This window comes from Strix uralensis, chromosome 10, assembly GCF_047716275.1.
Source record: "Strix uralensis isolate ZFMK-TIS-50842 chromosome 10, bStrUra1, whole genome shotgun sequence".
In the NCBI taxonomy this organism is placed as follows: domain Eukaryota; kingdom Metazoa; phylum Chordata; class Aves; order Strigiformes; family Strigidae; genus Strix; species Strix uralensis.
Genome location: NC_133981.1, coordinates 17268051 through 17377461, shown reverse-complemented (window position 1 = coordinate 17377461; position 109411 = coordinate 17268051). Strand labels below are relative to the sequence as shown.

Below are 109411 nucleotides of genomic sequence, written 5' to 3'. Positions count from 1 at the left end.
CAAGGCTGGAGCTTGATGCCCCCACCTCCCCGCGCAGAGCAGCGAGCCCTGCACAGCTGCTGCACGTTGGCAGGATGGCTCCGCACGTTGCTGTGAGGCTTTATTTGTGTTACACATATCTTTCATAAATCCTTGCGAAGCCTGGGGCGGCCTGGGATGGAAACGACTCTGCCCGCCGGCAGCGAGTGTCACCATCGGGCTGGGAGGAGGAAAACCTGCCCTCGCCCTGAGCAGCGGCACCCTCTCGCCCGGCCATGGCGGGACGTTAAATATTCAGTGGCAGCTCTGCCCTCGCGCTCCGGCAATCCCACGGCTCCTGTTACTGCTGCTCTCCTTTCACCAGAGACACCCATTAACTAATTTCTAATAACAGCAGCATGCGTAAGTGCTGAACCAGCGCTGGCTGGCACGCCGGGGGACCGGAGGCAGCCAGGTTTGGCAGGGTGGCGAGGGGGGAGTCGGAGGCACCCAGAGCCATGGGCATGGCTGGGCTCAAGCCATCCGCTTAACCCTTCCCCTGCCCCGGCGAAGGCGGGCACCAGCCACGTGGCATTGGTGTGGGGATGTCTCCAGGGACAGACGCAGCGCACCTCACCGGGGTTGTAAAAGGAAGCCTGAGAGGTACCGCCCTGTAAGCAAACACGGCGCCGGTGGCTGGGGACAGGGACAGGCAGTGTGGCCCAGCAGCGTGGAGTGCAGCACCCGCCGGTGGGGTGGGCATGTTAGGGGGCTGGAGTGCAGGCAGCGACTCAGAGCCTGCCTGCTCCCTCCCAGCCTCCAAATGCTGCCCTTCCCCTTCTCCTGTTGGCACAAGTGAAGCCATGCCCCCTTTTTATCACCCCCTCTCTTGTCCGGCATGTGACACCCATCTCCATTGTTTCCCCCTTTTCAGCTGGGCAGAGGAGATGCCCATGCCATCCCCACCATGCTCAGCTGAAGCTTTGCAGAAAATCAAAGCAGTGAGAAGGAGAGGAGGAAAAGGGAGCACAGATGTCCCCAAACCTCTCAGAGCCCATCCCAGAAGGTCCCTGCACCTCGCAGCTGGCTCCCTCCATCCTGGGGCAGCCATGCATGGGGGGAGCTGGCACAGGGAGCAGTCCCCTTGCCACGGCTAGGGGCTGCCCGGGAGAGGGGTGGGCCAAGACCCTCCTCTCAGCCCCCCGATCCCCCCAGCCGACGGTGCTTTCCCAGCACAGCCGGGGACAGTTTTGCCGCCAGCTCTGGTGGTGTCAGGCCTGTGCCTGGGCTCCAGCCGATTGCAAAACTGCAGCCGTGCGGTTTTCTCCGGCCAGCTGGAAAGTTTGACGCTGGATTCCCGGATGTGAGGAGCCTTCGGGGGAGCGCAGTACAGCACGTCCCGCCAGCAGCATCCTGCCTCGCCGGTGGCGGGGAGCTGAGTGCCGTGCTGGCTCTGCCATGCCACAGTCCTCACCCGCAGCCCACCTCTGTGAGGTTTGCCTTCCCACCAAGCCCCCAGTCAAAAGCTGCCCTATTTTTTATCCTTCAGCAACGCTTGGAGATTCAGCAGATTAATGCTAGCCCATAAAACCCCTCAGCCTTGAGAGTGTCCTGGCGTGGACGAGGCTGGCCAGGACTCAGCCATGGAGCAAAGGGTGTCGTGTGTGGCTGGGGCATTCTCCACTTGCCACGCTTTGTTTCCTCACCCAGCCTCTGCGCCTGATGCCTGCCACTGCTCACCACTGCCTGCCATTCCCAGGGCCAAGATGGGAGATGGCAGGAAGATACAGTGGAGATAATGGTTAGATTTGCAGCCCAAGCAGTGTTCCCTCCGCCCCCACCACCGCAGCCTCTCAAGCAAAAAGCCTCCCGGCACTTGTCCTTGCCAGGAACACACCAGCGGGTGCCTCCAGTCACTGGCATCGGCCGTCCCACAGGCACGGCCCCAGCACCTCCCCAGCAGCTCTGAGAGCCCCGCTGCTCCCTGCTACCCCATTGCCATCACCAGCACCGTGCTGGCAGAGTGGGGCACACCAGGAGCAAGTGAAAGAGGCTGGGAAAGACCGTGGCAGGAGAGGGATGCCTGCGGCCGGCACAGAAGGCTGGAAGGACCCTGGGGTGACACCTGCCCGAGGCTGTGCCCAGGGCAAGACCCTTCCTCCCCCCAGCCACCCCCTCTGGAGAAGCCCCCCATGCCGGCAGCGTGGTGCCTGGCCCCGGAGCCGCCGCGGGCGGGGGGCAGCTTGTGGCCCCCTCCCTCGCCCTTGACCGCCAGCTCCCTTGCGGCACACGCTGTCATGTGGCAGGGCACAACAACAACAAGGACTAATTGGTTAATGCGATTTCAAAACATGATTTGCAATTATAACTCGCCAGAGAGCGTTCAATGATCCCGCACGTTGGGAGAGTGGGTTTTTCTCCTTCGTTTGTTCCTGGAACCTCGAAACCAATTAACTTTACAGAAGCCAGAAGCAAAGCGCTGCTCAGCAGACCTGAAGGGTGGGTTATCTCTGTGCAAAATCGCTTCCCTGTCAAGTGCCACACCGGGAACCAAGGACCCGAGGACAAGCCCCGGGGTAACCCTGATGCTTCTCTCCACAGCACCACAGGGTTTGGAGGGGGCTCCAGGGACCCGCAACTCCTGCAGACCCCACTGGGATCCCAGTCCCATGCAGGACCAGATTCATGCCCAAGTGGCTTCCAGCCATCAAGCACAGCTGCTTGGAGGTTCCTGAGGGCAGGCAGTTGCCCTGAGACCTAGGAGATGAGGACAAACTGTTCCTCTTAGCACAGGGGGACTGTCCCCTCTGTCATCTCTGGAAGTGCCAGCAGCAGCCCACTCATCTCTGCCACCCAGGCAGGGCAGTCCTGTCCCCGCTGTGCCCACTGGCAGCACCCACAGCCCCACCAGGGCCAGGGGCTTTGCTCCTGTGGCCTTGTCGTCCTGCACCAAGGGCTTAAATGCCTTTAAGGCAATTAAGCAAGGACTTACTTATAAATACAAGCACAGATACAGGCTGGGCAATGAGTGGATTGAGAGCAGCCCTGCAGAGAAGGACTTGGGGGTACTGGTGGATGAAAAACTGACAATGAGCCAGCAGTCTGCACTCGCAGCCCAGAAAGCCAACCGTGTCCTGGGCTGCATCCAGAGAAGACGTGTGGCCAGCAGGTTGAGGGAGGGGTTTCTCGCCCTCTGCTCTGCTCTCGTGAGACCCCCCCCTGCAGTGCTATGTCCAGATCTGGGGCACCTAGTATAAGAGGAGACCACAAAGATGCTCAGGGGGCTGGAGCACCTCCCCTGTGAGAACAGGCTGAGAGAGTTGGAGTTGTTCAGCCTGGAGAAGAGAAGGCTCTGGGGAGACCTTAGCGTGGCCTTCAAGTACTTAAAGGGGCTACAGGAAAGGTGGGGAGGGACTCTTTATCAGGGGGTGTAGGGATAGGATGAGGGGTAACAGTTTTAAACCAAAAGAGGGTAGATTTAGATTAGATAGAAGGAAGAAATTCTTTACTGTGAGAGGCCCTGGCACAGGTTGCCCAGAGCAGCTGTGGCTGCCCCAACCCTGGAAGGGTTCAAGGCCAGGTTGGATGGGGCTTTGGGCAACCTGGGCTAGTGGAAGGTGTCCCTGCCTATGACAGGGGGGTTGGGACTGGATGAGCTTGAAGGTCTCTTCCAACCCAAACCATTCTATGATTCTATGATTCTATGACTTAGCAAGGACTTTAATGCCTTTAAATGCTACTTAAATGCCCTTAAAGCCAAATGAGCCCAAGTGGCTGTGATGCTCCCAAAACGTCCGGTGCCCAGTGTCCCACTCTAGACCAGCTCCTCTGAGTGTCGGCCTGTTTCCCCAGTGTCCCCAGTTGCTCCCCACATCTCACTGGAAATCTGGGTATGGGGCTGGCAGCACTTTCCCTTGAGCAGGCAAAGAGGGGCTGGGTACCAGCTGCTGGGGGGATGCTCTGGCAGCTATCCCTCGGGACGGTGCCAGGGCCCTGCTCTGCTGGGGGACCCCTGCTTGCAGGGGCACCCAGGGGACCTGCCAGCCCAAGGGCAATAATCCCACGTGCACAGGGCCTGAGGGTCTCCAGGCTGTGAGCTGCCATCCATCAGCTCCCCAAGCCCCAGGGTCCTCCATCCCACGGGGATCCTGCACTGCAGCCTCCCAGCATCCCCAGGGACAGGGAGGGAGCATAGGCAGCTCCCAGAGACTCCAAGGAGGCACAGGGTGATGCCAGCAGTGTCGGACAGCAGGTCTGGGCTGCCCTACACCCCAAAACCCACCTGGGCCGGATGCAGGGCCAGACCCCCAGCCAAACCCCCCTGGGACGCCAGGTCCAGGGCCGAGCCACAGCCGGGGCAGATGGTTAATGTTTAGCGCAGCAGGAGCAGGGCCCTGGCATGGGGCTGCGGAAGGAAATGTGGGGCAGCTTTGGGGGGTCTGCAGTGCCCAGTGGGGTCTCCTCTTCAAACCCGAGCGCCCCAGCAAGCTGTCAGGAGCATGGAGCCGGCTGGGGGACCCCTGGGGGGACCGGGCGCACTGCCCAGGGCCTGGGCAGCGGGGTGGCAGATGGCTGGGGAGCTGGGGACCGGGGAGCAGGGAAGGACCGGGAACGCCTTTCAGCCCACACGACTGTAGCATCCTTGTTTAAAGATATAAATAACTGGGCTGAAAACAGAGACACAGCCACAGCCGTGTCCCTCCTCTCCCTGGGGGGCATTGGTCCGTCCGGAGCTGACTGAGGAGCAGATACAGCTCGTGCAGCCCCAGCGAAGCAACGGTCTGCTTCAGCTCCCCATGGGAGGCACAGACAGGGCCGTGCTGGGCCCCCACCCTTGCCAGGGTGACTGGCAGTCCCGGGGCCAGACGGCAGCACAGAGTCCTGCCGGGTGTGATCCAGCCACGAGGAGGAGAGGGGATAAAGGCCCTTTCATGGCCCTCTGGGGAAAAGGATTCAGCAGGAGAAGCACAAAAGGACGTGCCCATGCTCAGGACTGAGGCTGCCATGTCCCCCAGCACCAGGGTCCCCACGTTCCTGCAGCGGTGTGACGCAGGAGCCAGCTGCCTGAACCAGGGGGAAGCTGGGGAGTGCTGGGGTCCTAGCAGACACCCCCAGGTCCCTGTCGGCATCACCCAGCCTTGCGTTTGGGTGGGCTGAGCCTGGCACCATTTCAGGCTGGGCAGCACTGGCATGGTGGCCCCCTCCATGGTTGGGAAAGCCCTGGGGCGGCTGCCCCTCTCCCTCCCCTCCGAGCTGGCTGACAATTGGCTGCCTGGGGGACGCCGGCCTTGATCCGCATCGCTGGCCGTCCCCACGGCCGAACAAACAGAGAGGAAAACAGCCCCAGCCGGCCCCTGCCACCCCCGGCACGTGGCCAGGCACTCGGCACCCCCCGGCACTCCCGTCCCCGGGACCCCCACCACTGAGTAGAGCTGGCAGCACTGTCCTGCCCGGTGCTGCCATGGGGGGTTAACGGTACCGACCCACCTGCCCCACAGCCAAGAAAGAGCCTGGGGGGTGCGGTGGCTGAGTGGGGAGCTGGGAGGAGAGAGCAGGAGCCGGCGTAAGCACCCACCCCGCTGGCAGAGGGGCTGTGCCGAGGCAGCCAGCGTGGCGGGGAAAGTGCTGAGGCGCAACCGGGGAGGCCCCGTGACCGCTGGCCCTGGGTGCAGGGCCGTCCCTCCTTGCCCAGTCCAGGGGTCGTCTCGCCCAGTTCAGCACTGTTTGCTGTGAGGCTGGGCCAGTCCCCGGGGGCTGCGGGCCAGCCAGGGCCAGCCGGTTGGCGATGGCAGCCAGCATGTGCCAGGGCACGTGCCCCCGCCCTGCCCAGCCGCCTCACGTGCTCCCCCCGCAGCCCAATTCCCTGAAACCCGTCACCATTGGCACAGAACGGTGCTTCATGGAAATCCCCCCCAGCCCCCTCCTCGGAGCTCCCCCATCAGAGGGGCACCCCGCTTTGCAGGAGGCCAGGGAGACACCAGAGGCTGGATCCGGTTCCACTTTCCCCAGCGCACCCCACGCCACCCAAAGCCCCTCGCTGTCTGCTCCTCTGCAACCCCCACCCTGCCTGCAGGGTGACAGGTCCCACCTCTCGGACCCCCACCCAGGTGATGGGTGCCACTCGTCACCAACACCAGGCTCGGCTGGCCACTAGGACAGCCTAGATGGCCAGGATGGCCACGGGGGATGCCGCCACCAGCAGCGGTGCTCATGGTTGCACCGTGGCCAGGGTGGGGATGGGGACACGGGCTTCCAGCCACCCTCCTGGCACCACAGCTCTGGCTCGTCCTCGGGGAGGACGGGGCATGGGTGCCAGGGCACAGGTAGCTGCTCCAGCTCTGCCGGCTCTGCCGAGAGCGCTGCCCGCTCCCCGTCCTGCCGTCGGCAAGGTGAGCGCGGTGCCATGGCTGCAGCTGGCCATCGCCGACCTCCCCGCCGCCGGCCAGCTGCTCCCGGTTCCCGCCAGCTGGATCGCCGGGCACGGCGCTGGTGACCCCGGCACGCTGCCCACGCGGGGACACCACCGTCCCGTGACAGCGTGGGCAGGGGGAGCCTGCCCGCGCCCCGCACCGCCCCGGCCCCACTGCCAGAGGGGAGCACGGCCGGGCCACCCGCGCCATGGCCGGTGCTGGGCCTGTCCCGCCGGGTGGTTCAAGGCTGAGCGAGGGGCGGCAGCCCCGGCACGGGAGCGCCAGCGCCAGCCCCACAGCTGCACCCGCCTGCCCCACGCCACAGCCAGGCTGCCCCACACCACCTGCCCCACACCCGCCTGCCCCAGACCAGGCTCAGGCCCAGGTTCAGGCCCAGGTTCAGGCTCAGCCCGGCCCGGCCGCCGCCACGTCCCGGCTCAGCCCCGCCCCGCCCCGGCCGCGCGGGCCCCGACCGCCCTCTGACGGCAGCCGCCGGCACGGCCGGGCCTCGGCCTGCACCTGCCTGCACCCTGCCTGCACTCTGCCTGCACCCGGCCTGCACCTGCCTGCACCCTGCCTGCACCCGCTGGGGCCGCCCACCGCCCCGTCACACCGGTGCCTCCCCAAAGCCCTCTCCCCCGCCCCGCCGTGGGGCAGCCCCGGCCCCTCTCGTCCCTTCCCTCGGGAGGGGTGGCCGTGCCTCCCGACACCTCCCCGGTGGGGTCACGCGCCCCAGGGCCCCCGGCCACCCGAAAGCTGCCCATGGAGCTCCACGTGGCACAGCATCCGCGGCCTGGCACGGCGAGCCGTGCATCCACACCCCCACTGGCTCCAGGACGCCGTGTCCTGCAGCCGCAGGGACAAGAGCCCGGCTCAGTGGTGGCAGTGACACCCCGGACCCTGTGTCCCCCCAGCCCCCCTCTTCCCGTGGCTCAGCTGGCTCGGGCTGCCCGGGCCCGGCTGGGTTTGCCTGTCTCCACGCTGGAGGATCCACAGCCTCTGGCACAGCCGTGCCAGCACCTGGCCACTCTCTCAGCAGAAAGAAACATTTCCTTGCCTTCAGATGGAATTTCTTGTTTGTTTTTTAATTAAATTGGTGCCCGTTGCCTGCCATGCCAGCGGGCACCGCAGAGCAGAGCCCGGCTCCCTCGCCCTCACCCTGCCGGTGGGCAGCTGAGCTGAGCCCGAGCCTTTCGGCACTGGGGCCAGCCTGGGTGGCGGGTCAGCCTCTCCCCTCGGGGACGGGCTTGTGCCTGTCCCAGCCCAGCGCACTGCCCACTCCGCTCCTTCCAGCTGAAGTCACCCCAGCGTGTCTGGCCATAAACCAGACTTTTCTTCTCCCTCCTGCCCTGGCTTCATGGCTCCCGCAGGATAAAGCCACCCCATCCCCGGGTCCCGGCGTGCCGGGTGGGTGAGAGGAGCCGTGCGGCTTGAACCGCCCTGGCCCGGCCGACAGCTCGTTACACATTTACCCCGTGTTAATGAGGCGGCACGGGCCGCTCCCGGCCTTCGGACCACAGAGATGCTTCGCAGGCAGCCGCTCGGCCCCACGGCACCGGCGGGGCAGGGCTCCGGGGGTCCCGCGGGGTGAGTCCCCCAGGGCACGGGCAGCTCATCCCCCAGGGCGGCAGCCACGTCCCCTTCCTCCTCCTCCACCCCGCTGGGCCGGGCTTTGCAGGAGCAGATGAGGCGGGGAGACGGCGACGAGCACCTTCGCCCTGGTACCCCTGCAGGCAGGGACAGGACCAAGCGGGCAAGGATGGGTCCTTGGGGACGTCAGGATGCTCCACGGCTGTGAGCAGGGACCCAGGGCTCGCTCGTGCTTCTCCCACCTTCCCAGCGCAGACAGAGGGGGTGGCAGCACCCTGGGGAGCCCCAGAGTCCCGAGGGGCTGTCCCCGAGCAGCCGGCCAGGTCACTGGGTGCACAGGGAGGACACGGGACACAGTTGCCTTTTGTTGGTGCCGGCCCCGGGAGCAGGGACCGGGGCTTTGCGTCCCCTCCCTCCGCCCCCGCCACTGGCGGGACTGGCGGCCGGCATCGGGGATTTGGGGTTTAAAGAGCAGGCAGCAGCCGCAGCCCCAGCTCACCCGCCAGGCGAGGAGGCAGGCAAGCTCCAGCAGAGCCCACGCGCCGTAACAGGTGAGAAGGCGGCCATGGGGCACCGGCTGCTCCGCCGCAGGGGGGCTGCGGTGTCAGGAGGCCGGGGTGGTAGAGCTCCCCAGGGGGGATGCCAGGTCCCTGTCTCCCTTTGGTGGGTGCTGGGTGCCGGCAGGCTTGGACACAGTCCTAAGAGGGAAGCAGAGGCATCACTGGGCACCTTCTTGTCCCCGTCACCCCACGTCTGAGCGGGGACCCCCAAGCCCTTCCCAGCTGTGGTGGTCAGTGTGAGCCGGTACCACCACATTGGGGGGTTTCCCAAGCGATGCCTCTTCCCTGGGCACTGGTTTACGGGAAAGGGGGGTTCACCTGGTGCCCTCCCACCCCGGCTCCTGCAGTGTGCTTGCCGACTCGGCCCTGGGCAGGACTTGCCCTGGCTGGCACCTGAGTGAGCTCCGAGCTGTTCGGGGAAGAACGCTGGGCACGGGGCTGGGCAGGAGCGGGAGCTGGGCCAGCAGACAAGGCCCTATTGTGCCGCGCTGGGGCCGCCGGCTCGCCTGTCAATAGCCGCATTATGTTCGGTGGTGGCCCCCCCAGCCTTCCCAGCCGCCGCGTCTCTGCGGGAGCACCGTGGGAGGCAATCTGAAGTGGCTGTTGTGTTGGGGGGCCAGGGTGAGAGGAGGAGGGTGGGCAGGGCAGGGTGCCGGGACCCCTCTGCCACTGCCTGACTGGGTGCTGCTGGGTGCTGTGGCAGTGGGATGCTGTGCTCACTGGTGCCACCAGCTTTACGGGCAAGATACCTTGGATGGGGAGTGGGCAGGCTCAGGGGGCACCTGGGCACCCCTGTCCCCGCTCCCTTGCCCTCACTGTCCCACCAGGCATCACCCATGCCCAAGGTGGCCATGGCTGGGCCGCAGTGCTGGGAGCTGCCCTGGGGCAGGGGTGAGCAAGTGGGCAGTGAGGGGCTGACATCAGCCCTGGGTGTGGGTGCAGCTGGGTCAGATGAACGGTCCCACGTGCTTCCCAGCGAGACACGCCCCAGCTAAAATTACCCAGCCCGTGGCAGGGACACCAGCCTATTTTTAAAGCCCGGAGGAGCTGGATGCCACTGGTCGGTGTGGCGCCGGGCAGGGCCAGAGGGGCTGGGGCAGGGCAGCAGGCAGAGGGGCTCAGCCAGCATCTCTCCTGCCCTCCCGCCAGGACAGGGAGAGGGCCGGGCTGGTGGTAGAGAGCCTGCATGCCATGTCCCCATGCTGTGGCTCTGCCAAGGCTCCTGCCCCACTGGGTTGGTTTTGAGGAGCTTCAAGCGCAGCGGTTTTCAGTGCAGAGGACGCAGCTCCTCTGCCTGCCCCAGAGCCTGGCTGCTGGCAGCCACGAAGCTGAGGGCGGACAGTCACCTCGGGGCAGCAGGATGGGACCCTAGGAGCCCAGGATCCCTCCCTTTCCCAAAAAGCCATTGTGCTGCACCAGGAGGATGGATGCCTCCTTCTTGATCACCATCCCAAAGGTTCACCATGCACCCCACGGCTCGGTCCCACACCAGGGACACCTGGTGATGGCACCCCCAGGCATGCTCAGGCACTGGGGTTCACCCAGCACCCCACATCCCCTGGGCAGCTCGGCTCAGCCCAGCACAGGGTGGGGACAATTAAAAAGGGATTAACTGGGCTACACCAGCATAGTGCTGCCGGGAGCCGGTACCTAATCCCAGCAGGAATGTGCTGGGGCCACGCGGATCCCTGCTGCGGGGGTCTCACAGCAGCATGCTATGATGGGGGGGTGGATGCAGGGTCAGGGTGGGGGTGTATCCATAGATGGGGTGTGAGCCCTGAGCTAGTGTCCCCCCGGGACATCACCACCACGCTACGCTATGAGGATGGAGGTGTCTTGGGCGTGTTTGCTCGCCACCAGCCTCAGTCCTCACGCCAGCACGCTTGGCATCCCATGGGATCTGTCCCCTGCCTGGAGGCCACCTGAGGCCTGATGCCAGCCTGTGGCCTGGCACTGGCACGCCCATCTGAGCGGCGATGGAAGAGATCCCCACCGTGTTTGTGGCAGGGCAGGGGTCACCTTGCCCCCCTGGAAAGGCCACAGGCTATGATGGGGAGCAGGGCTTGGGATGGGGAGCCAGCCTGGCCAGGGAGGGAGGAGCCGTGCAGGCAGCTGGCCCAGGTGGCACGGGGACAACCACAGCACTGGTTGGCACAACACAGCTCACCTTGTCCTCCCAGGTTTTGGCCAGCCCTGACCATGATGGCTCCACCAGGGCGGAGGGGTGCTCCCTAGCCCACAGGGAGATGGGGGGCCACCCTGCAGACCCCTCGCTCTGGGTCATCCCACAGGTCCCCACGGCATTGTCAGGGCTCTCTTGGCAAGGTACCGCTCCCATTTAGGGTGCAGGATTTGTCCCCATCGCGGTGGCTAGCAGATGCCCATCCCAGCCCGTCTCCCTCCATGTGGGCTCCAACAGCCTCTGGTCCTGGTCACCCAGCCGATGGCAGGGATACATCCCATGCCGTGCCGTGCCATGCCAGCTCGCCCGCCGGCACAGGAGGTGTGGGAGCCGTTGGCCGCTGCCTGCTGCCGCGTCGCCCCCGGGAGCCCTGCGGAGGCGGAGAGGAGCCGTTTCCTACCGCAAACACCGCTGGGGGCTCGGGTGCTGCCGGCGGAGCTACCAGTGCTCACCGGAGCCGGAACCGCCAGGGGAGATTTGGCGGAGGCAGCGATCCCCGGGTGCGGATCCGCCGGCAGCAGGGCAGGGATCAAAGAGCGAAGGCGCCGGCACCTGCTCGCACCGCCGGCGGTGACACCCCCGCGCTGGCGGGGAGCCAGGCCACCGGCACCCCGCCAGGCCACCGGCACCCCGCCACGCCGCCCTCCGCGGGGCTGGCAGCGAGCGGCGCGATCAGGGCGGGATGCGGGTGGCGATGCCCATTCCAGCTGGGGACAGTCACCGCGCCAGCGCCCGGCGGCTTCGGCGCTTGCCAGGAACACCCGGCAGGGCGGGAAGGGGTGGCCGGCGGGCGACGTGGCGCATCCCTCCCGCGCCGTTTTTTCCGGGATGGAAGCCCGGCCCTTCTGACGCCTGATGGTTTCTCCAGGCGGAGTCACTGCCAGCGAGGTCCCCGCAGGACTCCGGGGCTGGGGTGACAGTGACGCCACCCGGCCACCTTTGCCACGCATGTCGGGAGCGGCGCTGGGTGGAAAGATCCCAGCTGGGTGGAGGGAAACTGAGGCACGGTGCTGGCACAGCACAGGAAGGTGCCCACTGTGCAGGGCTGGGCACCGTGTCCCTGTCCCCACCGTCCCAGGATGGCAGGCTGGGACGGTGGGGACAGGGACACCGTGCCCAACCCTGTGTGGGCCACCCAGCCCAAAGTCCTGCTGCGGCGCCTGGGTAAAGTCTTACGGCAGAGTAACCCCTGCCATACCGGTGCCAGCGGCTCCCCTGCCACCTGACCCCGTCCCCTCGCTGTCCCCATCCCCCCTTGCCGCCTGTGACTCTGGGTTGGTGCTTGGCACCGTGTCACAACTGAGAGGGGAACAAGTGGCAGTGCTGGGGCAGAGCCTGCTGCCAGCCTGCTGGTACACCGGTGCAGCCGGGCCGGCAGCAGGAGGGTTACTGGCAGCGAGACGGAAGGGCATTGCCCAGGCACCCTGCCTGGCACGGCTCCTCCTGCCTGCTGCTGGCCTGCCTGTGCCTGCCTGCACGGCTGCCACTGCCTGCCTGTGCCAGCTGTCTGCCTGCACCTGCACCTGACCTGCCTGCACCCACTGCTGGGCTGCCAGCACCTGCTGCCAGCCTGAGCCTGCTGCCCACCTGCCTGCACCCACATTTGGCCTGCCTGCACCTGCTGTCGGCCTGCCTGCACTCACTGCCGGCCCACCTGCACCCGCTGCCTGCTGGCACCCGCTGCCTGCCTTCACCCGCTGCCTGCTGGCACCCACTGCCTGCCTTCACCCGCTGCCTGCCTTCACCCGCTGCCTGCCTGCCTGCACCCCCTGCCTTCCCAATTCATGCTGGATCTGCTTTCCTGGACTCCTGCACCCGTGGGAAGGGACAGGCAGGGGCGCAGGGTGGAGGGACAAGGCAGGGGGTGGCCCCCAGGGCAGCCCGTGTGTCCCCCCCCTGCCCCCAGCCCTGCCCGCCAAGGCGCGCGTGGCCCCGCTGCCGGCACCACTCGGCACTTGCTATTCTTGGCAGCGGCGGCTGGAAAATGGGAGGCAGCGGAGGAATTTTGTTTGCTCCGGGCTGGGCCCGGGCCAGACATCTGGGCTGCAGCTGAGCAGGGTGCGGGACCAGCCCCCCGCCGCCCCCGGCATGGCCCCCAGTGCCCCCCGGCACGGCCCCAGCACACCCCGGCACAGCCCCCGGCACCCCATGCCCGGGCAGGCAGCACCCGGCCGGCAGCTGCCTGCCCCAGGGAGGAGGTGGCCGTGCCACTCGCCACTCGTGTGCTGAGCGTGACGTGCTCAGCACTGCCCTGGGGCAGCGGGTGTCACCGTGGGCCATGTGAGTGTGAGTGTGTGTGTGAGTGTGTGTGTGAGTGTGCCCGGGTGATTCTGCACGCTTGTGCTTGCGTGCCAGTGCGAGGGGGTGTGTTTGCACCTGTGTGCGTGTGAGTGTGCCCCGGGTGGTTTTTGCACGTGTGTGTTTTCACACACGTCTGTTTGCACGTGTGTGCGCGTCTGCAAGCGCATGCGGGTGCGTGTTTGCACACGTGTGTGCAAGCGCGGGTGTGTGCACACATGCAGGAGTGTCTGCCTGTGTGTGCGTGTGTGTGTGCGTGTGCATGTGTGCGTGCGTGTGCGTGTGTCCGTCCCTGCACACGAGTGTGCGTGTGCACGCGCCTTCGCACGTGCGTGTGCGTGTGCGCGTGCCCCCCGGGCCAGGCCGCGCCCCGCCCCGCCCCGCCCCGCCGGGGCCGCCCCGCTCCCTCCCGACGGACGCGGAGGGCGGGGCCGAGCCGGGCCGAGCCGAGCCGGGACCCAGGTGGGTGCCGGGGGCCGGGCGGGGTGCGGGGGCCGCCGGGGTCGGGGGGTTCCCGGGGCCGGTACAGGGCGGGGAGGTGTCGTGTCCCGGGTCGGGGTTGTTGCGCTGCCGTCGGGGCCGTGCCCGGACTGGCACCGGCGGGGTCCGTGTCCCGGCTGGCACCGGGGGGCTGGGGCTGCCCGGGCTGGCCCCGGGGGTCTCGGGGGAGGCTGGGTCCGTGCCGGGGCTGGCACCGGCGGGCTGGGAGGGTGGGTTGGCACCGGGGGTCTCGGGGGCTGGGTCTGGCAGTGCTGGCACCGGGGGTCTCCGGTGCTGCCGCTGCTGCCCTCCGCCCCCCCTCCACCCCCACCCTACTCCCCGCCGTGCCAGCATCGGGCCGGGTCAGCCGGCCTGGGGGGGCTCCGTGCCCGGGGGTCTGCCCTGGCCCCTCGGCGGGCGCTGGCAGGTGCCGGGCAGGCGGGAGAACCCCCGGTGCCCCCGCCACGGCCCTGGCTGGCCGGCAGCCCGGAGGGGCTGGCAGAGCCCGGCGTGTCCCCCGCCTCATCCCGGCGCCTCTGGAAATGCCATTAGCGCTGCCGCCCTCAGGCCAGGCCGCCGGGCAGCCGAGCCCCGCGGCACCGCGCCCGGCCGGGGCCCCTGCCCGCTGCCTGCCCGGGACTCGCTCCCCACCCTGCCAGCCGGGGAGGGGGCTGCCCTGCCCGCAGGAGCCCAGGGCGAGCCCCGGCCGGCCGGCCCGGGCAGCAGGCAGACGTGCCCAGCTCTGTGCCGGGCACTGCCACGCACACGTGCCCCTCCGGCCCGGCACCCGCCGCGGCCCAGCTCACGCCGTGCCCGAGCGGGGTGTCAGAACCTGGGGTGGTTGCGCCGAGCCCCGGTGCCACGGTGGGGCTTCACTCACCACCCATGCCCCGGCGAGGCCCCGGTGGCTCTGGTACGGGCGAAAGCCGTCAGCTGCGCCAGGGGCTGATGACCGGCGTGGCTGGGCTTGTGCTTCGCACGTGGCGTGGGGAGGTGCCGGCTGGCATGTCCCGGCTGCCTGCAGCTGCCCGGGGCTGCCGCGGCCTGGCCGGCGGGCGAGGCGGGGATCGGCGTGTTGGCACGGTGCTCGCGATAACCATCGCCTCCTGCCCCCCAGGGGAGAGCGTGCCGGAGCCAGAGGAGCTCTTCCCTACCCGGTGGTGGGTGCCCATGAGGGTGGTGGGCCCCCTGGGGTCTGTGGGCACCTGCTTGGCCAGAGCCCCCCCAGACCTAGCTCCTGTTCGCAGGGTGGCACAAGGAGGGCTGGGGGCCAAACAGTGGGGGCTGTAGCAGTGGGGGAAACTGAGGCACGGGACCCCATGACTCCCACAGTGGCTGGTATGCCCAGTGCTCAGGAGCCTGCTGCTTGCCCAGGGTGCCCTGTCCGTCTGGCACCACCCCGGTGCTTGCCCTGTCCTTGTCGCTGTCCCTGCTGGACAGCTCTGTGCTTGCAAGCAGGAGTGGGCAGAACCCAGTGCCCTCCTGCCCGCAGGACTCAGGGGGAGGGCTGGGTGCTGCTTGGCTGGGCTGCCTCAGTTTCCCCATGGGCAGGAGCAGGAGGGCTGCCCCCAGAACCCGTTAAGTTCGGGATTGGATTACTGGGAGCTTAAAAACTGGGGAGGGACACAGCCAGCCCATGTCCCCCCCACAATCACTAGGTGTCCCCTTGTGCCGTGCCAGGGTTGCCCTGTGCCAATGTTCTGGGCTCTCTGGATCCCATCGGAAGCGCCGGGGAGGGATCGTGGTCTGGGGGCTGCGGGGAGCGGGCTGTAACCCGAGCTGAGGTCTCGCTTCTCTGCCCCAGCCGCGGGGCCGCCAGCCAGACCCCGGCCATGAGCCACACACTGCTCCTGCTCCTGCTCCTGCTGCGCGGCCCCGCCGCCGGCCGCCCCCCACCCGCTGCCACCCCCCGCCTCAAGCTGGCCTTCCCTGGTGAGCGTGGGACACGGGCAGGGTGGGGGGACGTGGGGTCGGGTGTGGGTGCGCTGGTTCTGTGTCAGCACCCAGCGTCATCCCGGGGGGGCAGGAGTGTCCTTGGGGGGTGGGGGGCAGCTTGGTAGAAGGGGTGCGAAACCCCGGCACTGCTGCCTCACCAGCACTGTTGCCACCCTCCCCGCAGGCTGCCCGGCATCGGCACAGGCTGCCAGGTGCCTCTCCTGATGCCAGCCCCTCTCCAGGGCCACCTGCCTGCCCTCGGGGCCGTGCCTGCGCTTAGGCCTTCACTCTTGGCCACCAGCATGTGCCGGCTCAGGTGCCCGTCCCGCCGTGGTGCACCACAGCCGCACTCCCCAGCCACGGCTGTGCCGTGCCTGGTGGGGCCGCCATGCTGGCTAGGGAGCCGGTGCCGTATCCCGGCTGGCCACCCCGTGGGCTCCAGCGCAGCGCGGGGGGCTTTGTCCGGCGGCAGGTCCCGGCGAGCACTCTCCTCCCAGCCTGACAAAGGGCTGTTTGTTCCCGCCACGGTGGGATTAGCTCCGCGGGGCAGGGAAAGGCCCCTTCTCCCCTGCCGCCTGCCGCCAGGGTTGGCGGTGCGGGGATGGGTGCCGTCGAGCACAGGGATGGGTGCTGGGTGGTGTGGGGATGGGTGCCGGTCTGACGCACGGATGGGTGCTGGGTGGTGTGGGGATGGGTGCTGGGCCAGCGCAGGGTCAGTGAACCCGGTCAAGCCAGTGGGACGGGTTTGGGGGAGGGGGTGGCACGGCAGGGGGGCCATGGCCAGACCCAGGTTCCCCCGGGGCATGTGTCCAGGGCAGGGGAGCGTGCCGGGCAGCGGCGGGTGCTGCGGCGGGGCCGGGCTGAGCAGTGCCGGCGGGTCCCGGCAGAGCTGCGGGCTCGCCACGGGCTGCGCCTCTTCGCTCTGGAGCGCTCGTGCTGCTACGAGGCCCTGCTGCTGGACGAGGAGCGCGGCCGCCTCTTCGCCGGCGCCCAGAACCACCTCCTCTCCCTGGCCCTGGATGACATCAGCCAGCGGGACAGGAAGGTAATGGGGGGGTGTGGGGGGACACACACGCCAGCTGGGCAGCCCCGGGTGCCCCCCAGGGCTGTGAGCGTCCCCCCCTCTCCCCTCGCAGATCTACTGGCCAGCACCGGTGGAGTGGAGGGAGGAGTGCAACTGGGCTGGCAAGGACATCACCGTGAGTGCAGGGGGGTGCCGAGGGGTGCCAGGGGGTTGCCGGGGGGGGTGCCCCAGCGCCACATTGCCATGCCCTCCACCCCCAGGCTGAGTGCATGAACTTCGTGAAGATCCTGCACCCCTACAACCGGACCCACCTGTATGCCTGTGGCACCGGCGCCTTTCACCCTGTCTGCGCCTTCGTGGAGGCCGGCCAGCACGCAGAGGTGAGCCCCCCCCAGCACCGTGGTGGCCCCCGGGTGCCACCGCCCGCCCGCCTCCCATCCTTACCCCCCTCCAGGAGCCCATCTTCAAGCTGGACCCACGGCGTGCCGAGGACGGCAAGGGGAAGAGCCCATACGACCCCCGGCACGCAGCTGCCTCCATTCTCGTCGGTAAGGGAGAGCCAAGCCTGGTGCCGGGGGGGCAGTGCAGCAGGGGGGTGCTGGGGGGTCCCCCATAACGCTTCCCTCGGTGCCTGCCAGGCGAGGAGCTCTACTCCGGGGTGGCCACCGATCTGATGGGCCGTGACTTTACCATCTTCCGCAGCCTGGGCCGGCGTCCCTCCATCCGCACCGAGCAGCACGACTCCCGCTGGCTCAACGGTCAGTGCCGGGGAGTGGGGGGGTGGCGGGGGCGCCAGCATCCCAGTGGCATCGCTGCTCCCTGGAAGCATCAGGGCAACGAGTCCTCCGGGCTCAGCCACACCCCATCCTCCGCTGCCTGCGGAGGGTGATTTGGGTGGTCCCTGTGCCCCCTGCAGACCCCCGGTGCCTGGTGGGGTCCCACCCTCTGCCTCTGCCCTGCAGCTGGGCAAGGGGGGGGTCTGCACCCTCCTGGGACCCCAGCAGGTGCCCCAGGGAGCAGAGCTAGCAGGGGCACTGGAGGCAGCACCCCTCTGTCCCCAGAGCCCAAGTTCGTGGCCGTTTTTTGGGTGCCGGAGAGCGAGGATCCCGATGACGACAAGATCTACTTCTTCTTCCGCGAGACGGCGGTGGAGCGGCAGCAGGGGCTGGGCAAGACCAGCTTTGCCCGCATCGGCCAGATCTGCCGGGTGAGAGCATCTGTGGGTGGGTGGGCTGGGGGCCGGGGGTGCCGGGGGGTGCCAGCTGCCGCTGCTGACATCGGTGCCCTCCCTCTCCCGGCAGAACGATGTGGGCGGGCAGCGCAGCCTGGTGAACAAGTGGACGACCTTCCTGAAGGCTCGGCTGGTCTGCGCCGTGCCGGGACCTGACGGGGCAGACACCCACTTCGATGAGCTCCGTGAGTAGGGGGGTGAGGGTGGCCCCCCAGGGTGCCCACAGGCCGCCCTGGTACATCGGGGCAGTGCTGATGCCCTCCCTGCTTGCAGGGGATGTCTTCCTGCTGCAGACAAGGGACAAGCGCAACCCCCTGGTCTACGCCGTCTTCTCCACCTCCAGGTCGAGCCCCCTCCCCACCGCCCCACCCCATGCCTGGTGGTGCCCTCCTCGCCCCTTACATCACCCCCTCTCTTTCCCACCAGCTCCGTTTTCCAGGGCTCGGCCGTCTGCGTCTACACCATGGCTGACATCCGCCGGGCTTTCCTGGGCCCCTTCGCACACAAGGAGGGTCCCAACTACCAGTGGGTGTCATACCAGGGGCGCGTGCCGTACCCCCGCCCGGGCATGGTACGTGGCACAGGGATGTCCCGGCTGGTGCTGCCGGTGGGCTGCTGGTACCCGGGGTGGGGACTGTGGGGAGCGAGACCCCGCTCAGCCAGCGCCACCTCCCCGCAGTGTCCCAGCAAAACCTTCGGCACCTTCGGCTCCACCAAGGACTTTCCGGATGAGGTGATCCAGTTTGCCCGGCACCACCCGCTGATGTACAACCCAGTGCTGCCCCACGGCCAGCGCCCTCTCTTCCTGCAAGTTGCCGTACCCTACACCTTCACCCGCATCGCTGTGGACCACGTCACTGCCGCTGATGGCCACTACGATGTCCTCTTCATCGGCACAGGCATGTGGCGACCCCGGGGCTGGGACGGGGGGGGGCAGGGGGGGAGCTGGGGGATGCCAGGGGACCCAGCCTCACCCCTCCCTGCCTGCAGACGTGGGCACGGTGCTGAAGGTGGTCTCGGTGCCCAAGGAGAGCTGGCACCGCATGGAGCCGCTGCTGCTGGAGGAGCTGCAGGTCTTCCAGGTGAGGGAGAGCTCTGCACCCCCCAGTCGGCCCCCCACCCCCACCCCCTTGTGCTGCCCATGCTCCAGGTCATGCCAGGGTACTCCAGCTGCCAGGATGTGGGTGCCAGCAGCCAGGACACCTGGGTCCCCCTGCACACCCTAACTCCTGCCTGCACTCTGCCCACAGGACGCCTCCCCCATCACCAGCCTGCAGCTCTCCTCCAAGCGGGTAAGGGGGGACCTTGGGTGGGTCCCAGTGTCCTGCCATGCCTCTGCCCAGCCCTGTGCCACAGTGCCAGGGTGCTCAGCTCCGCTCTCCATGCCCCTCCCTCCCCCAGCAACAGCTCTACGCCGGCTCGGCCGCGGCGCTGGCCCAGCTGCCCCTGCACCGCTGTGGCGCCTATGGCAAGGCCTGTGCCGAGTGCTGCCTGGCCCGGGACCCGTACTGCGCCTGGGATGGCACCACCTGCACCCGCTACGTGCCCAACACCAAGAGGTAAGTGAGGTGCCAAGGCTCGGTGCTGGGGCGACCAGCCTGCCCCGAGGCCAGGGTGAGGGGCGCAGGCCCTGCTGCCGCAGCCCCACCACCTTCCCGCAGGCGTTTCCGCCGGCAGGACGTCCGCAACGGTGACCCCAATGTGCTCTGCTCCGAAGGTGAGCTGGGACCCGGCCAGGGGTTGGGGGGTCAGTCCTGCTGGGGCGGGAAGCTGATGGCCGGGCTGTGTTGCCCCCCAGACCCCCGGCGGGGCAGCGTGCCCCAGAAGCAGCTCTACGGGGTGGAGGGCAGCACTGCCTTCCTGGAGTGTGTCCCCAAGTCCCTGCAAGCCCGCATCGTCTGGACGTACCAGCGCACCCCGGATGACCCCCAGCGAGAGGTAGGCTCTCCCTAGCCGGATGCCGCCGGCGGGACCCCGCCGTGCCGAGCTGACCGCCCGTCCCCGTGGGTGCCACAGGTGCAGACGGACGAGCGAGTGGTGCGGACAGAGCGGGGCGTCCTGCTGCGCAGCGTGCAGCGTGCCGACGCCGGCCTCTACCTCTGCCACGCCACCGAGCACGGCTTCACCCAGCCCCTGCTGCGGCTCTCCCTGGAGGTGATCGGTGCCCGGCAGGCAGCGGGCATGGCGCCCGCCGCAGACCCCCAGCTTGCTGCCGGGCCCCCCGGCCGCAAGGTCTGGTACCGGGACTTCCTCCAGCTGGTGGAGCGGCCGCCCCTGGGGTCTGCGGACAAGGTCTGCCAGCGGCTCTGGAGCCAGGGAAGACCCCCGCCGCCCCCCCGTGCCCACGCCGGACCCCCCAGCCGTGGGCAGGGCGAGGAGCCGCGCAAAGCCCGCCGCCGGCGCACCCACGAGGGGCCGCGGGCCGAGCGGGGCCCCCGCAGCGCATCCCCCTGGTGACCCCGGGGCTGGCCCCGGGCACCGGGCTCTGCCTAGGAGCGGGGCCGCGGGCAGGGGCAAAGCCCCCACCGGCAGCACCGGAGCCGGGCGCAAGGAGTGGCGGGGGGCTGTGGCTCCGGGGCCGAGAGGGCAGCCGGACTGACCACCCTCCCCGAGGGGCTGCCAGCCACCCTTGCCGCCGGCTCCAGCACTGGTGGGGGGACCCGGCCGGCTGCCGGCACCGCAGAGTCATCGAAATATTTATTAACGACTGTTACGGATGAATGTAAACCTGCCCCAGCAGGAGGGGCGGCGGGGCCAGGCTGTGCCCCCCCAGGTGTGGCACCGCGGAGAATGGGACAGCAGGGACACCCTCGAGTCCCAGGGGGCTGCAGGCGGGAGCGGGACCCCGGAGGGGCAGGACAGGCACTGGCGGGATGCGGGGAACCCGGCAGGAGGAGGGGTGCCCGGGGGGGGGGGGATGGGGGGGGCACGGAGGTGGTGCCCAGCGTCCCGGGTGCAGAGCAGCGATGCGGGGGGGCTTGTACTAATTGAGCACAATAAAGCAGAGGATTCAGCCCAGGGTCCTGCGTCTGCCCCAGAGAGCACTTGGGAAGGGGGCACCCTGGTGCCCTACAGCAGGGACCCCACTGGCACCCTGAGCCAAGAGGATTGGGGTGCTCTGCAGCACCCGGGAGGCTGGGGGGGCCAAGCCCCGTGGGGACATCACCAAGATCAAGGGCTTCCCCCCCCCCCCCCTCCCCCGCTTCTGGCCCCACCCCACTTTCGTTTCTGGAAGACGAAAACCGAAACTCTGCAGTGCCGATAGCCCAGCGCTTAAGGCAGTGACAGAGGGTGACCTCGCGGTGTGCTGCCTCTCACTGTCTGTGGTGGTACCAGGGTCCCTGGTGACACCAGCACCAGCTGGCTGTGCCCCATCCCGGACATTTGAGCCCCTGCCGTGCACACAGGCTGGTGCAGGCGGGGCACCCCCAGCCCCTGGGCAGGGCCTGGCGCAGGGTCCCTGTGGTGGGACACCGCCTCCTGCCAGGTGGGCACCCAGGGGACACCCTGGGTAGGAGCCCTGGCTCCTCGGGGGGCTGGGGAGAGACGAAGTCCCGGGGCTGGGGACCACCTCAACTGCCTGGGATTGGGGTGGTGGCCTGGGAAGGGTTAAAAGCTCCTGCAGGCAGGAGCAGGCAGAGGGGAAGCAGAGGATGGAAATTTTTTTTTCCTGAGGTCCAGCTTGGTCTGGATTGGCACGCCTGATCCAACTGGGCACCCCAGGCTTGGGCAGCACCGTTGCTCTGCACTCATGGTGTCCCAGCAGCCAGTGGCATTGAGGTCCCCCCTCATCCCAATGGGGTCCCCCCTTGACCACCCCTCCATGCTGCCTGGCATTGTCCCCAACCCAGCAAGCAGCACAAGGCTCTACCAAGGCATTTATTTCCAGCACGACAAGGGGGGTACAGGGGTGAGGGCTGGTGCCAGGGGCAATGCTCAGGAGGGTGATCAGGCAGGGAACTGGGGGTGCTGGGGGCCTGCGCCCCCCCGGAGCCGCAGGAGCATGAAGATTGTGCTCTTGGGCTGGACGTCATAGTGCGCCAGCGTGTGTCTGTCCTCCAGCTCCACGGAGCCGTACGTCAGGCGCTGCTGGTTGGCGGAGGGTCCCCCCCGGGAGTGGATCTGCTCCTTCAGCTGTCGGACGGTGTCGGTGGGCCGCACTGTGTAGGTGGTGGTGTGGTTCCTGTCATCCTTCACAAAGACCTCCATCACCTGGGGCTCGGTCTGCAGCAGCAGCAGCGTGGTGCTGTAGAAGATGCCGCGGGTGGCCAGGGTCTCACTGTCCTGCAGGACAGGGGTGCTCCTGCCTGGCTCCTGCTGCGCCAGGCGCTGCCTGTTCCAGGGGATGCCCCACGCCTGCTCAATCTGCTCCTTCAGCTGCCGGATGGTGGCGCCTGGGCTGATGGTCCTGTTCAGGCTGGTGCCCACCATCTGCTTCACCTCAATCGTCACGGGCCGGGCCGGCTGCGGGGGCAGAAGAGGGGGTGGGCAAAGCTGGCAGGGGCAGGGGGGGCCGTTATGCCCGCAGGTGCAGGCAGTCTTACCTGCACATCCCAGGGCCGGGCAGTATTGACACAGGGCAGCAGTAAAAGGTCTTGGGCAGCTTTCTGTGCCATCAGGTCCCAACGCGTGTCTTTGCCCAGGATCCCCGTGGGGTCGGCGGGATCCAGGATAATGGGGCTGCAAACACAGAGGGGGCAGGTGCTGCTATCAGTCCCAGGCAATGCCATGGGGCAGGTGGCACCGGTCCCACCAGGCACAGTCCTCACCAGCGACTGAGCATCAGGTTTTTGATGTGGGCGCCGATCTGGACATGCTGGAGCGAGTAGTACATCTCCCAGTAGATGCAGATCTCCTGGTGCCGGCACAGCAGCTCCAGCACTGTACGGAAACCCTCGGCCATGACGAAGGAGTCACAGGAGCCTGTGCCCTCCTCCCAGGCGTAGATGGTCAGCAGCTCCAGGGCATACTTGGGGGGCAGGTCTGCACCACAGTACCGTGGCTTCAGCAGCTAGGGAGAAGACAGGGATGGGGGTGAGAGCCAAGTGGGGCGGGTCCCCAGTGGGTGCCGGGGAACCCGGGCAGCTCCTCACCTCCTTGTACCAGTGCTTAACCAGGCGCAGGAGGTTCTTCAGCTTGGCAGGGTAACGCTTCACAAACTTCTTCTGCAGCTCAGTGAAGCAGGGAGAGAACTCCCCAGGGTCACCCCTGGCATTCAGGAGCCCCACGTACACCTCCATGTCCGGCCGGGCATCCCGGCTCACCTGCCCTGCAGGGCGAGAAGGAGGGTGAGAGCTGCCCCCGCCTCAACCCAGCCCCACGCCAGCCCGCAGCCCTTACCCAAGGCGTCGTAGGCGGGCAGGATGTCCACATCGATGGACTCTGAGGTTGTCCTGGAGCCGAGAGTGAGGCTGACAGAACGCGGCGTTTTGCCGGGACCTCTGTACCGGGGCTTGCTGATGGTCACAGTGAACGTCAGGGTGTCTCTGCAGACATGCAGCCTCCTCTTGATCAAATCCAGGATATAACTTCTCTCCTGTTTCTGCTGCTTGTAGCTGGAGAAGTGGCTGAGGAAGAGCACCACATCGGCATCGGAGTTGTTCTGCAGGGCTGTGCCCTTGCCTGCCGAGCCACCCTGCAAAGAGATACCCGGCCAGCTCAGCACTGCTGCCCCTGGGCACGGGGATCGCCCGCCAGCGCTCCTGGAGCTGCCAGGGGAAACTGAGGCAGGGCAGGAGCTGGAGCAATGGGACAGAGGGAAGGATGGCAGCAGGGGTGCTGGCTGGTCCCCAAGTCGGGCAGTGCTCACCTTGACGGTCTTGTGGACACGGATGTCGGTCTCGAAGCAGTCCTCCTTGAGGAAGTCACAGATCTGCTTCACCGTCTGCTTCACCTGCCTGCAGAAAGCTGGGCTGGGCTGCAGGGTCTCTGCGATCCAGCGGTCCAGCTCGTTGGCAGACACCGTCCTCAGCCCATTCATGGCTGTCACCTGCCCCACGTTCATCCTGCCAGGTGTGGTCGCTCCCTCTGCCCTTTCCTGACTTGCTGCCTCCCCTCCGCTTGCTCCTGTCTACAATTGTCTCTCTGCCTGCTCCTGCCTGCAGCAGCTTTTAAACTTTCCAGGGCCACCGCCCCAATGGCGTCACCACCGGGAAGTTAAGGTGGCACCATCCTCCGGGGCTTTGTCTCTCCCCAGCCCTCCCCCCGGCTCCCCGGGAGACTCCTGCCAACGGGGTACCCTGGCTGTCACCGGTGTCACCGCCGCGGGGGCTGGGAGGGGGCGGGAGGGGCTGCATGGCACCACCATCACCCCAGCATCCAGCTGAGGGGCAGCAGTGACAGCGGTGGTGGCAGCGCAGGCAGCTGCCTGCAGGCTGGGTGCAGGGTGCTGCAGGACCTCGTAGCCCGGGGTATCCGGGGTGGCACAGGGTCTCCCCTGGGTGGCCAGCTGGCAGGAGGCGGTGTCCCACCACGGGGGGACCCTGCGCCGGGCCCTGCCCGGGGGCTGGGGGTGCCCTGCCTGCACCAGCGCCTGCCTGTGCCCACGGCAGGGGCTCAAATGTCTGGGCTGGGGCACAGCCAGCGCTGGGACATGGCTGGTGCTGGTGGCACAGTGTCACCCCCAGCGATGGGACGTGGCTGGTGCCAGTGCCACCAGGGGCCCAGTGTCACCCCCAGCGATGGGACGTGGCCGGTGCCAGTGTCACCAGGTGCCCGGTGTCACCGCAGGCAATGGGAAAGGGCTGATGCCAGCATCACCGGGGGTCCTGCTGCCCCCTCCCCCGGCAGCCGCAGGCGGTACGGGCAGGACGCTAGAGCCCGCGCTGCCTTAAGCCCCGGGTGCAGCAGAGCTGGGAAACGAGAGTTTCTGTTTCTGCTCCAGTTTCGTTTTCGGTCTCCGCCGGCCGGAAACGAAAGTGCACAGCGGCCGCCGCGGCGGCTCCGCTCCCGTCCCCCCGCGGGGCCGTGGGTGCCATGGGCTGCCCGGGTGACGCGGGGTGGGTGCCCACTGGCAGCCCCGCTCGCCTGCGCTGGGTCTTCCCGGGAAACTGGGGAGCGCCAAGTCACTGAAACTCAGGCCTGGAAACCCAGGCAGGGACAGGAGGGTGGGCTGGGGGCAGGGGCTGCAGGCAGGCAGGGACAGTGGGCAGGAGCAGGGGCAGGCAAGAACAAGAAGAGGAAGGGACAGGGAGTAGGGGCAGGAGCAGGACGGGGCACGGGGTCAGGGCATGGGCAAGAGGTGGGCAGCGGGTAGGGAGAGGAGGCAGGAAGGGGCCGGGATGGGGAGAGGAACAGGGCAGCGGCAGGGGCAGGGACATGCGTGAGGATGGGGTTGGCCGTGGGGTGCAGCTGGGGACGGGGATAAAGGTACGGGCAGGGACAGGGGGAAAGGTGGGGGCAGGGACAGGGGCTGGGCCAGGGAAAGCAGCACGACAGGGACAGGGGCAGGGACAAGGACAGAAGCAGGGATACAGGCAGGAGGAGCAACATGGCCAGGGCAGGAGCAGGGGTGGATGTCCCCTTAGTGTCAGGTGACAACCCGGCAGGGACCAGGGCAGGAATACAGGCAGGAGCAGGGACATCAGCCGGGATGTGGGCAGGGACGGAAAATGTGCTGGGCTGCTGTGGTGGGGTTTTGGTAGCAGGGGAGGGGGCTACAGCGGTAGCCCCTGTGAGAAGCTTCTTGAAGCTCCCCCAGCTCCAAGTTGGACCCACCTCTGGCCAAGGCCGAGCCAATTAGTGATTGGTGGCTGCGCCTCTGTGATAACGTATTTAAGAAGGAAAACCTGAGAGTGGGGGGGACTTTGAGGACAAGTTATGAGGTGAACACCAAGGTCAGTGGAAGGAAAGAGGAGGAAGGCAGGGGGTGCACCGGAGCAGAGAGCCCCCCTGTATCCTGTGGTGAGAGGGCAGGGCCGCCCCTCTGCCACCCATGGGGGTCACCGGAGGAGCAGGATTCGCCTGTGGCCTGTGGAGGACCCCCAGGGCTCTGTGGGAAGAAGCCCTCGCTGTTGTAGTTCGGTGCTGGGAGGACTGCACACAGGGAGGTGACCCACACCAGACCATCTCGAGAAGAATGCATCCCGTGGGGAGGACTCAGGACTGTCTCCCGTGAGAGGGACGCCCCGTGGGGCAGGGGGAAGGATGCAGAAGAGTGCTTCCCCCCACCTTGGAGGAGGAGGTGGCGGACTGACCACACCCCCCATCCCCTGCCCCTGTGCCACAGGGGGAGGAGGTAGAGATATTGGGAACAAACTGAGCCTGGGAAGAAGTGAGGGGTGAGGGGAGGTGTTTTTTAAGATATGATAATGCTTCTCACTGTCCCACTCTGTTAAGTGTTGGGTTTGTTAGTGTTTGAATTAAAGTGACATGCTTTTTCTTCCCCTAATGAGCCTGTCTTTCGCCTGTGACCGTTAATGGGAGAGCCACCCCTCTCTGTCCTTATCTCCATTCCTGAGCCTTTTGATGCATTTTCTCCTTCCCAGCGCTGGGGGGGAAGGGGTGAGTGAATGGCTGCGTAGTGCTCATTTGCCCTCTGGGCTCAAACCACAACTCGTGGCCAGCCAAGAGCAGGGACGGATGTCCCTCAGTGTCGGGTGACAATGTGGCAGGGACTGGGGCAGGAATACAGGCAAGAGCAGGGATATCAGCTGGGATGGGGGCAGGGGCAGAAATTGGGACAGGAGCAGGTATTTGGGCAGGGATGGGGCAGGGATACAGGCATGGGCAGGGACAAGGACAGAAGCAGGAGCAGGACTAGGGCAGGAGCAGGGAAAAGGACAGAAGCAGGGATATGGGCAGGTATGCAGACAGGGCAGAGACAGGTGGAGGGACAGGGACAGGGATGTGGGCAGGGAGAGGGGAAAGGACAGGACAGGACCAGCAGCAGGGACACGGGTACAGGCAGGGGCAGGGCTGTGGGCAGAGCCAGGTGTCATAGCCTGAAGATCAAGGCCAGGACGCCAAGGTGAGAACAACGAGAATTATTCTTTATTCGCACCCATGGGGTGTCTCAGCCAAATCAGGACGCCCCAAATGTGGTTTCACACGTGGCTCTCACACCCTTCGAGCGTCGGGGAACAGCACCATTTGACCTGTCCCTACGTACCCCCTCCACCTGCTTTCCAAAGCCACTGAAATTCTATGGCATCACCATCTCCAGGCGTCCCTGGAGCCGGTCTTGCTACAGCTACTTATCTGTGAGGCCAGATAATGTGAGGGTCTTGGAGAGGCCTTGGAGTAACTGGGGTGCTGGCCTTATCTTAGGAGTCCCATCCTCTGTGGTGGGGCTGGCCTCCTCCCTGCAGCAAGCCATGCCTACTGAACCATGCCTACGCAGTATAGAATGGCAACTATAGATACAGGCATCTTCAGAAAGTTTGTACAATGTCATGCTACCAGACTGACTGGTACAATAGCTAGGGAGTGAGATTTTCCTTATGAGGTGCAGGCAGGGGCAGAAGGGGTATGGGCAGGGACAGGGATGGGCCAGGAGGGGAAACAGTGACAGCGCAGAGGCGGGGATTCGGGCAGGGACAGGGGTACTGATGCCTGCCAGCAGTTGGTGCTCATTGCTGGAAGGGGCCTCGCACCAGAGCACACCCAAGGACACAGTTTTTGCAACTGTGATGGGGACATCCCGGAAAGGGCAAAAAAACAACAGACACCTGTGCAAGCCAAAGATAGGAAAGCTGAGAAACTTCACAGAGCAATGAGCCAAGACAAGTCCTTGTGTGGAAAAAGACTGAGCGTTCATGGGAAGGACACTACGAGACGCCTCAACAGCCTCTAGGGTCCACCCCAGAGCACCGAAACCCCCGCGGAAGCCCCTCAGAGACCCCTCCCCAAATTTTAGTACGCTTGCACAATGTATTAACATACGGATTAGATTCTCTGGACATAGGGGTGTACTTCTCGGAAACTACAGGAATATTCATTTCGTTTATTGTATATAATAAGCGTGCCTGTGTCTTTCGGCACCCACATTGGGTGGAACGATCCCCCGTGCACCCGGCGCTGCAATAAAGAATGCCTGCCTCGGAAACTCCAAACCAAGCCTCAGGGGGGTCTTTTGGGCCCGAACTGCCGGTACCTGTGCGGGCGGGTCCATGCTCGGGGCACAGCGAGGAGGCGCGGGCCACGCGCGCGCAGATGGCGCCGGGCGCTCCCAGGGGGCCGCGCGGCGGGGCGGGGCGGGGGCGGGTCCGGGGGCGGGGCCTCCCGCCCGGGGAGGGGCGCGGGGTCCGCGCGCGCTGGCCATGCCGCGCTCCCGCCGAGCCGCGCGCCGTGAGTGGGGGGGCTCGGGCGCGGTGCAGGGCGGGAAGGCGGCGGGAGCCGGGGGGGGGGGCACGCACCGCGGCGGGGCCGTGAGGGGGTCGTGGGGGCCGCCAGGCTGAGCCGAGCCGAGCCGAGCTGAGCGAGCTGGGCTGGACCGGAGCGGGCCGGGCCGTCCTGCCCTGCCCGGCCCTGCCCTCCCGGCAGCGGGGCGCGGGGCCCCGCACAGCCCCCACGGCCCGCACAGGCCTCAGGCCTCCGCCTCGGCGGGCCCCGCGCCGCCTCTCCGCCGTGCGGCCGGGGCCGCGCTGACAGGGGCCCGTCCCCAATCCCCCCCGCAGGTGGCCCCGGCGGCGCCCGGGCGGGCTCGCCCGCCAGCGAGGAGGAGGCCGGCAGCGAGGTGCTGAGCCACTGCAGCAGCGCCAGCGAGGGGGCCAGCGCGGCCGAGGAGGGCGCAGGTGAGCCCCGGGGGCTGCCCCGCTGCCCCCGTTGTGTCCCCCCGTCGGTGGCGGTGCTGCTGCTGTGGGGCCCCACCCGTGGGCCCCCGCCTTTGCGGCCGGGCACCTCCGTGACGAGGGTGCCACCCCGGCAGGGAGCGAGGCGGCGGGTGAGCTGGGCCAGGAGGAGGAGGCCGAGGACAGGCTGAAGGAGCACATGGACAACCTCCTGGACAAGAGGTGAGGAGCGGCTGTCACCCCCCGTGGGCACGCGTGGCACTCTGCCTGTCCCTGCCGGCGCTGCCAGCGGGGGGCAGGGACGTGCCCCGTCCCAGGCCACCCCACCCCCTGACCTCCTGCCATCTCTCGCAGTGCCAAGACACGTCAGGCGGCACTGCAGAGCCTGCGCCTGGCCTTATCCTCCAAAACCCTCTCCGAGTTCCTGCTGGAGCGCCGCCTCATGCTCACCGACTCCCTGGAGAAGTGTCTCAAAAAAGGTCTGGGTGCAGGCTAGTGCCAGGGCTGGGGGTGGCGGGGCCGGTGTCCAGTGTCTGAGGGAGATCTCTCGTGCTGCCCGCAGGTAAAGGGGAGGAACAGGCGCTGGCGGGCACCGTCCTCACCCTCCTCTGCCTCCAGATGGGCTCTGGCCCGGAGGGGGAAGAGGTATTTCGCAGCCTGAAGCCCCTGCTCGTCAGCGTCCTGACAGACAGCATGGCCAGCCCTGGCGCCCGGCAGAGTGTAAGGCCCGGCCCCTTTCCTCCTGGGCATAGGGGGCACCTCGGCAGTGGGGAGAGACCGGGCGATGCCTTTGGGGGCCCCTGCAGCTGCAGGAGGGTGGCAGTTTTGGGTGCTGTAGGGAGCAGTGGGGTACAGTAGGAGTACCCCGACCCTGCTTCCCCTTGGCTGGGCGCTGGATCTGGCCTGGCACTGCCTCTTCTGACTGCCTTTTCCCCACATCTCTCACCAGTGTGCCACGGCCCTGGGCATGTGTTGCTACATTGCCGCTGCTGACCTCGAGGTAACTGTGCTGGGGTGTCACCTGTACCCCTGCCGGGGGGCACCCTGGGAGCTGCCGTGCCACCCACCCTCAGCCCATGGTGCCATGGCAGCTTGGAGCTGAGCCGGGGAAGGGGCGCGGGGGACATCAGTGACAGCCCAGGCCCCTTCCCCGGGCAGCGTGGAGCTAAGCTGGGGGGGAGGAAGCTCTCCTCGCAGAGATGGGGTGTCTCAGGTGAAGGAGTCTCTTCTACCCCAGGGAGCTCTGGGTGCCCCTGGGCAGGGTGGGTCCCCTTCAGTCCCTAGTGCATGGCTTCACTGTGGTGTCTTCCTGGCAGTTGTGGTCTGACAGGCAGGTTTCCCCCCTCCAGGACCTGGTCTCATGTCTGTCCTGCTTGGAGGGCATCTTCAGCCCCCCCAGTGCAGGTGAGGGGGGCTCCGCACCCACCCAGCACGGCCCTCTGCACTGCAGCGCGCTCCAGTCATGGTCCCTGCTCCTCACCATCTGCCCTCCCTCCCACATCAAGAGTGTCTTGGACAAGTGAGTGGGGCGTGGGGGATGTGGGGGCTGGTGTGGGGCAGCCGGCTGCAGAGTGGGGAGCCGCTGGGGTGGCACCCAGCCCCCCTGACTGGCATCCTGCCTTCCTGTCCCAGTCGCTGGCTGAAGCTGCCCCCGCTGCTGTCCAGCACCAGCGTCGCGCTGCGCATCCTGGCTGGGGAAACCATCGCGCTGGTCTTTGAGCTGGCCCAGGATGTGGAGGTATGGCGGGTGCTGTGGCAGCAGCGGGTGGGCGGGCAGCAGAGCGGAAGGAAACTGCTGGCACCCTGCTTGTGCCCTGGCTGAGGTGGCACTGATGGCATCGGGACGCTCCGGCTGGTGTCACCAGCAGGTGCCTAGGCAGAGGGGCTGGACCCAGTGATCCCCCAGCCCTGTCATGGCGATGGCAGCCGTGGGCAGTGCCTGGAGCCACGTCCCCTCCAAACCCCCCTGTTTTTTTGGCAGGAGGATTTGTGCCACCAAGATACAGAGTTCCTGCGTGCCCAGCTCAAGGTCCTGGCTACCGAGAGCAACAAGTACCGAGCCAAGACAGACCGACGGAAGCAGCGCTCCATCTTCCGGGACATCCTGCGCTTCATCGAGGTACCAGGGGCTGGCGGTGCCCTTCCCTGCTGAGCCCCCGGCTGTGCAGCTGCTGCCCGGCTGCCTGGTGATTCCCCTCCACTGGGGACGCACAGGGCTGGTGCCCAGGTTATTGCTGAAGCCCCTCTCTCCGTTCAGAGCGGGGAGTACCAGGAGGAGACCATCCGATTTGGCCTGGAGTGCATGTACCTGGACAGCTGGGCACGCCAGCGAACCTACCAAGCCTTTAAAGAGGTGCTGGGCTCTGGCATCCGCCACCACCTCCAGGTAGGAGCCGGGTGGCCATGCCAGGGGGTACCCGGCCAGTACCAGTAGGTGCTGACAGGCCCCTGCTTCTGCAGAACAATGAGCTGCTACGGGAGATCTTCGGCCTCGGGCCCCCCTTGGTGCTGGATGCGGCTGCTCTGAAAGCCAGCAAGGTCTCCCGCTTCGAGAAGGTGGGTGCCACCACCCAGATTTGTGCCCACAGTCCCCTCCCACGCTGCTGTGGGCTCCAACCAAGCACTTGAGCGTGGTGGGTGCTGGTGGGGAGGTGGGCAGAGAGGCACCCCCTAACCCATCTCTCCTTCCCTCCCCTGCCAGCACCTCTACAACTCGGCTGCCTTCAAAGCCCGCACGAAAGCCCGGAGCCGGGTGCGGGACAAGCGGGCAGACGTGCTGTGACGGGCGGAGGGGGGCAGAGCCCCCAGCCCACCTGGACTGCAGACCCAGCACTGTGAGGGGCCGGTGCCCCCAGCCCTCGGGCTTTTATTCATGTACAGCAGAGTATTTAATGCCTGGAGCTGCCCCGCTGGGGGCTGCCCCCTGTTTTATTTTTTTAACCAAAAAAAGAAGAAGGATAAAAGAAGAGCAGGGGGGGAGGCGGTGGTGTGCTGCTGTGTGCCTGCTCTGTGGCTGGGGCTCTGCCTGGCACGGCGGGAGGGGGTCTTAGGGCCCCTTACAGAGGCAGGGTTCATGTCCCCGGTCCCACGGGGGCTCTGGGGTGGCCTGGCACAGCCCGAAGGGCTGGGTGGGAGGGCAGAGCTGTGCAGGGCTGCGGGGCAGCTGGCCCTGGTGTCTGTGCCTGCGGCAGGAGCACTCCCCCGGCTCCCCCCCACCTCGCTGGGCACAGCCCCTGCCTCCGCAGCCAGCCTGGCACCCAGGGGTGGAGGCAGAGCGGCGTGGGGATCAGGCTCAGCCCAGCCCTGCCAGCTGCCCGCTCCGAGCCCTTTTCCAGCCAAATGCTTTATATGAAATAGTCCTCTTGTGGGAAATTAATTACAGGGGGGTGGCACAGCGGGCGAGTCCCAGTGCTGCCTGTGCAGCCTTGGGGGCCGCTGCCTGGGCGGGTATGGGGCTGTGCCAGCTGGGCGTGCCTGCCACCCCGGGAATGTATCTATGGTGGTGATTTTCTAAGACTTTCTTTACAGGAGGTAATTAAAAGGCTAATTGGAGGGTGCCTTCTGCCTTGTTAAGAGGAAGGGCTGTCACTGGGGTGGGTGCCGGTCCTTGCAGCCCTGTCCCTTCCTCTTGCAGCCTGGGGCGGGGGCCAGGATTGCCCCAGCCACCCCCTGCGCCCCGTGGGGCGATGCTGCCAGGTCTGAGCAGGATGGGGGGGTGGTAGGGCTGCCCGCTCCCCCCTCCCACCCTTCGGTGCCCCTTCCCATGGTGGCCCAGTGCCTGTGGTGGGGCCAGGAGCAGCTCAGCGGTGCCCGCCGGGCTCGGCGCTGGCGTTGAGACGAGCCCAGAGCTGCCCGCTGGCTGCCCGCAGCTGGTGCACGGCATCCTCCTGGCTCTCCAGCCACTGGGCCAGCGCCCGCACCGATTGGCTCTGCAGGACTGCGGGGAGAGGATGGGGACACGCTGGGGATGGGCGGCCTGGCCCTCCCGCAGCCCCCCCTGGCCCCCCACCCTCCCCAGTGCCACGTACCACTCAGGTAGATGGCCAGTGTGGCCAGGACCAGGCTCGCCAGTGCCAGGAGCCCCAGCAGGGCCAGGAGCAGGGGGTGGCTGGGGCCGAGGCAGGGGCAGGGGCTGGCGGCAGGCACAGGGCGCAGGGTGGGCAGGAGTGGCGGGGGGCCGGGGGGCACGGGGCGAGGTGGGGGCCGATGCAGGCTGCTGGAGGGAGCCGGGCCGTTGCCTGTGGGCAGGGGAGAGAAGAGGTCAGAGCCCAGCTGCCATCATGGCCGGGGCTGGCGCGGGGCCCCCTCCCAGTGCTCTCACCCTCGGTGCCCTTCTGCCCGCCCGAGGCCCAGTGCAGGTCGCTGATGGACTCCACGGGGCGCAGGCTGATGGCTCCAGGCTCACTGCCATCGGGGTCCCCAGGCTCTGGCGGCGCAGCACCCTCGGCCCTTCCCATGCCGTCTGCCAGGAGCGGAGGCAGAGGGTGAGTGTGGGCCCTGCCCACAGCCCCTGCCTGCCCCTGGCACCCCTGCAGGGACAGACCCCTCCCAGAGGTGACCCCAGTTTTGATGCCAACCCGATGCTGTGCCGGGGCGGGCAGCCAATGCCAGTGTTCCTTTGGCACAGCCCTGTGGCCGCAGGCGGGCGAGCACTGGCTGTGCCCCCCCGGCGCCATGCGCTGTCATCGGAGCAGTTAGCAGGTGCCTGGTGGCCACGATCCCAGAGCCTTGTTAGTGGGGCTGGAATGTGGCCCTGGCTTGGGGGCAGGAATGTGCCACCGCCCCCGGCCCAGGTAGTCCAGGCACTGCAGGGCTGGCTGGGGCTCCCCTGGGCCAGCTGGGAGCTGGCAGGCAGGGGCAGGGCAGTGCCAGCTCTGTCCTGTGGTATGGCTTGGCTTGCCCCATGGGCACCATGCTCATGTGCTGCTTAGGGGTGCACAGATGGAGATGTGGGGTGCATGCTGTGCCAGAGGCTCCTGGTGCCCATCACCCATGGGAACGAGGGAGCTTTTTGGAAGCAGGCATGGTTCCAGGGCCATCAGGAAGCAACCGTGCCCGCACTAGGGTAGAGGGAAAGGATCTTTTTCTGGGTATTTGCACGTTTTTGAGCAGCAGGCAGGGCCCAGGCGCTGTGCCCGTGGCAGAGCAGGGCAGGGTGGCACTGTGCCCACTCCCAATCCCTCCCAGGGTCAGTGGTGTGTCGCAGGGCAGCGTGGCGCCGTGCCGCTGCTGTCAGGGCAGGGCGTGCCACCGGCAGGGTTGGCAGGCGTCAGGGCTGGGGGGGGCCTCAGCTAGTGCCTAGGGTCCCCTCCAGACCCCCCCCAGGGCCCTGCCTTTGGCTGGGGGCTGGCCCATGGGTACCCCCATCACCCCTGCATCTGCTCCCCCGGCCCCGGCTGCAGGAGCATGGCTGGTCATGCAGGTTTGGTGTGGGGGGCTCTGCCAGCCAGCTGCCTGCCCCCTCCCCAAACCCTGCTGCCCTGTGCCTAAAGCCCTCCAGGACCCCCTTCTTCCCTGGGCAGGCATCTCTGCCCGCAGCCCCCATGGCAAAGGGCAGCGTTTGGCCACTGCTTCCATCCCAACCCCATGGCCCATGCCACCCGGTCCCCCCAGGGTGCCAGGGCCCCCAGCAGCCCCCCAGCCTACCTTCTCCAGCCTCCCTGGGCATGGCTCCCCGTGCCCTGTGCCCGGGCAGCGTGAGTGGGCAGCGAGGCGGTGCGGGGCCCCTGGGAGCCGGGCACTAGGTTCCTGGTGCGCCAACTGCACCGCTTAAAATAGGACAGTGAACGGCGGGGCGGGGGGGGGGTGGAAGGGAATAAAAATAGCCATGGGGAGGGGGGCCCTGCAGTGCAGTCAGGGCTGCTGGCAGCACAGTGCCAGTGTGGCAAAGGGCGAGCAGCCTGTGACAGTGCCCCGTGCTCCCCTCCCAGGGTAAAGGGGCTGCTGGGGGCCCTGGGATCAAGGCAGAGCTTGTGCAGGGAAACTGAGGCACTGCTGGGCCCATCCAGAGCCAAACTGGGGTCTCTGCTGCCTCTCAGCAGCAATGGCAATTGTGCCCAGCCTGAGGGCACCACAGAGCCCCCCTGGTTTTGCCCACAAGGACCATGTCAGCTGTGCCAGGAGGATTTATTTAAGTTAATGAGACCATAGGAAGTAGTGGGCAGCAGCAGTGCCGGGGTAGGGGACCGTGGTGGTCCCCGGCCCTGGTCACCAGCCCCACATACCCCGCGGCTGGCAGACATCGGAGGGCGGGAGGTCCTTATGCCCGTAGAGGCCGTGAGTGTGGGTGGGTGCCAGGCAGGAGGTGGCAGGGCCAGGCTGAACCCACCGGGTACAGTCCTCACCGGCCCAGCCGTGGTAGCAGTGGCAGCGGAAAGAGGCCGGTGGGCTGGCACTGGGGCCAAGGTGCAGGAGGCTGCCCAGGTCGTGGGGCTGCCGGCGCACGCAGCGCCCATGCCCATGGCACTGCCTGTAGCTGCACTCCCGTGCTGCCGCCGTCACGTTGGCCACGTAGGGACCCAGGGTGGATACGAGGTAGTGGCGCAGGCTGGCACAGCTCTCCTGGGGGGGGGGGGGGGAAGCACCAGTGAGAACCTGTCCCAGCACTGGGGTCCCCTCTGGCCACCCCTCCCCAGCAGGTACAGTGGACAGGGATGTCCTGTACGGCCCACGCCACCTCCCGCTGCCCGCCGTGTGCCGGCTCCAGTGCAACGAGGGGCTGTACTCACAGCCGAGCGGGAGTACGACATGTCTCCCCAGAGAACGAGTCCAGCCGCACCCAGCGCTGCACTCTCCCCGATGGTGTGCACCAGGTCAGCCTGCCGGGGAGAGAAAGATGTGACCGGGCTGGGGGACACGGGCCACGTCCCAGTGCCGAGCAGGACCGCCAGCACACCCACTGCCAGCCCCGGCCCCACGGTGCTTACCAGCTCCAGGAATCGGGGTGAGCGGCGGAAGGAGAGGCGGGAGTAGGTGACCACGGGCAGGAGGCCATTGGCCCCAAAGGCAGCCACACGCAGGGCCTCGCGCAGCCGGTGGTGCACATAGCGGTGGCGCAGGGTGGGCGGCAGCGCCAGCGGCAGGTAGATGCTGGGGTAGAGGGCGGCCGAGGCAGCCCAGAGCCAGCCCAGCCGGTTGTTGCGCTGCACCTCCGCCGGCCGGCACTGCCCGGTGTAGTTGGCCTTCTTGGCCCAGTTGCCGTTGAGGCAGTCGGGGAAGCGGTAGAAACCCCAGAGTCCCTCCGGGCGCAGGGTCCGGCCCAGCAGAAGTGTCTCCTCCATCAGAGCCTGGGCCGCCTGCTCAAACTCCCGCCGGGCCAGCCGGAGCCGCCGCCGCGTCGGCAGGAGGCCGTGCCGCTCCCGCACCCACTGTTCTGAGGCCGCCCGGTAGATACGCTTGGCCCCCCAGTTTTGGGCCCAGAGGGGCCTCCACTCCTCCCAGTCCACCACAGCCAGGCCATGGAAAGTGGGGTGCAGGAGGAGGCGGATGTCCCTGGCTGCCCTGGAGAGGTGGGTGCCAAGGGGGACCCGCTGGGGAATGCCACCATTGCGGGGGACACCCTGTTGTGACAGGTAGGGGTACAGCCCAAACTTGTTCTTGTAGAAGATGGTGATGTTCTGGCCAGCGAAGCGGCCATCCCTGTTCTCCACGATGCCATAGTCGCCGAGGGGCAGCCCCACGCTGAAGCGGCGCTGGCAGCGGCCGGCAGGGACGTTCCACACCACAGCGAAGGGCTGGCCGCCCACCAGCGGCTCCGGCGCTGGGCTCTCCCCGCCGGCCGTGCCCAGCGCCAGGCAGGCCCACAGCGCCAGCGCCGGCACCATCCTGCGCCGCCGGCTGCCCATGGGGCCGGCACCCTGTGGGGAAAGGAGAGCGGTGGGGGTGAGGAGGTGGGGTGCAGCAGGTACCCTGGCCATGCTGGCGCTGCTGCCCTGGCACCTGGTGGGCTAGGATTGGCTGCAGGGCCCAGGCTGCCCCACTGGCACCTGCTGCCCACACCAAAATCCCACGGGACTCAGCAAACATGGGGGTTTCAGACACCTCCTGCCTCAGCGGGCACCTCTGCCTGCTGCGCCCTGGTGCCCAGAGCCCCCCCCGCACCACCACAGCCATGGCACAGCTCTGGTGTGGCATTGCAAGCCACCGACCCTGGTGCCTCAGTTTCCATGCTGGCTCCTAGCCCTGCCAGTAGCGGGGGCACCACGACCCCCTCTTCCCCATTTTGTAGCAGGTCCATCCAGGCTGGGTGCCCTCCGAGGGACTGAGCCCCCCAGGAGGCATGGTGGAGCCAAAGGGGCAGCCCTGTCCTGGGCAGGGCCGGGTGCCCTGCCTGCTGCTGGCCAGCTGCCGGGGCGAGGGGATTAGGCAGAGGATGGGCCCAGGGGCCGCGTGACGCAGCAGGATCAGCGCTAATCCCCCGGCACAGGGCCCAGCCGCTCTCCCTGACCTTCCTGCTCCCACCTCCGGCCCTCCCTGGCTGCCTCGGCGGGGGGCCTGGCCACCAGCCCCCCTCACAGTACAGGGCAGGGGACCCTGCAGCCCGCACCACCCTGCCCTACTCCCCTGGAGCCCCTCCAGCCATCGTGTGCCTCAGTTTCCCCAAGCTGTTCCGCAGGGAGAGAGGCAGCCACCCTGGTGGACACGGCATGCTGTCAGCCCCAGCTGCCCCGCAGCGAGTCCCCTGGGTGGTGGAGACACTGGTGGGACTGGGCAGTGCTCCTGGGACCAGTCCCAACCCCAGGCTGGGGTGGGCCCGGCTCCCAGCCATGCTGGTGTCCCAGGGCCCCTGTCAGGCGAGCTGGGGGCCGGGCAGGGCAGGGTGTGGGGACCACCTCTCCACTGGCCCCCACCCCAGCAGTGGGGCCAGGACAAAGCGGGGAGGCTGGGGGAGCTGGTGCCAGCCTGAGGAATGGCAGGCAGTCAGGCAGCGCCAGGGCAGGCAGCCCCTGCCTGCACTCGCTTTTAATCACCGGTTCACCCCTCAGATGTCCTTCTTCATCCAGAAGATGGGCAGCCCTTTGGCATCGCGGTGGGGGGTCTCCAGGAGGCTCTGCCCGTTGCTCTCGGCCAGGACTCCCCTCGCCCAGACCACGGTTGGCGGGGGGGGCGGCGGGGGGGCAGCTGGGGGCGAGCGGGGAGGCGGGGTGGTGGAGGGCACCCTTGGCCTGGTGGCGGTGGCTGGGCCAGGAGGGCCAGAGGCAGAGAAGAGCCGCAGCACCTCGGCGGGTATGGCGGGGCTGAGGAAGGCCACGCTCTGCACCGGCTCGCCCAGGACAAAGCCCAGGTGGGCATAGAAATGCTGCTTGTCGTGGGTGGTGAGGTGCAGGCGGCTGAAGCCCCGGGCCCGGGCCCACCGCTCGGCGGCCTCCATCAGCCGCCGCCCATAGCCCTGGCCCCGCAGCGCCCGGGCCACCACCACGCTCTCCACAAAGAGGTCGCGGGGCCAGCCGGCCACGCGGGACAGCCGGACGTGGCCGACGAGCTGGCAGGGACCCTCCCGGGCGGTGGGGGCCTCGGCAGGGCCCCGGCTCCGCAGCAACAGCAGGCAGGTGGGGAAGGCATCCGAGGAGCGCTGGAGCGTGTGGAGCCGCGACGCCCGGCTCTTCCCCCACTCCTCGCCCAGCAGCTCGGCGCAGGCCTCCAGCAGCTCCGGCCTCTGGTGCAGGGGGACCAGGCTGAGCTCCTCCGACACAGAGCCCATTCTTCTCACTGATGGGAGACCAAGCAGGCCACAGCTTAGAGGCGGTGGGGGACAGACCGTGCGTGTCCCCCCTGGCCCAGACCGGCCCCGGCACAGGCGCAGCTCCCCAGCAGCAGGGGCGGGTGGGTTTGCAGGGGTTAGCAGCGGGTCCGAGGTCAAATGACGGCACCACAGCAGGGAAGCGGCGTGTGGTGCTGGCTCCAGGCACCTGTGCTGTGAGACCTGCGGGCAGGTCTGGCATTGCCAAGCTGGCAGGTCTGGCATTGCCAAGCTGGCGGAGGGGCAGGGGGCACAGGGCTGGCCTCGCCCCCTCTCCAGCCTTGCCACCAGCTCCTGCCACTTGGGCACCTGCCTGAGACCAGCCAGCTCATCACACATGTGCCCCTGGCCTGCAAGAGAGGGCTGCAGCACCATGGAGCTGAGCAGACACAGGCCATGCTGCACCAGCACGGCGGCTCGGGGGGCCCTGCCGGCCTCCATGGAGCCAGGAGCCCCCTGCCACAACCGGTGAGCAGCCGGGACCCCTCTCCCGGCCCAGCAGCCATTCCACTTGCGAAGGAGAAGCCGCAGGCAGCAGGCGGGAGGAACCGCTGCACTGGCTTATCAGCTGGGGTTGAGCAAACTGCCCCGCTTCCCGCTCTGGGGGGTGGAGGGCCTGGCCCTGCCCCCCACACCCGCAGAGTGCTCCCCAAAGGCACCCCCACCAGCTCCAAGACCCCTGATTCCCAGCCCAGCCTGTACTCCCCCCTTTGGAGGCCAGGCAGCGCCCCAAGGCCCGGCCAGCATACCCAGGCTGGTGACACTTTTCCTTCTGTCTCCCCAGCAAACCCACGCCGGGACCCTGCCAGCATCCCTGCACTCAGAGAGGGGTCCCGAGTGGAGGGGAAGCCCCCCCAGTGCCTGCCTTCCTGCCTGCTTCTGCCTGCGGCGCCCCACCAAGCTTCGCCCACCCTGGCGCCCAGTTTCTCCCCCATGCCTGCCCCTCTTCAGCCCCTGCCCAGGGCCATGGGGCCACCCACCCTGCCTGTGCTCACCCTGCCAGCCGCTCCTCCTGCCCGCTGCTCCCACCGCTCACACTCACCCTGCCTGCTGCTGCCGGCTCCCGTGCCCTGGGTGCCTGCACAGCAGGAAGCAGCGCAGGCTCGTGGCCAACCGCAGTGCCTGGTTCTGCTTCCCCAGCGTGAATGACACGTCTGTCCTGGGCCCCAAACGTCCCCTGCCTGCACAGCACCCAAACCAGTCTGCACCCTCACGCAGGGCAGCCACCCTGCGCTGCACCCACAAACAGCACCCAAAACCAGACTGCAGCCCCGCACAGGGCACCCAACCCTGCCTGCCCCCCCATCACCCCAAAACACACTGCACCCACATGTGGCACACAGACCTCAATGGCACCACTGACCTGATCACTGCCCCCACCCAACAGCTGCACCTCCTGAACACATGGCCCCCACCCCACCACTGACCCCACCACTGACCATCACTGACCCACCATTGATCCATCACTGACCCTATCATTGACTCATCATTGACCCACCACTGATCCATCACTGACCCCATCACTGATCCATCATTGACCCATAACTGACCCATCACTGACCCATCATTGACCCATCACTGACCCCATCACCAACCCATTATTGACACATCACTGACCCCATAATTGACCCATCAGTGACCCATCACTGACCCCATCATTGACCCATCACTGACCCATCATTGACCCATCATTGACTCATCATTGACCCATCACTGACCCATCACTGATCCACCATTTACCCATCATTGTCCCATCACTGACCCATCATTGACCCATCACTGAACCATCACTGACCCCATAATTGACCCATCAGTGACCCACCATTTACCCACCATTTACCCATCATTGACCCATCACTGACCCACCATTGACCCCATCATTGACCCATCATTGACCCACCATTGACCCACCATTGACCCCATCATTGACCCATCATTGACCCACCATTGACCCACCATTGACCCATCATTGACCCATCACTGACCCACCATTGACCCACCATTGACCCATCATTGACCCACCACTGACCCACCACTGACCCACCATTGACCCATCACTGACCCATCATTGACACATCACTGACCCATCACTGATCCACCATTTACCCATCATTGTCCCATCACTGACCCATCATTGACCCATCACTGAACCATCACTGACCCCATAATTGATCCATCAGTGACCCACCATTTACCCACCATTTACCCATCATTGACCCACCATTGACCCACCATTGACCCCATCATTGACCCACCATTGACCCACCATTGACCCACCATTGACCCCATCATTGACCCATCATTGACCCACCATTGACCCACCATTGACCCATCATTGACCCACCATTGACCCACCATTGACCCATCATTGACCCATCACTGATCCATCACTGACCCACCATTGACCTACCATTGACCCATCACTGACCCATCATTGACCCATCACTGACCCATCACTGACCCACCATTGACCTACCATTTACCCACCACTGACTCATCATTGACCCGTCCCCGGCCCTCTCTCCCCCACCCCTTTCCCGCTTCCTTCTCCCCGCTCTCCCGGCCCGTCCCGCCCGTACCGACCTGCCGGCCCCGCCGCCGCCGCCGCCACTTCCGCTCTCCGCCGTCAGTTCCGCCGCCGCCGCCCGCCCCGCGCCCCCTGGCGGCCGGAGGCCCCGCTCCCGCTCCCGCTGCCGCTCCCGCCGGCTGGCACATGGCGTGGGGCGGGCTGGGGTTCCCCGCGCGGTGCCCGGGGCCGGGCCCGGCCTGGCCGCGCCGCCCGCCCCGCCGCCTCCCGCCGCCCGCGGGCCTCTCGCCCCGCCCGCACACCGACCCCCGTTCCCACGCCGCCTCCTTCCCGGCCCCCGCCGCCCCGCAGCGCCCCTGGTGACTCGCCGCTCCCGGCTGCCAGCCCAGGGCCGGCGGAGCCGCGGCGAAGCGTCACCGTGGGGGCCCAACCGACCCCAACGGCCGCGGGTCCCTGCGAGCCCACCAGCCGTCGGGCGAGGGGACCCCCGACGGCCTCGTCCCCGCCTGAGGGGCGGGCGGCTGCTCCCCGGCTCGGCCCGGCCGCAGGTGGGGGGTGGCGCTAGGCCCCGGGAGTGAGGGGATGGGACAGGGGGGGTCCCTGCGACAAGGGGGATGCCCCCATAGAGCTGAACCCCAGCCCCTTAGCGGAGGAGGAGGAGGAAGAGGGAGTCAGTCCCGTTGCCCCGGGGCAAGGAGCGATGCGTGGGTCTCTGGAGCAGCAGGAGGGGTCCTGGGGAGGAGGGTGTCAGGGGCATAGGGGGGTGACATTGGGGCAGTTTGTGACACCCTGTGTCACCCAGCCCTGCCCATACCATCTGGGGGGATGGTGTTGGGACAGGGTGGGAACAAGGAGCCCCCCAGCACAGCCATCTCTGCCCCACCGCCCCTGGCAGGGCAGCCCCAGGTGGTGTGGGGTCCCCTTCACCCCTTTCCTCCCTCCCTCCCTCCCGCAGGATGGCGCAGAGACCCCCGGGCCACCCCAGGTGGGCCTGGGAGGAGAAGGACAGAGCTGCTCTGGCTCCCAGCTCCGGGCCAAAGCCTGACGGGCTGCGGGCAGGGGAGTGAGCGGGTGCTGTGGGCAGGGGCTGCCCACCCTGCCCTGCCTCCAGCTGAGCCACCTGCCCCCTGCTCCCTCCTGGCCCTGGGAATCATGGGGTGCAAATGTGCCCTGCCTGGAGGGGACACAGGGCTGTCACCCCACCTCTGCTGCTTTGTCCCCACAGTCCTTCAAGGCTCAAGGGAAGAGCCAGCCCCCTGGTCTCCTCCCTGGTGACTCAGACAGTCCTCATCCTCCGATGAGGAAGGCTGCAGTTGAGGTTTAACTGAGGTGGCACTCAGCACCCTGCGAGGACTCTGCTCAGGCAGAGACAGAGCAGCCGCCCCAGCCCTAGGATGTTCTGCAGGCTGAGGTATCTCCTCTTCCCGAAGTCTAACAGGAAAAAAGAGACCTCAGCCCCAGAGGAGCTGGCATCCTCTGGACAGCAGCAGGACAGCCGCTCTTTCCGGTGGCCCAGGGCAATGTCTGCCTACACGCTTCGTTTTTGCCACAAAGCACCAGCTGCTCCGCTGGGCTGCGAGGGAAGGGGAAGCCCAAGCCAGAGCTGAAGCCAAAGCTGGAGCCGAAGTTGAAACTGAAGCCTTTCCTCCCGTCTCCAGGGTCACACCAGGGTAAATCACTTTTCCTACCTCCCACCATCCGCGGAGCCTGTGCTGCCTCGGGCTGATGTGTCCGAGCCTGGGAGCTACAGAGACACGGGTGCTCTGGCTCCAGCAGCGTCGGTCCCTCCACGTCCCCAGCAGGAAGGGCAGCTCTGCCTCCTGCCCATGCCACCCGTACCCACCAGCCCTGCAACCGCGCCCCCCTGGGGACGTTGGAAGTCACGAGAGCAATGGTAAGAGGTCACACGGTGAAACCAAGGCCTCTGTGCAGCTGTTGCCTTTGCGCGGGCTCCAAAAGGGAGACCAGGCCGCCAGCAGTGAGCAGCCCCTCCAGGGAGCGCAGGGCACGCATGGCTACGCTCTGGCTGCTTGTCCCTGGGAAGTGAGCCTGTCACAGAGACCAGCCGGAGGGCGCTCCCGCTGCCCTTCCATGCCTCCCCAGGCGCCCAACAGAAAAGAGACCGATTGTGCAAAATAAAGTTTCAGCACAAAAGCAGGTTTTAGCTCCAGAGCATCACCAGGACGGGCCCTCCCAGCCAGCTGCTGCCCCCGGCACAGCGCAGGACGGGTCCCTGGGACCCCCAGAGGACATGGGACGGGTCCAGAGGTCACGCTCCGCGGCTGGGGGTTCAGCGGGGACCCCCCTGCTCCCCCCCAGCCCCCGGAGGGCCCCAGCCCCGCACCCCCGGGCACTCGGGGCAGGGACGGGCCCCGGCGGGGAGCCACGCCCACCGGAGGGGCGGGGACAACACCAGGGGGCGGGGCATAGCGCCGAGGGGGCGGGGCGAGGCGGGGCGGGCCCGGCGCGGAGCGAATGGCGTCACTACCCGAGTGACAGCGCGGCTCGCCACTAGGGACGGGGGCGGGGCAGGAGCGCGCTTCCGGGGCAACGCAGGCGGGGCCGCAGGGGCGGTGGGAGGCGGGCTCCGGCCGCCTGCAGCCAATAGGCGCGGGGGGGCGTGGCCTGGGCTCGCGCTGCCGGCGGGGCGGGGCGGGGCGGGCAGCACGTGTGTCGGCAGCATGGCGGCGGCGGGCGGCAGGAGGGGGAAGGCCCCGCGCGGGGCGGCGGGACGGCGGCGGCTGCGGGCGGCGGTGAGGGTCGGGCCGGGCCGGGGGCGGAGGAGGGGGAGGCGAGGAGGGGCTGCCCCGGTGGAGTCTCCCCGGTGGGGTCGTCCCGGCGAGAGGCGCCGCGTCCGTCCCGTCCATCACCCCGGTTCGTCCCGCAGGTCCCCGGCGCCGAGGGGAGGCCGCGGGCGGCGGCCGGGCGGCCCGTTGACGAGGAGGTGTCCAGCGACTCCGAGCCAGAGAGGTAAGGGCTGCGCCGGGCGGGGCGTCGGTACGGGTGGGGGTGCCCGTACCGGTGCTCACGCGCGTCCCCGCAGCCCGTCGTTGGGGCGGCGGCGGCGGGAGGCGGCGGAGGAGGAGGTGGATGAGACGCCGCAGGAGAAGAAGCTGCGCCTGGCTAAGCTGTACCTGGAGCAGCTCCGCCAGTACGGTGAGTCGCGCCCGGCCCTCGGTGCCGGTGCCCCGGCGGGGCGGCCCCGGGCGCTGACCCCGGCCCTCATGCGCTGTGTCCGCCGCAGAGGAGGAGCGGGCGGAGGACGAGGAAGAGGAGGAGACCCAGCCGGTGGATCTCATCGGCAACCGGCTGAAGGAGGACGTGGTGAGCAGGGGGGCTCCGGGCGCGTCCCCTTGGTCCCGGTAGCAACGGGCTCTGCCGCACTCCCGCGGGGCCGGGGCCACCTCCGCTGAGCCCCCCGCTTCTTCCCCAGCTCGAGCAGAAGGGCCGGCTGCAGCGCCTGGTCGCCAAAGATGTAAGTGCCCAGCCCGGGGGGTGCCGGACAGTAAGTGCTGGCTTTGGGGGACCCTTGGGCACAGCCACGGCTGGCACCCTGAGTTGCTGTGCTGACTGCAGGACCAGGGCTCTTCTCCCACCCAGGGGTGCCATCTCCTGGTGCCCTGGAGAGGGAGGGTGCTGTGCTGGGGTACTCCCGTGCCCAGGGAAGGGGCCGGGGCAGCCCAGCTCCATCCCGCTCTCCCTGCAGGTGCAGCCTCCGGATCCGACCAGCATCCGCGTGCTGCGGGGGCACCAGCTGCCCGTCACCTGCCTGGTCATCTCTCCAGATGACCGGTTCATCTTTTCCGCTTCCAAGGACGGCTCCCTCATCAAATGCAAGTGTTTCCTTGGGGCCGCGACTGGCCGTTCCCCCAGCCTGAACCCTGCGGGGACCCCACAGCAGCAGGACCATGGGTGTCCATGGAGGTGGCTTAGCCCCTGACCCCTCCGGGGATGTGCACATGCATCATTTTGGGCTCTGTGGGAGGCTCACAGCACTTTCTGGAGTGGTGGGAGGCTCCCAGTGGGTGACAGCGATGCCTTTCCTGTAGGGGAGGTGGAGAGCGGGAAGAGGCTGTGCGTGGTGCCCGGGGGGAAGAAGGGCACCGAGGAGCGTCACATGGGGCATGCGTCCCACGTCCTCTGCATGGCCATCTCGTCGGATGGCAAGTACCTGGTACGGGCAGAGGGGGTTGGTGCCACCGCGTGGGGCGGAGAGGTGGCCATGGGGAGCGCATCTCCTCCCCGGGTCCTGGGGTCAGTGTCTCATGCCCAGATGTACCTTGCTGGGTTAAAGCAGCCTCTACCCCCACTGGAGTCAAGAATGGGTCCCTAGGACACCCCAAAGCACATGGGGTGAGAGTGCAGGCTGGGGTGGGGCATGTGTCCCCGAGGGGCAGGTCTCAGGCATCCCCTGCTGTCTGCCAGGCCACGGGAGACAGGAACAAGCTGATCATGATCTGGGACACAGTCACCTGCAAGCGCTTGCACATCTTCACCGGGCACCGCGACGCCGTCTCGGTGAGTCAGGGGAGTCGGCCGCGATGCCTGTGGGGCTGGCAGCCGGGTCCTCCCTGGTGCCCCTCACTGCTGTGCCCGTGTCCGTCCGTCTGTCCACAGGGTCTGTCCTTCCGAAAGGGCACACACCAGCTGTACAGTGCCTCCCACGACCGCTGCGTCAAGGTCTGGAACGTGGCAGAAAACGCATACGTGGAGACCCTGTAAGACCCGGGGCGGGGGGGAACCCACTGACCCGATGGCCCTGGGATGCGCCGGTGGCCCCAAGGAAGGTGAGGTGACAGAGGGCCGTGCTTGCTGCGGCCCTTTGCCATCTCCTCCAGCTTTGGGCACCAGGATGTTGTCACGGGGCTGGACAGCCTGAGCCGGGAGTGCTGTGTGACGGCGGGGGGACGGGACGGCACCGTGCGCCTCTGGAAGATCCCTGAGGAGTCGCAGCTCGTGTTTTACGGGCACCAGTAGGTCTGGGGAGGGAGAGGGGGCTGGGGGCAGGCAGGTCTGGCTGGGGCAGCACTGTGCGGGTGCCAAGCACTACCAAGAGCCTGCCAGCACCCTGGGGATGCTGATGCCCCAGTGAGCCCGTGACTCCTAAAGAGGATCACAAAGCACACTCATAACTGATGGCAGTTGCCCTTTCTCTTCACAGGGGCTCCATCGACTGTATCCAGCTCATCAATGAGGAGCACATGGTATCAGGCGCTGATGACGGGTGAGCACGAGGCTGCGATAGTGCCCGGGGTAGGCAGGAGATGCCCCGCTCAGCCCCCTCACCCCTCCCCTCCCCTCCCCTCCCTGACAGGTCTGTAGCCCTGTGGGGGCTGACGAAGAAGAAGCCGCTGGCGCTGGCCCGGCAGGCACATGGCATGCAGGATGCCCAGGGCCTGCAGCAGCCATACTGGATCTCAGCGGTGGCTGCCCTGCGCAACAGTGATCTCCTGGCTACAGGTGTGTGGCAGCTGCTTTGGAGCAGGGGTTTGGGGGTACAGGGGGGTGTCCTGCTCCCTTCCCCGGATCGGGGTGCATGGCAGTCTCCTCTCTCTGCCCCAGGCTCCCACAGCGCTAGTGTGAAGCTCTGGAAGTGCGGCGAGGGATTTCGGAAGCTGGAGCCCCTCTGGGACATCCCCTTGGTATGAATGGGGAGGTCCTGGGGATGCTGGGCTGGGGGAGGTCTCTTGGCAGGGGCTCTGGGTGGCAGGAGGAGGCTGCAGGAGCCCCTCACCCCTGCCCTGTCCCTTCCAGGTGGGTTTTGTCAACAGCCTCAAGTTCTCAGCAGCTGGTGACTTCCTCGTGGCTGGCATTGGACAGGAGCACCGGTACCATCCCCCCCTCCCCGGCGCTGACTGGGGGTGCAGCCCCCTGTTCTCCTCTGGTCCTTGGCAGAGGGTGACCCCCATCTCTCTCATCTACAGGCTTGGCCGGTGGTGGAGAGTCAAAGAAGCCAAAAACAGCATCTGCATCATCCCCCTGAAGCAGAGGGCCGCAGCCTCCAGCTCCGAAGCCCCTGACAGCTCCTAGGCCCCTGGCCCTGGAGATGCTGGAGCTGGATCATTAAACCCCTGTCCCTGGAGCTGGGTCCTGCATCCTTTGTGCAACCACCCTCCTGGGGCCGGCGGGACTCTGCCCTCTGCGAGGGTCTGTCCCCTTCCCTTAGGTTCAGCCGGACCTGAGCTCTAGAAGAGTCCATTTTTTAAAAAAAACAACCAAAACCACTTTATTTACATAAATTACAAAAAAAAAAATCACACTCTTGCTCACAGAAAAAAATCTACTCTTAAAAACTTGGTTGGGCTTAAATACCTGGGTCCTGTTACTTGCCCTCAGCCCCTGCCGGACCCACCCTGGGCTCTGCAGGGCCAGGGGGGCAGTGGGCGTTTGCCCCCGCTCCTGCCCCATCTCTCACAAAGGGGTGAGCAGCACTACGCACGGCGAGGGGAGGGATGGAGGGGGCTTGGGCCCAGCCCAGCAGCATTCGGCAGCTTTCCTGGGGCCAAAAACGAGGAGGAGAAGGTGAAACTGTGCAAAGCACGGGGGGCAGGGTGACATGGTGCAGAGCTTGGCACAGGGGGTGACAGGAAAGGCCCCGCACTGGGAAAGCGGGGCGGGTGATGGGGTGAGGGCAGCATGTGCCGGCACAGGGCTCGGCGTGGAGGGAGCGGGAGGTGCGGTGTGGCTTGGTGCAAGCAAAGCGGGAGTTGCAACGTGGCTTGGCGAGAGGGAGTCGGGTTCTGCGCCACGGCTCGGTGCAAGGGACAGGGTGTGTGCCAGGGCTCAGGGGACAAGGGCGAGGGACAAGGTGGGGGGCTTGCACCCCAGTTCAGTGCGGGGAATGGGGGCTGTGCACTGCAGCTCAGGGCAAGGGCTGGGGGGGACAAGCACCATGGCTCAGTGCAGGGGATGTGGGGGTGCACAACGGCTCAGTGCAGGTGTCTTAGAGGGACGTTCACCATGGCTCAGTGCAAGGGACGGGGGGATGCGCACCATGGTTCAGTGCAGGTGCTGGGGGAGACGTATACCACGGCTCGGTTCAAGGGAGCAGGGATGTTCACCATGGCTCAGTGCAGGGGAGGGGGGGATGTTCACCATGGCTCAGTGCAGGGGAGGGGGGGATGTTCACCATGGCTCAGTGCAGGGGAGGGGGGAGATGTTCACCATGGCTCAGTGCAGGTGACAGGGGATGTGTAACGTGGCTCAGTGCAAGGGAAGGGTGACACGTACCGTGACCCAACACGTGGGATGTGTAGCTCGTGCAGGGGCAGGGGCTGAGCTTCCCAGCTGCCTCTGGCACCCGAGCGGCCGTGCCGCGGGCACTGCTGTCCCTGGGGAGGGAGCCGGGGTGCAGAGTGGCCGCGGGCAGGAGTGGCAGCACCATGGCCTGGCCCCCCCCCGTCCTTCACAAGGATGACGTCGTCGAGTCCACCACCTCACGGCCGTTGCACACCGTGGGCACGTACTGCGAGGCCGAGCCTGGCCAGGAAGGCAACAGTCAGGGGCATGTTGGGGTCTGGCAGCAGCATCTCCCCAGGGCATCCTACTGCAGTGGACGATGGGTGCCTGGGGAGCTGCAGCCCCTGGGGCTGGCTTGGAGGGTGCCCAGGGTGGCCATGTCCCCTCGGGGCCAGGCTGTAGAGTGCTTGGGGTGGCTGTGTCCCCTCAGGGCAATGACAGGCCCCCCAGGAGCAGTTACCCCCCTGGAAGGCCCTGCTGCAGCCTCAGGGCTTGCAGCCACAGGAGGTGGGGGATTGGGTCAGGGAACAGGGATGAGCCATAGGGGACACAACGTCTTCCATTCCCCCACTTCCAGCCATGCCCTACCCTGCACCCCACTTTCATTCAGGGGCCCATGCTGGGTGCTCCCACCGCCCCTGCCAGAAAGGGGCTGCTGCCCCCCCAGCCCTTCTCCAGCCCCACTGTGCTCACCATGGGATTGGCTGGAGCTGGCAGCCGCCACGCTGAACCGAGCGGTGCCCACACGGTGGCTGGCCACGTTCTTCTGCGGCTGGAAGAGTATGATGTGGAGCTTGGGGGTGAAGAGGCAGCCGAGGACCACGGTGCCACTGAGGCTCACCGAGATGCACATGGTGGTGGTCTGGACCTGGAGATGGGAGTAGACATCAGGTGCTCCTGCCACCAGCCCTCTGCCCTGAGCGGGGCAGGATGAAGCCCTCAATGTGGCACCAGACAGAAGCTGCTGCCTGCACTCCCCAGGGACAGCCCACTCCACCCCAGGTCCCTCTGTGAGGGTGGACCCGATGGAGACCCATGGGCAGAGGATGGGCACTGCCCTGATGGGGACATGCTGCCCCTGCAAAGTGGGTACACCCTGAGCAGCACCTCCAGCCTTGCCAACATGCTGCTTTGGGTGCTCCCACTGGGGAACGCAGGTCCTCTCTGGAAGCCCCCGGCTGCAGCTGCCCCCACCAAGTCCTCCAGGCCCAACAAGAATGTGTCTGGGTGCCCACCCTTGCCAGGGGAGTTGAGGTGCTGCAGGGTGCACCCCATGCTTCCCAGTCCCTGGCACTGCTCGGCTCCCCAGGACCATGCTGGCCCTGGGGTTGGCATTCATGCCCTGGGTGAGGGGTGTCTCGTGCCTGCGTTTTGCAAGGCCAAAGGATGTCTATTACTCCTACATGGTCAGGCTGGGGAGTCTCTGGAGGTCTCAGGGCCATTTCCCAGCCTCACCCTAGCAAACAGTCCATCAAGGCAGGGGAGTGTTCTCCCTAGGACCCATTGCCCCCTCAGCCACAGCTCTTCAGCCACCCTTCACTTGGTCCCAAACGCCCCAATGAAGAGGTGACCATCACCAAGTCCATGGCCAAAGACCCTTCCCCAGGTCAATGCCCCATCCTAACCACAAACACCATGGGGGCCACATCACCAGGACCTCTCAGATCAAGCCCTGTTAGAGCCTCCCCAAAACTTAGGCTCTTACTCGGTAGTCGCTGGAGGTCACGTAGAAGATGGGCAGGAAGGCCAGCCAGATGATGCAGGTCGTGTACATGGTGAACCCTATGAACTTGGCCTCATTGAAGTTTTCAGGGCATTTCCGTGTCTTGAAGGCATAGACCGTGCAGAGGACAATCAAGAGGACATTGTAGGTGAGCGAAATAAGCATGTTGGAGTCGCGGTTGTTGCACTTGAGGGTGACAATGTACCTCTTGTCAGGCTCGGTCTCCTTGCCCGTGCCAGGGGTCTCCACCAGCAGCCAGATGATGACAATGATCAGCTGGCAAGAGATGAGGGCCATGCAGATGACCACCTGTGATGTGGGACTTATGAACCGGGGGCGCTGGACCCCTTCCTTCACCCCACTGAAGATCCTGGCGATGCGATTCGTCTTGGTCAAAAGGGCTGAATAGCAGACAGCGAAGGATGTGCCCAGCCCCAGGCGTCGCAGCGTGCACACTTCGGTGGAGGGCTTCGCAATGAAGATGAAGGTCATGCTGTAGCACATGAGGACCCCGGTCAGGAGAATGTAGCAGAGCTCCCGGCCAGAGGCCTTCACGATGGGGGTGTCATTATTCTTCATGAAGACTCCAAAAACAAAGAGGGTGGAGATAAAACCCAGGCACGAGATAGTGACGGGACCAATGGCCCAGACGTCTTTCCAGCGGATGTACTCTTGGGGCAACTCATAGCAGCCATTCAGGGTCTCGTTGGGCCAGTAACCGAGACCACAGTCCATGCAGGTGAACTCATCCAGCAAGTACTCGTAGGGCTGGCAGGGGATGCAGATCCAGCAGCATATGTCTCCGGGCTGCATGCTCTTTATCTCATTCTTCTTGCAGGGGTCGCTGCACTGGGACACAGGAATGGAGGTCTCAGCCCATGAGATGAGGCTGGTGTTGAGGATGAGCCCCTCAGCCCAGTAGCCCACCTTCTGATACCGGTACCGCCCGTCCATGTGGTGATAGTTGAAGATGTTGTAGCGCCCGATCCCATCGCCGTAGCGGTCAAATCGAACGATGCTCTTGGTGTCTGCTGGCCTGAATGGAGCTGGGGAGAGAAGGGGAGACAGTGACTGCCATGGGACAGGAGAGCTCCTGGCCTGGAGGCAGGGCTCCTTCAAAGGGTCACATCCCACCGTGGCCACAGGCAAATGTCCAACCTGTTCCCTGCCTTCACTCTCATGCTTGCTGCCTGTGCACACATTAGGAGCAGGAAAGCAAAGGTGAAGAACTACCTCCCCACATACCTAAGAGCTCAGCAGCCCCAGCCAGCTCTGCAGGGGCAAAGCAGGCAATTTTGCAGCCTCCATGGCTCTCAGTGACACCTGGGTAGCCAGGCTCAGCCCAAGTCACAGAGGACACGCTTCTAATTCACCCCTAACTACATGGGTCCTTGATCAAGGGTAATCCTCCAGTTTAATCCTCCAGTTTAATCCCCGAAAAGTGAATAAATCATGATGATTGCAAGTGAGGTCTCCAAGGACCTATGTTCTTGGAGGGTCCCCCCACCCAGCTGTAGCAGGATGGAGTTGGTCACCAGCTTTTCCACACTGGGTACAGAAGGCCTGGGTTGCCTCCCACAGCTGATGGTGGGCTGTTGGCATCCTGGGACAACCACAGCCCACAGCACAGGGGTCCCTGTGTAGAGGAATCGGAGGGTCTTGGGCCAAATTTTGGTCTCCTTCCTCTTCCCTGCCCCTCCAGCCATCCCTTTCCAGTCAGGCAGATAAACCCCATCTCCATCTCTGGACTCACCATCAAAATTAACATTGAGCATAAAGTCCTTGTAGAATCTTTTGCCATTGACTGGCTTCATGGCATCGCAGAGCTTGGTGGCGTTGGGGCACAGCGCCTGGTGCATGTTGTGGAGAGAGTGAGCCATGGCATAGACCGCATTGACCACGAACGTGATCTTGGACTCTGGCTCAAACTTGCCTGTCTTGAGGGAGTACCGGCTACAGTCCTGCGTGTGGAAGCTGCATTTGAACTTCTGCTCCCAAAACTCCCGAAACCAGGGATTTCGGCTGTTATTGTAGGGGTGGAGGTTAAGGAAATAGGAAGCAAATTCCTTAATGGGGTATGCTGCTAGTTCAATGGTGATGGCTCCCTCTGCCACCGCTTCGCTCCCGGCCACCACGCTCTCCAGGGCTCCCCACCCATCACTGGCCACCCATGTGAAGGACACATTGGCTCGCTGGGCAGCCGCCAGAAGCTCCCGGGCGTCTTCGCTTCGGGTGAACAGCACAACCACTCTGGCATTGGGCTTCTGCAGCAGAGCTCGGACCACCCCATCGTAGGTCTTCTTGTTCATGGAGCGCCCCACCTTCTCCGAGGTGGCAATGCAGATGTTGCGCATGCGGGCTTCTTGCTCAAAGGCCTCAATCCCTGTCTCCCCATAGTCACCCTCCGAGGCCACGGTGGAGACGTAGGTCCAGTTGAAAAAGCGGAGGATCTCTGCCATGGCTTTGGCTTGGTAGAAGTCTGGTGGGACGGTGCGGGCAAAGTAGTCATAGCGGGACTTGTCGCTGAGCTTGGCGCTGGTGGAGGCATAGCTGATCTGCGGGATCTGGAAGAGCCGCAGCAGGTTGGCCACCTGTGTGGAGGAGGAGAGGTGAGCGCCTGAAGATATGGCCCCGCGAGAGACGTTCCCACCAGAGGACCCCTACCCCACACCAAGTGTTGCATGGTGCTCCAAGCTCAACCATGGGGCTAAGGAGCAACCCCCACCTGGAGGGTCCTGGTTGGTAGACAGACGAACAGATGACACATTCACAGGGTTGCCTAAGCCCTCAGACATGCTCTTTTTTTTTTTTTTTTTTTAGTATTTCATGCACTCCCCTCTGAAATTTGAGGCTGGGGAGGAGATAAATGGATTCGTGGCAAAAGCAGAAACTCCCCCATGGGTGACCTGTGCGAGGCACTGGTGGGCAAGGAGAAAGCCAGGGCACCTGGCAGCTCCATGGCGTGGGGGTGAAGGGCTCTGGGGGCTGGGAGCCAGGGCGGAGCTCCCCACACAGCCTGGGGGGGCTGCAGAGCTGAGCATGGGTACTGGCACCTGCGCATCCTGCTTTGGGAGCCCCAGTGGGACCAGCACCTTCCAGCTGCTCAGCAGAAGCCCTCGTTAGCTTCAAAGGGGAAAAAAGCCCTGCTAATGAGGCTGCTAAAAACCCAGGCTCTTGGAGCAGCAATGGGGGGGGCTCAGGCGTGCCAGCGGGGCTGGTGAGCCTGCCCACATCTCGCTGCTCCCCAGGCGAGAGACGCAGCTTAATTAACGTGGACAAATGTTCTCAACGACAAAGTCCCCTAATGGCAAGAAGGCCCCCGAGCGCAGCAATGTCGCTGCCTGGCCTCACTGCACAACAGCAGCTGCCAGCCCACCGTGCTGCCCCAGCGTCACTCGCGCTCCCCGGCCGGCACACGGGCTGCCCGCCCTGCCACCTGCCTGCCCGGGGCTGGACCGGGGTGCTGCCTCCATCACCCGGTCCTGGCTTCCTCCACCCCACAGCTGGGGAGATGTGGGGACCCTGGGGACCAGCAGACGTGGTTTGACACACCCTGGGGACTAATTAAAACTTAGCGAGCGCGTGGTCCACCGGCAACCCCCAGGACTCAGCTGGCCCCACCGGCTGCCTGCACACTCAGGGGATGACTTCTCCCTGCCGAAGCCGGCCTCTGGGTCCGCAGAGCCGTGGTTTTGGGGACTGAGCTGCACCCCACCCAGGGTGACAGCCGGGTCTGAGGCTCATGGTGCTTGTTCCTGTGGGATCACTGTGGACACGGGGGCAGTGGCCACCTGTGACCACCCTGCCCTGGCTGGGCAGCCCTATGGCTGAGCCCCTCAGAGGCAGGTGCCCCCTCACAGCCAGCCGCACCTCGCGGGCTGGGTTTGTGGGGGCAGAGGGAATGGTGCCCCCTCATGCTGGGCAGCTCTGCCTGCTGGGAGCGGTGTCCCCACATCCCCACCACAGTGTCCCCGGTGCCCTTCTGACATCAGAAGTGTCACCTCCACGCTGGGGCATGTCCCTGCACCCGGCCGCCCACCCATCCCACGAGGGACAGGAGTTGAGCCAAACCCCACTCCAGTGAGCTGAACCCCGCTCCTGCACAACAGCAGCCCCCAGGGACAGTCAGGGCACCGCAGCAGCTGCCCCACCCAGCACTATACTGGCCAGGGAGGGACCAGGACAGCCATGGCTCGGCTGTGGCCATCCAGGCCTGGTGGTGGGGGCAGCTGGTCTGCTAGGGGCTGGAGGTGGCCCCCCACAGCACCTGCCGCATCCAGTCCTGGTGGCATCATGCTGTCACCGTCAGCCGGAGGAGCAGCGCCTGCAGGTGCTGATGGCATATGTCAGGTGGGAGAGGGCCAGTGTCCTTCTCCAGGCCCACGCCAGGACATGGCAGGCCAGGGACCAGGACTGGCACTGCCGATAGGCAGCTCACACCATCCAGGCCCACTGGCAGCAGCGAGGGACGCAGCAGCATGGTGGCACCGAGGACGGTGGGGACCTGAGCATTGAGATCATCCTGGGCTGAGGAGATGCACTTGCAGCCACAACCCCAGGAGGGGAATAAACCCCCATCCCTTTGTGGGACGGATCCACTGGCTCAGCTCGCATGGCTTATGGCATGTGGGGGCTCCCCACAGCCCCCAAAGGAACCCTGGCCACCATCAGAGCTGCAGCCCCTCCCCAGTAGCAGAGAGGTGGCTCTCCCAGTTGCCAGGCTGGCATGCCCTCACCATTGCAGAAAGGGGCAAAACATCACCACGAGGGACACAAGAGCATCCCTGTGCCACACTGACAGTGGTACCATCACACTGCTACATCAGGGGTTTTACCTGCCCCCATGCCATTTCTGCCGACCGACCCCCCAGCCCCATCTGAGCCCCTCTTGTCTGGAGGGTACCTGAATGGAAACGTCACTGTAGGAGCCCCCGATGACACCGGTGATGGCGGTGGGCACGTCATCATGGACGGCGTAGGAGCCGTCAGGGCAGATGTGCTCAGAGCCGTCCACCCTGGTGAGGGAGGCACGGACAAAGTCGAGGGACTGCTCGAGGGCGTAGGTGTCCTTGGAGCAGGTGTCGAGAATGTGGGCGCCCAGCTTCACCCCCGGCAGGATGCTCCCGTCCTTGTTGATCTCGTCCAAGGCGAAGAGCATGGCCTCCAGGCGCTGGATGCCCCGGTGCTCGTTGATCTTGCCGCAGTCTTCGCTCCCCACTCCTTTCTCATGGACAGGGAAGAGGCCCCCGATCACCAGGTCCCCGTCCATGCTGATCTCCTTTTTGCCAGCCATGCCGTGCCCGGCGGCCAGGCAGGTGACCACGCGCATCAGCCACAGCCAGGCGGCCAAGGGGACCGCCATGGGGTGCGCTGGCGCCGGCCGGGGGACCTGCGCCACCCCGTGTCACCCGCTGCCACCCGTCAAGGCGAGGGCAGGCAGTCCCCAGGCATTGGGTGGTGGGGGGTGGCGCAGCGTGGTGTCAGCAGGAGGGGGGTCGTGCTGCCCTGGCAGAGCCTTCGGCACCTGGAAAAGCAAAGAGAAAAGCCACCGGGTCTGTGGGCTGCAAGGCGAGACAGGGACTGTCCCCATGGGCAGTGCCAGTGCTGCATGGGCCAGCAAGGGCATGAGCCTGCCTGTGCCCCCCATTCCTGTTCCCCCCAATCCGGGCTGCCCTTCGGAAGTACACCCCCCCTCCCAGAAGGGCGAGCTGAGCAGATGTGACAGCTCCCACAGTGACCCGAGACCCCCAGGACACCCTGCAAGTGACACGGACCCCGGGGGACAAGCAGGGGTGCAGGGATCATTCCCCCCACAGCACTCCCCAGGATGCACCGGCATGGGCAAGGGGGGCACAGAGCTGACTTCTGCAGCAGCACCAGGCAGAGCAGCCTGTCAGGGAGCAGCTTGCTGGCCCCTAAAAAAACCATTGAGGGAGGGAAGGAGCCAGGGAGGTCACCCGGGACAGGGATGTCACCTGGAGCAGAGAGCCCAGGCTGGGCAGGCAGAGTCAACGTCGGCTCCAAGCCAAGCCCCCGACCCATGCATCAGGGGTGCCCACAGCTCCTGACCTCCAAGAGCGCTGCCAAAAGCAGCCGGCCATGAGCCCGCCGTGCCCGCAGCACCCAGCCACCCCGGTATTTTAATCCCCATCCCATAGTCCCAGAGCCCACCCGCCCTGCCACTGCCCCCGGTGCTGCCCGTGGCTTCATTCTCCTGCAGCGATGCACGGGGTGGGCTCCAGCAGCCGTGGTGCTTTAGAGTCTGTTCTCTCACCACCCCCCTTCCTTCCCCGTATACTAAATTCAGAGATTTCAGTAAAAGTAAGAGCCAGGTTTGCTGACTCCCTCTGCAGAAAGCACGGAGGCGCGGGGGAATCAAAGGCTTTTGCAGCAGGCAGGCCTTTTTTTGGCAGGAGATGCAGTCCCCTCGGAGATCAGTTGTCTTTTCCCAAACCACGGGAGAGATTTGTTTCCCATTTGAAGCTGACTGCTGAAATCCCGCAGGGCCGGCGTTTTGGGGGCCGTGGGAGAAGGACACCCCCTGGCAGCCCAGAAACCTCAGGCTGCTTCAGCATGGGAAGCTGCCGGTGCCACGGCGGGTCCCGGGGCTCACCGCAGCCCAGCACAGCAGGGTGCTTGTGGGGATACATGCGGTGGGAGGGTGATGCTGGAGAGTGCTGCGCCCCCTGCAGCCCCCCGCAGCCAGTCCTGAGGCTGCTCTCCCCGAGCAGGAACAGGGCACCCCTCGATGCCCCTGCGGTGCTCCCAGACAGGCAATGCCGGTGGCTGCAGGAGCCCTCTGGCAAACAGCCGGAGCCAGCGGTGATGCCCAGGGGGATGCAGGCAGGAGTGTGGCACAGGGCATAGCAGGTTGGGGTGGTGAGATGCATGCAGACCTCCTCCTCTGTGCCCCAAAGTGCTTGTCCCCAGGTACTGCCTGCCGGTGACAAGCCCCCAGCTGCCCCAGGGCATCTCCTATCTGACCCCCAAATTTGAAGGAGGTTGGGGAAGATGCCTTATTTCAGGCAGTGAATGCTTTTGAGGGACGCAGGGTTTCCTCAAGCAGGAAAGAGGCCGCAGGAACATGGATTATTGATGGAGCCCATCAGCGGCAGGCTGAGCCTGGCACAGGGGTCTGGCAGCACCGGGAGCTGGCTCCTTGGGGTCCGGCTCCGCCGGGGCAGCTAGCAGGACCCGCCAGATGAAAGGCACCTTCAGGCAAAGCTCTCCCGAAAGGGCGAACCGTCACCCACCCTGCAGTGAGCCCCGAGGAACGCCGTGAGCAGGGCTGCGGACATCCCTGCAGCTGCTCAGCTGGGCTGGCACGGTGCTGGGGGGAGGACAGCCCGCGGGAACAGCTGGAGAACATCTGGGGAAGTGAAGCACCCGGCAGGGCAGACCAAGGCCAGCCCGATGGCCGCGGTGTGTTGGGAAGCTGCTGGCTGCCGGCAGCCTCCCCTCCCAAAAGCGTCGGTGAGTGGGATGGGTGAGAAGGTGCCGTTGCTCTTACGCGCCCCGAGCGCCTCCCACCCACCCCCCGCCAGGAGACCTGACCCCCTCTGACACCAGCACCCTTCGGGGTGGCACGGGGCGTGTGTGAGAGCAGCAGCGCTGGGGGGGCGCAGGGTGAGCCCGCCTTGCACAAGCCGCCATCGTCACCTCCCGCCGGGGTCCCTGGAGGTCCTACCGCCACCGAGCTCTGCCAGGACCCCTCCACCTCCCTTCTGCCCCACAGCCTGTGAGCCCCAGCGCCTCGTGGGGCCAAAGCGCCTTCCCCGGGGTGCTCGCCCCAGCACCCCCCGCCACCACGGCCGTTCGGCTGCTCTTGCCCAGCCCGGCGGGAGCGTGGGGTGTCGGGGAGGGGAAGGCGAGGGGAGCTGGCGCAGCCCTGGCCTGCGCACCCCAGCAGTGAGGCGAGAGGGGAGGAGGCTGCCTGCCCCAGCGCAGCCCCCCCAGGGGCTGGGGTGACGGGCTTGGCGGATCCACCCCAAATCCCGTCTCAAACCTGCCCTGGGGTCCGGTTGCCCCCGCAGACCTCCCCAGAGCCACTCGCTGCTCTCTCCGTCCAGGGACAGCCGGAGGGACCGGGGGGGGCGGCAGCAAGGGCGGGGGGGGGCTGTCCCCGCCGTGCCGGGCGGTCGCCCCCGGTTCCTTGTCCCGGTGACAGCGGGCAGCCCCTGCCCGGAGCCGGGGGACAGCGGCGGCGGGGTCCCGCTGGGTGCCTGCTGCAGGCGTCGGCGCTGCCGGGGCACCGGGGGGACGGGGATGCCCCGAGCCCTCCTCCCGGAGCCCCGCGGACCGGGAGCCGGCGGGACCGGCCCCGGTGCCCCCCGCCCCGCTCGCACCCCCTGCCCAGCTCGTGCCGGTGCCGCTGCCCGGGCTCGGCTCCCCTCCCGCAACCCCGGGAGCCCCGGCTCCGGGCACCGGCCGCCGAGCCCGGCCGTGCCGCGGCCCCGACGGCTGCGGGGGATGGCCGGTCGCCATGCCCCTCCGCCGCGGGTACCGGGGCTCTGGGGGCGCCGCCAGGGCACGGCGCGGCCCGAGGCTACGGGGACGGGCGCGGCCGGGAGCGCCGGGGTGGGACCGCAGCCCTTACCTGGGCCCGGCGGGCTGTGCCGGGAGCCGGTGCCGGTGCCGGTGCAGCGGCTGCCTCGGAGCTGCGGCTGCCGCCGCCTCCCGCCACCGCCTCTGACACTCCGCCAGTCCCAGCCGAGCGGAGCCGCTCCGCCCCCCGCCCGCCCCGGCCCGGCCCCGGCCCGGCCCGGCAGGCAGCGGCACCCCCGGGGCCGCCCCGCCTGCCCTCCGCCGGCTCGCGGCACCGCCGGGGATGGCACCGGCAGGGCCGGGGGCTGGCAGGGCTTGGGCGAAGCCGGGGAGGACACGGCATCGGCAGGACACAGGCAGGGAAAGCAGGACACAGGCAGGACACAGGCAGGGATGTCGGGACACAGGCAGCACATGGCCAGATCCAGGCAGGACATGGCTGGAGAAGCCAGGACACAGGCAGAATACAGGCAGGACACAGGCAGGACACAGCAGATCCAGGCAAGGGATGGCCAGATCCAGGCTGGGCAGAGGCAGGACCCTGGAAGCCCCCCCAGAGCCCCCAGCTCAGTCCCAGCCCAGCGAGAGGGGTCCCAGCGCTGGCTCCAGCTCCACAGTTGCAACCTGGTGCCCCTGGGGACATTCCCTCCCCCCCACCGTGCCCAGCACAGCCCCCCACCCAGCCTCTCCCCTGCTCCCGAGGCCCTTGGGGGGCACCCAGGGGCCCAGCGACCCCCCCCACTCCACGCAGCCCCCCCGCACTCACCGTCGGCCCAAGCACCCAGCTGGGAGAAGGCTTTGGACCATCTGACAGCAGAGGCAGTGGCTGGATTTAGCGTTCCAGGTCTCCGTTTGCCCAAACCCTTTCTGGAGCCATTCAGCTGCCCAGGATCCTGCCGTACCGTGTCCCCATCGGTCCCGCGCTGGCAGCCTGGCTGTCCTGGAGAGTTCTGTGACTCAGGGACAAGAACAGGATGGGGGATGACACAGGAGTCACAGGGATGGGCAGGGGCCAGGGGTGCCTCTGGGGCAGCACCCTGAGTAACCACCTCACCCTGTGCCTCAGTTTCCCTACTGCCAGCTGCTGTGCTTGCAGGCTGCGGGTCAGGGCGCTGCAGCAAGAGCCAGACCCGCTCTGTGCCCCCCTCACCTAGCAGTCCTCACTTGGGGGGGGAATAACCCAGGACCTCCATGACAAGGTCCCCCCTGGGGTCCCACAGCACCAGGGCCCCAGACCCCGCTGGCCTGTCTCCTTTCAGGACTGTTAGCACAGCTGGAGCAGGAGAAGGGGGGTTCCCAGGCTGGGGGACCCCGCCACCGCTGTCCGGAGGGGACAGAGAGCCGGGCAGGGCTGGAGACATGCCATGCCGAAGGATGCTGGCACCGCCAAGGTCCCGCTTCCCCCCCGGCAGATGGGACCTGGCACCAGCCTCGCACGCACCCCGGCACCGGCTGCATCCTCCCGGCTGCTGCTTCGGCGCTGCTGACAGCAGAAGGACGATGGCAAAGCCTCCCCGGGCCCCATCTTTGGTAGAGTTAGGGGACAAGCAGTGTTAGGATCTGCTGCCTGGCTCCAACCCTGCCGGAGCCTCAGCCTGGCATAAATATTTCAGGGGGGTTGGCAGTTTTGTAATAACCAGCAACAAAGATAAACACCGGGAAGAGCAATATTTTTCCATGTGGGTTGGAGGAGTTTAATATTTTATCACTCAGAGCACAAAATATTTATGAACAATCTCATGTCAATCACTGGCTGAGGACTAATCATGACCTTTCCAAGCCAGGGAGGACACGTCCCCACCACAGAGGGACAGCCAGGCCACCCTGCCCCTTGCACCCCCATCCCAAGCCCTGGTTTTGGGCCACCACGTCGGTCTGCTGGGGGACAAGCCCTGGGCTGCCGCAGGCACCGGGGCACCGGGGCAGGGCAGGGGCTGAGCTCTGCCAGCCGGGAAAGGTGCTCCAGCACCCGGCATTGCCCCGCGACACCGCGGCGGTGACCAGGCTGCTCCATCGTCCCCAGCTGGGGACAGGGAACTGAGACCAGCATGGGCAGCCCTCCCGGCCTGCACCCCACGGCTGCGGGACCAGGCAGATGGGATGTCGGGGAGGGACCGTGCAGGCAGGCTGGTCCCCCCGCCACAGGAGGAGCGCAGCAGTGCCAGGCCCACCAGCAGCCCAGGGACCTGGCTCTACTGGTTTTACTTTCAGCAGGTTCCCAAGAGGAGTGGGGATGCCACCTCCCTCCAGCCCAGCCTAGCCCAGCTCGGCAGGGCAGCTGGGACCCTTCCCTGCTCCCCCTGCAGCTTGCAGAAGCCGGGGACGGTCGCTGTGGCCCCGCTGGGTTGCCTGGGCAGGGAGCAAGTGCAAGCAGCAGTGATGCAGAGCTCTCAGGCAGCTCCCCGGATGGGTCGGGGGGGCGTGGGGGGCAGCCCCCTCCCTGCCACGGGGCAGGACGGCGCGATCAGCCAAGAGGCAGTCAGCAATGGCACCGGCCACCAGTGAGGAAAAGCATCCACTTTATTACAGACCCCAAAAGTGCCCGTGGCAGTGCCAGGAGGACCAGGTTTACACGGGATGTTTCCATTTTTCAGCAAGGGGAAGAGAAGAGGGGAACAAACCAAACCGACCCTACTCACAGCTCTTTGGTGCTAGAAAACACGTGGCGGTGCGGCAGAGAGAAGCTGTGGGTGAGAGGGGCACTGGCAGAGACGAGGGGGGACACCTCTGTCATCCACCACACACCCCAAGACACCTGCGGGGAATTTGCGACGCATCTAGACACACAAACAGCAAATGCATTTCGCTGGCCCCCAAGCCTGCACCTACCCCACACCGCCGAGCACTGCAGGAGACCCCCCCACCTCCCGGTGTCCCTGAAATGGTCAAACACCCTTTCTGCAGAGAGGGAGAGCGGGTTCCAGGGGGAATCAGCGACCGAAATCTCTTGGCTGAGAGGAAGGAGGTGGGAAAGGCGACTGGTTCCCTGTAACTCAGACTCTGGCGGGAGGCAAGGCAGCCAGGTCTCTGCTTCACTCTTCTCCTCTCTCGGCAGCGATGGGCTCCTTGGTCCACTTGTCTGTGACCTCCTGGTTGCCTGTGTAGCCCACGTCAGGCAGCAGGCCTGGGGCTCCCTCCCCATCCCCGGTGACCTCCAGGTCCAGCTCTTCAAAGGAGGAGCCGCTGGCTCCCGATTCGCTGTAGCTGTGCTCGCTGCGGTTGTCCGCCTCCTCCCGGCCACGGCTGGCTGGGAAGGGCAGCAGGATGGAGGTGGCCACCGAGGTGTCTCTGCTGTCAGTTGTGGCTTCTATGCTGATGGAGCTCGTCTCACTCATGGTGTCGGCCCCTGGGATGGAGAGAGAAGGGAAGGGAGTGAATGCTGTGGGAAGGAAGCAATGGCGATGGGGTGCCACAGCCTTCGAAGCCACCAGAAACCTCAGAGACATCAGGCCACAGTGGAGACCAGCTCCTGCCTCTTGGCACCTCCTGTGCCTTAGAGCAGTGACCGGACCAAGACAAACACGAGCTGGACTCAAGCAGCTCCCTGAAATCAGGACACCCCAAGCTGGAACAACCAACCCCTGGCTTCCCAGCCGTGCCCTGACCCCACTGCTGCTCTCCCGAGGACCTGGCAAGCCCTTCCTTAGGGAGAATGCCCGGCCTGGGAGCTGGGGATGGGGCGAGGAGTGGGACGTTGGGCTGCGAGGGTGATGGGGAGCTGCAGCATTGCTTGAGCACCAAGGGGATGGTGGCACACGGGCCAGTCCTTGGATTTGCCACTGCCAGAGGTGGGTGTACGTCCAGCCTCGGGCCAGAGCACCCTAATGCTGCCTTCAGCACCCACTACAACCTGCTCCCACTCCCTGCGTGGCTCCTCCGCAGCCGGCAGCTCCAGCAGCAGTGTGAAGGCAGGCATGGCACTGGCAGACGGGACTTGGGGTGCTAGAAGATGGGGAGAGCCTTGCCAGCTTGCTTGGCACTTCTCCATGTCACCCGTCTCCCAGCCCACACCCCACCTCATGGCTGAGCCCCACCGGGGGCTGCCCCTGCCTGCCCGGGTGGACCCCTCGGCCCACCGCCCCCTCCCTGGATCCCTGCCTCGTTAGCTCGGTCGACAACACCATTAAGGAGTCGACGACGAGACGAGCGTGTCAGATTGAGACCAGCAGCTCGGTGCTGTTGCCAGAGCAACCAGCCGGGAGACAAAACCCTCCTGTAAAACATTAATCATTGTTAATTATAACATCACAGATCCATGTGGTTAATTATGACATCACAGATCCACGTCACTGATTACGACATCACAGATCCACACTGTTAATTACGACAGCGGCAGCAAACACTGGGTGGTCTCCTCCGTCACGGACCTCCCCGTTCCACCCTCTTGCCGCCTGCCTTGCACTGGCGGGAAGCGTGTGCCGGGCTCGGCTGCTTCCCGGCACCTCTGCTCCCCCGGGGACTCCGTCCATGCCAGGCCGGACGCCCCTGCCGAGGATCATGCCCCACACCGGGAGGGAAACCAGGAGCAGCCCTGCTTGGCAGCGGCACTGGCAGAGGACCGCGGCTTGCCAGTAGTGGGGCTGGGAAGTGGCAAAGAGGACGGTGACGACCATGGAGGGGGTCCCAGGCGGGAGAGGAGAGCCCTCTCCTCCACGCTGGCTCTATCTGCTGGCACGGGGGCTGCCCCACGCTCCTGTGGGCACCTCCAGCCTCCCCAGGCTCCTGCAGCCGGGGTGCCCGGGGCTGGGCTGCTCACCCTCCTCCAGCTGTGTGGCAGCCACCGATCTCCTGGAGGAGACCCACCAGGGAGGGAACTTTCCTTCCAAACACCCTTAAATTCCATTTTTTGCTGTTTTTCTTCCCGGCCTGGGCAGCTGCCAGCAGAACTGCTTGTAAATGGCAGTCCTCTGCCTTCTGAGCGGCATCATCCCACGGTCCTGCCGGCTGAGTGAGGGCTGTTTGGAGAGGACCGAGCAGCGGTAGCAGGACAAGAAGCAGCCGGGAAAGTCCCACAGAGACAGAGTATCCACTGCTTCATCCCACCTGCATGGTGTATCAGCTTCATCCTGCCCAGCGGGTGCCCAGAGAGGAGCCTGAGCCTCCACCCTCTTGCCTTGGCCATGGCATGCAACCCCTTCAGCCACTGGCACGAGCCAAGCCCTGGGCCACCCACCCAAGCAATGCCCGGTGACCTCCCCATGAAAAAGAGAAAAGCACCATCGCTCGCCATCACCCGACGTCTTTGCTGCAGCATCAGGGAGCACCTCGACATGGAAACTACATTTACTCTAAGTTAAAAAGGATGTTTTGCATGCTGCTGGCCAGGCGCTCGCCGAAGGGGACGGCGGCCACTGAGCAGGTGGCAGAAAGGCGGGAGATGCTGTCCTACCTGGCAGGACCTTGGCAGGGCAGTGGGTCAGCAGGGAGCCTCTGGGAAGATGGAGAGCTGCAGGGGAGGGAGGGGAGCATGTGGTCCCTGAGCCTTGAAGCTAACTAAGGGTTTGCAAGGTCTCTAGTGGGGATCTCAAAAAAAAAAAATCCGATTTGGCCACCTTGGTGACCTGAGGTGACATGGACACATTCCTACTATGGCTTCATGACAGCTCACGTCATTCGTGGTCATCTTGTGTCCCTCTGAAATGCAGGGGAAGAATGAACCCGACCCCCAAGCCGTGCCCTGCCTGAGCAGCACCCCTCCTGTGTCACCCTGGGGGAGGTTTCGGCTGGGAAGCCGTCATGTAACCCCCCGCCACAAAGCAAAGGAGCTTCTGAGGGGAGGAGCAGCAGCTCAGGAAGGGGAAGACGGGGATGAAGCTGACCTACACGCTCCTCTGAGCTGCCACCGCGGGAATGCACCGCTGTTCTCACCCCTGCAGCCGACTCCCTCTCCCTCGCTCCAAGGGCGACAATAAATGGAGTCCTGTTTCCTTTCAGCCAGGCACTTTTTCACTGCTCTGTCACTTCTGATCATATTTGAGCAGCCTCAGCTGGCTAATTTGTCCATTTCAGCAGCCTCGCTCTCCTCCGCGCGCGCAGGACAAGGCTGGCTCTGGCGCAGCCACCCAGCCTGGCTGAGGAGGGATGGCCAGGGCAGGCAGGACGAGAGACGGAGCCGCTGCTGCTGGGGATGGTGCAGGGTCAGCTTTGGCAGGGGGATGTGGCAGGAGTCCCCAGCTGTCCCAGCACAGGCAGAGAGCACAGCAAGGCTCCAAGAGGGCAACCAAAGCCTCGTTGGAAGGTGCCTCGTGGGTGAGCAGGGGTTCAGCTCTCATCTCGCGGGCATGTGGAGGTTTCCGGCAGCCCTCACACCCACTTCTCTGTCCTGCCCCGGGCACCTTGCTCCATCCCCCAGCAAACCACTGTCCATTCCCTGCATCCCATTTCCCAAGGCTGGTCCCTGCACCAGGAGCCAGCCCAGCATCTGAACCCAGCACAGCTTTTCCCTCTGGCATGCAGCAAGGTGCCAGCCATTCCATGGAAACCCCCTGCTCTGCTCTGCTCCCCCAAGGACGGTGTAGCCATCCTGCTGCACCTTCACTCAGCAGGAACGTGGAACCTGGGAAGTTTTAATTTGGGAAAAAGAGGCACAGCCAAAGGTGAAGCGCTGCTGGGGTGTTGAGGAGTCCCTCAAAAGCCAGGGCCACCTAGGAAGAAGGGTAGCCAAGCAGCCAACACCAAGCCAGGAATGGGGGCAACGGGAACTAGTCACCCCATGCTGCTAACAAGTGGTGGGGAGCTGGGTCCCCCAGGCAATGCAGCCCTGTGCACCCGGGTACCGGCATCCCCAAATCCCTCCGGGAAGGAGAACAAGCTCCCCTCCCACATCACCCCAGCATGACACTGATGCCCGAACATTGCTCCCCTCTTGGTGCACTCGGGCCCTCTCTTTTCCCCCATTCAATCAAATATTCATCACCTCTGCCGCTAAATAATAGATGAATGTGCTGCCAGGAGGGGCACAGTTCCTCTGCGCTGCCGAAGCTCGCACACAAGCTCTCAGGAGAGGGGCTGGGGCAGGCAGACCAGCAGGAAGGCATGGCAGGAGCTGCACGCTGAGACCCTTCTCAGGATGTAGAGACAGGCAGAACAGGCAAGAGCTCTGCGGAGGACGGAGGTAAGCGGGGATGAGGCAGAGCACATCAGGGAAGGTTTCCCCCCGTGGCACTGGGGCTCAGCGGGTGATGCCGTCAGTTGCACCCGGACGCTGCTGGACAGACTCAGCTCCAGGAAAATGAGCACCTGAGACTCTGGGCAGAGCCACGTGCTTAGAAACCATCTGTGTTCATGCCAGCAAGTCCGTGTCAAGAGGCTGCTTTTGTTTGCTTTCACCTTCCATGCGCCGCAGCGGGGTCATGCTGGAGAGCATGCTGCTGAGAGCGAGCCGGGAGCGAGGGCCTGCCGAGCGCCACGCTGATGCCAAAGCCCCGGAAAATAATTAAGTACAAAACAACTAATCGTGATTGACACTGGCCCCCTGGAGACCCATCAGCCGCCTTCCAAAAATGCTTCCTGTCTTTCCGATGACCCTGACAACGGTGAAGAAGGGCTGGAATTGGTGCGGAGGCAGCCGCAGCCCCCGGCCCCTTCCTTGGGTGCCAAGTGTGTCCGTCCTCAGCAGAGCTGACGGCACCCTGCTCTGTGCACAGCTGCAGCAGAAAGCAGAGACCCCCGACCACGTCCTGCAGCCTTTGCGGCCACTGGCTTCGCTCGGAGCCGCAGGCACCCAGCACCTTGCAGGGTGAGCTCAGGAGCAAGGACAGCAGATGACAGCCTAAATGGAGAGATGCGCTCCAAGGTCAGGAGGCTCAAGAAAACAAATCCAAGCTTTTCTTACACATCCAATCACTTGGTACTGCCTGGCACCAGCCACAACAGGCAAGGAGAAATGGCAGTGCCTTCCACTGGGAACTCCTGAAGTTTTTAATTTGAGGAAAGCGTAATACAGCTGCTGGCAGGGAGTTTTGTGAGCCGTGACTGAAAGGTGCTGTGTCCACACAGAACATCACAACATATGATTCTTGCTCTGAAATCGCACGCTAAATGCTGTTATTTCAGTATTTTGTGAAGAGGGGGAAGAGCGAGCCCAAGGCTGCTGTGCATAAGAGCGTCCTCAGCTGTCTCAAGGAGAGGAGAAGGGGCTCAGCACCTCCCCAGTCCCCCATTTGCTCTCCGAGGCAGCAGGGTGTTGGAGCCCTGCATCTGGATTTGTGCAGCTCAGGCACAGCCAGAGGAGCTGTGTGCCACCCAGGAGCATCCCAGCACTGCCTGAGCTTCCGCTGGGGCAGGACCACTTGAAACACACACAGAGCTGAGGTGGATCAAGAAATAACCCAAATCCATGCAACTGGGGCTGAGGGGAGACCGCACTGAAAAGCAGATGGGGACACTGTGTGCCCACTCTCCAGTCGGCAGAGGAAAGCTCAAAAGCTGTCACAGACACGCCGGCATCTGCTGAGTCATGAAGATCGCACGGCCATCATGCCTGTTGAAGGGGCTGTGGCTAAGCTGAGCTTGCTCCTTGAGCTGCTCCCCCAGGAGGAAGAGAGTAAAAAAATGGGGAAAGAGACCGGGGCTTTCTCTTCTTCCAACTCAGAGGTGGTTGCACAGATCCCAGCACAGAAAATACTTGGGAAGGGACGACCAGGCTCGGTCTGTAAGGTGTCATCTTCAAGGCGTCTCCTTCAAGGCATCTCCAGCGAGTGGCTGGGCAGAGGGGAGATCCTCCAGTGGGCTCTCTTCTCGCACCAGGGCTCAGAAACCCACACAGTGGTGAGATGTGGAACCCGACAAGACCAGCTGCCCCCTCCCACCTCACCTCCCAACTTTGACCCTGCTGCTGAACCAGGGGCAGCCCGACGGCCACTCGATGGCTGGAGCTGGGGCAGCACCACAGGCAACAAACCGAGTCCCCAGAGTCAGCAGGATGCTCACTGGGTACCGTTTCCCTTTGCACAAGCCCAGGACCTCCCCACACAGTGCCACCCCCCCCAGCTGACAGCAGTCATGCCAGCCTGGGGCACTGCAACATCACAGGGATGCAGGAGATGATGGGGACCTCCAGGATCCTCACGCAGGAGTGGCACAATTAACCCAAAAGCTTGCCATGTCCTCGGCCCTCTTGGGAGCCTCTCTGACGGTTGGAGCAAGGATGTGATGGTGCCCAACCAGACCTGGTTCTGCTGCTGTGCCCAGAAGCGATGGTGATCACAGTGCGACATCCAACCTCGACTCTCTAGTCTCAGAGGCAAGGCCAACCTCTCACAGCTATTATTATTTTAAGCTGGTTTTGTGCAGACTCAGCAGATGACACCACATCAGACTGCACCGACAGAAGTCATCTACGTGACTAGAAGGGAAGGGGTGGTGGAGGAGCCAGCCTAGAGCTGCTGCCGGAGAGCCCAGTCTGGGGTCTCCTGCATCACAAAGTCCAACATCATTTGCTGTCTAAAATTGGGAAGACATTCCCAGCCCTTCTTCCAGCAGGGCAGGGGACTCCCCCACCATGGGTAGGCTGGCAGTGGTGTCCCCAGGAAAGCACCAAGACATCCAGGGCGCAGGACAGCAGCTGCACCGAGATCCCCTGGCTGTGCTGCGGGACCGTGCACCCTGAGAGGTGCAGAGAGGGGCACACACAGCTGCTGAAACCACCGACCTGAAGCAGCTTTTGCTCACGTGGGTCCTGCTGTCCTCTCCAAAACCAAGAGACAACCATGGGAAGGTGCCGGAGTGAACAGGCTGTGGGGTGCCTTTGGTCAACCCGGGCCAGTGCCCAGAGCAGCCGCCCCAACACAAGGCAGACAAAAAGGTGAAGAGCCGAGTGAGCACCATGAAAACAGGACCTCTAAGCACTGGGAAACTGCTCCAATTAGACTCTTCATTGCAGCGCTAAATGGACAGAGCTCCCAGAAAGCAATTTCCAGGCTTGCTTTTACGCTGCACGCAATTAAGAATTAAAGCAACCCAAACCTGAAGATGTGTTAAAACAAATGACCAGACTCCCCGGGAGGCGAGGAGAGCCATCATGCTTTTTTCATGCCCATTACACAAGCGTGGACGACCTGTGGGGCAGGAGGAGGTGGCTGCCCCCACCAGTGGCCGGCTTGGCGACGCCATTCAGTGCCCGGGAATGCTCGGCTAGCCGGCTCCCGCATCTCACAGACATGTGAGCACGTGGGCTGGCGACGGCAACTAGCATTTCGGGTTACTATAGCACTGCTGTTCTGCGCCTACAGCCATTGTGGTCCCTTCCTGTATGAATACATCCAGGCTCCAACAGATCTCGCTGAGCAGATGCTATCGGGCAACTCCACCACCAGCTACAGCAACCTGGTATTTAAGCTCTTCGCAATCCCAATATGTAACAGATGAAGATGAGATCAAGGAAGATGTATATGACAAGGAGAAAAACAAGCCCAGCTGCAACCAAAAGCTGTGAGAACCAGCTCTGCTCTGACAACAGTGGGCCAGCGGCTCGGCGGCAGCTTGCCCCTCGCCCTGATGCCACAGGGATGCCCGGGTGCAACTTGAGGCACGGCGTGACACCTCAGGGACGAGATCCTATCTCAGCCTGGGGTGAGGGGAAGAGGTGTGCTGAGACTTAGCAGTTGTGTGCCTGGTGGGCACAGGTCAGCCCCTCTCTGCCTGTTCAGGTGGCAAAACTGGGGAGACCAGGACCCCCGCCTTTGGGAGGGCTGATGCCAATCAAAGACAGAGCCCATGCGCAAGCCACAGATACCTGTGATGTCTGTCTGGGCATCCTCGGCCTCAGCTGCTGCAGCCCTGCTCTTCCTCTCCAGTTCTTTCATTTCAGGCACGTAGAAGTCCCCTTGGCGGGCAAGGGGACACACAAAGTAGATGCGGTCCTCCTTGTAGATCTCGATCCGGGGGTGGGCACACAGCTTCCTCTCCTGAAACACAGCAGGTAACAGCGGGTCAGGGATGTGCCCTTGCCCTGGCAGCCCCCCACCATGCAGACCTGCTGGCCTGGCAGCACTGCAGACTGACCTGCTTCGCCCACAGACATGGGGGCACAACGAGGAGTGGTGGGTCCCACCCCAAAACCACAGTGATGCCTTCCCTCTCACAACAGCCCCCTGCGTGCCAGGGCTGGTGGGTTCAGCCCTGGGGGTGAGCGGTTGGCCAGGCTCAAGAAGGAGATGCTGAAGTTTTAGGGAGATGCAGCTCCCTTGGCTCAGCCTTGTTTTTGGCGTGCTCATTTTGGGCTGGAGCGAGGGGTTTTGGGGAGCCCAGCAGCTGCTTCGCATGGACCTGCCAAGTCTCCTGGCAGTACGGCCCCATGAGCAGGCATAGCACTTCTCCGCTAATTAATATAATCCAGAGCCGACAGCTCAAGCAGCTCCTTTCAGAACGGCAAGGGCAGGGGGAGTGGGAGATGAATCCCTGGCATTTCAGATAACTCCCCCTCCTCCTCTTCCTCACCCCACCTCCCCCCAGCAGCACACTTCAAGACCTCAGCTCCCCCAGCCAGGGACCTGTGACGGGGGCATGTCCCCCTCGGGTGCGCCGGCCCACGCTGAGCCAGGGCTGTGGGGACTCTCAGGGTGCTGGGGCTGGGCTGAGGAGCAGCTGGACCCCTCTTGCCACCCCCTCCTCGCCTGCTCGCCCACCAGCTGCTTGCTGGCAGAGGGGGCGGCTGATTACAAGCTGGGTGAGAAGGGAGAGTGTCTCTTCAGCGGGTTTTCTTTTTCTTTCTTTCCCCTTTTCAAATCACTGACAGTTTTTATTTAACCCTGCAACCACCCTGATTATCCTCCTCCTCCTCCTCCCTGCCCTGACTATCCTCCTCTTCCTCTTCCCTGCTCTAACTATCCTCTTCCTCCTCCTTGCCCTGACTATCCTCCGCTTTCTCCCTGTCTCAGCTATCCTCATTCTCCTCCCTGCCACATCACCCCGGCATTGCTTGCCCAGACATCCTCTAGCAGGGTCCCCATCCCTCCGGGGCTCTCCAAAGTCAGGTCTGGCCCCTCTCTAAGGACGAGCTCTATGGACACATCAATCACGTCCTTACAAAAGCCTGTTCGGTCCTGATCCCCTTCATCCTTGGGGATGGACCAAGCTGATTTCAAGTCATTTATTTCCCAGTCAAATGCTGGCACCGGGCAGAATCCACAACTGACAGGAGCCAATGCCAACCCCCTCCTCAGCGCTGTCAGCAAGGCCACCTGGAGAGCTACCTCCATGCTGGCAGGATGCTGCGCAAGCAAGACAAGGAGAAAACCCCACATGAGCCATTTTCGGGTCTATTTTCCCAGGAAAGCCTGCAGGAGCTGGCTCTGCAGAGCCCCAGTTTGCCCAGCGGCACCACAGCAGCAGAAACACAAACCCCAGCAGAAGCTCTGCCCATCCCATCCCAACATCTTCAAGCCTGAATTTCGGCAGAGTCCCTCCTCCAGCCAGAGAGGAACCACATTCACGAGCCCCGTGCCGCAGGGACGCGCAGGGACGCGGGCGGGCTTCCAAGGCGCTTGGAGCCCGGAGTTCCCACTTGCAGGCAGGTGAAACACTAACGCACACAGATCAAAACTGTATTAAATAAAAACAAGCCAGACTGTTTTTAGCAGCAGAGCAGAGGCGGCTCATATCACTCCTGCTTTTTCAGCAACAACTCAGACAAGAACCCTCCCTGCCGCTCTGCCCCTTGCTCTACCAACCACAAGCCCATCAGCCAATCTTCAGCTCAGTTCGTTATTTTAGGTTACTGCAACACATACCAGAGACGGGTATCTCCAAGGTTTTTTGGATGCATCCAGCTGGCCCTCCATCACTTAATGCAGACAGGGACAACTCAAAGGATTTTAGAGCAACCAGACCTTCACTAAATTCATATGAGGTCTCTAACCAGTCTTAAACCTCAGGGCTCCAGTCCAGCCTCCAAGACATCCCAAGCTGACTTCCCAAAGCCCACCCTGGTTTCCTAAAGAGTGGATCTGGGACATAACCTCTCCTTACAATTTACCTAGGCTGCTACAACTCTCCTTCCAATTACACAGCCATAGTAGTGACCTCCCCCGAAACACAAACAATGCCTCCTCCATGCACATAAAATAAGGGAATTGTGGCTTTTTAAGGAATAAAAATGCACACCTGTGTGAAGAGCAGGGTCCCAGATTGGCTCTTGAGCCAAATGCTGCTTCACACTCAAGGATTATCCTATAAGATAGACGGGGATGCTCCACCCTGCCAGGGTGGGAAGCAGCTTTGTCTCCCTGAAGCCAGAGGAGCCAAGGTGCCCCGCAGCCAAAGCCCATGGCTGTGGACCAGGTCGGTGGGATGATGCTGAAGTGGCCGGACACTTGCTGTCAATACCAACGCCTGCCTCATTACAGACAGCTACAAGGATGCTTAACACTTGACTTCATCCCAGTTCATGCAGGGTTTTCCTCAAAAGAAAATGGAGGGAAACCAGAGCCTGGTGGTCCTCATTGATGCCTGTACAAATCAAGTTGGGAACAAGGCTAGTGAACTGGCCTCTGCTTCTGCACTTCTTCTCAGAGCAACCCAGCTCCTGGCAGGGCTGCTGCAGAGCTCAGCACCAGCAGCCGGGCTCAGGAGAAGACAAAGTCCCCAAGAAGGAGCAGGGAGGTGGCAGCTGGGAATGCTGTCCAGTCCAGGCTGGGACCAAAGGGATGAGACTCCATAAAGACTTGAGGAAAGGGCACAGGCAATGAGGTGGGGAGCCAGGACAACAGAAATAGCTAAGGGGATAATCCAAAGGGGATGCAAGGGAGATCGCCCTTGTGATCATCCCAAAGGAGATCAGGAGGTAGGCAGAGGACAGGCAAGCACAGGCAGAGGTGCAGCAAAGTGCAACCAAGAGGTGGATGTCAACATAGCACAGAGTGGGTTTAGGATTATCCCAGCGGAGAGGAAGGCTGCAAGGCTGCTGCAAGGGAAAGAAACAGCCCAGCGAGACTGGAGAGCAGAGTCCAAAGGCGAAGACGTAAGCAGAGAGTGAATTAGCGAAGGCTCAACATGGCAAAACAACAGAGATGCACAACAGGCAATAATACACTCTGCAGCTGAGGAGGAAGCCCCTCGCTAACTGTGCAGCTAAGCCAACAGATGGAGCAGCAAGGTGGATGTGGAGTTTGCAAGGCAGAGCCCTCAAGTCAAATCAAATGCAGTCTCACACAGGCGGAGGAGCTCAGCAAGAGGTGAGCAGTGGGACGCCGATGGCGTCGGGGCCAGGCTTCTGGCTAGGACAGCAGGACCCGGTAAGTAGGGCAGAGAAGGGGACTCATCCCTTCGCAAGGTCATGCTGTGTCACTTGCCTTCTCAGCCTCCGCCGGGAGCTCAACCTTCCTACGGCCAGAAAAGATGGAGGTGGCAGCAGAGTGTGCGAGGCTTATTTCTATGTGGGACCCTCCACCGGGCGCCGGAGGCATGGGATTTATTGCACGTAATCCATACAGCCAACCTACACAGCAAAGGCCAATGCATCCAGAGCCCACCAGTTCAGTCCTGACATGCACAGCAGCTCCAGCATATCCTGCTATGTCCGACCCCCCAATTCCCATGAAGCCAACTCCTTCTTGGCCCATCCAAGGGCTGCGGTGGGGTGCTGCTCACCATCCTCTTGGGAACGAGGGTTTATGGAGGGGAAGACTCTTGCACTCCTCTTTCCCAGGTGAAATAACACCCCACCCAATCTTTACCCCGGGTTGTTTCCAAATCACCCACCACCCCTGATTCCCTGCAGGACTTCCTCCAGGTTGGCCTCACCCCTCTAGAAATGGAGCATCCCCTGGCCTTGTGCATCAGAAAGCACCAAACCAGCGTTCTGGGAGACCTTCCCCAGCAGTGGGAGGTGGCACCTCCCTGGCAGCATAAATTTTCATCTCCCCACTTGTCCGTTAAGGAATAGACCCCTTCATCTGCCCACAGAGTGGCTTGGGCATGGCCTCCCAGACAGAGGACGCCCCCGCTTCCTCAGGCAGCCAGGAGAGCAGTCCCAAGGCTACGGGACATGCAACAGGGTGGCTGAGATGTGACCTGCAGTCATTAAAATCCCATCAGAATCGTGCCAAAATGGAAGGGGGTGGCAGGGTGCTCACGCTGCGCCATGCCCCTCAGCGCCTGCTGGAAAACAGAAGGCGAGCTGGGGCACTGCGGGGACCGGCTTTGTCACTCTGTCAGGCTCGTCTGCTCAGGAATTCAAATGCCACCAACTGGATCTGCTTCATCTCCCACTGCTGGAAGAATTCAGCTTGTTAGGAGACCAGCAAACGAGCCTTGCGGCTGCTCTCGGGATCCTTGCCATGCCCGGGCATGCTGGCACTCAGGCTCCAGCTGAACCCACTGTCTGCCCCAAAACACTTCTAGGGTTGCCAGGAAGGCAGTGGGGAGACAGCTGCTGTCCTAGTCCTGTTTCTGGGCACAAGCCTTCTGGCCCCAGAGCCCCACCCCCCCATCACCAAGACCTCCTGGCATGGCTCACAGGGCGATGGTTAAGCCACGCCAGCCCGCTGAGTCACCGTTTCAGGGCCAATGGCTGTGGGAGCAGTAGGGGAGAGGCTTTTTGGGCCACCACCAATCTTCCTGCTGTGGCAGGGCTGGGGGCTGAGCTCTCCGTGCTGCCCAGCAGCTCCTGGATCCACCACAAGAGATGTCTGCCTTGCGCCCCAGCTGCCAGCGAGCCACACGTATACTGCCATCGCCTGCGCCTGTCACCCACCCCTGCCAGAGGACCTCCTGCCTGCAACGTGTAAAAAAATGCCTGGAAAACCCAGCCAGGACTGGAAAAACCACAGAGAGCAAGCAACCGATCACCCAGCAAACGCTCCCCTTCTTCTACCTTAGGGGCACCAGGCAGCCCCCTGAGCTGTCTGCCCTGCCACTGGCCAGGGATGCACTCTCCAGGGATCCGCTGCTGGGCACTGCCAAAAAGCTGGGACAGGCTGGAGCCTGCCAGCCACTAGGAAAGCGATGGTGCAGGATCCAGCCTAAGCACTGACTTCTCTCCGCACAGTCCCAATTGAGAGAACAACTTCCCAGAGAGGCCAATAAGCACATGGTCCAAGCCTGCGCTGGGAGGGGACTCAGACTCAAGGAGAAACTGTGGGTTGTTTACCAGGGGCCACATGAACATCAGTTTGGCACAATGTGCCTGGTGCTGCTGCTCGTCTCTGCTCTTACAGTGATGGGATGCACCACTGCCATCTCAGTGAAGCAGAAGGGTGCTGGGCACACGGGGCTGGCTCCACCCGCATCCTGCTGCCATCCCAGAGCGACATCAGCCACAGGAGGGGGTTTTCCACAGGCAGCTGGAGAGTGGGGCTGGCCCATGCCCGGGTTACAGCCAGGTCCGCTCTGCTACCAAATGGGACCAGCAGCCTCAAGTACAATTTGCTAAACACCAGTGATGCAGTGGGTGTCTGGCTCCTGCCCTGGGGGGAGCACGGGGAGGGATGCTGAGGGACACCCCTCCAGCCCCGCTGCTGCACCAGAGCTCCCTCCCTCCATTTATTACACCACCACACCTGGAGGAGGAACAGATGGTGGGTGTGAACACATGGGGGGGTTGTGCCCATCGCTGGAGGCTGCTGCTCACCAGGGGAGCTCACCAGCATCCCCCTAGACAGTCAGAACATCATCACACCCTCACTGCCATAAGCCTCCCCTCGCCTGTGCCACTGGCACTTGGGCCACTCTAGTTAGTGCCAGCAGATCAGCTGGCACCCAGCAGAGTGCAGGGGACCCCCAGGGGACCCGTCAGCTCCATCCTCACATGCCAGCACCTCCCGCCTGCTCAGGCAACACGACTCCCCCACGTCTTGCTTCCAGCCAGAGGCATTCATCCTCTCCTCCTCCCAGCGAAAGGGTCGGACGCTTTGGTCCCAGGGATTTTAAAGAAACAACAAAACCGCGTGGAGCTGAAGGGCCCTAAAATCAGTTGCTAAAATTAGAGCTGAAACTGAGCCACCAGCTAGGACCGGAGGGAGCGCGCTGTGTGCCACATCCTCCTCGCTTCCTCACACACTCCACGCTCGGTGTGTCATCCCCGCTTATCTTAGACCACGGGTGCTAGGTAGTGCAGGGAGGCTTTGCAATTCAGTTTGCACAGCACCCGGCACCCTTCAGCGCTCTCCCAGTTCAGCCAGGGGACAGACCCCTTGCTGGGCCATCCTGCCGTCCCAGACCCAGACTGGGGATGTCCCTGTCTCTGTTTCTCCTTGCCTGGACAGCAGCTTGAGGTTAAACACCGCTTTGGTCCCAAGTCTGAGCTGAAGAAAGCAAAAAAAATAAAGGCACCCCTTCCTCCTCAGGTTTCAAGCTTGGTTTCAATGTGTGCTTCCAGCCCAGAAAGCCAAGCGTCTCCTGGGCTGCCCTACAAGCAGTGTGGCCAGCAGGTTGAGGCAGGGGATGCTCCCACACTGCTCTGCTCTCATGAGACTCCACCTGGAGCACTGCCTCCAGTTGTGGGGTCTCCAGCACAAGACAGTCATAGACCTGTCAGAGCAGGTCCAGAGGACACCATGGAAACAGTTCAAGGGCTGGAACACCTCTGCTATGGAGAGAGGCTGAGAGAGCCTGGAGAAGAGAGGGCTCCGGGGAGACCTTATTGCAGCCTTTCAATATACAAAGGGGGCTTGTAAGAAAGATGAAGAGAGACTTTTTACCAGGGTCTGTAGTGACAGGACAAGGGACAACAGTTTTAAACCAAAGGAGGGCAGGTTTAGGTTGGACATAAGGAAGAAATGGCTTGTGATGAGGGTGGTGAGACTCTGGCACAGGTTGCCCAGAGAAGCTGTGGATGCCCCATCACTGGAAGTGTTCAAGGCCAGGTGGGACAGGGCTTTGAACAACCTGATCTAGTGAAAGATATCCCTGACCACAGCGGGGGGGGTTGGACTGGATGATCTCTGAAGGTCCTTCCCAATCCTTCTGTGATTCTGGTCCTCCCTGCTGAGCCGCAGCCTGACCACAGGAGACAGGGATGAAACCTGGGTGCCTGGGGCTGCCTGCTGAGGGGCAGGAGGCGGGCAGGGGCTGGGGAGGCGCCATCGGCCCAAGAGATGGTTTGGGCAGAAGGGAGGACAAGCTGCTGGAGGGAGAAGCAGGCAGACATGCTTTACACCAGTAATACCTCAAGCATCAATGAAACTCCAACATCTCAGCTTGCAGCTCAAGCAAGGATGAACGTGGAACTGGCGGGCCCTGCCTCCCAGCACGGCCGGCCCTCAAAGCCAGCTCCAGCACACGGCACAACCGTGAACACCAGGCTGCCGAGGGCTGCGAAACAGCTGCTGCTTCCCAGCCTGGAGAAACTCACATTTCAGAGGTGGTGAGACTGCTCCCACGCATGTGCACTTTACTTTCAAATCCTCCGGGCTGCGAGGTGTTTCAGAAACAGAAGGTGATATTATTGCAATCAAGAAAAGGCCGTTTCCGTCAGTCAGCAGGAAAAACGAGTGGCACCACCGGCACTATAGCAGCGGAAAACACAGTCTCGCCAAAGGATAGCAAATCCTCCAGGTAGCAAAATACAGTGCCTGGCAATTAGCACCTCCCACACCCATCGGCAACCCTCCCTGCCCTCCGCACTAGCACACTTCCCCCTCTTCCTGCAGCAGCCGCCCATCCTGCCTGCAACCAGGACACCACCCTGCCAAGGTGGCAGCGCCGTGGCTTCAGGACAGGCAGGTGAAAATCAGCCCCCGAGATCCTCACCACAGCAGCGAGAAGGAGCGCATTTGGACCGTGGGAGCCGCGAAACGCGAGGCTCGATAGCTGGGAGAGTTTTTCATTTTCACCTTGGTGAAGGCAGCCCGCCATGCAATTTACACCTTGCCCGCCTGCCTGCCTGCGCTTCCCGGGGCCGAATCACCCAGCTGCTCCCGCCCCGGCAGAGCCGCGGGAGCTGCAAAGCGGCAGCTGTCAGGCATGGCCAAACTGAGAGGTGAAGGAACGAGCCCGGGCGGGTTGGTGGGTACAGGAGATCCCAGCACTCCGAGAGGGCTGTCAGGGACCAGGCACAGGCTCCCAGGTCACTGCTGGAAGCTGCTGTGAGAGTTGTGAACACTTTTCTCCTCCTCGGGACAGAGATGCAGACTCCTTCCCATCATCAGGTAAAAGGGAGTAAGCTCCAGCCCTGCCTCGCTGCAGGCACAGACACACTCCGGACCTCCTCCCCTTCCCACACCCACTTGAGCAGCAAGAGAAATCCTGCAGCACATCCAGGAGCATCCCCCATCTTCAGAGACGAGCCGGGCAGCAAGTTCCAGCAAGATAAAACCTTTCAGAAAGTAGCCACAGGCAGCCAGAGCCCCTGGCATGGGGGAAGGACAAGCCCTGGCCAAGGCTGCCAGCCTGGACACACTCAGGTACGTTAGTCCATGTGCTTCCAGAGACATATTTTACTGCCCCCAACTATGGGAACGTCACCTGCAGAATAAGGAGCAGATGGTGCAAACACACACAGTTCATGGGGCTTGGGTACCCCCTGGTGTCACGGTTATTTGGTAGTAATTAGTCCTGAAGCAGAGAGTTTGAGAAGTGAATCAAACTTTTACATTAAAAAAAAAAATTTTCCTAAAAACTCGGTGCTTTCCATGTCTCCAGTTCTGCCTTGCTCCTGTACCCATCATGGGTAAGCAAAGCCAGCTGGGGAGACAGTTTTCACCAGCTTCCCAGAGCTCCACTATATGTTCTCACACTCTTCCTCCTACCCGACCCCAACCACATCCCTTCCTCTCCTCCTCCTTCCCTATCACTGCCACACACAAGCTCTCTGAAGGGGACTTTGGTTTTAACCACTCAGAAGCCCAAACACTGGATTTTCATAAGACAAGAAATCCGCGTAAATCCACATAATCTCTCCTCTGAGGAACCAGTCCTGGGTTCTTGTCCCTGTCCCTAGGAACTCCATCACTACAGGAGTGTGTGGGTCAACAGCCGTGCATGAAAGGAGGCGGATGAGGCTGCGGGAGAGGAGGACCACAGCTGGAGAGGGCTGCCTCTGCTTTGGAGTGCAGGTCTCCAGGGACCAACGCTCTCCTTCCAGCCCTCAGAGGATGCTTTTTCAGCATTAATCGCAAAGCTGAAGAGGTTGATGCAATGATCTCTGCCATCACGGATGACTGGAGCGATGTTAAATCGCTTTGCCTGCTCTGTTGCCTCGGCAAGGCTGCCAGGAGCAGCAGCTGTGGCAATTTCTCTGCCTCTTGTCAAGGCAGGGCCTTTCAGGAAAGGAATCATCGCCCAAGACATTCTCCTGCCTGTCCTGCCTCAGCCAGGCAGCACACCACACTGTGGTCTCCCACCCCATGTGGGGCATCATGCAGGTAAAAAGAGCCTCTTTGAAACATGGGTCTTTGTTAGGCTGCTCACAGGGAGAGTAAGCCCTAACCTAGAGTACAACCCCCCGCCTCCCTGAGACACCCAACAACAGGTTGTTTCTTGTGGTGAGAGGTCTTCTTCCCTGGGTAACTCACAGCTGAGAGCCTGGAGGACTCCTCATCCAGCTGGACATTTCCAACCCCCTTTTGAACGGCTTTATCTCCTGGACCACCACTCGCTTGAGAAACTTGCCCTTCCGCAACAGGGATGTCCAGTGGAGGCTTGTTCCCAACGTTCTCACACACACCCTCACCCGTAACAGGTCCTGTGGTGAAACCCTTGTGCAGCAAAACCAAAGCAACAGAGATGGAGCAGGAGCACCTGGTGCCCAGAGCATATGGGAGCTCTCGGTCTCCTGAGCCAAGGTCTGGGCTGACCCCCCCCAAAATCTCAGCCCTTTCCTCTTGTTTTTCAGCTGCACAAGCCATCCTCCCAGGATCACTGGCATCTCCAGCTGCTCTTCCACAGCTTGTTGGTCACAGGACAAATTCAGGACATGTGTCACATTAATGCGGCCAGAAAGAAAATGGCCCAGTGAAATAAATACCCCCCTGTCCCTTCCTACCTCCTTGAACAACCTTGTCTTTCTGCAACGCCCCCGGCTCCCAGGCTTCATGGAATATATTTCACGATGAGCTAAGCTCAGCCTCACACCATCCCTTCGCAACTGAGAAAGCTGAAAAGGGAAGCTGAAGAACCTAACCTTGCTGAACTTGCACAGATAAAGCCACTGGCAGCCCAGAGCAAAGCCGGGATGTCACCGCCTGATTCCCAGACAAAATAGTCCTTCCCTCCCCACAGACAGGGACTTAATGTTAGGCTTATCAGCCTCATGTAGAAGGCAAGGACGGCCACCAAAGAGGAAGACGGGGCAGCTTTCAGCCTGGTTTGTTGAGGAGGAATAGGTAAGATGATCACGATGTCCGTCAGCATGTCACCAGTACAGTGCATCAGCAAATCTGATGGCAGAAAGCAAGTTTCCAGGACAGAAAAATCGTTCAAGCTATTGGCTAAATGCAGCCAACAGTGCAGAAAGACTGTTTGACCTAGTGCTCAGGGAGGCCCAGGCTTGCTTCGGGTGACAGAGATCCCTCCTGGGCTCTCCACTGCAGGACACTCACCCACGGGCCACCGCTTACCCTCGGTTCACTGCTCCTCCTGCTCCTGCTTCTCCTTCACTTGCCCCGGGGACAAACGTCCCCGTGTTTTAAAAGCAAGCCAGAGCCCAAGACAAGCATCCTTCTGAATTTTTATAAACAAACAAGAGACATTTCCCCGCAGGCTTCCAGGAAAGCTGCCTTCAAACCCCCACGTCCAACAGCTTCCACCTCTACTCCAAAAAGCCAGCAATCCTGCGAGGCAAAGGGCAAAGAGCCAGAGACCCTGGCGAGCCCCAGCGTGATGACAGCTCCCACCGGTGAGCTCGGATAATGAAGCCCCCAGAGCCTCCAGCCGCTGGCGGTAACGATTTGCCCGAGGAAATCCCAAGTGCAAACAAACAGCGCTGGCAGGCAGAAAGCAAAAGGCAAAAAAGACGGGCAGGCTGCCTGCAATGCGGGAGGAGGTGGAAACGCAGGCAGAGGCAAGGAGGGGGTAAGGGAGGCGAACGAGTGGCATCAGGCAAATTCACCAGGGATCTCAGGACAGCTCCAGACACCCTCGAGCCAGGACACGCCATTTCGGCAGCTGCATGTGCTGACCGATCTCTCCAGCTGCCCTGCCCAGGGCAGGCATGGAGAGGCGAGGTGGGGCTGGGTGCCTGCCTTTCCTCTGCAGCCCTCACCTCCTCCTCCTCGGCCCACCAGGGACCCCGGCACAGCGTCCCAGGGGGCTCATTACCTTGGTCTGCAGAGGAGAGCACCTGCCGAGCGTGCTGCCGCGGTGTGCCAAGGAGGCAATGGCTGGCAGTGCTGGTGCAGACACAAGCCGAGTGCCTCCAAAGCCAGGCTCTTCTGCCGGCAATGGAGGCAGCAGGGGAGGGGAGCAGCTGCTTTCAGAGACCTTTGCAGTCTGGCGACTGCTCCTCCGCCAGCACAAGATTGTGAGTTTGACTGTGCAGATCAATCAGGAGACAAAATCGAAGTGAGTTAGGTGAGGACAGAGCCCAGCCTGACTGCCCCTCCACAAGCCTGCAGCCTTACAGGTCCTGTATGCTTCCAGAGGTGCTGCATGAGCTGGGAAAGCTCCAGATACACGCCATGCTGCTTAGCTTTCCAGGTCTTTCCCTGCCGAGGAGCCACCTCCCTATCTCCACCACTGCTCCACTCTCCCGGGTACCCCAAACCACGGGCAGCCCTGCATAACATCATCGACTGCAGCACATCGGCCGATGCCGCGGCCACCAGAGCTGCCCTGGATCCTCATCAATGCCCCTTGAAACCTGGAGGACACCCCTCCTCTTTCCAGCACCATGGTGCCCTCCCTCAAGCTCTGGCTACCCAGAGGGTGGGGAGGTCTTTGGGGAAGCATCTCTGCACCTCTGCCCCCTTCCACCCTTCCCCAAGCAGCTGCAGCTTGTCGTGGGCAGGGAGCAGACTCTGCCCTGCATCGCTGCAGCCCCATCCCAGGAAAGCTGCTGTGTCTAAGCTAGCAAGAAAGGAGGGGTTTGGACACTGTGCTCCATGGCACAGCATAAAGCCAGAGCTGAGTCGATGCTATGGATCCCACAGTAGCACCTACTGGGAGACACAGCTTTGCAGGGGAACTGGTGAGAGATGCAGATAATGACTTCTTGGGGAGGCAGGAACTGAGCAAGGGAGGGACAAGTGAACATGGCACCTAGAGATGCATGTGAGAGAGGAGGATGCAAGAACAGAGAGGAGCCGATGGCTGCACTCCTCAGCTGCGAGCCCACAGCATCAGGCAGCTCCTGCAGCTATAGCAGCCGCTTCTGCTTTGCTCATCTCCTGAACTGCTCGGCAGAGAAGTACCGGAGCAAGTCTTTCTCTGACACTGACCTCTTGATAAGCTTTTGCCAACTCACAGTCTGGTTACTGTACCGCTGGGCGGACGTTACCCCAAGCTGTGAATCCGCACAGCATGAGAAGAAGAGCAGCTGGCCACAGCAGATGATAGATATCTACCTTTCTGCGTGTCAAGGAGCTGCCATCAGCTCCCAGCAGAAATAAAATCCAGAGAAGCAGCTGAGAGTAACTGGCCATCCAGTGGCAGGGAGAAAATGCTGGTGTCCACAGTGGGAATGAGGCCACGGTTTCCCTCCCTCCAGCCTTCCCGGGGTGCATTACAACCCCACGGAGCGGAAACAGAGCCCATCAACAAATGCATGAAGCCAGCAGACAGCTGCGGACAGGCTGGCTCTGTGAACAGCCACAGAGCATCCTCTTCATCCCCACGGCGCCAGGACACCCCTTTGGGTTTCATCTGAAAGGCAACAGCCCCCAGTGCTGTGCTGGGACAGGGACTCCCAGACCAACCACTCTACCAGCTGCCTTAAAGGTCTGTCCTTGACCTTCAAGCAGCACTTCTGCCTTAAGATCCGCCCCACAGAGCTGCAAAGATAAGGGAAATGGACACTGTAACAGCTTTAAATATACCAGATCTTCTGGTTGGTGGTGTGTGGAAGGAGGGGGACAGAAGCAGAAGTTTCCAGGGGTCCTGGGATGCGAACATGTGCCCAGTTATCACCGTGATAAGCAGCCAGAGTCAGGGATGCAGAGCAGTTACTAACCTGCTCTCCCTGCTGCACTCGGCTCCGTCACCTCCCTTCATCCCTGTGGGGTTGTTATGATTCCTCACATTAGCAGAAGATGAACAGGTAAAACCATCCGTCTGTGGAATGAGCACCCGGCAGTCATTGTACAAGCCGGCAAAAAAAAAAAAAAAAAAAAAAAAATCACCCCAATTACTCCATAGTGCCCGAAACTCCCAGGCATCCTTCCCCTCCCTCAGACCCTTTGAAATGTAAAGCTGCACCATTCGGTGTCATTTAATTTGGAGCTCAGCCTCAGATCGGCAGAGCCTCACTGAGCTTTAGGAGGAATGCAGCCATGCAAAATGTAGACGTGCAAAATCCAGATGTCAGTGGCCTGAAAGACAAGCACACCCCAAACCTCACCAGTGACTCCATTTTGTGGCTCCCAGTGTCTCTGTTTTGTTGTCCCACTGCCCGAGGGAGCTGGCTGCGAGTGTCTCCCCTCTCCCCTCTCTGTGCTGGCTCAGGACTCCCAGCACCCCTCGGATGTTGCCTTGGTGCAAGCTGGAGGGGAGCTCTGGCTCTCTGCTGCAGCTGGGCTGCTCGCTCAATCCTGAAAGCCTCTGAAAGCCTTCCTCAGCTTCCCTCTGCACACAGGCCAGGAGATCTGTATTTTGAACCCCTCTAAGAGGTGACCTTTGGAGAAAGTGGACATGGCAGCCACAGGAGTCTGATTCTGTCCCAAAAGCTGTACCTAAGCTCTGCTCCAAGTCAGCACAGAAATCTCTTTCTAGTTTCTCTCTGCTACCCAGAAGGAGAGGTGACTCTCCATCATCATCTCCCCTCTTAGGCAGGTTTGTTCCTCTCCTCCACACTGGAGGCACATCCTTTCTTTCATTACAGCCCCAGCCCTCCCCCCAGCCCTGGCAGGGCAGAGGCACCCTACCTAAGGGACAACGCATCTCCAATAAAGCCAGCAGAAATGCATCTGCCCAAGCCAGACATGAGCCTCGACCTCCTCACGCTCACCAGAGCATCGAGGAGCCCAGGAAAGGCAAACTTCGGGTGAGGTGAGGACAAAGAAATAGGATGCTGCCTTGGCACACCCGGAGGCACCGGTCCATCAGGTGCTGATCCACTCTTGAGGGTAACAGGTACCTTTGGTCTCTTACCAATGCCAGACACCACAGAAGAGATCCTCAGAAAAGTCAGCTCAAGGGTGACAGAGGACAAGCACTGACTCATTCCTGAGCCTGTCCCCAGGGAGCTGCTGCCTCCTCTGCCCGCTGTGGTCAGACAGCAGGGGAACGAATGCCTTTTCTTGCTCCTATGCAATCACATGAAGAGGAGAGGCTCGCCATGGTGTGCCACTTGCCCAGGATGGAGCCAGGGAAGCAGTGCAGGAAGCCTGGACATCCCGCCAGGCTGCAGACCTCCATCAGCTGCCTCTGGGCAGTTCTAACCTGGAGTCATCCCTGCCAGCTCTGGGCACGGGTGCTGGAGTTACAAACTGCCAACATTTCTACAAAAGGCTCTGATTTTCCCCAGTTTGGCTGAAGCAGAAAGGCTGGAATAAGCTGCCACATGCTGGAAAAGAAATAGGACAAAAGGATTCCTGGAGCTGAGGGCTCCCAGGCACTCTCCAAAACCCTGCAAGCCCAGAATTAAGCACAGCTCGACCTTCCTCTTTCAATGAGCTCACAGACCAGGCTGCAAGCTGCTCTAGAGCCCTGCAATGGCAGAGGCAGCTGGAGACCACAAAGATGAACCCAGTCCTGGCAAATGTGGAGGAGTTCAAGAGAGCCAGGATTTGACAGCATGATTTTCCGCAGCCTGTCAAGACAAGCTTGAGTTCAGCATCGGATGTTTGCTCCTCAAAGCAGGACAGGATGTACTTATGTACATAGGTCTGCACTAAACCATTGCACGTCTCCACACCCCGTACCCACTCTGCGAAGGCTGTGAGTCCCTATGGGTGCGGGCAGAGTGACGGCCACCAGGCAACAGCATAAACAGAGCAAAATCACACGCTGAGCCCATGAAAGCCTCCCCAAGATGTGAGCAGCTCCACAGACCACTGTGCCTGCCGCGGTCACGAGGACTGGCAGCTCAGGACACCTCCGGTCCGCTGCCTCTGCCCGAGGCCACCAGCGTGCAGCGGCATCAACAAAAACAGCATCCAAAGGGCAGCGGCTGCTGCAGGCAGGCAGAGACAACAGGGTTATACGTATATATAGCCCTGCTGAAAGAAGAGACCCTGAGGGACTTTCAGTGTGACCCTCTGCTTCGGAGCAAACAGCTGGGCTCAGCCGCCTCGCCAGTGCTCCAGCCACTGATGCAGCCCCAAAGCCATCGCCTCGCCTATGGCACGTAAGCTCTCGGCACGGGAAGGAGCAAGAACCGATTTTGTTCTTTCATCCCTGTGATCTGATCACCACCCAACCTCGCGACTCATCCATCAGTGCAGAAGAGAAATGTTTTCGTTCTCCTGCCCTCCCTGAAGTGGGGCCTTTCCTACCATTTTATACCTAACTAGAATCTAAAAAGTGCAAGTTAGTCATAGCACAATGGTCCTTTTTCTGGAGGTAAAAATGCCACTGCTTTCAAATGTATTATCTCCCTGCTCCACAGGTTTCAAAGTGGGAGCTTCACAGCCACAGAAACTGGGCCAACAGCATTTGCTGGAAAAGAGCAGTATTTCTAAGAAGCTGTTTCGCATTTGATTGGGTTCATTTTGCTGTTTCTCAAGCCTGGCACAGCTGGCAAGGTCTGGCTCAGAGGGCTACAGGGAAGAACCAGCCCAGAAAAAAATCATTAGGACCCTGCTAAAATAATTGCAGAGAGGCAGATCAATCTCATCCTTGAATTAATTGACTAGCTGGCAAGGAGGGAAGACCCCAAGGTTTGGGACAGTGTCGCTGCTTGAGAGAGCTGGACCCGTCTCCAATGCCGGACAAAGAAAACCTTTTGAGCCAACTGCATTCTCTGGGATTCTCTATAAATACATTCGGGGAGAGCACATGTACAGATTGAGTCGATAAAGAGATCTGACAGAAAAGCACTGTAGTATTTTACTCTCCCTCCTTGCCCAAGGCAAACCATTTCAGTTCTTTCTCTCCCTTGGACAGCAGTATGAAATATCCCCGGCTTCCTCTGCGATCATTAATTCTCACTGCAAAGGCGAGGGGGGAGAAAATCTTTGTGTCTGAGCAGATTCATCTCTCTGACAATTTTGCAAGGCTGGGTAAGTCGTTACGAGGCTGCGAGCCCCAGTTTTCCAAAGCAGCATCTAGGAGAGCAAGGTGTCTTCTCACTCCCTTCTGGGATGAAAATACCCCCCAGCAGGACCACGGGCTGACAGACAGCACTGGGCAGGCTTTTGGCTGTTGGGCCATCAGGGACGCCCACGTGGTCTGGCATGCATAGGAAGGCAGGCGCTGGAAGTTTGCTTTCCTTCCAGGAGCTGCCTTTGGAAATGCTCCTGGAAAAGGAGCTGGGATGGTAATAGAATCAAGATGCTGGACATCACAGGAAAGCACTCACAGTGGCAGAGACATGGGGCTGAGCCACCAGCTGGAACAACCTCCCCAGGGATGCAGTGGAGTCATTGCTGGAGGCTTTCAAGATGCAATTGGGCACTAGATAACCTCATCCAGTCTCCCTTTCCCATGAAAGGTTGGACCAGATGAGCTTTCCAGGTCCCTTCTAACCTTAGCTGTTCCCATTCTGTGATCACTTAGAACTGGGGAGGCCACAGTGGCCAGGAACCTGCATCCCATACCAGTTACTTGCCTGGGACCAGGACTCCTCTGCCTGCTGCTAGGATGCTTGCACAGAGTCAACATGAAGTTGGGGAAAAACCGGGTGATTTCACACATGAGACAAGCTGCAGAGGCAGGGAAGGAGCCTTTGTAACTACTGAAGCTCAAAGCTGGCCAGGAAACCTCTTTCTGCTCAAAGCAGCGATGCCACCAGAGCTGCAGTTTTACACCTGCCCCCATGCAACCAAACAGCAGAGCTGAAACAGAAGCCGTGCGCTTGCAAGAGGAAAGGCGCTTGCAAGCACAAGGTGGCAGAGCAGCAGGTATGGCACTGGCATGCACCAGGCAGCCAGCACATGCCTATGGGCGCACACTGGCCTGTCTGGTACAAGCTGGCCATGCCAGCTCCGTCAGGGCAGCGCCCAGCACTGAACATGAGGCACGGCCAGCGCTAAGTCACTGCTTGCCCGCCTGCAAGGACCAGGGAAAAACTGACAGCAGATGAGTAGTGCCCTGGGGCTGCCAAATTCCTCTGGAGAAGTGGGAAAGTGGGGATGCCCGCTGCGAGTGGCAGGAGACGTGACGCAGAGCCCCAGATCCCCATATGTTCCATTAGTGGCGCAGGAGGAGCGCGTTTCCCTGCAGACACAGGTTAAACGGACCCGCTCCGCTGCACGACCCTGAGCCGGGTCCAAAGGTCCCTATGGCGTTAAACGACGTTGCCCACCACAAAACCCTTCCACGTGGCTCAGCTCCCAGCCTGATCTCATGGGTGTCCTGCCCTCCCCTGCCCTGCACAGCGCTGAAGGCAAGGTCACTCACATTTGCAGGACTGAAACTTCTTCGGAGGGTTTTGTCACTAAAAATATTTAGTAAGTAAAAGTCACCACGAACGCGCGAACTGATGCGATGTGACATGCAGCTAGGGGTTGCCAACAAACAGGGAACGGGCGGCCTCACTGGAGAGAGACCACTGAAAACCAGCTGTCAGGGCAGGTCAGCAGGAGATGAATGTGCCCGTGAAGGCACCAAGCCCGTGCAGAGACACCTCGGGGTCCCCCTCTGGTTCTTGCAGTTGCACGTCACCTTCTGGAAGGGCTCAGGCTGGAGCACTGTGGTGCCCACCCCTCGCCTGCTCCTCCTGCCCAGCCCAAGATCAAGAGCTTCACTGGCTCCTGGTAGGGAGCACATCCCAGCCAAGGGCACCCTCCAACACCGCTGGCCAAGCTACTCCGGTGCTCATCCTCAACATCAACCAGGCTGGTGGGAGAGAGCTGTAGATTACCGGGACTCCCGTCCTTAAAATGTCTTCCCCTAAAATAAGACCAAAATCTCATCTACTCACATCACCTCTTTTACCAGCAGCAGAAACCATGTGCATAAAGCCTAGGTGAGAGGAGGGAGCCTGATGGACTCGGCGCACACCACCACAGGCCCCAGGCAACCAGAATCACTCGCCCAAAGCCGTCTCTGACGTTGCCCTCTTCTGCTCCCCCTTCTTTTCCTGTGGCCACAAGCAGCAGTGGAAGACCTCAGCAGCATGTGGCAGGTTGGATGCGACATCCCCTGTGCCTCAGTTTCCCTGGCTGCAGGGAGATGCTGCAAGCATCAGGCTGTGCTCCACTGCCCTTTGGGGGAGCAGTCTGCAAACACCCAACACATCCACAAGCCCAATGGGGTTCCTAAAGGAGAAAAAAAGACTCAATCCACTATGTAGCACGTGTGGATATGAGTGACAGACCACAAAGACAACACCATTGAGGGCTTCCTTGGTCATAGGATAAACCAAGTCAGAGCAGCATTTGAGTTGAGGATTATTTCTAAGAGGGGGAAATAAGTAGGATGGGTCTTGTTTCTTCCCCCTCATTTTGAAACCCTGCTGCTGGCTGGCTAACACCAGTGGGGCAAAACCAGGGAGGTGGCTTGTCATCAATCCCCCACTCCAAGTCAGATCATAATGTTGAGGTCAAAGAAATGACATAAGTGACAAAATCTGGAAAGGAAGAAACTCTCACCCTCCACCAGGAGTCTGTCTGCACCATCCACCCCAAGCATTCACACTTCCCCAGGGTTTCCCATCATTAGCCACCTCCCCACCCCAACCAAGTACCACCCACTGGAGATGTGACTGGTCTGTGGCTATCACCCACACTGGAGGTATCTGAGGGACAACCACCAAGGACAGCCCCAACCTGTCGCTGCTGCAGCCCCTAGGTATGCAACCAGCAGGCACCGGGTGCTAGCGAGGTCCATCTGCAGCGCACAAGCCACGCGTGACCCAACCTGCAGCCCAGCTTGGGACTTGTGAAGACACATGCAAAGGCTTCCCCCAGAGTCTGTATCCTTACTCCAAGCCCTTGCCAGCCCAGGGCCCAGCAGCCTGTCACGCTGTCAGCTCTGGTCTCATCTCTGCCATCAATACGAGTTAGACACATCAAATCCTCTATGACTCTCAAGGGCTTCTTTTTACCCGTTTTATTTGATGTGTGAGGATCACTGAACAGCATCAGATAATATCCTGTCTTCCTGGTAACTCTACAGACCTATATTCAAGTGCACATGGGCTTAAACTGAAGGTCATCCCACCTAGCCAAGCAGCTGAGGCACCACCTCTCTCCCCAGCACCCCAAACCTCTCTCAAGGCATCTGCAAATGGATCCCCACGGCCATCCTGGCGCATGGGAAAAGGGAAGGAGGAGGACGGAGAGCTCCACCTCCCAGAAAGCCACAGGTATATTCTGCAGGGTGACCCACTGATGCAAGGATGGAGAAGGTCACCTGGATCAGTCCTTCCAAGCCCACATGATGAGGCAGTGAGAGCAGCAAAGCCCCAGGTTGGTGGTGATGAGTTCTAGATGAAGGTATCCTGCTCCTCGTCCTCCCTGGGGAGAGGGATATGCAACTTTGAGTGGCCTTGGCTCAGTAAGGGCTCCATCTTGGGCAGTGGTCTTCAGCCTGTGGTCCCCAGAGCTTGCAGGAGACCAAAGGAGTTCATGAGGACAAGCAAAGCTATGGTTGAGGAACAGCACCGGCAGAGAGGGCTGGGCATCTGTAGTACTTCCTAGACCCCCGGAGGAAAACCTTGGCTTGTAGCTGATCGGCTGGAGCTGCTGCTGTGATTGGGTCTCATGCATGCTGCAGCCCGTACCACTTGCACACGACAAGCTGGTACTTAAAAAGGCTTCATTCACAGATCCTCAAGTAAACTAAATCAGCCAGGAGAAAGAATTTAAGTAGAAAGCCATTCCACTAATTGATCCCTCTTTGCAAATGTTTTACCAGCTGCCAACCCCTGACCCCTGTCCCCTGACGCAGTCAAGCCAAAAGATTGCTCCATGGTTTCACCTTTGAAACACAAACTGTCTGGGATGGGAACAGAGCTCCACAGACCTTCATTTATTACAACTGGGAGAAAAGCAACATCAACAGATCTGAGCAAAGCCAGCAGCCGTGGCAGCGCGGTCAGGGGAGCGGGAGGGAAAGACAAGGTGTGGCCACACTCACAAGGGTGCTGGGCACCAAGGCTTAGCTGCCGTGAAGGACCATGTGTAGGTTCCCAGTCCCCTACAGACAGAAAGCCGTTCATGTTAAGAAGCCGTTTGGGGTGCTGGGTAGGGGAGGAGAGTCTGAAGGATGGCACAGATCCCAGACACGTCAGCCGGGGAAAACCTCAGTGGCGCCACCGAGAAGGGGGAAGCGTTCGGTGAGTATTTCTGCAATGGACTTAGGACAAAGCCAGACAACATGGGCAGAGGATGCAGGTGAAATGTTTGCTCTTCCATGGGAAGATATAAGACACAGCTCGCAGCTCAAGATAACATACATTTAAAACATGCTGAAGTCCCAGTTGACAAGCTGTCCACATGTCAAAGGGTGATCTCTGTCCCAGGAGAGACAGCAGCCTGCACCTGCCAATATTCAAATATGTAAAGAGCTGACTTGGGCAAGCACAGGCTGGTCAGGCAAAGACTGAGCCAAGGTAAAATAATCAGATGGCTGCAACCAGATCAGATCACCAGGAAGCAAAGGAGACCGGCATAATTAATGTCAACCAACACACGTTTACAGCTGTCAGATTCTGTTGGCAAAAGTGATTTATTTTTGTGGGGATTGCAAGCTTGACTGATAAACAAACTAGCCCCTATGCCATTCATTCAAACTCAAAGAAGACATAGGACTTGGTACCATTTCCCATTTTTAATCAAGAAACTACCACTCCAAAGGACGGTGGCACGTGTTTGAAGTCATTGTTAGCTGGCTCAGAACAAACCCACGACTCGGGGGGTCCACAGCAGAGGACAAGATGTCCACCAGAGACAAGATGTGCACCACAGCAATAAGACCATTGCCAAAATAAAGCATCCATTTGTGCTAATGACAAGTCAGAGAACTTTCTAAGGTGAAAACAGGTCCAAAAAAAGTTCCAAAAATACCCCCAGGAATTAAGATTGGAAAATATGAAAAATATGCCAGTGGAAGACTTTACAAGCTCTGTATATTTGGCTTATCAAAGAGAGAGGCAAGAGGTGACTCCCATAGCCAACAAGGGAAGCAAAGCTCGCTCCAAGCTAGTGGCCAAAGGAATAATGTGTTTCCTTGGCTGTAAACAGGAGCAAGCCATGTCTTTCTAGTACCATAGAGAGCACCCTGCCTCGGGTCCCTGTCGACTGGGGGCCAAGGTGCAGAGGAGCATGGCAGCCCATGCCAGGCAGCAGCCAACCTGACAGCCTCCCAAATCCTTCCTGGCATCACAGACCCCATGCCGGCCGCTGCTGCTTGAGATGTGCACTGTAGAGCAGTGTTTCACAAGCCCATGGAGGTGGGGAACATCCTAGTACAGAGCCAGGGGAAGAGAAAAAGCTCTTTTTTTTTTTTTTTCTGAAAGTTGGAGGATGCCTCTTCAAGACCAGCTAAAGAGAGCAAACCCCAGTTTTCCAAGTTAGGCAGAGTCAGGGTTTGGAGCCAGCCAGCTCATGCTCTGGTTCAGAGCAGGGTGCAAGGCAGCCAGGACAATGCTGGCATCACTCCCCTCCTTCATCCCTCCACTTGAACATCCTCCTCAGCTGGAGAGAGCACAAAACTGACCCCACAGAAAGAGGCCACGTTCAGCCAGTTACTTCCAGGGTTGCAGTGGGAGACACCTGCCAGCTCTGCCTCGGATGCAATTTAGCCACCTCTCTGGCTGCCAGAGGAGCCCAGGGGTCAGGAGATCCAAGCCCACCTGCCTGGCAGTGCCCACTAGATACCAGCACGGATGCAGAGACACGCAGGTACACGCAGCCCACCGTGGAGAGTTTGCTACACCCAAGCCAGAATAAACATTCCTTGAAATGGCAGGATGTACAGGGGAATAACCCGCACCCAGAGCTGTCAGAAAGGGTCCCCAGCAGGGAAGAGCTTTGCAGGAACTCCTTCACACCCAGGAGTGAGTACTGCTGGGTCTGACTGGCAGCTGTGCTGTGGGGCAGGAGTGTACACCCTGGAAGATTGGGGCATACCTACCTGGCAGCAGGGAGAAGCATCAGCAGGAGTTATTAAGGAAGAAATGCTTTCAAGGGACACTAAGTAACCCCAGTCTATGCCTTAAATAACCCATGCTTGGAGCAGCAAGCTAGCAGGATCTCCGGGGCTTCTCCAAAGGCAATTCTAGCCAGCAAGTCATTGTTACTGCCAGCCTGCCATCCCAGGGGAAGGATATCCTCTTACCTGTTGGGGATGGCTGCAGCCATTTCCCCACAGTTTCCAAAAGCTATGGCTGCACCCAAAGAGTCACGGAAATGCCAACTCCTGAGCCCCATGAGAGCCAGGGGGGTGAGGAGGCATGCTCCAAGGGCAGCCTGACTGCAGCGTCTCCTGCTCCATGTCAGACCATCTCCCTTTCATCCCTAATGAGACTCCACCATCCTATTAATTTTTTAAATTATTGTTATAAATTTCATTTTTAAACTTCCCCTGTCCCTCTGAAGCAGCAGCAGACTGGGAAGCGCAAAACCCAGGCTGCTGAAAGCCAGCACCACTGCACCCACACTGCTTGGGAAACCTGAGCCATGGCATCCCCAGTATCTTCAGCGCAGCATCAGTGAGTCCAGAGGGAGCTACGCTCCCCCTCCACATCCACCAGCCTTCGGCCTCAGGGACCCAATGTCCCCAACAGTTAACCTCAGGGGACACGGTGGGAAGGGTGCTGGAGGCCACCTGTGGTGGGCCTTCCTCCAGCTCTGCCTCAGACCTCCCCACCACCTCTCGCAGTTCTGCTCCCTCAGTCAGTCCTCAAACCCTCAGCTCCTTTGCCCCACACGTCTCCTCCAGTCCCCTTCTCCTTCCATTCCCCTCCCCTATTTTTCAACATCTCCAAAGCTTTCTCCACCCTTCCTCCCCACCCTCCACCCCTCTCCCTGCCTCCTCCTCCCTCTCCATCCCCTGCTTTCCCATATCTCCTTCCTATGACTAGGCAGCCATGCCATCCTCCCTCCACTTCAGCTAATTCCCTCTCTCCACGGGAGCCGGCCGGTGTTTCATCTCTGCTGCTGAGCCCCCTTTCATGCCTCCTGGCTTCTGCGAGCCCACCCCCCTTCCTCCCTGCTGTGAGGAGGGCAGCGGGGGGACCCACGTGCTCAACAGGCCTGACCCCCGGCTCTCATTAACAGCGCCCTTCTCAAAGCAGGCGCAGCGTGAAATAAATAAATAAAGCAAATCTCTGTCTCGCTGCTGTCTCGGGTTGCTTAAGGGAGCCGGGCGCCGGGGGTGGGATGAAGGATGCTATTTGGAGCTGTCTCCATGGCAACCCCCATTCCCACCACGGAGCGGGCACAGGTCACCTGTTTCCATGAAACTTTCCCCGCTCCCTTCCCATCCCTCCGCCCAGGGAAGTGCCAGCACAGCCCCAGGAGTGCAGGCAGTCCAGCCGCAGGAGAAGTGGCAGGGATGCAGGAGAAGTGGCAGGGATGCTGCTGGCGTGGCTGCAAACAGTCTCCAAAGTCCCCCACGCCACATCGGAGGAAGCCAGGCCCCCACGGTGCATCATGAGGGACTGGCAGCACCCACTCCCCTCTGCCCTGTGCCAGCAAGGCAACCCCGTTGTCTCCCTGCCTGTGTCCCCACGGTCAGTCTAACGTGGGCAGGGGGGCTGTGCTCTGCTGCAGGACTTGGGGAGGGACGCAGGCATGCACCCTGACACACGTGCTGTTGGGACTGGGGCAGAGAGCAAAATGGGTGCCCTCCCTCCATACGCAGCCCTGGGTGCTGCGTTTCTGTACAATTTCAGTTATTTATTTTAATCTGAAGTCGGCCACTCCCATTAAACGCTGCCAGGTGCTCCCAGAACAACCCATGGTTCCCTTTTTAGCTCTAACAACTCCATCTCTCATGCGACAGATGCGCTCGCCAGGACCTTTCCCCAAGTAAGGCAGCGTCAGCCCCGCGTCGCCGAGCACTCCCGCAGCCAACCTGATCTCCCACCCGCACCAGCCCCCTCCCTGCACACCCACGCGTCCGCCGCAGGGCTGGCAGCAGAGCCCGATACCCCCCGCACCAAAACAGCCAGCAGAGCTCCAGGAAGAGACATAGAGAGGATGAAGCAAGAAGAGGAGAAGGGGGAAGTGGTTCTGCTCTCCAGCAAGGGTTGGGGGCACGAGCAGCGGCAGTCTCACCCACTGCTGGTGTTAACGCATCTTCTGCCGGTACCAGCAGGCAGCTCCCTAAGGCTGGGGTGGACAGAAGGGTCAGCAAAGAGCCCCCAGCTGAAGTTCTGGGGTTGGCACCCGGGCAGCCATCCTGCGGCACAGCGCAGGCTGGAGGGATTCACACGGTTCCCCCACAGGGCTGGGAGTTTCGCCAGGAAAAGCAAGTTTATAAATAGTGTGTTTCAACACGAACAAACGAAAGCGACAGAACTTGACAGTCAGATAAGCCAGGGGCTGAGCGCTGGCCCCTCCCCAGCATCCTCCCCCTCCAGGAAGGACGGTCCCTTTCCTCCATCGCCCAGCTGGCCAGGACCATCCTCACTCTCTAGAAAGCCTGAATCTGGAGGTGTCTGCATCAGATGTGTTGCCTGGGAACACCCTTGCCGCAGCTGGTCTGGCAGCCAGAGCAAGGCAGCAGAGCTGGAATCAAAAAGACCAGAAGAGGGGATGGCCACCTGCTCTGCCTGGGGGCAAGGGCAAACACAGCCCACAGCAGCTGCCTGCCCAGCCAGGGCCAAGGGCCACAAATTTCAATGTCTTGCTTGAAACCAAGTCTTCACAAGCCCACAGGCCAGAAAGTTTCTAACTTCTCCTCCAACCCCCTGCAGAAGACAGCTGCCCCACTGGTGAGACTGGCACTTGAAACAGAAGTTTCATGGCATGATGCGTTACACCAAAGGGGCACATACCTGCCAGATCCTAACAACAAGCAAGACACTCGAGGGGAAAACCAGCTTTTATCTCTGCATTAAGGAGAAGAGCAGCAAGTCGTCAGATGAGAACTTGCTTCTCGTAAACACAAAACATCTTTTCAGATACCCCTGCGCCTACAGAGCAAATGGGAGGACATCCCTGCTGGGGAACTACCTGCCAGATTGCAAAAGGAGGAGATCTTGATGGTAGCGCCCAAGGGAAGACATCAAGAGATGACACGTCACAGCAGGCCCATCAGCTGTCAGCAAGAGAAGCCTCTGACAGTCCACGAACACATGCGACACACTTCATGCCACGCTTGCTTACCTTGATGTAGGTGTCGAGGGCTGGGTGGACACGGTTGACTGCTAGATGGATGGACAACGGCGTAGTGAATGGAAAGGACGCCATGACCACGTGGCTGGGAGCAGGGAAGGAGAAGATCTTGAAGCCATACTTCTGGAACCGCTTGATCTGCTCTTCTGATGGCTTTGCGTCTCCCTCGCTCAGGATTCGGCCTATGGCGAAGCGGCACTTCTCCGGAGACACCTGATCGAGGGGGACAGACAGAAGATGTCAGAAGAAGAGAGGCCAAAAGAAGACAGAAGAAGACCGGCCAAAACCTCAACCTGCTGAGCATGGAGGCAGTAGACCAGCATGAACCAGGGTAAATGCAATAGCTCAGCATGATCACGCACACCAAACCAGGTGCCCACTCCTAACCAAGACTGACCCAGGTCCAAACTGTCCACACTCCTCCCAGCCTAAGCTCACAGCCCAGCGGGGAAGGTACTGCTCCCCTCCCTGGAAGGCAGAGGGACTTGCAGCAGAGAACTAAACCCCACCAGGGTGCTCATCCAAACCTGCCCCAGGTGATAGCCACTGCAGAAAGTGTATCTCCTGACACCCCCATCAGAGACCCAACTGTTGAGACATGCTCACCGCTGTCCCCATCTCTAGGACATCCCAGAGACTCTGGCGAGGGCTAAAAAGGGATGTGACCACAACCTGCCCAGCTTACCTCCATCCCACCCCCAAGAAGGTCACCCTGCAGGGGCATCTGCCCCCAGCAGCCACCTGGACACATGACCCACCTCACAGGCCACTGGTACTAAGCCAGAGAGAAATCCAGAGGCTGCTGGGTTCTCCTAAGCAGGCACACTCTGTCCAGCACAGTTTTAGGGGTGGGGAAACTGGGGCACATAAGACTTGCATGCAGTCACCAAGCTGTTTGTAGCAACACTAAGAGAAACACATCCCTTCCATCCTGGACCCCAACAACACGCAAAACACAAAACATGCTCTCTTTCCAGATTTGGGGATGCCTCCCATTAAGACAGGAGGCTGCAGGGCTCCCAGCCCAGCAAGGAGGGTGCTCAAGGCTCTGCTCCCAGCACAGAGATGGCCCACAGGACTCTGGCCATCTCCACACCAAAGCTGACCCAGGCCGTGGCCTTCATTTCTGTTTTTTAACAAAATCCCACCTCTCAATTTCAAATTTAACCATGGCACTAGGCAGGAACATGGCAGGGGGCAGGAGACCCCAACAACTCCCCCCCAATACCACCTAAGGGCGCAATGTGCCTTCCTACTGCTGAGATCAAAGCCTAGCTCCCTCCTTTAACTCCAACCTTTGTCTGCCCTGAAAAAAAGATATGCTCGAATCAGGAACCAGCAGGCAGAGACAAGGATCCTTCCCCCAGGGCACAGTGACCTAAAAAAGGAGCCCAGGAAGAATAGGGGGTACAGGGGGCACCAAAGAAGGGGGCACCATCTGAGTGTTCATGCTTCCCTGCCACCGGCTCTCAAGCCTGCTGGATAATGAGATGATGTGGCAGCCAACAACCACGAGCGGCAGATGCCTGAGTCTGGCCACCTTCTGCCAACCATCCTTCTTGTGAGGGCTGGAGAACCAAAAGTCTCCAAACTCCGGCCACACAAGGCACCAAAACTCACCAGGACCTGGCAGGACACCCGACAGCGGCAGCAAGACGGACAGACACCCTGCAGGCGGTGGCATCACAAAGCTCTCTTGGAGATGACGGGAGGCAGAGAGAGGGTGCACACAAGGTCAGCGTATTACCACTTCCCATCCCCATGCACCCTCAAGGGGATCTCCGCTCTGCACTCCCCCATCTCAGCCCTAACTGCCTGTGTTAAAGCTCAGCAACGTCTCCTCCTGAAGCGTAACTACCCCACACAGCACTCCTTGCCCTCTCTTTCCCTTAAACACCCTTTAATGTTGCACGGCAGGACCATCCCGGAGGGGAAACACAAGCAGATGTAAATAGGAAGGAAGCAGACTGTCAGAAGCAGCAGCAGCCATCAGGCTGGGGACTGTGTGCCTGACAGCTCGCTCTTGCCCTCCTGTGCTGCAAGGGGGAGCTGCAGACAGGGCTGTGCCGAGCATCGCTGCTTTGGGGCAGGGAAGGAGAAGCAGATCCAGCCCAAAGACAGCAAGAGGCAGCAGTAAAAGGCATCCATGGGGAAAGGCCCAGATGAAGCAAGGAGATACGGGAAATCTAGATAAAATTCCTCTAAACAGGCAATCTCTATTTATGTCCTGAGCAAAGCAGCACCACTCAGGCCAGGCACGTTTGCTTCCTCCCTTCTTTTAACTTTCTTTTTCATAGCATACAGCCCCACAGGCGCTTTCTCAAGGGCAGCAGCAAGGCAAATTTGCCTCCTCCCTTGCCTGGCAAAGCCCATCTCAAGGGAAGGAAGGCAATACTGCAGTTAAAACCAGCCTTTCCCTAACAAATTTGTCCTTTCAGGTTGGGCAGGTGCTCATCAAAGCCTCTGCTCCATCAAGCGTCCTGACAGAGTAGTTTTGGAAATTATTAGTGAACCTATTCAGCAGCTTTGCCAATGGGAGCAAAACCCATTCCTGCATTCAAAGAGCATTTTGGCCTCATCCATGCAACACTTGGGCACAGGCTGGTCGCTGAGCACGCGAACACGTGCACTGCAGGCAAAAGGCCCTAGCATGTGCCTACAGCTAAATGTGAGCAGAAGCACTTGGCTGGAGCTGAGCACAAACCCGCCCGCCAGATCCAGTCCTTGCTGAGGAGCTATTTTTGTTCCTTCCAGAGGTGGGAGAAGGAGGGAGAAGTCCTCTGGGCTGCTAAATATTAAATAAAAAGGAAAAAGAAAAAAAGTGCAAATTAATATTAATCTTGTCCATTAAAACACATAAAACATTGCTGGCAGGAGTTCGGCAGCACTCGGGGAGCATCCTTGTGTGAATGCAGGAGAGTCAGGAGCCAGCAGGGAGCCCTGGGGATGCTGGTGACAGTGTGTGCCCCAAGACCTGGCGTGACCCCAAGGCATCCCACATGCTCCAGGCCATGGGGCTCCCCCCATCCCCACTCCCAGCTGAGAGCTGGCACACGGCCGCTACTCTCCAGCTCTGGTATCCCCCGTCCTCTTTCCTAGCAAGAGCCTCCTTTGGCCATGAGACTGCCAGCACAGCAAATACCACACCAGCCAGTCATCAGCCCCTTCTTGCTGCAGCACTGGGGGCACCAAACCCCTCAGGAGCACCAAACTCCCCAGGAGCCTGCAGCTGAGAGCCGGGCTCGAGGTGGCTGTCTGGCCAGACCCCACCGGCACTCAGCCAGGGACGCTGTGGGACACAGCAGGCAGCAAGCATGTTCTGCTGTCTGATGACAAAAGGTCTATTTTTGGTGACAAGTCAACATCCGCAGTGGGTGGCCAGCTCTGGGTGGACTGGCCTTTGCCAGAGGGTGCTTCACTGAGGTCATCAGAGCACTGAGAATGAGGAGGAAGAGGAGGAAGTCATCTCTTCCTCTCAGGGAAAAGGTAGCCTGGGTGAGCAACCCCACCCCGCTGGACCTCCAGGCACAAGGAGCCAGCAGCACACACCGTCTCCCATGCCATCATGGCTACAGCGGGTACGAGCACATAGGGTGACCCCAGGGGACACTGGGATGCTTGGCACCTGAGCCAGCATGCCAGGCACAAGTGTTGCAGCCCCCAGCCAAGTGACCCAGCCAAAACTGGCCACTTCTTCACCTGTCTGGAGGCAAGGCAGCCCTCTGCCCATCCTGCCCAAGGACATCCTTGCTCCCAGCACGCTACCTGGCCTGGCCTGCCTGCTGGTAAGACACAGATCTCTGCAGAACCAATTCAGGAGCCACAGATCAGCCCATGGAAAGTCCCACCAGCACCCCGGCTGCTCCAGCAGACCCAGGTTTGATGGTGCACTCACGGGTGTCAGGCGAGAGGAGGCTCCTGCTGCTGTGCAGAGCCCCAGGCACCACAGCTATGTCCTGCACAGCCCCGCTGTGCCCCAGCCGCCACAGCGCCTGTGGAGGCAGTAGCCTCGGGCCAATGTCACCTGCCCAATGTCATGAGCAAAGGCAGCCCTTCCAGAGAAGGGCAAGGTCTGCAGGGCTGCCTGCCAAGCCTTTGAGGGCAGGATAGGCTCCCATCACAAGAGCCAACTGCACAGCCTCCAGAGCCTGGGACGCCTGGTCACAGATGCATTATAGGCTTTGTTGGTCCCTGAGAGCTTCCAGCACCCTCCAGGCTTGCTCCACACACATGCAGCTCCCAGAGCCCCTGCTGTGCCCATCCTGAGCACCACCTGTCCTGCAGGCTCCCAAAGAGAGGCAATTCCCAGCATCACCACCAGGATCTCCCAGCCTGACCCACAGACCTGGGGCCATGCAGCCTCCTAAACATCTAGAGATCCACACGAACTCACTACCATCCTTTGCAAGAGCCCCACCGTGGACTGTAGCTCTCCGCAGCACTCTGCCCCGTGCAAGGAGCTCCCCTCAGCTCGCACACCAGCTGACGGTACTCACAACCCACACCGGATCAGTGGCCAGTCCATGAGCAAGCGAGTACAAAACCCGCCTTTCAGGGAGGGAAAGAAGGCTTCCAGATCCAGCAGCATGTTCCAGTCCAGACTGGGCACCAGCTGGGCCACCAAGCAGAGGCCCAGTGTGCCTTGACCACAGCAGGCCAAAACCTGTCTCCACCAGCTGAGCCCTGAATCCAGAGAAACCTCCCCCAGTCACCCACACCAAAACAGGCCTCCTTGGCCATCAGATGCCATTCAGCCATGCTGACAGAGGAGGTCTTCCCCTCCTGAGAGACCCCATGGCAAAAGGGGAAACAGCTGGCTTCCAAAACCCTGGATGGTCACTGGAGACCCAGAGACAAGTTCTGCAGCCCCACTGCCTGCTCCAACCACTGGGGTAAGAGCAGAGATGTGACAGATGCAGGAAGAGGAGAAAAGAGACAGGACCAGAAAGAGGAGGCAACTTCATCCTGCATGGACAGCCCAACCTTCCAGGGTCATGTAGGAGACTCTCCTTCCCAACCTTGCCTGGTGCTGCCAGGGAAAGCACTCCCTGTGCCAGCTGCCGCAGGAGTCACCACAAATATCCTTATCGGTATCTGCGGGCCTCAGAAGTACAAGCTTTCACTAGCCCACACTTTGGCAAACAGAGAGGCAAGGCACAGTGCCCAAGCATAAGGTCTGCAGGGCAACCACAGGCATGTCCACACCACAGCCCGAGCAGGGCAGCACCAAGCATGGATGCTGAACCCTTCTGACAGCATCGGCTGCCCCGCTTCACCCCCAGGGACACCGGGAGAAGCAGCAGCAGCACCAGGGTTCTCAACTCCAGATAAGGACCTTGACACAAGGACACAAATTAGTGGCGGAGGAGCTGGCCGTCCTGACCACATGGGCCCTAACACACCAGGGACTCCCCATGGCTCCCATCCCTCACCCACTCCAAACATGACACATCTTGCAGACAAAAGTGTCCAAGCACATCTAGTCAAACCCTGCCTCTGCCCAGATCACACCAGGAGCGAGGGGACATCCTCTTCACCACCCTCCTCCCCAGGCCAGGATTAGGCAGTGTCTCTCCTCTGCCTCCCATGATCCAGAAGCAAAAACTGGAAGGTAAAGATAAGTCACCTCGCCACAGGATACAAAGACACAGGGTGGCTGAGTGCACCAGGCTGCACCGAGCACAGCCAAGCTCAGTGCCTTCTTGCCTCCGATGTCCTCCAGTCACAGTCCACTCAGCGCTATGTTTTCATGGACAAGTCTAAGCAGGTCCAATTCTTGGGAGCATCATCTTGCAAGCAATGAAACAAGGTTCCTAAAACAGAACGAGTCACCCCCAGAGCAGCAGCACTGGGTAAGAACTACCAGCCCAAGCACTGTGTCCCGTGCCAGCCCCCAGCACACGTGCCCAAGCACACACACACAGCTGCTGGCCACTCTGCCGTCCCTCCCCCCCACGACATTCCTCCACGGTCACACCAGCTACTGCAGAATTACTGGGGAGCCAGGCTGTCTGCCACATACAAATGCCCATATGCCATTATTTGGAGACCCCAGTGCCACCTAGCATCAGCAGCCAGGCTCCTCACCCCCCAGCAAGTTCTGATGCACTTTTGCTTGCTCCTTGTCCTGGTCCATACCCACTAGATTAGCTCTGGCTGGCAGCCATCAGGCTGGGCACTTTCTGCTCACCTCTCAGCCTGAAGAGCATCATGGAGTAACTGTTTCATCAGACAGGAGCCCTCAGCACACATCACCTGAGGTTTCAGTAAGAACTCTCAGGGGATGAAAGGACTACAGGGAAGCTCAGAAACACATGAGAGCACTAGAAGCAAGAGAAGGAGTACGGATGAGGAGAGAGAAAGCTGAAGAGACCATCTGCTTTCAAGTACAGAGCTGCAAGTCCAGAAAGAGCCTTGGCTGCAATTCCTGCAGCCAGGGTATGTGCCAAGGCATGTCTCACCTTGGGGTCATGAACACTGGCCTCTGCTCCATAACCAGATCCATTATCCTGCTGATAACTTGTTCAGCAGGAGCTATCAGAAGATAGCAAGCTTTGCTCACCCAACGCCTTCCAGATAGGGTTATCCAAGAAACCACCTGCTTTCAGGAGCTCTTCCCCACAGAGCATCCTCTGCAGATCTGGGAGACCTTATGAACCCCAGTGCTCATCTAAAGCGGATGAGCTACAAGTGCCTGAAATACAGTCAGGGAGCATCCCGAGCTGGGAACCCAGGTGCTGACCACGAGAGCATGCCAGCCCCACTGGGCACACCTTACCGTGTGAGGGTTGTCATAGTAGACACCTATGGAGCAGAGCTTTGAAGAGATGCTGCAGCCGTCCGTGAAGAGCTGCCCGGATTCACCATATGGGCCTACCCTGAACTTGTAGGCCAGCGTGATGTTGCTGACAGGCGGCGAGCCGGCACTCACAACCACCTCCGTGAAGAGTCCCGAGTAGACAACGAAACCGAAGACAGTCAGCAGCAGCAGCGTGACCAGCGCCGCAATCAGCCCGAGGAGAACCCAGTCAGACATGATGGATACTTGGTGCTCCATGCTTCCTGATGCACTAGCAGCAAGAGGTGAGAAGAAAGAGGAGGGGAGTTAAGCTAGCACTCAGACAAGCACAGCCACTTCCAATTCCTCTTATGCGTGAAGCTTAAAGACAGTGGAAACACCCCAGAAACCTCCTGTATATTAGTCCCACATTGCATCAGCCTGTTCCAATTGGTCACAAGGTACAAATTATACTGCTTCGGTGCCTCTTGGGAATGAGGTGGTTATGGAGGGGGGGGCAGAGAGGCACTGTCCCCATCTCCCCAGAACCAGCCACACTGCTCACGTTCAGCCTTGCATCCAGGAGAGACTGAAAACCAGTCCAGGAGCCCACATCACCCAACAGATATACAGCACTGGGCTAAGGATCAGGGGACCATAATCAAATAATTTATCATTTATAGATACCAAATGCGACACTGTGACCAGGGCAGACCCTTTCTCAAAAAGTCTGGAAGTCCAGGCCTTTAACAACCCAAACAAGGACCACACCAGTTCAGAGCTGAGCCCTGCATCCAGATACCAGCACCCAGAGAGGCTTGGAGACAGCTGGTGACCCAGCTAGAAAAAGCATCCCCAACACACTCGGATGCAATGAATTACTGGTATTTCTTTTCAATGGCTTTTTTTAACCTAAGAGTTTTTATAACCCCAACGAAGGCTTCCTGTTTTGTTTGGCATCTTTTTTCTCTCACACTGACTGTGGGACACAGCAGCCTGGTGAACGCCTCCTGCTCATTTTCACCCACCAAGCGCAACCGCTCTGGGGAGTTGCAACCCAAACCATTGCAGGAGAGTTGTTTGTGTTTTATTCTCCCTTGAAACACAGCTCTGGTCACAAGGAGTGGCTGTGACGCTCCCCTGAGACTTTCACAGGAGCTAGGTTTGAAAGCGAAGGTTGAAGTAAACAATTCACCTTTACCTCCCTGTTATTAACACGCTTTGCTCAAAAAAAGTCGTTCACGGTGACTGCTGCTTGCTCAGCTTTATGGCAAGAGAAAAGCCACATCCTGGTAGGAACTGTGGGCGGCTCTGCTCTGCTTGACACCGGCGAGCAGGGGTACAACAAAACCAAGCCCTGCAGAGCCGGCACCACCGGCTGTGCTCTTGGTGCCGCGGTAGCGCAGGCTGGGCACTGTCTTGTACCACGGCCTCACTCACCTGAAAAACCAGCTCAGCCCAGAAACGGTTCACGACATCTGATCCACAGGGGTGCAGGATCCGCGGTGCTGCAGCAGGAAAAAATAAGTATCATTGCTTCCTTTCAAAGTCACGAGGCCAAAAGCAAAACAGTCACGGCAGAGCACCCGAAAGGCGCCTGGTCGCCTCGGACCTGCTCCCCAGAGGAGGGGCGTCCCGAGGAGCACCTTCTCCTGCGGGACCTTGCAGGCCGAGACTTCTTCCCACAGCTCTGCAGCTGAGCATACAGGTACTGAGAAACACTGGAATTGGAAAGGAATGGTGAAGTAAGGCAATGTCCCGCAGCTGCCACTGCTGGTGTGTCCCACCCCGGTCTGTTCCCCACCTCCCCGGGGACACCGGAGCTGCACCCGGTGCTGCTCCCGGGTGACCTCGCAGTGGAGCGCTCCCAGACCTATAGCTGGGCCGGGGCTATACGTCCATCCCGACTCCCAGCAGCGCCTCACCTCCTCCCTGTAACCAACACCGATCTACTCCTTCAAATCATGGTTTGGTGATTCTCCGTGAGCCGCCAGCCCAACGCCCAGCCCGAGGGCCCTGAAGATGGCCAGCCCCAGAGGAGAAACGGGGATTTTTGGCTATTCTTCCCGGTTCCCGTGGCTCACTCCCCGCCGGCGGGTGTTTCCCACCCACATTCCTCACGGGCAGTGGGAGCAGAGCTCTGCCGGGCCAGGAGGCCGTGCCCGCCTCGGTGCCCGTGCCTGGGGAAGGAAGCTTTGACCCCAGCGGCCCCAACAAGTGCCGGCAGCGGGCGGCACGGGCCGGCCGGTCAGGAGGCGCCGCTCTCGGCCCTGCCCGGCAGCAGGCAGCGCCCTCAGCACCGGCCTGGCCGCCGGAGCGGTGAGGGAGCGGTGAGGGACCCGCCGAGCCGCCGCCCCCCGGCTCCAAGCAGGCCGCGGCCTGGGGGGAACCGGAGCGGCGCTGGCCTGCCCGGCCCCGCCGCGCCCCCGCAGAGACCCCCTCCGCCCCGGTGACGGCCGGAGGGATCCGAGCGCCCCCCTGCCCTCCTCACCCGGGGCTCGCCGGTGACGGCCGGGCCGGAGCGATCCCGGCGCCTCGCTCGCCCCGCCCCGCTCACGCGGGGCCGCCGGGTCCGCCCCGGCGCCGGCAGGCGGCGGCTGCGCGCGGGGAAGCACGGGGCGCGCGCGCGGAGGCCGGGGGCGGGGCGGGGCCGGCGGGGCGGGGCGGGGCCGGCGGGGCGGGGCGGGGCGCTGGGCCGTGCCGCTGGTGGCGGGGAAGGGGCGGAGCTTCGGGCGGGGCCGGCACCGCCCCCAGCGGTGCGCGCTGCCCTGCCCCCTCGCGGCCGGGGAGAGCGCCCCCTAGCGGGCGGGCGGGCAGAGCGAGCGGCAGCCCGGCCCACCCCCGTCCAGCGCGTCCGGCGGCCGCGGCCCCTCCCGGGCGGAGCGGCGGGGACCGACACAGCTCCCGGCTGCCGCCCGGCCCTTCCCTTCCCAGGCCTCCCTGCCACGCGGCACCCCCAGCGCTGCAGCCCGCAGCCCGGGAGCCTCTCCTTGCGCCGCGGAGGAGGGCCACCGGCGCAGGGCCGGGCAGGCCTGGGGAGCAGCTGGCCCCCGCGGCCCTGTGCTAGGGCGGCTCTCCCCTCGCAGCCAGCTCCGTCGCGGTACCCCTGGCCATGAATGACTGGACAGCGTTGTGTCCTTCTGCTTCCCCTGCGCTAGGGCCGCGGCACTCCACATGCGTCCCTCCTGAATGACCCCAGAGCTTCAGGCTCCGTAACAGCTGGAGCCACCGGTTAATAGGCTCTGTAACAGCCGGAGCCACCGGTTAATGGGCTCCTTCCCTCGGGCGCTGGACAAACAGGTGCCCCGATGCTAGAGGACGCCCTGGCTGTGCATCATGGCCCTGCCCACAAGGCCTGGCCGGTCGGGGCAGTGGGCAGAGCGGCTCTTCAGCGCCGGGGCCCTTCGCACCAAACCCAGAGAGGGTTTTGAGCCGCTCGCGGGTTCCCACAGGCACATTGCTGGGGCTGTTGCAACCTGGCAGAAACGGCTTCTGCCCATGTTCCAGTTTTTCTCACTGCCCAGCTGGAAGGAAAACCAGCCAAATAGCTCGGCAGACACAGGTAGCACTAGTCAACAAGGGGGAGCACCAGGAGAGTTAAAAAAGAGACATTTGGTTTGTTCAAGGATTTTCGGGCTTTGGCCAGTTGTTCTCGGCTCATTTGTCTTCCCTCAGCCTGGTGCAGGTGTCGAACACTCCTCACCAGCAGCCAGGAGGCTGACCACTTTCTTTTCCATCAGCTGGGCTTTATTACCCAGAGGGGAACCACATTAACTAGTCGCTGAAAACCCACAAAGCTTCAGCCAGCACAGGTGCTAGTCAGGAGCACCATCATCCTGCACGCCCCTCGCTGCCCCAAGCTCTGAGGTGCTCAGACAACTTCTGTCCCAAGGCAGCTTCACAGCCCGCTCCTACCTCATGATACCTGTAGGAGCAGGCCCTGTCCTGTGGCTCCCCCGTGGAGCACACAGCACCACAGAGCACCGGTGCTCAGCTCACAGCCTTTGCTGCTTACTCAGACAACCCCTCAGGTCCCCATTTCTTCTCAAGGAATGGGACCAAGCACAGTACCTGAAAGGAGTAAGCAGTCTTCCCCACCTCCTGCTCCTCCCTCAAGAGAGACATGCTAGAACAGCCCAGACATAATTCCCATCCTCCTGTTCTTCCCCCTGTATAAAAGCAACCTTCACACCTCTCTCTTTACACCAAGGTTTCTCCAGCCTCTTCAGCCCTCTTAGCAGGGAAAGTTTGCTCTCTGCTGGTACAGCCAATAACCCGCCTGCCTGAGCCACCCCCAGATGCAGCAACAAGAAGCAGTGGAGTTTGCTGCTGTCTCTCCTGCTGTGGTTTCACACCCATTTCCCATAGATCCCAACCCCCTTCGTCGGGGCTGTTCGCAGAGGCAGTTCCAGGCACTGCTTTTCACCAATGTGAAGCCAAAGAGCTCATTTATGAACAGTAGTTTGAAATACTGTAATACTTGCCTTTCTCCAGCAACTTCCTAGTGAGAATCTCGAGGCTTTCTGTGAACTGGAATTAGTTGAACCTCAGAGGCCCTCCTTGTATTTGGCGTTATAGCTCTTTTGCAGCTGGAAGAAAATATTTCAGCTTGGTTACGTGTCTCGCCTGGAGCCATGCAGTGAATCACTGGCAGGAAGAGGAACAGAACTCAAAAGCCCTTTAACTGCCAGCTCTGGGCAGCTCTGGCCATCAGACACTTCTCTTTCCTCCAGCCTTGAAGTTATTTAACTCAGCATACATTTGATACTTAACACTTACGTTTTCCCATTACAACAGCAAATGCTAAAATTAGGATCTCGCTTCACAACTTCATGCCTTCACTCTGAAACTGTACATCGAGAAGAGCTGAGGCAGAAGGATGTAAAACATCTGCTCTCTGGAGGGCTCCCCAGTTGTCCTCACCTGGTCAGCACTGCTCAGCCGCATCGCACACCCACTGCAGGCCTCTGACAGTGTCAGCCAGCCAGGCCAGCTCTCCAGCGGGGTCCTGGGTGTCCGGTTATGGCAGACATTTTGTCTCAGCAGACTTGTTTGGGCCATGCTGGGCCCCACGTATCTCTGATGGGGTACACAGATCAGTCCATCCTCATTTAAAATCTTTCTTAACGGCAGACGGAAATGGAGGTGTGTTGTAAGCAGGAGCAGATGTGGGCAAACTGATCATGCACGGTCCCACCCATCAGGCTCCAGGCAACATTTCTCCATCTACCTCAGCTGCTGTATGGAGGGACTCCAGCTTCATTCCAGCAGTAGCGGTCAGCGATGGTACTCAACAGGCAGTCACTGCACACCACTCCCCCAGTGCTCCACACCGTCTGTGCTCCACATCGGCTCAGTGCTCCACACCATCTCAGTGCCGAGGCACTTGGTTCAGCCTGTGGCCCAGACCCTGGCTTCCCAGTTCTGCTGTCACCTGCTGGACCCTCCATCCCCTGCTCCTATGACCCAGCAAGATGTGCCATTGTCCTTCCTCTCTCAGTTGCCCTGGGTGCCTTTATCTGCTGGAGGAGGTGAGCTGAGCTTTGTCAAGTTCACTTTGTATGCCCAGTAAGCAAATAGATGTCGTAAGGATGCTTATCGCCTTGGGAACATGGCAAAACACAAACAGCTCTGACTAACTCATCATGGAAATGCCCTCCCTAGAGGGGCAGGCAAGAGGCCAGAACAGAGCGCGCAGCTCTGGGGAATTTTCATCAATACCAACACAGACAGGCCCCACTCCGAAGTCCTTCCTAGCTGCCTGTAACACAGCAACTCCGCATTACTGTTGATAAACCAAGACAAGCACTTGGTCCCTTACAAACAAGGGATACCAGCAGTGGTGGGAATAACTGGAAGGAAGGCATCATAGGCACATGGAAAATGCTCATCTGGTGGGCAGGAGGCTGCCTGCAGAGGCAGAGCTGGAAGCAAGGGGCTGTTTCTCAGCGAAGCCCAAAGCTGCATTCCTCAGAGCAAGATGCATGATCAAATGGCACAGTGGTCCCACACACCCACACATCGTGACATGCAGTTTGGCCCATGCCTGCCCCACAAGGCAGGTGCCACACCCCAGGACCTGAGTGTCCCTGTTCCAGCCATCCTATTGTTGGAGGATGTCCCACCACCCTGCCACCCGTCCATGCTGCTGGGACCCGCTTGAAACCTTCCCCATTTTTATCACGTGCCCAATCCACCCCACACCAGGGACTAGAGAAGTCCTCTCCAGAGGTAAAACACTGCAGAGGGCAGGAGCTGTGCTGGCAGAGCTCAGCAGGGTAGGGGGCAGGACTAGGCTGTGTGGTCAGGGTGAGAGCATGAAGGGCTATTCGGGTACTGCTCAGTCCAGCAAGCCAGGACCAGGCTGTGGCTCAGTAAGCCACAGGTCTCGGCTGCTGGCCTCCTGAAACACAGGGTTAGTGTCACTGGCAGGGTTAGGGTGCCGGGAGCAGGAGGTTCTCTGGAAGTCATCCCCAAAGGCTACACAGGACAGCACAGGTTCACCCCTTCGCATAACAGCTTCTACTTTCTCATCGCCCACCATCAGCACCATAAACTTTTAATATTTGCCACTGTGGAGCTTCTTGTACCGATCGACAAATTTTCTGAAATATTATTCATTTGTTGAAATGAAACTGCTGTCGATGGGAAAACCTTGATAGGAGACTAGGAAGGGCTCAGACACACAAACATACACATCCTGGCATCCTGTGAAAGCCACGTGTGTGAAAGGCAAACAGTGTGTGGGGCCTGGCGGCACTTCAGCCCTTCACCTTCTGGTGCCTCCCCTAATGCAAAAGAGGAGATACACTTAAGGATTAACTATTGATCAGTTGTTTTGCCCTCAGATTTAAATTCATTTCCCACTGCATTCTTCTGTGTTTCTTTCTTGTGACAGGAATTCAAAATTCTCAGTGTTACAAGTAAGAAAAGAAAAGCCATTTACATCTTTTCAGACAAACTTAAAAATGTTAAGAAATAAGTAAATTAGTCTTATGGTTAACTGTCTATTTAGGCCACAAATGCTAAAATAGCAAACTATTTTCTTCCTGGAGCTATTAGCAAAAATGATCTTATAATTAAATGCAAAGTTTTTAAGTTATGGAAGGAGCTTTTCAGGAAGGCACGTAACCTTCCCTACCTCCTGCCTTCTGAAACCAGAAGGGTTGAGTCTAGACTCTCATCTTGTGTTCAGATCCCAGTCCTGAACCATACCTGGATGGGGTAAGATTCACTTGCTAAATCAAAACTCAACTGCAGTCCAGGAACGGACTGCAGGGTCAGACAAAACACTCAATAATACCTGCACGGTGTCTTGAGCAGCAAAGACTTACAGCAACAGGACAAGGAGGAATTTCCAGTTTGGAGACCAGTACTGTTCAGTTTGATGCATGGCATCCTATGATTTCTCAGCAAATTTACCATGTGCTACCTTTAAGACAATCAGGCTCCTTGCTCCTGTAAATAGCTTTTCCAAACACTTCCTTTGAAGAGATGAGGGTCAGTAGAAGGTTCCCAACCCACTTTTATTTAGAACTAGTGCGTACTGTCTTTTCTTGTGTGCATATTGACTTCAGCCTCTGGTGAGTTTTATTACTTTAGGAGGAAACATCTCATTACAGCTTTTATTTTACTGGGATAAATAAATAAAAAAATAATCTGTGTTCTTACAAATCATTCTCCATTCCCCTCTTCTACACCTATTCCGTTTTGACAATATTTTAGAATAGGAATGCATAGAATTAGACAGATTGTTCCAGGTATTTCACCAGGCCCTTTGTCTTAATCCTGATCTCTGTCACAGGGAATTTGCATGGATACTACAAGCAAACTTCGATGAAATTATGGAAGAAAAGCTTTTGTAGGTTGTAGCCTGTGAGCTCCTCCTTTTACTGTCGAGGCACTTAACAGCAGATTAGAATTCTGCACCTCCGATTATCAGATAAGGTGGTCTTTATTTGACAAATTGTGATGGAGCTTT

The 109411-nt window shown here is 61.8% G+C and overlaps 9 protein-coding genes across 17 annotated transcripts; 3 read left to right on the top strand and 6 right to left on the bottom strand.

Annotated features, from left to right (window-relative positions):
• Positions 1–7748: 7748 nt before the first annotated feature.
• SEMA3B (semaphorin 3B) lies at positions 7749–20551 on the top strand. 4 transcript variants are annotated; one of them, XM_074879409.1, is made up of 18 exons: positions 12764–13460; positions 15283–15410; positions 16301–16458; positions 16550–16612; positions 16698–16817; positions 16892–16985; positions 17076–17195; positions 17499–17644; positions 17739–17853; positions 17942–18011; positions 18095–18239; positions 18348–18567; positions 18659–18750; positions 18919–18960; positions 19070–19227; positions 19330–19385; positions 19467–19606; positions 19685–20551. In XM_074879409.1, the coding sequence occupies exons 1-18, from the start codon at positions 13261–13263 to the stop codon at positions 20123–20125; spliced, it is 2508 nt and encodes an 835-aa protein (XP_074735510.1). In that variant the 5' UTR covers positions 12764–13260; the 3' UTR covers positions 20126–20551. The 4 variants fall into 4 exon arrangements, with proteins under 4 accessions (XP_074735513.1, XP_074735511.1, XP_074735509.1 ...); XM_074879412.1 differs by lacking the exon at positions 12764–13460 and adding an exon at positions 7749–7955 and having other exon boundaries at positions 19330–19606; XM_074879410.1 differs by lacking the exon at positions 12764–13460 and adding an exon at positions 8388–8509 and having other exon boundaries at positions 19330–19606.
• A 983-nt stretch (positions 20552–21534) lies between these two features.
• Positions 21535–23770, bottom strand: LOC141947837 (2'-5'-oligoadenylate synthase 1-like). The gene is made up of 6 exons (XM_074879407.1): positions 23478–23770; positions 23009–23303; positions 22762–22937; positions 22438–22679; positions 22213–22348; positions 21535–22132 (listed from the first exon to the last, which is right to left on the bottom strand). Exons 1-6 carry the CDS (start codon positions 23670–23672, stop codon positions 21617–21619), a joined length of 1560 nt encoding a protein of 519 aa, XP_074735508.1. The 5' UTR covers positions 23673–23770; the 3' UTR covers positions 21535–21616.
• A 4116-nt stretch (positions 23771–27886) lies between these two features.
• IFRD2 (interferon related developmental regulator 2) lies at positions 27887–31955 on the top strand. 2 transcript variants are annotated; one of them, XM_074879402.1, is made up of 12 exons: positions 27887–27955; positions 28285–28401; positions 28536–28620; positions 28753–28877; positions 28961–29118; positions 29348–29398; positions 29748–29917; positions 30031–30136; positions 30380–30517; positions 30656–30784; positions 30859–30954; positions 31100–31955. In XM_074879402.1, the coding sequence occupies exons 1-12, from the start codon at positions 27928–27930 to the stop codon at positions 31178–31180; spliced, it is 1284 nt and encodes a 427-aa protein (XP_074735503.1). In that variant the 5' UTR covers positions 27887–27927; the 3' UTR covers positions 31181–31955. The 2 variants fall into 2 exon arrangements, with proteins under 2 accessions (XP_074735503.1, XP_074735504.1); XM_074879403.1 differs by lacking the exon at positions 30031–30136.
• Positions 31956–32099: 144 nt separating this feature from the next.
• LSMEM2 (leucine rich single-pass membrane protein 2) lies at positions 32100–34157 on the bottom strand. 3 transcript variants are annotated; one of them, XM_074879405.1, is made up of 4 exons: positions 34045–34157; positions 32720–32860; positions 32427–32636; positions 32100–32335 (listed from the first exon to the last, which is right to left on the bottom strand). In XM_074879405.1, exons 1-4 carry the CDS (start codon positions 34064–34066, stop codon positions 32199–32201), a joined length of 510 nt encoding a protein of 169 aa, XP_074735506.1. In that variant the 5' UTR covers positions 34067–34157; the 3' UTR covers positions 32100–32198. The 3 variants fall into 3 exon arrangements, with proteins under 3 accessions (XP_074735506.1, XP_074735505.1, XP_074735507.1); XM_074879404.1 differs by lacking the exon at positions 34045–34157 and having other exon boundaries at positions 32720–33706; XM_074879406.1 differs by lacking the exons at positions 32427–32636; positions 34045–34157 and having other exon boundaries at positions 32720–33706.
• A 348-nt stretch (positions 34158–34505) lies between these two features.
• On the bottom strand, positions 34506–37044 carry HYAL3 (hyaluronidase 3). Its single transcript, XM_074879399.1, has 3 exons — positions 35325–37044; positions 35127–35216; positions 34506–34959 (listed from the first exon to the last, which is right to left on the bottom strand). Exons 1-3 carry the CDS (start codon positions 36312–36314, stop codon positions 34606–34608), a joined length of 1434 nt encoding a protein of 477 aa, XP_074735500.1. The 5' UTR covers positions 36315–37044; the 3' UTR covers positions 34506–34605.
• On the bottom strand, positions 36062–40840 carry NAA80 (N-alpha-acetyltransferase 80, NatH catalytic subunit). 2 transcript variants are annotated; one of them, XM_074879401.1, is made up of 3 exons: positions 40721–40840; positions 37368–38106; positions 36062–36254 (listed from the first exon to the last, which is right to left on the bottom strand). In XM_074879401.1, the coding sequence occupies exon 2, from the start codon at positions 38096–38098 to the stop codon at positions 37379–37381; it is 720 nt and encodes a 239-aa protein (XP_074735502.1). In that variant the 5' UTR covers positions 38099–38106; positions 40721–40840; the 3' UTR covers positions 36062–36254; positions 37368–37378. The 2 variants fall into 2 exon arrangements, with proteins under 2 accessions (XP_074735502.1, XP_074735501.1); XM_074879400.1 differs by lacking the exon at positions 36062–36254 and having other exon boundaries at positions 37317–38106.
• A 2490-nt stretch (positions 40841–43330) lies between these two features.
• Positions 43331–46746, top strand: RRP9 (ribosomal RNA processing 9, U3 small nucleolar RNA binding protein). The gene is made up of 15 exons (XM_074879398.1): positions 43331–43417; positions 43552–43634; positions 43708–43820; positions 43909–43988; positions 44098–44139; positions 44371–44497; positions 44714–44838; positions 45090–45182; positions 45282–45382; positions 45503–45637; positions 45826–45888; positions 45979–46124; positions 46227–46306; positions 46419–46492; positions 46589–46746. The coding sequence occupies exons 1-15, from the start codon at positions 43346–43348 to the stop codon at positions 46692–46694; spliced, it is 1440 nt and encodes a 479-aa protein (XP_074735499.1). The 5' UTR covers positions 43331–43345; the 3' UTR covers positions 46695–46746.
• Positions 46747–46862: 116 nt separating this feature from the next.
• Positions 46863–58325, bottom strand: GRM2 (glutamate metabotropic receptor 2). Its single transcript, XM_074879397.1, has 6 exons — positions 58223–58325; positions 54530–55150; positions 51380–52217; positions 49609–50672; positions 48597–48771; positions 46863–48143 (listed from the first exon to the last, which is right to left on the bottom strand). Exons 2-6 carry the CDS (start codon positions 54986–54988, stop codon positions 48070–48072), a joined length of 2610 nt encoding a protein of 869 aa, XP_074735498.1. The 5' UTR covers positions 54989–55150; positions 58223–58325; the 3' UTR covers positions 46863–48069.
• Positions 58326–60672: 2347 nt separating this feature from the next.
• Positions 60673–104042, bottom strand: TEX264 (testis expressed 264, ER-phagy receptor). 2 transcript variants are annotated; one of them, XM_074879395.1, is made up of 6 exons: positions 103922–104042; positions 102871–102938; positions 101431–101722; positions 94644–94865; positions 68906–69077; positions 60673–61516 (listed from the first exon to the last, which is right to left on the bottom strand). In XM_074879395.1, the coding sequence occupies exons 3-6, from the start codon at positions 101707–101709 to the stop codon at positions 61203–61205; spliced, it is 987 nt and encodes a 328-aa protein (XP_074735496.1). In that variant the 5' UTR covers positions 101710–101722; positions 102871–102938; positions 103922–104042; the 3' UTR covers positions 60673–61202. The 2 variants fall into 2 exon arrangements, with proteins under 2 accessions (XP_074735496.1, XP_074735497.1); XM_074879396.1 differs by lacking the exon at positions 103922–104042 and adding an exon at positions 103356–103374.
• Between the last annotated feature and the right edge of the window lie 5369 nt (positions 104043–109411).

Coding starts and splice junctions, on each gene's coding strand:
- HYAL3 (XM_074879399.1), bottom strand. CDS start 36,314: ATGGCCAGGGTACCTGCTGCACCCCACCTCCTCACCCCCACCGCTCTC. Junction 35,217..35,324: donor CACCCCGATTCCTGGAGCTG/GTAAGCACCGTG, acceptor TCTCCCCGGCAG/GCTGACCTGGTGCACACCAT. Junction 34,960..35,126: donor TGTCGTACTCCCGCTCGGCT/GTGAGTACAGCC, acceptor CCCCCCCCCCAG/GAGAGCTGTGCCAGCCTGCG.
- LSMEM2 (XM_074879404.1), bottom strand. CDS start 33,074: ATGGCGCCGGGGGGGCACAGCCAGTGCTCGCCCGCCTGCGGCCACAGG. Junction 32,637..32,719: donor CGGGCAGAAGGGCACCGAGG/GTGAGAGCACTG, acceptor CCCTGCCCACAG/GCAACGGCCCGGCTCCCTCC. Junction 32,336..32,426: donor ACTGGCCATCTACCTGAGTG/GTACGTGGCACT, acceptor CTCTCCCCGCAG/TCCTGCAGAGCCAATCGGTG.
- GRM2 (XM_074879397.1), bottom strand. CDS start 54,988: ATGGCGGTCCCCTTGGCCGCCTGGCTGTGGCTGATGCGCGTGGTCACC. Junction 52,218..54,529: donor ACAGTGACGTTTCCATTCAG/GTACCCTCCAGA, acceptor TCCTCCACACAG/GTGGCCAACCTGCTGCGGCT. Junction 48,772..49,608: donor TGACCTCCAGCGACTACCGA/GTAAGAGCCTAA, acceptor TCCCATCTCCAG/GTCCAGACCACCACCATGTG.
- NAA80 (XM_074879401.1), bottom strand. CDS start 38,098: ATGGGCTCTGTGTCGGAGGAGCTCAGCCTGGTCCCCCTGCACCAGAGG.
- SEMA3B (XM_074879408.1), top strand. CDS start 13,261: ATGTGTGCGTGCGTGTGCGTGTGTCCGTCCCTGCACACGAGTGTGCGT. Junction 13,461..15,282: donor CGAGCCGAGCCGGGACCCAG/GTGGGTGCCGGG, acceptor TCTCTGCCCCAG/CCGCGGGGCCGCCAGCCAGA. Junction 16,986..17,075: donor AGCTGCCTCCATTCTCGTCG/GTAAGGGAGAGC, acceptor GGTGCCTGCCAG/GCGAGGAGCTCTACTCCGGG.
- LOC141947837 (XM_074879407.1), bottom strand. CDS start 23,672: ATGAACGTGGGGCAGGTGACAGCCATGAATGGGCTGAGGACGGTGTCT. Junction 22,938..23,008: donor GCCCGCCTACGACGCCTTGG/GTAAGGGCTGCG, acceptor CTCGCCCTGCAG/GGCAGGTGAGCCGGGATGCC. Junction 22,133..22,212: donor CCCGGCCCTGGGATGTGCAG/GTAAGACTGCCT, acceptor CTGCCCCCGCAG/CCGGCCCGGCCCGTGACGAT.
- TEX264 (XM_074879395.1), bottom strand. CDS start 101,709: ATGGAGCACCAAGTATCCATCATGTCTGACTGGGTTCTCCTCGGGCTG. Junction 94,866..101,430: donor ACTATGACAACCCTCACACG/GTAAGGTGTGCC, acceptor CCCCTCGATCAG/GTGTCTCCGGAGAAGTGCCG. Junction 69,078..94,643: donor CCCTCGACACCTACATCAAG/GTAAGCAAGCGT, acceptor GCTGTGTTTCAG/GAGAGGAAGCTGTGTGCCCA.
- IFRD2 (XM_074879402.1), top strand. CDS start 27,928: ATGCCGCGCTCCCGCCGAGCCGCGCGCC. Junction 27,956..28,284: donor CTCCCGCCGAGCCGCGCGCC/GTGAGTGGGGGG, acceptor TCCCCCCCGCAG/GTGGCCCCGGCGGCGCCCGG. Junction 29,918..30,030: donor ATCAAGAGTGTCTTGGACAA/GTGAGTGGGGCG, acceptor TTCCTGTCCCAG/TCGCTGGCTGAAGCTGCCCC.
- RRP9 (XM_074879398.1), top strand. CDS start 43,346: ATGGCGGCGGCGGGCGGCAGGAGGGGGAAGGCCCCGCGCGGGGCGGCG. Junction 43,821..43,908: donor GGAGCAGCTCCGCCAGTACG/GTGAGTCGCGCC, acceptor TGTCCGCCGCAG/AGGAGGAGCGGGCGGAGGAC. Junction 45,638..45,825: donor CTCGTGTTTTACGGGCACCA/GTAGGTCTGGGG, acceptor TTCTCTTCACAG/GGGCTCCATCGACTGTATCC.